This window comes from Culex quinquefasciatus, chromosome 2 (genome assembly GCF_015732765.1).
Source record: "Culex quinquefasciatus strain JHB chromosome 2, VPISU_Cqui_1.0_pri_paternal, whole genome shotgun sequence".
Lineage (NCBI taxonomy): Eukaryota > Metazoa > Arthropoda > Insecta > Diptera > Culicidae > Culex > Culex quinquefasciatus.
Genome location: NC_051862.1, coordinates 178004045 through 178148223, shown reverse-complemented (window position 1 = coordinate 178148223; position 144179 = coordinate 178004045). Strand labels below are relative to the sequence as shown.

Genomic DNA, 144179 nt, shown 5'->3' with positions numbered 1-144179 from the left:
GCTTTGGAAGGAATTTAATTATCGTCGAAGTCGAAGTCGTCGGGAAAAGGGTGAAGTCGTCCCCACTTGGCGGGATCTTAAGAGAGGGAATTTTTCATTTGGTTTTCGATTGGGGAAATGAGAGTTGAAAAAAGAAATGAAGAGGGCTAGCTAAATTTAACGATATCTTTTCATTTATAAATGTCAATAAACCAAGACTCGATTTGCCAAGCAGTTTTGAAAATAAAAATGGGGGCATATCTATTTCAGGCAAAAAGATTCATGAAATAAAACATTTTTTTCTAGACAATTCTGAAATACCTGTTAAAATTTGTGTGATAAAAGAAAATTAATTGTTGCATCATTCAGCATAACTGGCGTAGCACCATTAGTTTGTGAGTTGCATCTGGGCTACTTCAGTAGCAACCAGATGGCACGTTTCAACGTTTACAACGCTTTTCCGAGACTGATTTGCATAATTACTACGGAAAATATGCATGCTACGCGTCGAGAATAAATTTAACATGCATGTTTTTTTTTTCACTAGCTTGTCTTCATCTCTAATGCAGTGTCAGTTGATGAGCAGCTTGTGAGAATTATCTTACATCTTACATTAAATTTCATCATTTTTAAATTTATTATTACATGTTGAAAAATACAATTTCACGATTGTTCAGTATATTATAGAATATTTTTCATATATGGGTAATTCTCCGCTAACTCACACAGCAGTTGCCCCGACCCCTCTTCGATTTGCGTGAAACTTTGTCCTAAGGGGTAACTTTTGCCCTGATCACGAATCCGAGGTTCGTTTTTTGATATCTCGTGACGGAGGAGCGGTACGACCCCTTCCATTTTTGAACATGCGAAAAAAGAGGTGTTTTTCAATAATTTGCAGCCTGAAACGGTGATGGGATAGAAATTTGGTGTCAAAGGGACTTTTATGTAAAATTAGACGCCCGATTTGATGGCGTACTCGGAATTCCGAAAAAACGTATTTTTCATCGAAAAAAACACTAAAAAAGTTTTAAAAATTCTCCCATTTTCCGTTACTCGACTGTAAAAAATGTTGGAACATGTCATTTTATGGGAAATTCAATGTACTTTTCGAATCTACATTGACCCAGAAGGGTCATTTTTTCATTTAGAACAAAATTTTTCATTTTAAAATTTCGTGTTTTTTCTAACTTTGCAGGGTTATTTTTCAGAGTGTAACAATGTTCTACAAAGTTGAAGAGCAGACAATTACAAAAATATTGATATATAGACATAAGGGGTTTGCTTATAAACATCACGAGTTATCGCGATTTTACGAAAAAAAGTTTTGAAAAAGTTACTTTTTGCGTTTCTCTTTGTTTCGTCGTCCGTGTCTGTCGCGGGTGACCATGAACGGGCATGATCGATGACGACCAACTTTTTCAAAACTTTTTTTCGTAAAATCGCGATAACTCGTGATGTTTATAAGCAAACCCCTTATGTCTATATATCAACATTTTTGTAATTGTCTGCTCTACAACTTTGTAGAACATTGTTATACTCTAAAAAATAACCCTGCAAAGTTAGAAAACACGAAATTTTAAAATGAAAAATTTGTTCTAAATGAAAAATGACCTTCTGGGTCAATGTAGATTCGAAAAGTACATTAAATTTCCCATAAAATGACATGTTCAAAATTTTACAGTCGAGTAACGGAAAATGGGAGAATTTTAAAACTTTAGTGGTTTTTCGATGAAAATACGTTTTCGGAATTCTGAGTACGCCATCAAATCGGGCGTCTAATTTACATAAAGTCCCTTTGACACCAAATTTATCTCATCACCGTTTCAGGCTGCAAATATTGAAAAACACCTTTTTAGCATGTTCAAAAATGGAAGGGGTCGTACCGCTCCTCCGTCACGAGATATCAAAAAACGGACCTCGGATTCGTGATCAGGGACAAAAGTTACCCCTTAGGACAAAGTTTCACGCAAATCGAAGAGGGGTCGGGGCAACTTTTCCCGATTTCGTGTGAGTTGGTAGAGAATTACCCATATGCTTTAATCAGAGCATAATGAATCAATAAAAACATCGCTGAACTTGTCGAAACCCTCGTAAATATTACCTCCCACTGACTTACGACCTTGTTTAGGCATATATTGCCGGTACACCCGCATAACACTAACAACTAATGTAATTTATTTCAATGTTATCCTCGTTAATCATCTCCAAGGCATACATTGTTGCAAAGTAAACGCCCGACCTAAAGCCTGCCACCCACCTTATGCTACAATGTACAGCAAAACTCTACTAAACAACCATCCAAAAAGCTAAAAAAGTATCATCATCAGCCGCGGAGATTTATGACTTCCACCGAACCAATTTGCTATCATGCATGGGAACATCCGGCTCCTGCCACCGATGTAAAGCGAAGGCCTAGCTATTTATGGGAAACAAATATCGTAAATATTTGACGAAATCGCTTAGCCTTAACGCATGACACACATTCGCGTTTGGCTTTCGAGGGTGAAAGATTTACCACTCCACCCACATACACACATGCGAGGAGTGCTGAGAGTTACCTTGAAAGATGGCTTCACGATGTTTCGTCATGCTTCATACATGCTGCGGTTTGTCTACTTTTGGGAGGAGGTCTGTTTAAAGTGATTTTCAGAGGATTAGTCCTGTTTTTACCAAAAAAAAAGAATGCATTTTTAACTCATTTAATCGTGTTTCTATCTGTTATAAACCTTTCGATGACATTCAATTTCTTAAATTTCTTAAATTTCTTAAATTTCTTAAATTTCTTAAATTTCTTAAATTTCTTAAATTTCTTAAATTTCTTAAATTTCTTAAATTTCTTAAATTTCTTAAATTTCTTAAATTTCTTAAATTTCTTAAATTTCTTAAATTTCTTAAATTTCTTAAATTTCTTAAATTTCTTAAATTTCTTAAATTTCTTAAATTTCTTAAATTTCTTAAATTTCTTAAATTTCTTAAATTTCTTAAATTTCTTAAATTTCTTAAATTTCTTAAATTTCTTAAATTTCTTAAATTTCTTAAATTTCTTAAATTTCTTAAATTTCTTAAATTTCTTAAATTTCTTAAATTTCTTAAATTTCTTAAATTTCTTAAATTTCTTAAATTTCTTAAATTTCTTAAATTTCTTAAATTTCTTAAATTTCTTAAATTTCTTAAATTTCTTAAATTTCTTAAATTTCTTAAATTTCTTAAATTTCTTAAATTTCTTAAATTTCTTAAATTTCTTAAATTTCTTAAATTTCTTAAATTTCTTAAATTTCTTAAATTTCTTAAATTTCTTAAATTTCTTAAATTTCTTAAATTTCTTAAATTTCTTAAATTTCTTAAATTTCTTAAATTTCTTAAATTTCTTAAATTTCTTAAATTTCTTAAATTTCTTAAATTTCTTAAATTTCTTAAATTTCTTAAATTTCTTAAATTTCTTAAATTTCTTAAATTTCTTAAATTTCTTAAATTTCTTAAATTTCTTAAATTTCTTAAATTTCTTAAATTTCTTAAATTTCTTAAATTTCTTAAATTTCTTAAATTTCTTAAATTTCTTAAATTTCTTAAATTTCTTAAATTTCTTAAATTTCTTAAATTTCTTAAATTTCTTAAATTTCTTAAATTTCTTAAATTTCTTAAATTTCTTAAATTTCTTAAATTTCTTAAATTTCTTAAATTTCTTAAATTTCTTAAATTTCTTAAATTTCTTAAATTTCTTAAATTTCTTAAATTTCTTAAATTTCTTAAATTTCTTAAATTTCTTAAATTTCTTAAATTTCTTAAATTTCTTAAATTTCTTAAATTTCTTAAATTTCTTAAATTTCTTAAATTTCTTAAATTTCTTAAATTTCTTAAATTTCTTAAATTTCTTAAATTTCTTAAATTTCTTAAATTTCTTAAATTTCTTAAATTTCTTAAATTTCTTAAATTTCTTAAATTTCTTAAATTTCTTAAATTTCTTAAATTTCTTAAATTTCTTAAATTTCTTAAATTTCTTAAATTTCTTAAATTTCTCAAATTTCTTAAATTTCTTAAATTTCTTAAATTTCTTAAATTTCTTAAATTTCTTAAATTTCTTAAATTTCTTAAATTTCTTAAATTTCTTAAATTTCTTAAATTTCTTAAATTTCTTAAATTTCTTAAATTTCTTAAATTTCTTAAATTTCTTAAATTTCTTAAATTTCTTAAATTTCTTAAATTTCTTAAATTTCTTAAATTTCTTAAATTTCTTAAATTTCTTAAATTTCTTAAATTTCTTAAATTTCTTAAATTTCTTAAATTTCTTAAATTTCTTAAATTTCTTAAATTTCTTAAATTTCTTAAATTTCTTAAATTTCTTAAATTTCTTAAATTTCTTAAATTTCTTAAATTTCTTAAATTTCTTAAATTTCTTAATTTTTTAAAATTTTTTAAATTTCTTCAATTTCTTCAATTTCTTCAATTTCTTCAATTTCTTCAATTTCTTCAATTTCTTCATTTTCTTAAATTTCTTCAATTTCTTCAATTTCTTCAATTTCTTCAATTTCTTCAATTCTGTTCTGTAATGTTTTCTGTTTTCTTTTTTCCTTTTTCTGATTTTTTTTCTGTTTTTCTGTTTTCCTGTTTTTCTGTTTTTCTGTTTTTCTGTTTTTCTGTTTTTCTGTTTTTCTGTTTTTCTGTTTTTCTGTTTTTCTGTTTTTCTGTTTTTCTGTTTTTCTGTTTTTCTGTTTTTCTGTTTTTCTGTTTTTCTGTTTTGGGTGAGTGATTGTGGTAATCGAATAATAGCATCATTAGTGCGCTGGAAGTGGGGACGCGAAGTCGTGATTATTCAGGTTAATTTTTTGTGTTCTTTTGTGCCGCTGTTCGTATGGGGTGAGTGATTGTGGTTATCGAATAATAGCATCATTGGTGCGCTGTAAGTGGGGACGCGAAGTCGTGATTATTCAGGTTATTTTTTTGTGCTTATGCGTCGCTGTTCGTATGGGGTGAGTGCATTATTTGTGAAGGGAGCGCGTGGTCGTAAAACAAAATTAACTATTTTGTGATTTTCAAAGCCCTTCCTATATCATCGTTGATCGGAAGGCACGGCGTCGGGTGGATTGTGTTTAAATTTTTCGAATAAGGTTTTATTTTTTTGCGGTGAAAAAGCCATTTCTATATAATGATCTAAAGACGCACGTACAATTTGGATCGTCGAGTTGATAGTGGAGCAAAATAACTGTGTGTGAGTGATTTTGTATGTTAACCAGAAAGACCTTCCCATAGCATCGTTGCTCGGAAGGCTCGCCGACGGGTCTGTTATGAAAGTCCTCCCCTTAGCGTCGTAGCTCGGGAGGCATCGAAAAGCCAATACCTTATCCTACTAACCCAAAAAAAATATAATGATCACGTGATGCTTGAAGGAGATGCTGTGGATTCAACGGTCTCAAGCGGTATCAACAAGTATATAGCGAAAAACTATGTGCTTGATGAGTCTGCAACTTCAACTATCGGACTAACATTCCTCCCTTTCGTTGAACTGCAGGCTTCTTGGGAGAGCGCCGGTATTGACTAATAAAGTAGGGATCTTCAGAGGTTAAACAGTGAACGGATGGTTGGCTCCCACTGATCATTTTTTATTCATTGTTTAACTTCAGCTGATCTGTCAATAACGGAGTAGCAGCTCATTGGCAGTCAACCATGCTCATGCTCATGCTCATGCTCTGTTTTTCTGTTTTTCTGTTTTTCTGTCATTCGGTTTTGTTAGAATTTGATTCTCTTTCAATAACCTTGTTATTATCGACAAAATTATTTTGATTTTTCGCAAACTTCTCCAAATTGTTCAAATTGAAAGGATCAACTTTTTGTGGCAGCACGTTTTTGATTTGCATATCTCGTTGCAAATTTTACCACAGACATGACGGAGCAAAGTTGGTTGTCATAGCGAAAAAAAATATCAATTATCTTATCTCCTTCATTCTCGCCGGTGAGGCAATAGTGCTTCACAACGCAAACATCATCATCATTGCAGCGTAACAAATATCGAATTAATCCCATTACGGACCAGAAATTATGTCATGCATCCGACCCCACCTTCAACCTCCAACAATTTCACTGCAAGATTTCCATGATCCCATCCCATTCCAGCTTCAAACTTCATCACGGGGACATCCGCCTGAGTGCCATCTGGAGAGTATTCGATACTTTGAGACACCATCGTCGTACAGCTTTTTGCTGTCTTTTGCTTCCCTGGATTCCAGATAAGGGGGAAAAGGAAGGGGGGAGGGATGTACCTATTTTAATAAACTTGATTGATATCAGCTTGCACCGTATCGGTGTGATCCGTAACGTAAATCGGAGCTTAATGCGAACAGGTGCCAGGTTAAGAATATTGATGAGGCTTGATCCGTCTTGCTTGTCGTCGTGGAGTGTTTTCCGCTCAATCATTGGCATGAATTATTTAACGACGTGCTGCTGGAGACAGCAGGTTTCCGTTTAATTAAGTGGCTGTTTTGACATGGAACAGATCATGGATAAGGATTTTTTATCATATTGTTTGAAAAAAACCCTTTGAAATTACCATTTTCAACTTCTAGAATTACAACATGAAGAAAATCAGTGAATCGCTCAAAGGCGTTTTCACACTCAATGTTCTTATCACACACCACCTAACATTCATCATCCCCGTTGTTGAAAGAAGAACCAACCAACCTTCCAACCCCGGTAGATGGCGTGCGATCCAAAGGTAATTATCTCGGTGCGGTGTGGAAGTCTTTGTCATACATGACAGAAACACCGAAAGTACTTAACAGCTTCTCATCGTTTCGTTTCCAGCCAGGAAAGAACAACATCTGCCACAAAACAAACATTTGCACACACACACACACACACACACACACACACACACACACACACACACACACACACACGTGGGGATGAAAATCTCTCGACACATCTCTCATAAAAGACGCGCCGGCTTTAATTACTTCACGTGCCACCTTGGAGCTTCTTTTTTCTTCACTCTCGCTTTTGTCATTTAGCTTGGATGCTTAAAGAGCTTTTCTGGCGGGAGGGGTGAAAAGCTCGACTGAAAATTTAAAAAAAAAATGTTATGTGTGGTCTCTTTTGAACAAATTGTAAACTGTAATAGATCAACAATTATCAAGAAATACTCAAACTTTTACTAAAACGAGAAGTTAATCCTCATCTACTAATACGATCGCTTGAACACATGAAAGTTAAACGAAAGAGAGAGAGTGCGAAAATCTTACGCCAAACCGCAACGACATTGAGCTTAAAAACTAATTACAAGTCTGCTCAAACCAACTTCTTCCAATCTGCCAGTCCTTTTTCCTGCGCTGTGGTTTAACCCTACGTCGAGTGTGGGCGAAGAATTACGGTGCCAATATGTGTGAAACAACCCATTTTACGAGGTTAAACCGGCGAATCTTGAACATGTTTTTTTGGCTAATTTTGTACAGGACTTTTTCTTTATTTGAAGATTTTAATATTAATTAAAACTCACAAAGCAGTTGTCTCGACCCCTCTCTGATTTCCGTGAAACTTGGTTGGTCACTGATCACAAATCCGAGGTCCGTTTTTCGTTTTCTCGTGACGGTGGGACAGCACGACCCCTTTCTTTTTTATTAATTTTTACCAAGACATGCTTTTTAATGATTTGTATAGCTTGAAATAGAAATTTGGTGTCAAAGGGAACTGCTATGTAAAACTAGACGCGCAATTTGACGGCGCACTCAAAATTCTGAATAAAAACGTTTTTTGCATCGATAAATTTACCAATTAGTTAAAAATCACAGCTGTCTGTCAAACTTTGAAAGAAATAATTTGACATAATTAATGTACATTTTGAATCTGCAATAATCCTGAGAGGTTTTTTTTTCAATTTAAAATTACCTGTTTTTTGTAACTTCGCCCAGTAACATTTTAGAGATTATTTTTTAACAAAGTTGTAGAACAGTTTATACAAACATGGGGATGCATAAACTTAAAGGGGTTTCATATATTATTCACGAGTTTTCAGAATTTTACACAAAAGTTTCTAGAAAAAGCTAGGACCACTTTTTCGAAGTTTCCATCTCTGTCAAAATATTTTTTCAGAAAGTTCGTCCAGATAAAACAAGGTAAGCAAGAGTTGAAATGATTTTCTGTTTTTAAATGCTTGTGAAAACCTGTATAAATCTGAATTAACGAATCGATGCCTCTGTGCTCTCATATACTAAGCTTGCTAAAATTTCTATCTAGTTAGCACAACAGAGCACAGAGGCATTGAAATGATCTCATGAAATCATTTATAGCGATATTTTTCGTAGAAGACTACTTTAAATTTCGTAAACTTTTAGATGCTTTACCAAAATAAAAAAAAAAACATAAAAATTCGATTGAGCAAATCACGGTTTATTTTAAGAATGTTTTTAAAGCCTGCAAGTAATAAGCACGCTGGTATCAAAGTGACATTTGTAAGCTGTAAATTACACATTCTCCGGGCTAGTATACCAGTGCAAAAAATTTAAAACTCAATTTTGATGAAAAATAGATGCTAAATGTCAATCAGCAAAAAAAAACACCTCAAACCACCTCCGGAAACCCGAAATATCTCCGGTGGTCAGGAAACATTTTTCCAATGCTGATCATATTCTGAAAATATGATTAATTTCCCTTCGAATGCAACTGGGTAGATCAGGGGGTAGCGAAGAAGACGCCATCTTGGAAGTTCAGAAAACAAACACTGACAATCAGTATTATACATATTACTATGGTTACACGAAGTGTGTTATCCTGGTTGAACTCAAAAGTCCCATGCAAATGTGTAAATGCAAACTGGAAAATGTGTAATGCCGATTCTGAGTGTACGGGCGCACTGTTTTGTCGACCAAAAGAAAAAAAGGCAAACAAAGGTAAACAGAAAAATCACTTTTTTCGATATGAATTTTCAGCCAATATTGGGATGGAATCTACAAGAATATGATAGAATTTGCCATCAGCAACACAATTCACGTGTTTTTTTCAGGAATTTATCGTTTAAATTGCGGTAAAATTTGAAAATCAAAAACCCAAACAATGATTTGTTATGGGCTACCATTTGACAGCTAGTGCTTTTGTTGTGGGCTTTCATTTGACAACCGTGCTAATGTCGACTGTTGTCAGTTTGCTTTGGTCGGAGTAGGGTTGCCATCCCCCCGGGGTAGATCGAATATGGTGATTTTTTCGCAAATATACAGCATTGAGAATTTCCGTGACGTTACAACACAATCAAAACACCCGTTTTGTAAAAATCTGCGTTGTAACGTCACGAAATGTACAGAGAGGCTGCAAAAAACAGATTAACTTTTTCAAAATCCAATGATGGCATTCGATTCAGCGGCCAATTTTAAGTTAAAAAACACGAAAAAGTCTAGTTTATGTTGATTAACAGAGCAGAATCACAGCCCTTTCAAAAAAATAAATTGAAGAAACAACGCTCGTAGAACAGAAACCAAAACGTAAAATCCAAGGGAATTATCGAACGAGAGGAATCACAAAGCCGCATTAATAATTTCAAGATTGTTCAGGTGTAAACGTAAAACGCGATCAAAAATTTAATTGGAAGAATAAGGATTTTAACTGCTTATTTAATTGTCGGTGAACGGGACACAGCACTGTTTAACCATTTTCTGGAGTACATTCAATTTTGCAGCCCAAAACCAGTTATTGAACTGGAAAAATAAAATTCTTTTAAAGTTTTTTTTTTTTTTTGATTTGTGTGCACCTACGTCGAAGAACAAGATTGTTTACTTTTTACTCTTTGGTCTGACAGTCTTGGTCTGACAGCTTTATCATGGATTTTGGTCTGGACAAGGCGAGGGATAGGACACAGCACCTTCCTGGTTAAATGCCAAGTCAGACCAGTTTAAAATTTAGTAACTAGAACAGATTTAAAATTCATTAGTGAGGGCGCCAAAAAATGCTTCTTGTGTATACTGAATAACAAAATCATTTCAAACGATATTGAAGCTAAAACTTTCTTTTAAAAATATTCATAGATAAAAATGGTAATATTACACCTGGGAATCACAGCAAAAAATCCGGTGGTAAAATCACATTCAAAAGAATGCACATCACCTTTGTGAGCAAAAGCATGTAATATTGAATGAGAAAACGTGTACACAAAAAGCATATAAAAATATTTTGCACACCCTAAAAATAACAACGATCTGGTGAGAGTCATATCCAGATTTCCAAGTCCGCGCCCAAGCATCTCGGCTATATAATCGTCTTGTAATTGCTGGGTTGCAACGCCAATGTACTAGTAGCTCAGAACCTTAGAAAATAATGAAAATCACGTCTGAACTTCTTAACGTCTGTAAATGATTGAATTTACCAAAACGAATTATAAAATTAATCCAAAAATATGACAAAATTTATCCCATAGGAAATTCTCCGCCAACTCACACAGCAGTTGCGAAACTTTGTCCTAAGGGTTAACTTTTGTCCCTGATCACAAATCCGAGGTCCATTTTTTGATATATCGTGACGGAGAAAAATATGCCATTTTCCGTTACTGAACTGTAAATTTTTTTTTTGGATATGTAATTTGAAGGGAAATTTAATGTACTTTTCAAATCTACATTGACCCAAAAGGGTGTTTTTCCATTTAGAACAAAATTTTTCATTTTAAAATTTCGTGTTTTTTTCTAACTTTGCAGGGTTATTTTTTTGAGTGTAGCAATGTTCTACAAAGATGTAGAACAGACAATTACAAAAATTTTGACACAAACAAATAAGGGGTTTGCTTGTAACCATCACGAGTTATCGCTATTTTACGAAAAAAAGTTTTAAAAAAGTTGGTCGTCATTGATCATGGCCGTTCATGGTCATCCGCGACAGACATGGACGACGAAACAAAGAGAAACGCATAAAACTTTTTCAAAACTTTTTTTAATCAGTGTGCCTAACAACTAATTCCCCATATAGTGACACATTATTTGTGGTATAGTGAACTATACCACACATAGTTTTTACTATATGGGAAATAAGTTGTTAGGCACATCGATTTTATTAGGGATTCTATACCAACTCACACGAAATCGGGAAAAGTTGCTCCAACCCATCTTCGATTTGCGTGAAACTTTGTCCCAAGGGGTAACTTTTGTCCCTGATCATGAATCTGAGGTCCATTTTTTGATATCTCATGACGGAGGGGCGGTACGACCCCTTTCATTTTTGAACATGCGAAAAAAGACGTGTTTTTCAATCATTTGCAGCCTGAAACGGTGATGAGATGAAAATTTGGTGTCAAAGCGACTTTTATGTAACGCCCGATTTGATGGCGTACTCAGAATTTCGAAAAAAAACGTATTTTGCATCGAAAAACACACTAAAAAAGTTTAAAAGCCATTTTCCGTTGCTCAACTGTAAATTTTTTTGGAACATGGGTAATTCTCTACCAACTCACACGAAATCGGGAAAAGTTGCCCCGACCCCTCTTCGATTTGCGTGAAACTTTGTCCTGATCACGAATCCGAGGTCCGTTTTTTGATATCTCTTGACGGAGGGGCGGTACGACCCCTTCCATTTTTGAACATGCGAAAAAAGATGTGTTTTTCAATAATTTGCAGCCTGAAACGGTGATGAGATAGAAATTTGGTGTCAAAGGGACTTTGATGTAAAATTAGACGCCCTATTTGATGGCTTACTCAGAATTCCGAAAAAACGTATTTTTCATCGAAAAAAACACTAAAAAAGTTTTAAAATTTCTCCCATTTTCCGTTACTCGACTGTAAAAAATTTTGGAACATGTCATTTTATGGGAAATTTAATGTACTTTTCGAATCTACATTGACCCAGAAGGGTCATTTTTTCATTTAGAACAAAATTTTTCATTTTAAAATTTCGTGTTTTTTCTAACTTTGCAGGGTTATTTTTTAGAGTGTAACAATGTTCTACAAAGTTGTAGAGCAGACAATTACAAAAATTTTGATATATAGACATAAGGGGTTTGCTTATAAACATCACAAGTTATCGCGATTTTACGAAAAAAAGTTTTGAAAAAGTTACTTTTTGCGTTTCTCTTTGTTTCGTCGTCCGTGTCTGTCGCGGGTGACCATGAACGGCCATGATCGATGACGACCAACTTTTTCAAAACTTTTTTTCGTAAAATCGCGATAACTCGTGATGTTTTTAAGCAAACCCCTTATGTCTATATATCAAATTATTTGTAATTGTCTGCTCTACAACTTTGTAGAACATTGTTACACTCTAGAAAATAACCCTGCAAAGTTAGAAAAAACACGAAATTTTAAAATGAAAAATTTTGTTCTAAATGAAAAAATGACCCTTCTGGGTCAATGTGGATTCAAAAAGTACATTAAATTTCCCATAAAATGACATGTTCCAAAAATTTTTACAGTCGAGTAACGGAAAATGGGAGAAATTTAAAACTTTAGTGTTTTTCGATGAAAATATTTTTCGGAATCCTGAGTACGCCATCAAATCGGGCGTCTAATTTACATATAAGTCCTTTGACACCAATTTCTATCTCATCACCGTTTCAGGCTGCAAATTATTGAAAACACCTCTTTTTCGCATGTTCAAAAAAGGGTCGTACCGCCCCTCCGTCACGAGATATCAAAAAACGGACCTCGGATTCGTGATCAGGGACAAAAGTTACCCCTTAGGACAAAGTTTCACGAAAATCGAAGAGGGGTCGGGGCAACTGCTGTGTGAGTTGGCGGAGAGTTACCCATGAAACAATTATTACGGCCACAATAATTGCATTATTCTCTGCACACTATTCTCTCGTTTCGATATGGTAGAGTTACTCTCTATGTCTTTTATTGTGGGTGTTATATTGATAGATATTTTTAGTAATGCTACCAGGAATCTGACAACAGGCTTTATAAAAGCTCATTTCTTTGCTGGAAAAAGAGATCCTACTCCGTACAGAGCTCTAAAAATTCCACGAAAGAATTACATTGCAATAAATTCCATTGTTGGCGTGGGCAACCATTCTGGTCGTAACCAGGGTCAAAGATTCCTCAAGTGTAGCCACTACCAACCTGGTTGCCAGCAGTAACACGCACACACAACATAGGAACATAATTGCACCGCTAATAGTTCGTTAGTGTTGATCTTGTTACGTTTTTCTCAGTCGAGCGGCCAGAGTTGAGTTTTGTTGAGTGGAGTTGAAGTGCGGCGCTGCTGCTACCTGAGCTTTTCCACAGGGGCCACCAACGACTTCGGTTTGAACATGAAAAGTTTTTCCACCCGGGAAGCCAACCTTCGACTCGAGTTGTGAAGCCTATTAAATTTCAATTTCTGCACTTTCTGTTTGCACAGAGTTTGACTTTTGCCCAGGTAGTGATGTTGCCGTTGTATTGTGCCAATCGTTTCAGCAAACAAACACAATGAAAAGTGTTGGTGGTTGGGAAATTGCCATGGGAGGTTTTCCTGGGGAAAAGGAAAAACAACCTCATGAACTAATAGCACGCAATAGCGAGAGGAAAAAGGGCTCTCGAACAAAGTTAGTTCCACTACTTTCCTGATTGGCCAAGCCCCCTCCCAACGACCTTTTAAGGAACGATTGATTGTGAAAGAGAGGTGCTTTCGGTTTGCATCCCTCCGGAAGGGAAAAGTGCATTGTTCCTGGTAGACAATGAAGGGTTTGTTATAGTCCTCAGTTGGTGTGGAAAATGGACGTTATTGAGTTTGAAGTAACGTTGTTAGAGGTGAGTTGTTCTGAGGGATTAAAATTGGTTCTAAAAAAAGACATGAAGTGCAAATAGATGAGCAATTCTCTACCAAAACCGGAAATGGATTTTATTTGTATTTTTTTATTTGGCTCAAACTTTGTGGGGGCCTTCCCTATGACCAAAGAAGCTATTTTGTGTCATTGGTTCACCCATACAAGTCTCCATACAATTTTGGTAGCTGTTCATACAAAAAAGGTACATAAATATTAGAAAATCAGTAACTTTTGAATGAATTTTCGGATCAATTGTGTCTTCGGCAAATTTGTGGGTATTGTTGAGGACAATTGAGAAAAAATAGGTACACGAAAAAAAAATTGCAGATTTTTTTATCAACTTTTTTTCACTAAAACTCAATTTCCCAAAATATGTATTATTTGATTTTCGAGATTTTTTGATATGTTTTAGGGGACTAAAATCCGCAACTTTTGAGCTATAGAGAAACATGGTCAAAAAATCTGCCGCCAAGTTATGAATTTTTGAAAAATAGTGATTTTTTGAAAAAATCCAAATTTCATGCAAAAACAAATTTGAAATCAATTTTTAATGCAAAATTGAATTTGCAATCGAAAACTACTCTACAATTTTTTTGATAAAGGGCTTCGTTTTCAAGATATAGGCACCGAAAGTTTGATTTTAGCAAAATATTTGCAGTTTTTCGATTTTTAAAAATAGTGACCATGAGCGACCATTTCTAAAAATATTTTTTTTGAAAAGTTCAGAAAATTTGCTATAAAATTATCTAAGAGACATTGAAGATTGGACCTCGGGTTGCTGAGATACAGCCGCTTTAAGAAAAAGAAACACGAAAATTGAAGTTTTCTAAGTCTCACCAAAACAACCCACCATTGTCTAATGTCGATATCTCAGCAACTAATGGTCCGATTTTCAATGTTAATACATGAAACATTCGTGAAATTTTCCGATCTTTTCGAAAAAAATATTTTGAAAAAAATTAAATCAAGACTAACATTTTAAATGGGCGTAATATTCAATGTTTGGCCCTTTTAAAATGTAAGTCTTGATTTAAAAATTTTGCAAATATTTTTTTTCGAAAAGATCGGAACATTTTACGAATGTTTCATGTATTAACATTGAAAATCGGACCATTAGTTGCTGAGATATCGACATTAGAAAATGGTGGGTTGTTTTGGTGAGACTTAGAAAACTTCAATTTTCGTGTTTCTTTTTTTTTAAAGCGGCTGTATCTCAGCAACCCGAGGTCCAATCTTCAATGTCTCTTAGACAATTTTATAGCAAATTTTCTGAACTTTTCAAAAAAAATATTTTTAGAAATGGTCGCTCATGGTCACTGCAAATATTTTGCTAAAATCAAACTTTCGGTGCCTATATCTTGAAAACGAAGCCCTTTATCAAAAAAATTGTAGAGTAGTTTTTGATTGCAAATTCAATTTTGCATTAAAAAATAACTTCAAATTTGTTTTTGCATGAAATTTGGATTTTTTTTCCAAAAATCACTATTTTTTCAAAAATTCATAACTTGGCGGCAGATTTTTTGACCATGTTTCTCTATAGCTCAAAAGTTGCGGATTGTAGTCCCCTAGAACATATCAAAAAATCTCGAAAATCAAATAATACATATTTTGGGAAATTGAGTTTTAGTGAAAAAAAAGTTGATAAAAAAATCTGCAAATTTTTTTCCGTGTACCTATTTTTTCTCAATTGTCCTCAACAATACCTACAACTTTGCCGAAGACACCAAATTGATCAGAAAATTCACTCAAAAGTTACAGCTGTTTGAATATTTACATACCATTTTTGTATGGACAGCAGCCAAAATTGTATGGAGACTTGTATGGGTGAACCAATGACACAAAATAGCTTATTTGGTCATAGGGAAGGCCCCCACAAAGTTTGAGTCAAATCAAAAAATACAAAAAATAAAAATGGTCGAAATCGGCCGATTTCGTAGAGAGTTGCTCAGATGCCAATTAAACTCTTGGAATTTTTGAAAATGGCTCTTTCCATGAAGATTTGTTGGTAGTATTTATTGTGTTTAATAAAATTTAACTTTAGGTCAATTTTGTAAAGAAAATTTCTGATCATTTTCTGCAAGATAACTTCAGTTAAATTTTAGTAAGATTACTCTATGCAAGATAATTAATCAATCTGAAGTTATCTCGAAAAAAAAACAAGATAGCTTCAGTACTAAATCTTGAACACCGAGTTTGAACCAGATTAAATCGAAGCATCATTCAAAGTTCCACGTGTGTGCCACCATCCACTAATAGCGCCCCTAATTAAATCTTGAGCCCATACTAAAATCCCCCGTCTCTCATTAGCTGGATGACGGAACAAGGCATTCTACGTGACAGTTTGCTCGGTGGAATTAATCGATTACCCTTCTATTAGCGACATTAGCCGACATCATCATTATCTCACCCACCCGAGCTTTGGCACTCTTGTCGGCACTTTGATCCCGCCCCCTCATGTTGACAGTTCAAAGGAATTTAGTCTCTAATTAGGAATTAGTTTATTTCAATCACTGGGAGGTTGCAAATATGTGCTCACAGTTATTCAGTCTAAAATTATCGTGAGTTGATTGAGATGTTCTACTTTCACAAGTCCTTGCTCAACGTCAATAAAAAAAAAACGAACAAAAGGTAAAAACTCACAATTGCCAGCAAACAAGTCTCAACACTTTTGCACCCCCCGTGAATGGCCAAGATTATTCATATAGTTGTAGGTGCCAACCTAGAGCTCCAGGGACAAACCCGGGTGTGTACTGTAAGGTGTCAACACTAAACAAACACAACACCTGAGCAACACACACACGTCTGACGGTCGTAAAACTAATCTCAACTTCATTCAACTGTCGGAACCCCGATTCGAGCGCGCTATCGTTGAATAACCATCTTTTCACTTTTTCACCTCTCTTTTGGGGGAAGAGAGGGGGGGGGGATTCCCATTCAGTAGAGCGTGTGTGACTTCATTCAGGTTGAGCTGTGCATAGGTGGGTGCAAGTGTTGCACACCGAACGAGTTTGCAAATTGAAAAGTTAGTTACAACAGCTAGGATATGTGGGGATGAAGAGAGGGTGCATCTATTTTTGAACTGTTTTATGATTGTTTTTCAGGATTTTTTCTATGATAACTGAAGCTTACGCATTTTTCTTATATTCTTTTCTATTCGAATTTCAAATATTAAAAAAAAATCAAATTTAGACGAAAAGTTTTAATCATGAAAAATTTAAAAAACTAAACTCTCAAATTGCTGTTAAAAATCAAATGTAACAGACTTGAGAAGCCTATTTTGAAACATTTAACAAAAAATGCAAAACTGGATAAAACAAATGAGTTCCTTAAACCATAAGTCCAACCTACCTTAACAAACTTAGAAACGATGCAGTCCGTTGGCCTACATATTTGTGACTTAGAGCTATATGGTCTGGTTTGATAAAGTTCCCTTCCCTGTATAGAACGATGCAATCTAAATGATGAAATGCGGTTTCGGAAAAGGTTCTATCAAATGATTCTTCATCAATTTGATGGTCGAACTCATGTTTTGAAAAATATTTTTACTGGTTCCAACTTTGGCCATGTTTCTTACACAAATTCCATATATTTTTAGATTTTAAATGGAGACCTGAAACTATCTAAACAAGGAAACTTCTCGTGAAACATTTGAGCAATTCTCTACGAAAGGAGCTATTTTCAAATTTTAATTTTTGCATTTTTCAATTTAGCTTTTTTGTGCCTTCCGAACGCCGAATGAAGCCATTTTGCATCATCAGTTTGTCCATATCATTTTCCATACAAATTAGGAAGCTGTCCATACAAAAATGGTATGAAAAAAAATCAAAAATCCGTGACTCTTAACGAAATTTTTTGATCGATTTGGTTGTAGTTTTAGGCATAGGTAAGGACTACATTAAAAATTATGCACCGACATTTTTTTTTATTGGTTTTTGAAATCAATTTTTATTACTACGAATAGATTTAAAAAACAAAGTATTTTTATACATTTGTTTTAGGCGACAAAATTGCCATCTTTTGTGAAAAATCCAAAATAGACAAAAAATCTTCAACCAAGTTAAGATTTATGGAAAAAAAATGTTTTTTTAACCCTATTTGATCCTACCTTTGATTAAATTCACCGTTTTCAAGTTATAACAATTTTAAAGAAACTTTAAAAGATGTAGAGCAGTTTTCCACCAAAACCCGAAACGGATCTTTTTTGTTTATTACAGTAATCATCAGTAATCAGAATCTTTTGAAGCAATTTTCTGATCGGTTTGGTATCTTCAGCAAAATTGTAGGTATTGATGATGACTACTCATAAAAATATTTGTACACGGATAAAAATTGTAAGCGGTTTCAAATTTCAAATTTCACAAAAAATCATTTTTCAAAATGCAATATTTTCAAATATTTTGATATGTTTAAGAGGACAAGTGACCGAGCCACGTAGCCTAGTGGTAACGCTCCCGCCTAGTAAGCGGCAGATCGGGGTTCAAATCCCGGCTCGGACCAACACAACTGGTGATCTTTTCCCTTCTGGATTCGATTGCTTAGTAAAGGGAAGGTAGTGTACCGTCACAAACTGGACCTTATCACGACACCTTAGGGAGGCGACCTATGGATTGTTAACATTAACCTTAACATGTTAACATTAAGTTAAGAAAGAAATTGCCACTGAATCCGCTTTGTAAATGCCGGCCCCGATACTCTTCAAGGGTGTTCCCCTCAGGAACAGGGAAAGATTTAGTTACTTTACTTTACTTTTAAGAGGACAAAAACCATAACTTTCGGGCCATATAATAGTATGGTCAACATCTTTGCCGCCATGTTTTTTTTTTTTTTAAATGTTTTTTGGAAAAATTGAGTTTATTCGAAAAAAAAAAAGATTTTTTGATGAGGTGCACCGGTTTCAAAATGAAGAGACTTACATTCTAATTTTAACTAAAAAAATAGTTTTTGATCTTTAAAAATAGTGTCCATAATTCTCCATTCCTGAAAATATTTCTGGAGTTTTTTTTTTTTTTTTTGAGAAGGTCCAATAAACCAAATTTTTAGTTTTTGCTTTTTGGGTGTTTTTTATTATCCCTGACTCAAGGCGGTTTCAAAAACACCCAAAAAGCAAAAACTGGAATTTTGGTTTATTGGACCTTTTCAAAAAAAAACTCCAGATTTGTTTCGAAAAGTTGACAAAATTTCCAATAAAATTGCCTTAGAGCCTAAGAAACAAATCGTCGCTATTCGCTATATTTTAGCATGTACTTTTCGATTGCAAAAAGCATTTTACATTAAAAACTGAAATAAAAAAATTCCGAGTGAAATTTCTATGTTTCCAAATGACCCTTTTTACAAAAAATCATAACTCGGCAGCAAATTTTTTTTCCATGCTTTTATATGGCTCAAAAGTTGCAGTTTTTTTCAATAAATTAGAAATATGTATTTTGGGAAATTGTTTTTTTGTTTAAAAAATATTAATTAAAAATCGCCTATAATTCCGAATAAAATGTTTTTCTGAGTCATTAAAACATACAACTTTGCCAAAGGCACAAAACCGACCAGATAATTCCCTCAAAAGAAACAGATTTACGTACCAAAATTGTATGTATGGACAAAACGGCTTCTTTAACCATACAAAAGGCCCCCAAAAAAATTGAGCCAATAAATAAACTAAAAAAAAATGCAAGATATCGGCCGATTTCGTGAAGCAGTTTTTCATTTTCTAAAAATTGAGCCCATGTTTGCACATTTTTGAAAAAAAAAAATTATATAAAATCTGCAAGCATTTCCCACATTTAGTTTTTTTAACTTTATTAATACGGCTTTTGATTGCTGAGATATGGCCATGCTACAATAAAAATAAACAGGAATTTCACTAGAGTACTTTTTCAAATATAAAACTACAAAAAGTATTTGACCTTGTTTTAGATTTTTTGAAAAATCATTGTTTTTTTCAGAAATCGCAACTTATTTAAAAAATTACTAAGATGCCATTTTATGTCTCCTAAAACAATTCAAAAAAATAAAAAAAATAAGTTTTTTAATACATTTTTAGTGAACTAGCTAAAAAAAATCTTATATAATTTTTTTCCATGTAGTCCTTATTCATACAACTTTGTTGAAGACAAAAATCGACAATTTTTTGAATTTTCACAAACCGTTTTTGTACGGACACTGGACAGATAACAAATTGAATGGATAGTTATGCTTCTTTGGGCATACGAAGGCACCCAAAAACTTTCAGCCAGATTAAAAAATGCATACATTAAAATTTTAAAATAAAGGCTCATTTCGTAGAGAATTGCTTAAATTAGAACAAAGAAGATTCCTAAATCAATCAAATGTTGAATAAATTATTGCTGTTCTTTTAGCAAAGTTCTAGTTATTCGTAATTTAGAATTTCAAAGTTATATTACTACCACTATACGATTTCTATTTAACATCTTCATACTAAACGCAAAACAAAACTTGTTTAAAAAAAACTGCAATAAATAAATCAACAATTTACTCTGGTTACTTAGTTAAAAGTAAACTCGCAATTTTCTGAAATGTTTTTCATGTTCCATTTAAATTGATTTTTTTAACATTTTGTGGCATTGCTCCCAAAAATCTAATTTTCCAAAATTTTATTAAATTGCATCAATCCAAACATTTATTTTGTTGTAATTTTCAACAAAAACATATATCACAGCTTAGTTAACATAAACAAAACTATAACAATTTTAATAATTTAAACTTTGATTTTAATATCTAGAATAAATCGAACAAACAAAAGATTGTGATATGTAATCTTGTTTCGTTCTCAGTACATACAATTTTTCAAATTCAGTTTTGAACTATGTATTCAACTTTTTGTTTGCCTACGAATTGTACCACTTGATAAAAATACTACACTTTTGCACGAACCATCAACCCTGCGGCAGCTTCAACTGCCAAGTACCATTACTTACGAGGAACGTGTTAACTTCAGTCATTTCACCTCTGGCTCTTGGGGGAGGGAGAGAGGGGGGGGGATGCGTCTCGCTTGTAAAATGGATGATAAAATTTAATAAAACTCACACACTGTGTCTGCGTCAGAAACTGCTCCCGAAGTGTGGTGCAACTTGCTCCCACACGGAGAGACCGGCCGGGGCAAATCTAAGAAAATCTTGGTTAATTTAACTAAAAGTATGGGTTAATTTTTTACACAGCTTTTTTTCAACAATCGATTGTTGATTTTGTTAGCCCAAAATTGCTGACCACCGGTTATTAAAATTAACTAAAAAAATACTTGGAATTGCCATTTTTGTTGGTTAAATGGCCGAAAAAAATTCTAGCAGTCGACTGCTAGAATATTTTTTTCAGAAAATTAACTAAAAATTTCTTGTTTTCAGCTGAAATATTGTGGAATATTCTGTTAAAAACTGGCTGGGAAATGTTTTTCAACTATTTTTCAACTATTTTTTTTCGTTGTATCAACCGAAATATTTTTGCATGCAGCAAATTATTAGTATTTCATATCAAAACATTTCTTAATTAGACATAATTTATGTAAGTGTTGATATATATTTTCTTTAATTATCTAACGATATAGGCTGAGCCGAATTTCTAGCTATATTTTAACTATTGTCTTACTCGAATACAGAAAAATATTTGTACATGTAGTCAATAACTCGGTGTTGTTAGCAATATTTTTATTGAATTTGCAGTAAATTTTGTAATAATGCCTCACAAATTAATGCTGAGTGTTTTTATTTTCGCATTTATTCTGCCTAAAAATTTAACGTTTTGTACTAATTTGTTTTTTTTTTTTTGCATGAAGTTGTTAAGTTACTGTTAAAAAGCATCAAAACAAAACTTGTTTTAACTGTTGTTATAAAACATGTAATGTTTGATTAATGTTTTAAAAAATTACGTTGCATTAAACTAAAAATAATGAAAAAGCATATTACAAATTTTGTTAAACATAATTAAAAAAGATGTTAAATTTAGCATGAATTCCTGAAAAATAGAAATCGAGCAAAATTTTCACCAAGTTTTAAGCCTATATTTTTATTATGTTGCATAAAATTAAGTGTTGTATACACTTACCATCACTGTGAAATCATCTGATAAGTCATCATCATCTACAATGGTCTCAGGTTTAGTTATTTTTCTTGTGGTTGGACACAGAATTTTCACTAAAGTGAATTTAATACAAAATTCTTAATTTCGGCTATAAACTGAAAAAGGAACGTAAATAAATGAAATTATATTGAGGAAAGAAGAAATATCAATAATGCTACTTACCAAGGTTGCATTAATTTAACAATTACTTTTGGCAACAAACTTTCATTGCATTTGATTCAATTTATTCGACGTACTCCGATTTCTGAAAAAAACATTTTGAGTTTTACTAACCAGTTTATTGAGCAGTCGTATTGCAACTAAACATTCAAGATAATAATTATCTTCTTTTATATATTTTATATATTTTACTTCATCTCTATTTTTTATGTTGTTTATGTTGCGTACACATGGCATTTCTATGTATTTTATAATTGATGATTCTGAAAAAAAATGGTTCATTAAGATTTTATCCGTCGTAAGCACGAAGCTTTTTAATGATTCAGTTTTCTAATAAAAATCACATTAGATAGATTATTGTGCAAAAATAAACCCATACTTACTTGAATTAACCATGATTTTGTTAAATTTGCCCGGGCTGCTCTATCCGTGAAGAGTCAGCCCGCTTTTCCCTTCTATTGCCCTCTCGTTCCATCAAACATTCTTCTAACGTGTTCAACTCACTAGTATTGGAGGTCCTCATGGCGAAGGTTGTCCTCTTGCTCTTCATAGTTTATCACCTGCAAAGAAATCATCAACAAACCTACTCACCAATTCCACCTCCCCAGTTGCAACACTTTGATTTGCCACTTCAACATTAGCTAAATAGTGTAATTTTCACCTTTCACATCCTCTCACTTCATAATTAACAACACAAAATCAACAAATCGACCGCTCTCGTTCGAATCCTGACTTCAAATGACAGACGTAAACAAACCCAAGTTCATCTTTTAAATATTCAACCAAATGTAAATTATATTCAACCAACAATTTTTTTGATTTTCCTAAAACCAAAGCTAACAGTCGAGCACGTTCATTCGAGTTCGGGAAATCTGTTAGCTTTTTGCCTCTAGCATTTTCAACAAACAGGTTATTAAATTAATACTGAATTTTAGTTATTTTAACGGAATATTGGCAGTAGCAAGTACGTTTTTGTTAAAATTTACGAAAGTAAAATCAACAATTTTAATTGTTAAAATTTCTGGGCACGGTCTCTCCGTGCAGAAATTGCACAAGTTGGCTGGCGTGCTATGCTGTTCGAATTGACAATTTTGATTTTTTTTAAAGATTACATAAATTTCATGCAATCAAACCAGTTTCCCTTGATGATTTTTTTCAAATGAAATTTGCCAAGCAAGCATGACTGCAACGAATTGTGCCCTTAGTCCAGAAGGGGGAGTGCCGTACATGGTTCTTGACAACTTCATTTGGCGCTGTAATCTGGTTAATTTCTTTGCATATTTCAAAGGATTGTGCAGAAGAGTATTATGGGCGAATTTATGCTTAAACTTATTCAACTGAAAATTGCACCAGAGCTCGAGCACAAGTGTATGGTTTAATTAAATTGCTCAAGCAGAAGCTCCGGAAGCTATGGATTGTAAGGCAGCGAGTTAAAAAAAATACTTCAAGCTTGAGTTCTGCTTTATTAAAATACTTGCTAATAGTTCAAATCTCCTATCAATAGCCAATTTAACCTGTGTTGAATAAGTTGTCATTTTGCTCTCTTTTTTTCTGGTCCTAATTAAAAACTTAGTCCAAGTAAAGGATCATTAAAACTTTGAACTCGTATCGAGTTCATGGTCCAGTTGTTTTCCAGGTCGAATATTTGTGTATGAATCAGTTCAATCAGAAATTAATTGATTTGCACCTGAGCAGGTAAGGGTGCCATTCCCTCAAAAGAGAGATCGCAAAACCCTTTTTCTTTTTATTTGTTTGCAGAGGAAATCAAAAATAAAAAGAACGACAAACAGGCACATTTCTTTCCTTTTTCCCCCTCTCAAGTTTCAAAAGCTCTTTTTTTCTTTTTTTTCTTCAAGGTTTTCCTTGCTACGCAAGACGGGGGTTCTTCCCTCACGGCGTAGAAAAAATTAATTTCACTGCTTAATTATTCCGCGTGACTTCCTGCATCATCCCATTAGGAAAAAAATGCGGGGATCCAAAGAGCAAAAGTTTCGCGCAAAACCAGAAGAACGTGAAGGACCTCTTGCCGAGTGCAACACCCCTCCTCCCTTCCCCTTCTTCCTTTCTTTTATCTCAACCTGATGCACTAAATTTTTATTTCCCTTCCAAATTGCTGCCATTTCACCCCCCCTGGGCTCGATCTGTTCTGGGGCAGAAAACTCGCGTTCCTTCTTGTGTTCATTTTTCCCCCCTCACTAATGAGAGACGTTGTTCTCGCGTGCTTGTTGAGCCGCACGAGAGAGAGAAGTGTGTGTGACTTGTTCTCGCCAAGATGAAGCGCAGGGACGAGGATCAAACTCGCCTCGTTTGTCTGAAGGATGCTGCAATGAAGAGAATTGTTAGGTGGGGTTGTTTTGGAACAATTGTATCGTTTTTTGTAATCTTGGATAACACTTCGAAGAAAAGTCGAAAATGAAGAAAATTTTTATAAAATCATATCCTTATTTTTAAAATACATTTTTCATTATATATTATTCAAGCAATTCAACACAAAAAACGGCAAAATAAATTTAAAAAAACGGCTAGTCAACAAAACGTGGGTTGCTTTCAATTTCTCGGGCCCCAAAAAATGAGACTTATCAAGGAAATTTTAAGCACAATAACGTTGTAGGAAACAATATATGTAACATTGAGCATTTCCACACCTACAGAATAATCTAAATTACGAGATACAACAATTATTAAGTATCCTGCGTCCTTCTCAATCGTAATTTTCAAGTACAGCTGGCTAAAACTACTAACCCTTTAAGACTCAACCCCGCTTCTTTACGGGTTTTGATCTTAAAACTCGCCAAAAATCTATTTTTGAAATGATGTTCAATCTTGCTTCGTTTGACTTTGCTAATGATTCGAAAACATTTTGGCCATATTTAAAAAAAACTTGTAATATCAACATAGGTATTAGGATGTAACAAAAATGACTTTTTGGCGGGCAGGGTCCAATCAAGCTCATATTTTGGATTTGGGCTTAGTATGCCCACCGGAACAAACCCTTGAATGCCCGCCAAAAAGTCATTTTTATTACACTCTAATAGGTATGCAGTAATTTTCATTCAGATTACGTTTTGACACACTTTAATTTGAAAGCTAATGCATGTTTAAAAAATGTTTTGAAAAATCAATAAAATGATCGAAAAATAATTTTAAAAAAGCGCAAGGACAAAAGAAAATAATTGGAGGCTTTAAACTACCAACAAAACACAAAATCTAAACAAGATAATTGCAAATAAAAATAACAAAATTAATGAAGAAAAACATATAACAAAAGAAGTAAAGTTTGCGTAATACAAAAGTTAATCAAAATAATTTCCTAAACAAAAAAATCAAGAATAAAAAAAATAGACAGTAGAGGGATAAATCAGCATAAATTACTAAATTAAGAGCAATTCTCATAAAAAAGCTTGGAAACTTTACCCGCAAATCTTGTTCCAGATTCTGTTTTCTGAAATCGTTTTGAATTTTTCAAAACCAAAAAAACTAAACCTAAAAGGTGAGCAGCTCTCAGAGATGTATGCCATTTATGGATATTTTTTTTATCTTCGGCATTTTCTTAAATGGATGAAGACTACAACGAACATAAAATCACGGATTTTTGAGGATTTTTCAAATCTCTATTTTATCACTATTTTTTTCATTTCATTGCAATTTGAAAAAAATCAGAACAGCCAAATTATATACCAAGCGACGATCATATCGTTTGCAAAAAAGTGATTTCTAATCACAGTTAGTTTAATTTGAAATTTAACTTGCAATTAAAAAGTATAAAACTTGCAATCAAGAAGTACACCGTTTTCAACAAGTTGAAGTCTTTTTAAAGTAACTATTTTGAAAAAAGTCGCAGTTTTTTTTTCAATTTACAAAAATAGTTTTTTTAATTTTGTTTGCAAATTTTTCATTTATTCGAAATGCTAAGAATTGTTTTCTACATTTTTCTTTTCTGAGCTTAGTTGAGTCTACCTTTGGGCGCTGAATTTTCTCATTAATTTCCAGTCAAGTAATTTTAAAATACAAAAAAATAATGAAAAAGACACATTTCGTAGAGAATTGCTCTGGTTTGAAGAATATTTGAAAGATATTTTTTTTAAGAAAATGGTTGGAAAAGGGTTTCCTGGGTGATATGATATAATATATTATATCACATATTATGTTTAGAATACATCTATAAAATTTCTAGAAATGTTAAATAAAAAGATAATTTAAATGGATTGCAAATGTTTGATTGAAAAACGCCCGCACTCTAACAATACTCAGGGCAAAATAATTTTTCAAAGAGTCATTCCTTAATTTTCTGAAACCTCTAAAAAATTAATAAAATTTGTCTGGGAAAAACCATTCTTTGCAGATGAGAAATGTACATGAAATTTCCCATAATATGAGATGTCCCTCAGTTTTTAAAGTTTTGATATTGGAAATGGCAGTGGTTCGGAACTATTTCTTACTGTTTTGATTAAAAATAAAACATTTGAATTTTTAAAAGGTAAGCCATCAAATCAAATCAAATGAAAGTCCTTTTGACACCAAATTTTTATTCTCGTCATGCTGGATGTCTAAAAATTAAGTATAATTTTATGAAAAATTAAAATAAAATCCAAAAATATTGAAAGCAGTGCTTTAAGCTAACTGCCTTTTTTTAATGCAGCATTATTATAAGTTTTTTTTATTTATGCAAATAAATGTCAGACATTTTTTTTTAATTAAAGCATTTTGCAACCCTTCTTCGATTAATTCGAAGTCTAAACGTTTCTTAGTCTAAACGTTGTAAGAAATTAGGCTAAGCACATGTTACTTTTACTAAATTTAGGCCGTTGCAAATATTTTTTAATTTATGTCGCCCCTCCCCCCCCCCTCCCTTCGAAATCGGTTCGAAAAATTAGGGGGCAAAAAACAATTTTTTTTTTCAAAAAACTTCAAAATTTTAAAGGAAATAGAAGTCTAACCAACGGAAAACAATTAGAAATGCATTTTCCTGCGTTTATTTTCAATTTTTCTGGAATTCCAATGTACAGTACCGCAAAAAGTTTTTTTTTCGGCGAAAAAAAAAATATCGCTTCAATACTTGGATATTTTGAAAACAAATCATTGCAAAACAACTAGACAGGTGTAAAATGCACTTTTTGCACATGGCTTGTTATTTAAATTTTTATATATTTTTGCCCCCTTTGGTCAGGGTCGAGGGACATAAACTTCACAAAATATTTGCAACGGCCTTAAACGATTTTAAACTAAAATCATTAAACTTTTGTCCCGAGTTGTTTTTTCCAAAAAAAAAATCATAATCAAAAAAAATAAGATACCACAAAAAAATGTTTGACAATAGAAAAGCAAATATAAAAATCTTCTGTTCGGTTAAATATTTATGGGTTAAATTAACTCAAGGTTCTACAAGAAGTTTGAACAAAACTAAAATTAATATGAACTGTCAATCTACCAAAAAATATGTCAAATAATGTCTCGGTTTATTCATGATGAAAAGTAATATTTATAAATCAACAGTTGAGTTGGCTTTCCACGATCTTTTGAAAGTTTTGCTTTACCGTTTGTAAAATTTATGTTTGATTTAAATTTTAATCTTTTCCCAACATCCCACCCCATTACAGCCAAATCGCACCGGTGACAAACAAACCACATTATCCTGTAGGTCGGAATCAAGCAAACCGCGTGTACGAATCGTGAGTGGGGTACCGAATGAATTTCTCTCAAAACTACATTCCAAAGAAGCAAGCGGATGGGAAAACTTTTTCTCCACCGAACAATACTGATTAAGGAAAGCTTCTACTCGCGGTTTAATTGACGTGAGACACTTTTACGATCACATTTTAAGGCAGCGTTTTTCTGCACATTGTGGTGGAAAGCGTTGAAAGGGAGGCCAGAAAAACTCCAACTGAGAACGATGCGGAAACAAGTGAAACACGAAATGATGCTTGCTCAAACGGTTATGCAAATGGGGTTTAATTAATTAAATGCTGCCGAGAAAAACAACGGTCTATATATTTTTCAAGGAGGGCCTGTATTTCATTGGAGGAAATATTTGGAAAATAATATCGTGGAGGTAATTGAGTGGGCAAATATTTACTAACAGTTTAAATCGATGTAGAAAAACTTTTCATACAAACACCTACCAGATCACGAACATTTCATAAAGATATTCATAAGACATTAAACAAGTTCTATTCTCGTACCATAAAACGATAAATCATTCCACCAATTCCTTTCCCTACACTTCAGTAACTTAAGCCAATCTCTGCGAAAGCCTCTGCCGGAAAGGAAAAAAATCAATTTATCATCGACTTGAAGCGAGCAATTCTCACCGATTGAGACATCACTTTCCACCCGAAAAAAACGTAATTCATGCCCCCAAAGCAAGGCAAGCTACACCCGAAAGGCCCCACTGTTCACAGGTCAATATCGGTGCGCTCCCGGAAGAAAGACGTCCCCGGTTCCGATACCAAATTGTGACCAGAATAATAAGTACCTCCCCAAGGCCAGGCCGAAATGGATTGCCGTTTAGTCTCGGCGGCCAGCTTTCCTAAACAAAGAAAATGGGCGCAAACTCTACACCAAACAACACACATCAATCAAACGCCGTTACGTGACGGGCGGACGGATTCCGGACGGTGAGGGGTTGACGTTTCACGCGTGGATGACCGATGAATAGCGCTGCAAACTGTCGCAATCTTGTCGACCGAGGGGTGAATTTGGGTGACGTGACGCCGGGAATGGAATTGGGAATTGTAAGAATTAGAACGCAAATCGACTCAGCTGTGAACAAAAAAACTGAGTAACTCTTCAAAATGAAACTTCTCTACAACCATACATTTGTTTCACCTCTTTCAATCATTATTTTTTTCATAGGATGTTAACTGACAACCATTAAAATTTCATACAATTTTGTCCATTCACTAATGAGTAGAATTAGTGATTTTTACTAGCAAAAACATGTTTTTTTTTTTCATTAACAAAACATCAAAATTTCACGGCACCCTACAAACTGCTTCGAATTAATGCAAAATGACATTATTTTAGAATAATTGTATACAGTCAAATTACAATAACAAATAGCAAAAGTTCAATAATTTACTTTTCAGCTAAAGGAAGATTACTAGATTTTAGAAGTTGAAAAATCTAAAAAAAATATGCAAGCGTATTTCCAATTCGCTGCACATCTTAAACGCCATATTTACTAAAAGTAAAATAAGTGAAATTAAATTCGTCTGTTATGGTATTTGAACATTTCCGTGAAATCTAACAATCTAAATCTAGATTATTAATATTATTTCACTCATAAACCTGTTTTATGTAAACTATACTAGTTAGTGTTCAATTGAATTGCTTGATATACATTATTTAAAAACATGAAATGAAACAATTCATTTAAATAAATGTATGGTATTTATCAACAAATGAATGCCAAATCAACAAAATGAAAAACACTGTCAATTAAAAAAACCTCGGAATCTTGTTATCATATTATCTTTGATTTTTTTTTATTTCGTTTTATACACATATTTTATACATGTTTTTATTTTTAAATTTTATAGTTTCCAGTATTGTGATTAGTTGAAATTGACTACACAGAGACACACAATGATGGTAATATTCATCAGGAAATGGTGACAGATTTTTTGTCAAAAAAAATGATTAATTTTACCCCAGAAAATGATGAATTTTCATCAGTTTTTGAACATTTTCAACATTTTTTATGTAATATTACTCAAAAAAAGAAGTAATATTCAACCTACCAAATTTTCGACATTCCAAAATTAAACTTTTTTTTCTGTGTACACAGAAAAAAAAGTTGAATTTTGGAATGTTGAAAATTTGGTAGGTTGAATATTAACTCTATTTTTGAGTAATATTACATAAAAAATGTGTAAAAATGTGAACCTGATGAATATTCATCAAAAACTGATGAAAATTCATCATTTTCTGGGGAAAAATTAATCATTTGAGCAATTCTCTACCAAAACCGGAAATGGATTTTATTTGTATTTTTTGATTTGGCTCAAACTTTGTGGGGGCCTTCCCTATGACCAAAGAAGCCATTTTGCATCATTAGTTTGTCCATATAAATTTCCATACAAATTTGGCAGCTGTTCATACAAAAATGGTACGTAAATATTCGAAAATCTGTAACTTTTGAAGGAATTTTTTGATCAATTTGGTGTCTTCGGCAAAGTTGTAGGTATTGTTAAGGACTATTTAGAAAAAAATAGGTACACGGAAAAAAAAATTTCCCGATTTTTTTATTAACTTTTTTTTCACAAAAACTCAAATTCCCAAAATACGTATTTTTTGATTTTCGAGATTTTTTGATATGTTTTAGGGGACAAAAATCCGCAACTTTTGAGCTATAGAGAAACATGGTCAAAAAATCTGCCGCCGAGTTATGATTTTTTGAAAAACTGGTGATTTTTGGAAAAAATCGAAATTTCATACAGAAAATTTTTTTGACCTCATTTTTTTATGCAAAATTGAATTTGAAATCGAAAATTACTTTACATATTTTTTGATAAAGGGCTCCGTTTTCAAGATATAGCCACCGAAAGTTTGATTTCAGCGAAATATTTGCAGTTTTTCGATTTTTAAAAATAGTGACCATGAGTGACCATTCCTAAAAATATTTTTTTTGAAAAGTTCAGAAAATTTGCTATAAAATTGTCTAAGAGACATTGAAGATTGGACCTCTGGTTGTTGAGATACAGCGGCTTAAAGAAAAAGAAATAAGAAAATTGAAATTTTGTAAGTCTCACCCAAACAGCCCACCATTTTCTAATGACGATATCTCAGCAATTAATGGTCCAATTTTCAATGTTGATACATGAAACATTCGTGAAATTTTCCGATCTTTTCGAAAAAAATATTTTGAAAAAAATTAAATCAAGACTAACATTTTAAAAAGGCCAAACATTGAATATTACGCCCATTTAAAATGCTAGTCTTGATTAAAAAAATTTCAAAATATTTTTTTCGGAAAATTTCACGAATGTTTCATGTATTAACATTGAAAATTGGACCATTAATTGCTGAGATATCGTCATTAGAAAATGGTGGGCTGTTTGGGTGAGACTTACAAAATTTCAATTTTCTTATTTCTTTTTCTTTAAGCCGCTGTATCTCAGCAACCAGAGGTCCAATCTTCGATGTCTCTTACACAATTTTATAGCAAATTTTTTGAACTTTTCAAAAAAAATATTTTCAGAAATGGTCACTCATGGTCACTATTTTTAAAAATTGGAAAACTTCAAATATTTCGCTGAAATCAAGCTATATATTGAAAACGGGGCCCTTTATCAAAAAATCTGTAAAGTAATTTTCGATTGCAAATTCAATTTTGCATAAAAAAATGAGGTCAAAAAAAATTTATGTATGAAATTTCGATTTTTTCCAAAAATCACCAGTTTTTCAAAAAATCATAACTCGGCGGCAGATTTTTTGACCATGTTTCTCTATAGCTCAAAAGTTGCGGATTTTGTCCTAAAACATATCAAAAATCTCGAAAATCAAAAATACGTATTTTGGGAATTTGAGTTTTGTAAAAAAGTTAATAAAAAATCGGGAAATTTTTTTCCGTGTACCTATTTTTTCTAAATAGTCCTTAACAATACCTACAACTTTGCCGAAGACACCAAATTGATCAAAAATTCCTTCAAAAGTTACAGATTTTCGAATATTTACATACCATTTTTGTATGAACAGCTGCCAAATTTGTATGGAAATTTATATGGACAAACTAATGATGCAAAATGGCTTCTTTGGTCATAGGGAAGGCCCCCACAAAGTTTGAGCCAAATCAAAAAATACAAAAAATAAAAATGGTCGAAATCGGCCGGTTTTGTAGAGAATTGCTCATTTATTTTGCCACAAAATCTGTCACCATTTCCTGATGAATATTACCATTATTTTTTTTTCTGTGTACGTACATCGAATAAAAGCCAACATTCATGTGAATTTCAATAGAAACAGTACACAGCAAAAAAAAAATGGTAATATTCATCAAGAAATGGTGACAGATTTTGTGGCAAAAAAATGATAAATTTTACCTTAGAAAATGATGAATTTTCTTCAGTTTTTAATGAATATTCATAAGGTTCACATTTAAACACATTTTTTATGTTATATTACTCAAAAAAGAGGTAATATTCAACCTACCAAATTTTCAACATTCCAAAATTCAACTTTTTTTTCTGTGTACAGATACAAGTTGACTGCGATTTTGCAAATTTATGAATGTAAATATTTCGAAGGCGTAAGTATAAATAAAATCAGATGAATCTAACACAGTTTATTCAAAATTAAATTAATTTCGTTTCTTTCAATCAGATTTTTTAAGCAATATTTGAGATTTTTTCTGAGTCCCAGAATTTTTTACCGAAATTTGATGATTTGGTTTGATGGTCCCCGTGGAAATTGGAAGATTAAAAGATTATTTAAAGGAAAAAAAATAATAGCTTCATGTCAGTTTTTGAAATTTTATTCTTAATCATTGCTTTTGTTCTATTCGGTAGATAATGTCATGTTTATTACAATCTCACAAAACAAAAAAACAATGAATTTAAAAAAAAATCGCTTATTGTCTTGTAAAAGATTGGTGAAAAAAAATATTGTTGAATAGCGAAGAGTGTAGAATAAAATGTCATAAAGTAAAAAATGTCATTTTTCAGGTTTTTAAATAGTAGTTTATGCAACAAGTTGCAAAAAGAGGATTTTTTCAGCACGAGTCGTACATTTATCCAACGAGGTTCACCGAGTTGGATAAATACGAAGAGTGCTGAAAAAATCAAGTTTTGCAACGAGTTCCATACAACAATTCCGAAAAACACCAATTGAGTGAAATTTTAAGTCAAATTTTCATGTATTTTGTCAATAAATTGTTTAAATCATAAAAATGTTGAAAAGTGTTACTTTTCGAAACAAGTGCTGAAAAGTGTTACTTTTCGAAACAAGTGCTGAAAAGTTTCAGTGCTGAAAAGTAGAACTTTTCAGCATTAATTTTGAAAAGTGTTGCTATTCGATTCTGTTATTTTTGGTGCAGAAAAGTAGGCTATTTAGTCATTCAAGAATGACAGGAAAAGTAAGTAGTTTCACGACGGAATTGCAAAATAGTAGTTTATGCAACAAGTTGCAAAAAGAGGATTTTTTCAGCACGAGTCGTACATTTATCCAACGAGGTTCACCGAGTTGGATAAATACGTAGAGTGCTGAAAAAATCAAGTTTTGCAACAAGTTCCATACAACATTTTTTGCAATTCCGAAAAACACCCATTGAGTGAAATTTTAAGTCAAGTTTTCATGTATTTTGTCAATAAATCGTTTAAATAAAAAAAATGTTGAAAAGTGTTACTTTTCGAAACAAGTGCTGAAAAGTTCAACTTTTCAGCACCCATTTCAGTGCTGAAAAGTAGAACTTTTCAGCATTTATTTTGAAATGTGTTGCTATTCGATTCTGTTATTTTTGGTACAGAAAAGTAGGCTATTTCGTCGTTCAAGAATGACAGGAAAAGTAAGTAATTTCACGACGGAATTGCAAAAAGGTCCTTTTAAACATCCATTTGAGTGCTGAAATTCTCAATATTTCTTCTACACTTGTATCAAATGGTAAGTCTTTTGATACCATTTTGGAGTTTAACACATAACTTGACGGCAAATAGCAATCAGTGTAACTTCGTTTCACTGAAATAAAAATCTAATGGGACCATCCATAAGCCACGGAGACACTGTCCATTAGGATGTCCAGAATATGGGTATTTTTTTCTGGGCACCCTACTGTCCATACAAAAAAAAATCTTTTTTGTATGGAGCGTGAACAAGGTTTTTTGGAATTTAAAAAATAAAAGGTGTGTTCAACTCAATGCGAAAATCATTTTATTCGACACGATCGATCGATATGGTGTCTTCAGCGAATCTAAAAAACATTCAACTTTGCTAAAGACACCATATCGAACAGAGATTCACTTCTTTTTAAGCGCTGTAACTTAAAACAAACATATAAATTCATTCAAAAATACAAAAAGTCGAGAAATGATTTATATGCCGATAAAAATAAGCATAAGTTTGAAATAGCAAGAATGACATGTAAAACATTTCTTAAATTTTTAATATCAGGAAATGCATGTATTCGAGACGCTTTGCCATTTCCAAAAACTACTTCTATATAACAAATTGTATGTCTATTATAGAAGGTGATTTGAGTGTAATGACCCATTGCCATTAATTTGTTATAACCAACCAATAATTACAAACTCATGCTAGCAAAGTGCTCGAGCACAATTTTTGCATCCATGGTCCATTAACAGAATACAAAAGCCAGATTACAGATCGTTTGACGTGCTCTGCTCCAGCAGTTCAAAACCAACCACGTGAATATTTTCCCAGATAAAAAAAACACACAAGTTTCCCACCCAGAAGCACCTGACTGCTGCAGTGGACGCAAATTTATCGATGTACTCCAATGATGACACTCGCGCGTTCAGAACCACCGGGGAGAAAAATCCAGTTTACAGCTCCCTCTGCAATGTAGCCGGCGAGATGTAAAAAAGGACCTCCCACCCTTCCGACTCTGTGGTTCGAACAGTTCGTTCGAATTCTAGCCCAGTCTGGCCGGACTGGCAAAACATAAATTCTGCGGGCTACGGGAACGGGACATATTTCATGGTCAGCTGAACAGGACTTATTTGATAAAAAAAAAAATGGCGAAGTGAAAAGCGCGCGGAAAAACTGCGGATCGAGTGTGCCATTTTTTGTCCCTTCCGAGGAATGGTCGACTGCATTTCATTCCAGGAGGGGAGGAGGGAGAATGTTTGCAAAGTAAGATCCATCGAGTGGAAACATTGCTTTACAGATTGATTTGTGGAAACATGGATTTTTTTGTTTCTGCTTCGGTTTAGTTGAAATTCATCTAGCTCACTGTGGGATGAAATTGTCCCAATTTTCGCTCCATTGAATTCGACCGTTAAACAAACGATTCATCCACGAAGTGGCATTCATCCGTGGGGTCACGCTTGTCAAAGACAGTGCTTTTTTACGGCTCTACTTCTCCTAATTGCCCGTTCAACATCTTGATCGTGCTCCGGACAGGGCTGGTATGGGACCGGGATTAACATGAGCAGCTCGGGGAAAACAGTTTTAGCGAACTATCAGAAAATAAGAGTTTTAACCTTTTTTAACAATAAAAAAAACTAACCTAATCCACCTATGTGGTTGGTGCCTCTCTCACTTAACCAAAAAAATCCAGAAATAATGGACATCTAACATGAAATTTAGTTATTGGTATGGAATCACTAAAACCAAAAAAGTACAAAAATATAACTTCTAGATCTTCAAAATTGTAGACTAGTTTGGAAGGTCTTTCAATAACCTATACCGATAGGTGAGATCTTGCTTCCAAAAACTGCATAAACATCACTTATGTGAATATAACTTGAGACAGGGTTGCCAAATCTTCAATGTTTTGGACTCGTTTGGAAGGTTTTTTGTTTACCTAACCAACGATATAGAACATGATGATATTTGTATTTTTTTATTTGCTGTAACTTTGTAGGGGCTTTCACGTGAAAAAAAGCTATTTTGGGCCTCCGCTCTTTATATAGTTTATAAGTTAGTTTTAAGGTATCCCTTTTCCCTTTTGTACATGTAGGACCTCCTACATTTGAAATCACTGAATAGCGAAAGCTACAATATTTCATGAATAAATGAAAGTTGCTAGTATTTAAAATTGAGGTGAAAAGTCATCAATTGTGATTGGACACTCAATAATATTTTAACTGAATGAATGTACATGGAAAAGAAAAACTGAATAAATCTAGATTAAATTTTCAAAACAACCTATCCCTCATGGGTTTCCTATGCAGATAGGACCTTTTGAAAATTTAATCTAGAAATATAAATTTAAAAAAAAAAAAAAGCTATTTTGGGCCTTTGGTTCATCCATAACAAATTGTTAGTTATCCATACAAAAATAGCATCTAAAAATGGATTGACTTTTTTTAAATTTCTCATTTTTCGACAAAACATTTATTTGTGCATGAACACTATTTTGAAAATATAGGTTCATGGATCAAATCCCGGTCGGTTCCCTTGAAATTTGGAATCAGGAATTGAACTTTGAATATGAACAAAAAACCTTTAAGAATCAGGTGGGATTCGAACTCACACCTTTGGATTGGTGGTCTGGGATGCTCTAGCTCTGAATTCATCCCTAGTGGCGAAATAATGTCACAAGGTATAACATATCAAACCATTATATAACTACTAAAACCGTCTCAAAAATAGCCCAGGGCCATCTCATATACTCATGAATTGGACGAGGGAGTCGTGGATTGCCTGGCCCGAGTCATCTGCATTACCGATCTATGTCTGTACAATTTTAGAAGAAATCGTTAGCCAGAGAAAGGTATTCGCTTCAACGGTTCTTTAGATATATGGTGGTTACTAACCGAACCGTATCAGTTGAAATATACTGTGGTCATGGCCAAGTCCTGCCAAGACGGGGGTTCAAATACATACATACATACATACATGAATACTATTTTGAAAATATTAGGGTAATTCTCCGCCAACTCACACAGCAGTTGCCCCGACCCCTCTACGATTTGCGTGAAACTTTGTCCTAAGGGGTAACTTTTGTCCCTGATCACGAATCCGAAAAAAGTTTTGAAAAAGTTGGTCGTCATCGATCATGGCCGTTCATGGTCACCCGCGACAGACACGGACGACGAAACAAAGAGAAACGCAAAAAGTAACTTTTTCAAAACTTTTTTTCGTAAAATCGCGATAACTTGTGATGTTTATAAGCAAACCCCTTATGTCTATATATCAAAATTTTTGTAATTGTCTGCTCTACAACTTTGTAGAACATTGTTACACTCTAAAAATAACCCTGCAAAGTTAGAAAAAACACGAAATTTTAAAATGAAAAATTTTGTTCTAAATGAAAAAATGACCCTTCTGGGACAATGTAGATTCGAAAAGTACATTAAATTTCCCATAAAATGACATGTTCCAAAATTTTTTACAGTCGAGTAACGGAAAATGGGAGGATTTTTAAAACTTTTTTAGTGTTTTTTTCGATGAAAAATACGTTTTTTCGGAATTCTGAGTACGCCATCAAATCGGGCGTCTAATTTTACATAAAAGTCCCTTTGACACCAAATTTCTATCTCATCACCGTTTCAGGCTGCAAATTATTGAAAAACACCTCTTTTTTCGCATGTTCAAAAATGGAAGGGGTCGAACGCCCCTCCGTCACGAGATATCAAAAAACGGACCTCGGATTCGTGATCAGGGACAAAAGTTACCCCTTAGGACAAAGTTTCACGCAAATCGAAGAGGGGTCGGGGCAACTTTTCCCGATTTCGTGTGAGTTGGTAGAGAATTACCCATTATTTATTTGATATTTTTCTGAGAATCAAAAATTAAAACTATTGACCCAGCAAGAGCAATTTATATTTATATATTTTTTTAAACTATAAAAAATGGACAAAGAATAATTTAATGTTAGACGCATAATCAGTAGGGAGCTATAGAGGGAAATGAAATGTTCTGGGAGAAATTTCAAACACCCAAAGTCATTCAAATTTAAGGTTGAAAAACTTGTAGTTTTGCCTTGGTGCTGGCACGTTTCTTGTACCGAAGAAGCACAAACATAACTAAAACTACTAGATTAATAAAAATATACAATAGTTTTACAATGCTTATGCTGCCCATGATCGCATAAATGTCCCATATGCATTTTCATCACTTTTGAGTTATTGATGCAGTTTTGTTCAAAATCGTGTGCTCTTTCAAAAGAGCCTATAACATCCAGTACTTTGTTCTAGAAATCAAGAGGAAATCTTGTTTTTTCGTGAAAACTTAACACGTAGCCTTATGTGTGGGACAAACTTCCCTTGCGTTTTTCTCAGCTTGCTGTTTTTGCATATGGGACATTTATGTGAACATGGGCAGTATGGTTGTAATAAATCTCGTTTTTTGGCTAAAATTTTAAATTGATTCCAAACTTGTTCTTGCATGTTCTTGTTACTCGATTTCCAATCGGGTTTCAATCGAACTGTCAAATCAGGGTTCCGACAGTTCGATTGGAGCCCTGAGAGTGACATTTCGCCTCTTATATATTTTTATAAAAGGCACAATTTTCGATATAAATTCACTTTAAGTTCGATTTTTGTGAAAATTTTGCAATTTCAATTTCTTATTAATTTGTCCTCTATTCCAAGATGTACTCTACTCCGTAGTAAATTTTCAACAGGGATGTAAACAAGCAGCCTATCTCACTCACACTCAACGTGAGCTGTCACAACACAGTAAAAAATCATGGTAATATTACATCTGGAAAGGGATACATCTTTTATGTCAGCAAAAATGTGTAATTTTACTTCTGAAAATGTGTGATTTTACCACTTTTCTGGTGTAATGACACTTTTTGAGTCTGAATTAGTCTGAAATTACATAATAAAAGAGGAAATATTCAACCTCCCAAAATCACAAATTCCAAATTTACACATATTTTTGCAAATCAAGTTTTAGTGACAAAAAAAGAAATTAAAAATCACCAAAAAAAATTACCCCGTTTATTTTTTTTCAGTGTAGTCCTTATCTATACCTACAACTTTGCCCGGAATACCACAGAATTGCTGTCGAATTGAGTCAAAACCAGTTATAATTTGTGGCTTTACACTACATTTGTATTGTTACCGTCATCATGGGTGACATTGGGTCAGAAATTTGTAAGACCCAATTTCACCCCCCAGATCCAATGTCACCCGTGATGACGGTATTCAAAAAAATAAATAATCCCTTTAATTCTTAAAAACAGTGCACTTTATCAAAATTTCTGTAAAGTACTATTCGAATGCAAAATTTTTTCACATTAAAAACTTAATCATAACTCGGCGCCAATTTTTTTTCCCGTACTCAAAGTTGTGATTTTTTGTCCATTGAAACATAAATATATAAAAACAAAAAATACAACAAAAAAATCCGTCTACCACTTTTTTTCTAAATAGCCCTCAATACTCAAGACATTGCCTACACAGAAAAAAATCATGAATATAACATCTGGGAAGGGGTACATCTTATATGTCAGAAAAAAGGTGTAATTTTACCTCTGGAAATGTGTAATTTTACCACTTTTCTGGTGTAATGCCACTTTTTCAGTCTAAATTGAGGTAAAATTACATCATAAAAGAGGTAATATTCAACCTTCCAAAATAACAGCTTCCAAATTTACATTATTTTTTACTGTGTAGGACTCAAAATCGATCAGAAAATTCCTTCGAAAGATACAGATGGTTTTAATAAAATGGCTTATTTGGTCATGGGGAAGTCCTCAAAAAGTTTGAACCAAATCTATAAACAAAAATTAAATTTATTCCGGGAATCGGGATGTAATGCTTAATTTTAAATTTTATGATCAGAGATCAGAAAAGACATAAAGGGGAAAAAATATGTTCAACAATTCATACATATTTTCCATAATTGTGTCATAAACATGTTTGAAATAACGTATAAAGCATTTTGTGATGCCTTTTGCTCAACATTTTGAAAATTAGGCTTGAACCTTTTATTTATTTAGTTTCTGTTTAGTGAGTTGAAGTTAGTTAAATTGTTAAGTAAGGATCATAAAGTTAAATGATATAAAGAGCTTCCTGTAAATTTAATTGCAGCCAAAAATCAAAGATTAAACTGAAAGGTAGAAAAAATACTTTTATTTAAACGCATTAAACCAGTCACCAGGGAAATAGCTGCCCTTGCACATAATAATTGTTTTTCCATCTGATTGGAGGATTTTTGTTTTTAAATTGCCACACATCCCAGCTGGCACCAATTTTAAACGGTTAAACCGGAAAATGCAACCTGGGGACCAATACGGGAATCGAAATTTAAATTAATTTGTTTGCCGCGACCAAACAGGTTGCGCGAAGTGTGAGGGAGCTTGATTTTTTTTCATTTAAAATAGGGAACAGAAAGCTGGTTCTGTATAATTTGCCCCGCTATAAATAAGGCTAATTAAATGGCCAAACAAATGAGCGGGGCAATATTTGAGCCAGTTTAGTGGCATCAAAGCTTTAGCAGATATCTAGTGTACACGATTAGAATTAGTTGCTTTAAAAATATAAAAGTTTTTAGCATTTTTTAAAGCAAACAAAAATATCAGATTAACTAACACCGTTTAATTTATGAATAATTGAAACAAAAAGTGTTTTTTTTTGTAAGTCCTCTTCAACAAGCGTGTATTCTAAAATGGGCTCCCGTTAATAGCCGCGGTATTTGCGGCGAAAAGATTAACAGTGCTGCCACGTTCGGTGATATTTACCTTTGGCAGGTGTGGCGTCCGTTTTTCGAATTGTCACACATACACAAACATAAATCAATCATGAATGCTCATTAGCTGATGACACTAGATTAAAACCGGGAAGGTCAATATTGACCTTTGGGAGCCGCATTAAGTGACACTGGTGAATCTGTCACCGACGTTAATGAGTCGGTTTAGAAGGACAAATATTGTTTCAAACGCGTTTGGTGAAATTATGAGGGGGATTCGGAGTAATTATCGAGTTCAAAGTAAATTTGGTTTTGTCAGAGGTGGTAAACGTCCAAAAAGAGAGCTTTACGTTTTCAATTAAATGATTTAAAGTCAATTGAAAGTTTAACAAGGTTAAATTACCCCTCAGGAAGACGTCAAAGTGAGCCGAAACGTTGACCCACCAGTAAATGGTTTTCCTGAACAATGGCACTTCTGAAGTAACTCATCAACAGCAATCATCCACCACGGAAGGCATAATTGCTGTCAGAACCGACGACCATCAACTCGGTGGTCCAAATCCATCAGAACCCAGCCGGAGCCATGCAAGTGCTGCCCGCAAATTGATCAATTAATGGTCCGAACATGTGCAGCTGGTCTCTCCTCCACGAAATCGCATTCGAAACAAACGGGAATAGTTGTTCGAGCCAGGGAGTCTGCAGTAGCAGCAGCTTGTTCTCGCCGAAGGGCCGGAAATTGAGTCCTGGCTTGGCACACTTTCCATCATCCGTTGTCGTCGCCGTCCAACTGCGTTCCGGGATTGTTTGACCCAGCAGTTTATGGCGATGGAACGCGCTTTGGGGAAATTTTTTTTTTTTAAGGATTTTTTAATTCTGGAAATTTTAAAATAATATTTAAAAGAATTCAGCAAAATCATTTTCAGCAAAATCATTTTCAACTCCGTTGACATCCAAAGCTGCTTCATATTTTACAATAATATCGAATTCCTCAGTTGCGTTTTTTCCCTTTACAATGGTTATTGTATGGAATTTCCTTTCCTTCAAATGGATTTCCAAACCGACTAGCCAATACAGTTACAGAGAGGAAAACATAGATACCAAGTTGATGAAGTAGTTGAGCTCAACTTTCTCCTCTCTCTGCCTTCCTCCAAGTTGATATATTGGTGATGCTTCTGTTTTCCGATCAACTAGATTGGCCAACCCAATGGAAGTTTCCCAACCAATCAGAGATGAAATAGTTTTGTGGCTACTAGCGGTTTCCACCCTTTTGTTGGGATCACGTTGTATTTGTTGTCAACGTAAAAACAAGGATGGAAACGTGTTCTGGCGCTTTTTGGTGTTTCAATTTGTGACCTGAGCTATTGAACTATTCGAAATGAGAAAAAAAAAACCATTCGCATCATTTATACTGACAAATTTCACAGAATCTCAATTATTAATTTGAACAACATGATACTTTATCTCAAAAACAAGCTTTAATGGCTCATTGTCAAAAATCACCCACCAGAGATCATCGCCAATTCGTTTACCCTCGCAATAAAAACTAATTTTTCGAATCGAAAAAAAACCGTTCCAAAGTTCATCAGCGCTTTGTCGTAACAAAAAAAAAACAGCAGAAAAGTCCCACTTCAGTCGCACTCGAAGCCGGCCAACGCGATGGAATAGCTCTCGTCATCTGTCCGTTCCGAACAAGGGTGGGGCATCAAAAGTCTCTTTGCGTTCGCCATTTAGCTCTACTCTCTGCCCCCTCCCCTCCCATGCTCTCTTCAAGCAAAACCTGTCAAAGACAGCGCACTTTTCTTTCGAAAAGCGATTTTCTTGATGTTTTCCCTTGCTCCATCCAACCGAATCAGTTCTTTTTTTCGCATTTTAAGAACAAGATTTCACAATGACGTATGATTATTTCTGGTAACATTGAATTTAAATTATTTTGATTTATTTATTTAATTCCTTTTTTTTCATTTCGGTGTGGTTTAAAAAATAATAACTGAAATTTTTATTGAATATTAAAAGAAAATTGGTTTTATTTTTTTTTTATTGCACAATGCATATCCCAAAATGTTATATGATTTTTTCTGATCGATTTTGTGTCTTCGACAAATTTGTAGTTATTCTTGAGAAGAATTAAGGAAGGTTGCAATAAATCATTTGGCAGTGATGCCAATTTACAAAATCACAACAAAACACTTTTTTTCGTAAAATCGCGTTAAGTCTGGTTGGTTTCAAGCAAATTCCGAATGTTGCTATTTTTTGTAATTTTCTGGTCTAAAACTTAGTGTTACACTCTAAAAAATAACTCTGCAAAGTTATAGTAAGGCCGTTGCAAATATTTTTTGAAGTTTATGTCCCTCGGCTCTCACCAAAGTCGAGAAGAGGGGCAAAAAATAAATAAAAAAATAAATTACAAGCCTAGATTTCAATATTTGGATGAAAAAAGTGTTTTAATAGTAGTTTATGCAACAAGTTGCAAAAAGAGGATTTTTTCAGCACGAGTCGTACATTTATCCAACGAGGTTCACCGAGTTGGATGAATACGACGAGTACTGAAAAAATCAAGTTTTGCAACGAGTTCCATACAACATTTTTTGCAATTTCGAAAAACACCCATTGAGTGAAATTTTAAGTCGAATTTTCATGTATTTTGTCAATAAATCGTTTAAATCAAAATTTTTTTGAAAAGTGTTACTTTTCGAAACAAGTGCTGAAAAGTAGAACTTTTCAGCATTTATTTTGAAAAGTGTTGCTATTTGATTCTGTTATTTTTGGTACAGAAAAGTAGGCTATTTCGTCGTTCAAGAATGACAGGAAAAGTAAGTAGTTTCGCGACGGAACTGCAACAAATGCATTTTATACACGTCCAGTTGCTTTCCAATCATTAGTTTTCAAAATATCGATGTATTGACGGAATTTTTTTTTTTCACAGAAAAAAACTTTCGTGGTACTGTTCATTGGTATTTCATAAAAATTTAAAATGTCTTAAAAGGAGTTCATCATATACTAAATATGATTAAAAACGCAGGAAAGTGCATTTTAACTGGTTTACGGTTGATTAAACTTTAATTTTCATTAAAATTTTGAAGTTTTCCGAAAAAAAAAAATTGCCCCCTGATTTTTCAGGCCGACTCTGAAGTAGGGACGACATAAACTTGGAAAAATATTTGCAACGGCCTAAACACAAAATTCAAACATGAAAAAATACCCTTCTGGATTGTTGCAGATTATAAAAGGACATTAAATTCCAATAAAAGGACATGATAGGATTTGTTCAAGGATCGTAATTTCATCCAGCAAAATTTTCTCAACACGTTCAGAATAGAAAACTTCAATCAGAATTGAGTTTCATTAACAGTAATGTTACCCTGACTGATGGTAAATGGAAATGAATTTAAAATAAATTTGAAAAAAAATTGAAAGAAAATTCAAAAGATTTTCGAAAAAAAATAAAAGAATTTCAAAAAAAATTGAAAAGAATTATAAAAGAATTTGAAAAGAATTTGAAAAGATTTTGAAAAGATTTATAAAACAATTTTAAAACAATTTGAAATGAATTCGAAATGAATTTGAAATGAATTTTAAATGAATTTGAAATGAATTTGAAATGAATTTGAAATGAATTTGAAAGGAATTTGAAAAGAATTTGAAAACAATTTGAAAACAATTCAAAAAGAATTTGAAAAGAATTTGAAAAAAAAATTTAAAAGAATTTGAAAAGAATTTGAAAAGAAGTTGAAAGAATTTGAAAAGATTTTGAAAAGAATTTGAAAAGAATTTGAAAAACATTCGAAAAGAATTTAAAAAGAGTTTAATATGAAAAGAATTTGAAAAGAATTTGAAAAAAATTGAAAAACATTTGAAAAGAATTTGAAAAAAAATTAAAAGAATTCGACAAGAATTTGAAAAGAATTTGAAAAGAGTTTGAAATGAATTTGAAAAGAATTTGAAAAGAATTTGAAAAGAATTTGAAAATAATTTGAAAAGAATTTGAAATGAATTTGAAAAGAATTTGAAAAACATTCGAAAATAATTTAAAAAGAATTTATTATGAAAAGAGTTTGAAAAGAATTTGAATAAAATTGAAAAACATTTGAAAAACATTTAAAAATCATTTAAAAAGAATTTTAAAACAATTTGAAATGAATTTGAAATGAATTCGAAATGAATTTGAAATGAATTTGAAATGAATTCGAAATGAATTTGAAATGAATTTGAAATGAATTTGAAATGAATTTGAAATGAATTTGAAATGAATTTGAAATGAATTTGAAATGAATTTGAAATGAATTTGAAATGAATTTGAAATGAATTTGAAATGAATTTGAAATGAATTTGAAATGAATTTGAAATGAATTTGAAATGAATTTGAAATGAATTTGAAATGAATTTGAAATGAATTTGAAATGAATTTGAAATTAATTTGAAATGAATTTGAAATGAATTTGAAATGAATTTGAAATGAATTTGAAATGAATTTGAAATGAATTTGAAATGAATTTGAAATTTATTTGAAATGAATTTGAAATGAATTTAAAATGAATTTAAAATGAATTTGAAATGAATTTGAAATGAATTTGAAATGAATTTGAAATGAATTTGAAATGAATTTGAAATGAATTTTAAATGAATTTTAAATGAATTTTAAATGAATTTGAAATGAATTTGAAATGAATTTGAAATGAATTTGAAATGAATTTGAAATGAATTTGAAATGAATTTGAAATGAATTTGAAAAGAATTTGAAATGAATTTGCAATGAATTTGAAATGATTTTAAAATGAATTTGAAATGGATTTGAAATGAATTTGCAATGAATTTGAAAAGAATTTGAAAAGAATTTGAAATGAATTTGAAATGAATTTGAAATGAATTTGAAATGAATTTGAAATGAATTTGAAATGAATTTGAAATGAATTTGAAATGAATTTGAAATTAATTTGAAATGAATTTGAAATGAATTTGAAATGAATTTGAAATGAATTTGAAATGAATTTGAAATGAATTTGAAATGAATTTGAAATGAATTTGAAATGAATTTGAAATGAATTTGAAATGAATTTGAAATGAATTTGAAATGAATTTGAAATGAATTTGAAATGAATTTGAAATGAATTTGAAATGAATTTGAAATGAATTTGAAATGAATTTGCAATGAATTTGAAATGGATTTGAAATGAATTTGAAATTTAATTTTAAATTTGAACTACCATAATTTAAACATTTTCATTGCAAAACTGTTAAAGCGCAATCCTGCATGCATTTCATCATACGGCGTTATGAAACCTTCCTCTACATTTGCAGGTGGATGGATTTTTGCCATTGTTTCTTTTTTTTCTGCTCCACATTGCTGTTTGCTTTGTGTGTTCTTTCCATCACGTCACGTCACCGACGACACGATCTGACAGCATTTCAACAGTCACCATCACAGAGAAAAGCAAAAAAAAAGGTCAGAACCAAAGAAAATAATCGTCCAGCGCGGACCAGATGGGATTCCGATGAACGGACAACTGGCCGAGATCAACGGGGGCGCAGCAGAGTGAAAGCAAGACGACGACGACGCTTCTAAAAGCTCTGGCAGCGACGGCCGGGCGAACGTGACGTGATGAGCTTGTCGGTGCGGAACAAAAGCACAAACCGAACAAACCGACGGAGAAAAAGTTGGAGAAATGAAGAGTGGAAAAAAGCACGACTGGTTGCTGCTGCTTTTTCTGCGAACAAATTTCAAATTATCGTAAAATGTCATGTTCTTTCATTTGAACGCAAATCTATTGGAGTTTTAGGGTTTTATTTTCTTGAACTTGACCATATTGTTCCAAAAACAAACTTTTTGTCCGTTTTCTAAGGAGTTACATACATGTACATTGTACAGTTGACCAAAAATTTGTGACACGTTTTCCTGGAAACACGAAGCACTCTGCGAAAACGCCCCGAAACTAAACAATAAATTTAGATCCAAATAAAACATTGAGGTACTTTAAACACTCCCAGCGCAAAAAGACCCGGCAACTAATTAAATTTGATAAATGTATCGTCAACCGACCGGTGCTGCCTCCAAAAGGGCCATTAACGGAGTCGTACAAATCTCATTAAAAAGCTTAAAACAAACTACAGAGCTTTTCCCTAACACCCCTCCTCCTCCAAACAACTCTCTTTTTCCGGTATTTGAAAATAGTTTCACAAAACAGTACCACACACCCGCCAGTAGCACAGTTGTACTTCCGGAAAATGCCGATAAAGTGGACGCATTTTCCCGGTTTCTCTCTCATTGCAACGCTGGGGGATGAGGACAGAAGTTAATTTTCCAGCGGGCGACCGTCGTTCGTTTCATTTTCCATTTTATCGTTTGTTGTTGGTGTGCCATTGTTTGACTCTGTGTGTGTGTGTCTGATAATGATGTCTTCTTGTCTGTGTGTTTGTGTACTTTCGAGCACTGGCAGTTTGGTTTGTTCGTTTAGTTTTATAACTTACCGGACACGGAAAATGGGTGGCGGTTGGAACTTTTGGCCGGCAATGGCGATAAATAGTTTTGCGAATTTGCAAACGAAAACTGCGCTGAACAATAAGTTTTTGGTTTTCGGAGGGAAAAGGACGCGAACAATCGGAACGAGTGAACGGGTAGAGATGCTACCGGAAGAAGAAGTTGTTTTTGGAGGGGATTATAATTCAATTTTACTGTGGGAAAACAATGGCGGAAGTAACTGGAAATGAGTCTGCAATTTGGGAGGGAATTAGAAAGTTGGTTTAGTCATAATGTCACAATTTTTACAATTTTTACATTTTACATTTTTACATTTTTACATTTTTAAATTTATACATTTTTACATTTTTACATTTTTACATTTTTACATTTTTACATTTTTACATTTTTACATTTTTACATTTTTACATTTTTACATTTTTACATTTTTACATTTTTACATTTTTACATTTTACATTTTACATTTTACATTTTTACATTTTACATTTTACATTTTTTTTTACATTTTACATTTTACATTTTACATTTTACATTTTATTTTACATTTTACATTTTACATTTTACATTTTACATTTTACATTTTACATTTTACATTTTACATTTTACATTTTACATTTTACATTTTACATTTTACATTTTACATTTTACATTTTACATTTTACATTTTACATTTTACATTTTACATTTTACATTTTACACATTTTACATTTTACATTTTACATTTTACATTTTACATTTTACATTTTACATTTTACATTTTACATTTTACATTTTACATTTTACATTTTACATTTTACATTTTACATTTTACATTTTACATTTTACATTTTACATTTTACATTTTACATTTTACATTTTACATTTTACATTTTACATTTTACATTTTACATTTTACATTTTACATTTTACATTTTACATTTTACATTTTACATTTTACATTTTACATTTTACATTTTACATTTTACATTTTACATTTTACATTTTACATTTTACATTTTACATTTTACATTTTACATTTTACATTTTACATTTTACATTTTACATTTTACATTTTACATTTTACATTTTACATTTTACATTTTACATTTTACATTTTACATTTTACATTTTACATTTTACATTTTACATTTTACATTTTACATTTTACATTTTACATTTTACATTTTACATTTTTACATTTTACATTTTACATTTTTACATTTTACATTTTACATTTTACATTTTACATTTTTACATTTTTACATTTTACATTTTACATTTTACATTTTACATTTTACATTTTACATTTTACATTTTACATTTTACATTTTACATTTTACATTTTACATTTTTACATTTTTACATTTTACATTTTACATTTTACATTTTACATTTTACATTTTACATTTTACATTTTACATTTTACATTTTACATTTTACATTTTACATTTTACATTTTACATTTTACATTTTACATTTTACATTTTACATTTTACATTTTACATTTTACATTTTTACATTTTACATTTTTACATTTTTACATTTTTACATTTTTACATTTTTACATTTTTACATTTTTACATTTTTACACCCAAAAGCAAAAATTTAAATTTTGGGTTATTCATCTTATTCATTTTATTCATTTTATTCATTTTATTCATTTTATTCATTTTATTCATTTTATTCATTTTATTCATTTTATTCATTTTATTCATTTTATTCATTTTATTCATTTTATTCATTTTATTCATTTTATTCATTTTATTCATTTTATTCATTTTATTCATTTTATTCATTTTATTCATTTTATTCATTTTATTCATTTTATTCATTTTATTCATTTTATTCGTTTTATTCATTTTATTCATTTTATTCATTTTATTCATTTTATTCATTTAATTCTTTTTATTCATTTTATTCATTTTATTCATTTTATTCATTTTATTCATTTTATTCATTTTATTCATTTTATTCATTTTATTCATTTTATTCATTTTATTCATTTTATTCATTTTATTCATTTTATTCATTTTATTCATTTTATTCATTTTATTCATTTTATTCATTTTATTCATTTTATTCATTTTATTCATTTTATTCATTTTATTCATTTTATTCATTTTATTCATTTTATTCATTTTATTCATTTTATTCATTTTATTCATTTTATTCATTTTATTCATTTTATTCATTTTATTCATTTTATTCATTTTATTCATTTTATTCATTTTATTCATTTTATTCATTTTATTCATTTTATTCATTTTATTCATTTTATTCATTTTATTCATTTTATTCATTTTATTCATTTTATTCATTTTATTCATTTTATTCATTTTATTCATTTTATTCATTTTATTCATTTTATTCATTTTATTCATTTTATTCATTTTATTCATTTTATTCATTTTATTCATTTTATTCATTTTATTCATTTTATTCATTTTATTCATTTTATTCATTTTATTCATTTTATTCATTTTATTCATTTTATTCATTTTATTCATTTTATTCATTTTATTCATTTTATTCATTTTATTCATTTTATTCATTTTATTCATTTTATTCATTTTATTCATTTTATTCATTTTATTCATTTTATTCATTTTATTCATTTTATTCATTTTATTCATTTTATTCATTTTATTCATTTTATTCATTTTATTCATTTTATTCATTTTATTCATTTTATTCATTTTATTCATTTTATTCATTTTATTCATTTTATTCATTTTATTCATTTTATTCATTTTATTCATTTTATTCATTTTATTCATTTTATTCATTTTATTCATTTTATTCATTTTATTCATTTTATTCATTTTATTCATTTTATTCATTTTATTCATTTTATTCATTTTATTCATTTTATTCATTTTATTCATTTTATTCATTTTATTCATTTTATTCATTTTATTCATTTTATTCATTTTATTCATTTTATTCATTTTATTCATTTTATTCATTTTATTCATTTTATTCATTTTATTCATTTTATTCATTTTATTCATTTTATTCATTTTATTCATTTTATTCATTTTATTCATTTTATTCATTTTATTCATTTTATTCATTTTATTCATTTTATTCATTTTATTCATTTTATTCATTTTATTCATTTTATTCATTTTATTCATTTTATTCATTTTATTCATTTTATTCATTTTATTCATTTTATTCATTTTATTCATTTTATTCATTTTATTCATTTTATTCATTTTATTCATTTTATTCATTTTATTCATTTTATTCATTTTATTCATTTTATTCATTTTATTCATTTTATTCATTTTATTCATTTTATTCATTTTATTCATTTTATTCATTTTATTCATTTTATTCATTTTATTCATTTTATTCATTTTATTCATTTTATTCATTTTATTCATTTTATTCATTTTATTCATTTTATTCATTTTATTCATTTTATTCATTTTATTCATTTTATTCATTTTATTCATTTTATTCATTTTATTCATTTTATTCATTTTATTCATTTTATTCATTTTATTCATTTTATTCATTTTATTCATTTTATTCATTTTATTCATTTTATTCATTTTATTCATTTTATTTTAATCATTTTATTCATTTTATTCATTTTATTCATTTTATTCATTTTATTCATTTTATTCATTTTATTCATTTTATTCATTTTATTCATTTTATTCATTTGATTCATTTTATTCATTTTATTCATTTTATTCATTTTATTCATTTTATTCATTTTATTCATTTTATTCATTTTATTCATTTTATTCATTTTATTCATTTTATTCATTTTATTCATTTTATTCATTTTATTCATTTTATTCATTTTATTCATTTTATTCATTTTATTCATTTTATTCATTTTATTCATTTTATTCATTTTATTCATTTTATTCATTTTATTCATTTTATTCATTTTATTCATTTTATTCATTTTATTCATTTTATTCATTTTATTCATTTTATTCATTTTATTCATTTTATTCATTTTATTCATTTTATTCATTTTATTCATTTTATTCATTTTATTCATTTTATTCATTTTATTCATTTTATTCATTTTATTCATTTTATTCATTTTATTCATTTTATTCATTTTATTCATTTTATTCATTTTATTCATTTTATTCATTTTATTCATTTTATTCATTTTATTCATTTTATTCATTTTATTCATTTTATTCATTTTATTCATTTTATTCATTTTATTCATTTTATTCATTTTATTCATTTTATTCATTTTATTCATTTTATTCATTTTATTCATTTTATTCATTTTATTCATTTTATTCATTTTATTCATTTTATTCATTTTATTCATTTTATTCATTTTATTCATTTTATTCATTTTATTCATTTTATTCATTTTATTCATTTTATTCATTTTATTCATTTTATTCATTTTATTCATTTTATTCATTTTATTCATTTTATTCATTTTATTCATTTTATTCATTTTATTCATTTTATTCATTTTATTCATTTTATTCATTTTATTCATTTTATTCATTTTATTCATTTTATTCATTTTATTCATTTTATTCATTTTATTCATTTTATTCATTTTATTCATTTTATTCATTTTATTCATTTTATTCATTTTATTCATTTTATTCATTTTATTCATTTTATTCATTTTATTCATTTTATTCATTTTATTCATTTTATTCATTTTATTCATTTTATTCATTTTATTCATTTTATTCATTTTATTCATTTTATTCATTTTATTCATTTTATTCATTTTATTCATTTTATTCATTTTATTCATTTTATTCATTTTATTCATTTTATTCATTTTATTCATTTTATTCATTTTATTCATTTTATTCATTTTATTCATTTTATTCATTTTATTCATTTTATTCATTTTATTCATTTTATTCATTTTATTCATTTTATTCATTTTATTCATTTTATTCATTTTATTCATTTTATTCATTTTATTCATTTTATTCATTTTATTCATTTTATTCATTTTATTCATTTTATTCATTTTATTCATTTTATTCATTTTATTCATTTTATTCATTTTATTCATTTTATTCATTTTATTCATTTTATTCATTTTATTCATTTTATTCATTTTATTCATTTTATTCATTTTATTCATTTTATTCATTTTATTCATTTTATTCATTTTATTCATTTTATTCATTTTATTCATTTTATTCATTTTATTCATTTTATTCATTTTATTCATTTTATTCATTTTATTCATTTTATTCATTTTATTCATTTTATTCATTTTATTCATTTTATTCATTTTATTCATTTTATTCATTTTATTCATTTTATTCATTTTATTCATTTTATTCATTTTATTCATTTTATTCATTTTATTCATTTTATTCATTTTATTCATTTTATTCATTTTATTCATTTTATTCATTTTATTCATTTTATTCATTTTATTCATTTTATTCATTTTATTCATTTTATTCATTTTATTCATTTTATTCATTTTATTCATTTTATTCATTTTATTCATTTTATTCATTTTATTCATTTTATTCATTTTATTCATTTTATTCATTTTATTCATTTTATTCATTTTATTCATTTTATTCATTTTATTCATTTTATTCATTTTATTCATTTTATTCATTTTATTCATTTTATTCATTTTATTCATTTTATTCATTTTATTCATTTTATTCATTTTATTCATTTTATTCATTTTATTCATTTTATTCATTTTATTCATTTTATTCATTTTATTCATTTTATTCATTTTATTCATTTTATTCATTTTATTCATTTTATTCATTTTATTCATTTTATTCATTTTATTCATTTTATTCATTTTATTCATTTTATTCATTTTATTCATTTTATTCATTTTATTCATTTTATTCATTTTATTCATTTTATTCATTTTATTCATTTTATTCATTTTATTCATTTTATTCATTTTATTCATTTTATTCATTTTATTCATTTTATTCATTTTATTCATTTTATTCATTTTATTCATTTTATTCATTTTATTCATTTTATTCATTTTATTCATTTTATTCATTTTATTCATTTTATTCATTTTATTCATTTTATTCATTTTATTCATTTTATTCATTTTATTCATTTTATTCATTTTATTCATTTTATTCATTTTATTCATTTTATTCATTTTATTCATTTTATTCATTTTATTCATTTTATTCATTTTATTCATTTTATTCATTTTATTCATTTTATTCATTTTATTCATTTTATTCATTTTATTCATTTTATTCATTTTATTCATTTTATTCATTTTATTCATTTTATTCATTTTATTCATTTTATTCATTTTATTCATTTTATTCATTTTATTCATTTTATTCATTTTATTCATTTTATTCATTTTATTCATTTTATTCATTTTATTCATTTTATTCATTTTATTCATTTTATTCATTTTATTCATTTTATTCATTTTATTCATTTTATTCATTTTATTCATTTTATTCATTTTATTCATTTTATTCATTTTATTCATTTTATTCATTTTATTCATTTTATTCATTTTATTCATTTTATTCATTTTATTCATTTTATTCATTTTATTCATTTTATTCATTTTATTCATTTTATTCATTTTATTCATTTTATTCATTTTATTCATTTTATTCATTTTATTCATTTTATTCATTTTATTCATTTTATTCATTTTATTCATTTTATTCATTTTATTCATTTTATTCATTTTATTCATTTTATTCATTTTATTCATTTTATTCATTTTATTCATTTTATTCATTTTATTCATTTTATTCATTTTATTCATTTTATTCATTTTATTCATTTTATTCATTTTATTCATTTTATTCATTTTATTCATTTTATTCATTTTATTCATTTTATTCATTTTATTCATTTTATTCATTTTATTCATTTTATTCATTTTATTCATTTTATTCATTTTATTCATTTTATTCATTTTATTCATTTTATTCATTTTATTCATTTTATTCATTTTATTCATTTTATTCATTTTATTCATTTTATTCATTTTATTCATTTTATTCATTTTATTCATTTTATTCATTTTATTCATTTTATTCATTTTATTCATTTTATTCATTTTATTCATTTTATTCATTTTATTCATTTTATTCATTTTATTCATTTTATTCATTTTATTCATTTTATTCATTCATTCATTTTATTCATTTTATTCATTTTATTCATTTTATTCATTTTATTCATTTTATTCATTTTATTCATTTTATTCATTTTATTCATTTTATTCATTTTATTCATTTTATTCATTTTATTCATTTTATTCATTTTATTCATTTTATTCATTTTATTCATTTTATTCATTTTATTCATTTTATTCATTTTATTCATTTTATTCATTTTATTCATTTTATTCATTTTATTCATTTTATTCATTTTATTCATTTTATTCATTTTATTCATTTTATTCATTTTATTCATTTTATTCATTTTATTCATTTTATTCATTTTATTCATTTTATTCATTTTATTCATTTTATTCATTTTATTCATTTTATTCATTTTATTCATTTTATTCATTTTATTCATTTTATTCATTTTATTCATTTTATTCATTTTATTCATTTTATTCATTTTATTCATTTTATTCATTTTATTCATTTTATTCATTTTATTCATTTTATTCATTTTATTCATTTTATTCATTTTATTCATTTTATTCATTTTATTCATTTTATTCATTTTATTCATTTTATTCATTTTATTCATTTTATTCATTTTATTCATTTTATTCATTTTATTCATTTTATTCATTTTATTCATTTTATTCATTTTATTCATTTTATTCATTTTATTAATTTTATTCATTTTATTCATTTTATTCATTTTATTCATTTTATTCATTTTATTCATTTTATTCATTTTATTCATTTTATTCATTTTATTCATTTTATTCATTTTATTCATTTTATTCATTTTATTCATTTTATTCATTTTATTCATTTTATTCATTTTATTCATTTTATTCATTTTATTCATTTTATTCATTTTATTCATTTTATTCATTTTATTCATTTTATTCATTTTATTCATTTTATTCATTTTATTCATTTTATTCATTTTATTCATTTTATTCATTTTATTCATTTTATTCATTTTATTCATTTTATTCATTTTATTCATTTTATTCATTTTATTCATTTTATTCATTTTATTCATTTTATTCATTTTATTCATTTTATTCATTTTATTCATTTTATTCATTTTATTCATTTTATTCATTTTATTCATTTTATTCATTTTATTCATTTTATTCATTTTATTCATTTTATTCATTTTATTCATTTTATTCATTTTATTCATTTTATTCATTTTATTCATTTTATTCATTTTATTCATTTTATTCATTTTATTCATTTTATTCATTTTATTCATTTTATTCATTTTATTCATTTTATTCATTTTATTCATTTTATTCATTTTATTCATTTTATTCATTTTATTCATTTTATTCATTTTATTCATTTTATTCATTTTATTCATTTTATTCATTTTATTCATTTTATTCATTTTATTCATTTTATTCATTTTATTCATTTTATTCATTTTATTCATTTTATTCATTTTATTCATTTTATTCATTTTATTCATTTTATTCATTTTATTCATTTTATTCATTTTATTCATTTTATTCATTTTATTCATTTTATTCATTTTATTCATTTTATTCATTTTATTCATTTTATTCATTTTATTCATTTTATTCATTTTATTCATTTTATTCATTTTATTCATTTTATTCATTTTATTCATTTTATTCATTTTATTCATTTTATTCATTTTATTCATTTTATTCATTTTATTCATTTTATTCATTTTATTCATTTTATTCATTTTATTCATTTTATTCATTTTATTCATTTTATTCATTTTATTCATTTTATTCATTTTATTCATTTTATTCATTTTATTCATTTTATTCATTTTATTCATTTTATTCATTTTATTCATTTTATTCATTTTATTCATTTTATTCATTTTATTCATTTTATTCATTTTATTCATTTTATTCATTTTATTCATTTTATTCATTTTATTCATTTTATTCATTTTATTCATTTTATTCATTTTATTCATTTTATTCATTTTATTCATTTTATTCATTTTATTCATTTTATTCATTTTATTCATTTTATTCATTTTATTCATTTTATTCATTTTATTCATTTTATTCATTTTATTCATTTTATTCAATTCAATTCAATTCGGTTTTATTTCTGAATAATTAAATTACAATTTGTACATATTATGAACCTAACAGAGTTTTTGTGTTCATTTCAGCTGTGTGTTACGTCTTAATTCGGTTTAGAGCAATTATTACTGTTAATTATTCATTTTATTCATTTTATTCATTTTATTCATTTTATTCATTTTATTCATTTTATTCATTTTATTCATTTTATTCATTTTATTCATTTTATTCATTTTATTCATTTTATTCATTTTATTCATTTTATTCATTTTATTCATTTTATTCATTTTATTCATTTTATTCATTTTATTCATTTTATTCATTTTATTCATTTTATTCATTTTATTCATTTTATTCATTTTATTCATTTTATTCATTTTATTCATTTTATTCATTTTATTCATTTTATTCATTTTATTCATTTTATTCATTTTATTCATTTTATTCATTTTATTCATTTTATTCATTTTATTCATTTTATTCATTTTATTCATTTTATTCATTTTATTCATTTTATTCATTTTATTCATTTTATTCATTTTATTCATTTTATTCATTTTATTCATTTTATTCATTTTATTCATTTTATTCATTTTATTCATTTTATTCATTTTATTCATTTTATTCATTTTATTCATTTTATTCATTTTATTCATTTTATTCATTTTATTCATTTTATTCATTTTATTCATTTTATTCATTTTATTCATTTTATTCATTTTATTCATTTTATTCATTTTATTCATTTTATTCATTTTATTCATTTTATTCATTTTATTCATTTTATTCATTTTATTCATTTTATTCATTTTATTCATTTTATTCATTTTATTCATTTTATTCATTTTATTCATTTTATTCATTTTATTCATTTTATTCATTTTATTCATTTTATTCATTTTATTCATTTTATTCATTTTATTCATTTTATTCATTTTATTCATTTTATTCATTTTATTCATTTTATTCATTTTATTCATTTTATTCATTTTATTCATTTTATTCATTTTATTCATTTTATTCATTTTATTCATTTTATTCATTTTATTCATTTTATTCATTTTATTCATTTTATTCATTTTATTCATTTTATTCATTTTATTCATTTTATTCATTTTATTCATTTTATTCATTTTATTCATTTTATTCATTTTATTCATTTTATTCATTTTATTCATTTTATTCATTTTATTCATTTTATTCATTTTATTCATTTTATTCATTTTATTCATTTTATTCATTTTATTCATTTTATTCATTTTATTCATTTTATTCATTTTATTCATTTTATTCATTTTATTCATTTTATTCATTTTATTCATTTTATTCATTTTATTCATTTTATTCATTTTATTCATTTTATTCATTTTATTCATTTTATTCATTTTATTCATTTTATTCATTTTATTCATTTTATTCATTTTATTCATTTTATTCATTTTATTCATTTTATTCATTTTATTCATTTTATTCATTTTATTCATTTTATTCATTTTATTCATTTTATTCATTTTATTCATTTTATTCATTTTATTCATTTTATTCATTTTATTCATTTTATTCATTTTATTCATTTTATTCATTTTATTCATTTTATTCATTTTATTCATTTTATTCATTTTATTCATTTTATTCATTTTATTCATTTTATTCATTTTATTCATTTTATTCATTTTATTCATTTTATTCATTTTATTCATTTTATTCATTTTATTCATTTTATTCATTTTATTCATTTTATTCATTTTATTCATTTTATTCATTTTATTCATTTTATTCATTTTATTCATTTTATTCATTTTATTCATTTTATTCATTTTATTCATTTTATTCATTTTATTCATTTTATTCATTTTATTCATTTTATTCATTTTATTCATTTTATTCATTTTATTCATTTTATTCATTTTATTCATTTTATTCATTTTATTCATTTTATTCATTTTATTCATTTTATTCATTTTATTCATTTTATTCATTTTATTCATTTTATTCATTTTATTCATTTTATTCATTTTATTCATTTTATTCATTTTATTCATTTTATTCATTTTATTCATTTTATTCATTTTATTCATTTTATTCATTTTATTCATTTTATTCATTTTATTCATTTTATTCATTTTATTCATTTTATTCATTTTATTCATTTTATTCATTTTATTCATTTTATTCATTTTATTCATTTTATTCATTTTATTCATTTTATTCATTTTATTCATTTTATTCATTTTATTCATTTTATTCATTTTATTCATTTTATTCATTTTATTCATTTTATTCATTTTATTCATTTTATTCATTTTATTCATTTTATTCATTTTATTCATTTTATTCATTTTATTCATTTTATTCATTTTATTCATTTTATTCATTTTATTCATTTTATTCATTTTATTCATTTTATTCATTTTATTCATTTTATTCATTTTATTCATTTTATTCATTTTATTCATTTTATTCATTTTATTCATTTTATTCATTTTATTCATTTTATTCATTTTATTCATTTTATTCATTTTATTCATTTTATTCATTTTATTCATTTTATTCATTTTATTCATTTTATTCATTTTATTCATTTTATTCATTTTATTCATTTTATTCATTTTATTCATTTTATTCATTTTATTCATTTTATTCATTTTATTCATTTTATTCATTTTATTCATTTTATTCATTTTATTCATTTTATTCATTTTATTCATTTTATTCATTTTATTCATTTTATTCATTTTATTCATTTTATTCATTTTATTCATTTTATTCATTTTATTCATTTTATTCATTTTATTCATTTTATTCATTTTATTCATTTTATTCATTTTATTCATTTTATTCATTTTATTCATTTTATTCATTTTATTCATTTTATTCATTTTATTCATTTTATTCATTTTATTCATTTTATTCATTTTATTCATTTTATTCATTTTATTCATTTTATTCATTTTATTCATTTTATTCATTTTATTCATTTTATTCATTTTATTCATTTTATTCATTTTATTCATTTTATTCATTTTATTCATTTTATTCATTTTATTCATTTTATTCATTTTATTCATTTTATTCATTTTATTCATTTTATTCATTTTATTCATTTTATTCATTTTATTCATTTTATTCATTTTATTCATTTTATTCATTTTATTCATTTTATTCATTTTATTCATTTTATTCATTTTATTCATTTTATTCATTTTATTCATTTTATTCATTTTATTCATTTTATTCATTTTATTCATTTTATTCATTTTATTCATTTTATTCATTTTATTCATTTTATTCATTTTATTCATTTTATTCATTTTATTCATTTTATTCATTTTATTCATTTTATTCATTTTATTCATTTTATTCATTTTATTCATTTTATTCATTTTATTCATTTTATTCATTTTATTCATTTTATTCATTTTATTCATTTTATTCATTTTATTCATTTTATTCATTTTATTCATTTTATTCATTTTATTCATTTTATTCATTTTATTCATTTTATTCATTTTATTCATTTTATTCATTTTATTCATTTTATTCATTTTATTCATTTTATTCATTTTATTCATTTTATTCATTTTATTCATTTTATTCATTTTATTCATTTTATTCATTTTATTCATTTTATTCATTTTATTCATTTTATTCATTTATTCATTTTATTCATTTTATTCATTTTATTCATTTTATTCATTTTATTCATTTTATTCATTTTATTCATTTTATTCATTTTATTCATTTTATTCATTTTATTCATTTTATTCATTTTATTCATTTTATTCATTTTATTCATTTTATTCATTTTATTCATTTTATTCATTTTATTCATTTTATTCATTTTATTCATTTTATTCATTTTATTCATTTTATTCATTTTATTCATTTTATTCATTTTATTCATTTATTCATTTTATTCATTTTATTCATTTTATTCATTTTATTCATTTTATTCATTTTATTCATTTTATTCATTTTATTCATTTTATTCATTTTATTCATTTTATTCATTTTATTCATTTTATTCATTTTATTCATTTTATTCATTTTATTCATTTTATTCATTTTATTCATTTTATTCATTTTATTCATTTTATTCATTTTATTCATTTTATTCATTTTATTCATTTTATTCATTTTATTCATTTTATTCATTTTATTCATTTTATTCATTTTATTCATTTTATTCATTTTATTCATTTTATTCATTTTATTCATTTTATTCATTTTATTCATTTTATTCATTTTATTCATTTTATTCATTTTATTCATTTTATTCATTTTATTCATTTTATTCATTTTATTCATTTTATTCATTTTATTCATTTTATTCATTTTATTCATTTTATTCATTTTATTCATTTTATTCATTTTATTCATTTTATTCATTTTATTCATTTTATTCATTTTATTCATTTTATTCATTTTATTCATTTTATTCATTTTATTCATTTTATTCATTTTATTCATTTTATTCATTTTATTCATTTTATTCATTTTATTCATTTTATTCATTTTATTCATTTTATTCATTTTATTCATTTTATTCATTTTATTCATTTTATTCATTTTATTCATTTTATTCATTTTATTCATTTTATTCATTTTATTCATTTTATTCATTTTATTCATTTTATTCATTTTATTCATTTTATTCATTTTATTCATTTTATTCATTTTATTCATTTTATTCATTTTATTCATTTTATTCATTTTATTCATTTTATTCATTTTATTCATTTTATTCATTTTATTCATTTTATTCATTTTATTCATTTTATTCATTTTATTCATTTTATTCATTTTATTCATTTTATTCATTTTATTCATTTTATTCATTTTATTCATTTTATTCATTTTATTCATTTTATTCATTTTATTCATTTTATTCATTTTATTCATTTTATTCATTTTATTCATTTTATTCATTTTATTCATTTTATTCATTTTATTCATTTTATTCATTTTATTCATTTTATTCATTTTATTCATTTTATTCATTTTATTCATTTTATTCATTTTATTCATTTTATTCATTTTATTCATTTTATTCATTTTATTCATTTTATTCATTTTATTCATTTTATTCATTTTATTCATTTTATTCATTTTATTCATTTTATTCATTTTATTCATTTTATTCATTTTATTCATTTTATTCATTTTATTCATTTTATTCATTTTATTCATTTTATTCATTTTATTCATTTTATTCATTTTATTCATTTTATTCATTTTATTCATTTTATTCATTTTATTCATTTTATTCATTTTATTCATTTTATTCATTTTATTCATTTTATTCATTTTATTCATTTTATTCATTTTATTCATTTTATTCATTTTATTCATTTTATTCATTTTATTCATTTTATTCATTTTATTCATTTTATTCATTTTATTCATTTTATTCATTTTATTCATTTTATTCATTTTATTCATTTTATTCATTTTATTCATTTTATTCATTTTATTCATTTTATTCATTTTATTCATTTTATTCATTTTATTCATTTTATTCATTTTATTCATTTTATTCATTTTATTCATTTTATTCATTTTATTCATTTTATTCATTTTATTCATTTTATTCATTTTATTCATTTTATTCATTTTATTCATTTTATTCATTTTATTCATTTTATTCATTTTATTCATTTTATTCATTTTATTCATTTTATTCATTTTATTCATTTTATTCATTTTATTCATTTTATTCATTTTATTCATTTTATTCATTTTATTCATTTTATTCATTTTATTCATTTTATTCATTTTATTCATTTTATTCATTTTATTCATTTTATTCATTTTATTCATTTTATTCATTTTATTCATTTTATTCATTTTATTCATTTTATTCATTTTATTCATTTTATTCATTTTATTCATTTTATTCATTTTATTCATTTTATTCATTTTATTCATTTTATTCATTTTATTCATTTTATTCATTTTATTCATTTTATTCATTTTATTCATTTTATTCATTTTATTCATTTTATTCATTTTATTCATTTTATTCATTTTATTCATTTTATTCATTTTATTCATTTTATTCATTTTATTCATTTTATTCATTTTATTCATTTTATTCATTTTATTCATTTTATTCATTTTATTCATTTTATTCATTTTATTCATTTTATTCATTTTATTCATTTTATTCATTTTATTCATTTTATTCATTTTATTCATTTTATTCATTTTATTCATTTTATTCATTTTATTCATTTTATTCATTTTATTCATTTTATTCATTTTATTCATTTTATTCATTTTATTCATTTTATTCATTTTATTCATTTTATTCATTTTATTCATTTTATTCATTTTATTCATTTTATTCATTTTATTCATTTTATTCATTTTATTCATTTTATTCATTTTATTCATTTTATTCATTTTATTCATTTTATTCATTTTATTCATTTTATTCATTTTATTCATTTTATTCATTTTATTCATTTTATTCATTTTATTCATTTTATTCATTTTATTCATTTTATTCATTTTATTCATTTTATTCATTTTATTCATTTTATTCATTTTATTCATTTTATTCATTTTATTCATTTTATTCATTTTATTCATTTTATTCATTTTATTCATTTTATTCATTTTATTCATTTTATTCATTTTATTCATTTTATTCATTTTATTCATTTTATTCATTTTATTCATTTTATTCATTTTATTCATTTTATTCATTTTATTCATTTTATTCATTTTATTCATTTTATTCATTTTATTCATTTTATTCATTTTATTCATTTTATTCATTTTATTCATTTTATTCATTTTATTCATTTTATTCATTTTATTCATTTTATTCATTTTATTCATTTTATTCATTTTATTCATTTTATTCATTTTATTCATTTTATTCATTTTATTCATTTTATTCATTTTATTCATTTTATTCATTTTATTCATTTTATTCATTTTATTCATTTTATTCATTTTATTCATTTTATTCATTTTATTCATTTTATTCATTTTATTCATTTTATTCATTTTATTCATTTTATTCATTTTATTCATTTTATTCATTTTATTCATTTTATTCATTTTATTCATTTTATTCATTTTATTCATTTTATTCATTTTATTCATTTTATTCATTTTATTCATTTTATTCATTTTATTCATTTTATTCATTTTATTCATTTTATTCATTTTATTCATTTTATTCATTTTATTCATTTTATTCATTTTATTCATTTTATTCATTTTATTCATTTTATTCATTTTATTCATTTTATTCATTTTATTCATTTTATTCATTTTATTCATTTTATTCATTTTATTCATTTTATTCATTTTATTCATTTTATTCATTTTATTCATTTTATTCATTTTATTCATTTTATTCATTTTATTCATTTTATTCATTTTATTCATTTTATTCATTTTATTCATTTTATTCATTTTATTCATTTTATTCATTTTATTCATTTTATTCATTTTATTCATTTTATTCATTTTATTCATTTTATTCATTTTATTCATTTTATTTTATTCATTTTATTCATTTTATTCATTTTATTCATTTTATTCATTTTATTCATTTTATTCATTTTATTCATTTTATTCATTTTATTCATTTTATTCATTTTATTCATTTTATTCATTTTATTCATTTTATTCATTTTATTCATTTTATTCATTTTATTCATTTTATTCATTTTATTCATTTTATTCATTTTATTCATTTTATTCATTTTATTCATTTTATTCATTTTATTCATTTTATTCATTTTATTCATTTTATTCATTTTATTCATTTTATTCATTTTATTCATTTTATTCATTTTATTCATTTTATTCATTTTATTCATTTTATTCATTTTATTCATTTTATTCATTTTATTCATTTTTTATTCATTTTATTCATTTTATTCATTTTATTCATTTTATTCATTTTATTCATTTTATTCATTTTATTCATTTTATTCATTTTATTCATTTTATTCATTTTATTCATTTTATTCATTTTATTCATTTTATTCATTTTATTCATTTTATTCATTTTATTCATTTTATTCATTTTATTCATTTTATTCATTTTATTCATTTTATTCATTTTATTCATTTTATTCATTTTATTCATTTTATTCATTTTATTCATTTTATTCATTTTATTCATTTTATTCATTTTATTCATTTTATTCATTTTATTCATTTTATTCATTTTATTCATTTTATTCATTTTATTCATTTTATTCATTTTATTCATTTTATTCATTTTATTCATTTTATTCATTTTATTCATTTTATTCATTTTATTCATTTTATTCATTTTATTCATTTTATTCATTTTATTCATTTTATTCATTTTATTCATTTTATTTATCCACCGTTAAAAATCGTTATGATTCCGATCTCTCCAAACGAAAAGCATGGTTTTGCGAGCTTAACCAGCTGCAACAATTTGTTTCAATTCAATCCAATCATTTTTGAGACCAAATTCCGATCGGGCAGTACACACTTTGCACTGTTCAAAATTTCAAATTAATGTTTGAATCATTTGAAAATTATTGTACTTTCGCCTTATTTTTGAACAAACATTTTTTTTCTTTAAAAAAATAATTAAACAATACCAACTTGTTTTCACGACATTCTACCAAACATTCCCAGGCCCACCTTCACCACGGCATTTTCCTCTGGAAAACCCCGCAGCTGCCGATTTTGGCCAAAAAATTATAATGGCCGAAAATTGAAAATGTCCGTTGGCCACAGCTGCTATTTCGTTGCAGCGTTGTTATCCGGCAGCAGCATATTTCGTGTCCTTTATTGGGTGCGGGCACAAATTCACATTCCCGCGGGAAAACTTTCAAGCGCGTGCACTTGGTTTTGGCGGGGTAACACATTTCGGATACAACGCGAAATGTGGGTGGCTCAGGATTTCGGTGTGGTATTTTTGCCTCACGCACTTTGGTGCAGTTCGAAAATCCAATGCTTCGAAATATGTGTGCTGTTTTGTGGTGGCGATTTACCTCTCTTCAAGAGGACGAAACATGCCGGTGGATTCCGGTTGAAATTTTTGGACGTTATTGGCTTGCTTGGAATTATTTTTTGGAGTAGCTTGATGAAATTGAAAATAGAAAAAAAAAATCTCCCAGTCAATTGTTGAAAAGCTATTTCGCAATTCAAACCAAGATGAACCCCCACTTCCATTCCAAAGGGACTTCGATAACTGCTTCTAATAAAGGATTCATGTCTTAAACAAACCTCATTCTCGTGCTAATGACCAAACCCGTTACGCCAATAAACCCCACCGGAGAACTCTCTATTAGCTCTCGGTCTTGGCCTGTTGCTCAGCTGTAGGCCACCAACGACGACGACGACGATTATGGACGGTGAAGCAGCCCATTGAGTGAAAGTCGTTGAGAAAGTGCACTTCATTCTGAACTGCAGCACATTATGCGCTCTATGTGTGTGTCGAGCACTAACTTCTTATGCCCCATTTGTTTGCATTTGCAGCCCCTCGAAGTCACTTGACCTGTGCTCGAGTTCCTTAAGGTCAGACAGTCACATGAAAGGGTTGTTTGATGGGGGAAAATTATTGAAATGAGCTTTCATTCAAATATTTGTTCAATATTCTTCCAACTTTCAACTATGCAAAACGGGGGAACAAATTTAATCCCCGCTTCAAGCTGGTGACAATTTCACCAAATAGTGAAACCGTGCAATTGAATTAAATTGTACCGTATTCGTATTGTCCGCTTTGAAAAAAAAATGGCGAAGCGAAAAACGAATTTCCAGCGAACGAACATATCGATATTAAAAACTCGCATCAATTTATTTAAATTCATCGGCGAGTACGACCAGCAAAAAAAAAGAAAATCGTACATCATGTGCCCACACATTGATCTGCGCTCGGCAAATTTGTTGGGAAAGTATTTTGTCGGCGAAAAAGCGATTATTCCTAGCACAATGCATTGTATTTTGCTGGGGGTGATCAGTTTTGAAATATGAGAAGAATTAGTATAAGTTAATCACTAAAAAATAGAAACTAAGAAACTAAGAAACTAAGAAACTAAGAAACTAAGAAACTAAGAAACTAAGAAACTAAGAAACTAAGAAACTAAGAAACTAAGAAACTAAGAAACTAAGAAACTAAGAAACTAAGAAACTAAGAAACTAAGAAACTAAGAAACTAAGAAACTAAGAAACTAAGAAACTAAGAAACTAAGAAACTAAGAAACTAAGAAACTAAGAAACTAAGAAACTAAGAAACTAAGAAACTAAGAAACTAAGAAACTAAGAAACTAAGAAACTAAGAAACTAAGAAACTAAGAAACTAAGAAACTAAGAAACTAAGAAACTAAGAAACTAAGAAACTAAGAAACTAAGAAACTAAGAAACTAAGAAACTAAGAAACTAAGAAACTAAGAAACTAAGAAACCAAGAAACTAAGAAACTAAGAAACTAAGAAACTAAGAAACTGCTTTGTTCTTGAAATTTTGACTACCTGACAAGTTAATGAAATAGGTGGATAATTTAAAAATGCTGGACTCTACCAAAACAAGAAAATAATTTATCAACTTGGAAAAATCTGCAAAAAAAATCATGGACGGTCGATTTTTGACACCCGATCGATTGACAATGACAGAATTGGTCTATCTCCAATATTCGAATTTGAAAAATTGAAAATATGTGCATGACTTTTAGATAAATTGAAACGTTTTTTTTTTTCATGAATTGCACCGTTTTTAAATAAAAATGTTTAAAAAAATAATTGATTTTTACTATGTTCAATAGTACTATAATCACATTTTTCCGAAATTGATAATTTGACCAAAATGTTTGATTATTTACACCTTAAATATACCTCAAATATTTTTTTCACAATTTTATTTTCTTTTTGCCTTCCTTACCTTACTGTGATTAGGCTATAAAATCACATGAAAACCGAACTTCCTAATTTGAAATCCCAGATCATCCTTCAAGTATACATATCGACTCAGGACCAAGGTTGTAAACGATAGAGGCTCGAGGCTCGATAACGATACTACAATCGTTTTCGTCGGGACGATAACGATAATCTATCGTTATCTTTATCCTTATTTCGATAATTCTATCGGAGATACTCTTATCGCCGATAATAAACGAAAACTAATTTTTAAAATCTTTCTAAAATCGATTTAATTCGATCAATCGAAAATCAAAAAAAATATAAATATATAAAATTTAACCATATTATGTTAAATTTGTAATGCTTTCATTTAGAATATATTTTTTGAAAATATAGTAAGTTTCATAGTTCGAATGCTCAAAATTGTTCACAAAATACGGTATTTTTTCGAAAGAACTCAAATTTAAAAATGTGCAAATGGGTATCAAACGAAGCGAAATTTTGTATGCCTTTTTACTTTATTTGAGTTTTTTAAATACTAAAGGTTTCACAAAGTACCGTATTTTTTCGAAAATACTAAAATTTTCACAAAATACCGTATTTTTTCGAAAATACTCAAATTTTCCAAATTTGCGATATGGGTATGAAACAAAGTAAAATTTTGTATGCTTTTTTTGTATTTTGTATGTGTTTTTGTAAAAAAATAAAATTTTCACAAAATACCGTATTTCTTCGAAAATACTCAGATTTTCATAATTTGCTATATGGGTATCAAACGAAGCGAAATTGTGTATGCTTTTCCACTTTATCGCATTCGCTTTCGATAAGCACATAGCAAATTTTTAAAACTTGAGTATTTTCGAAAAAAAAATAAGTGTAAAAGCATTCAATGTTTCGCAATTTTACAGCATTTTTTGGAAATTTCTGCATTTAAAAAAAAACATAAAAAAAGTGAAAAAGTATCCAAAATTTTACTTCGTTTGATACTTATATTGCAAATTATGAAAATTTGGGTATTTTGGAAAAAAACGATATTTTGTGAACAATTTTGAGTACAGTCCAGACTCGATTATCCGAAGTCCTCGGAAAAATTTCACTTCGGATAATCAAAACTTCGGATAATCGAATCACGAAAAAAACATTTTTTTTTCGACGTCTTATTTTTGATTGTCGAGCTTGACCCCTAAACTACGCTAAAATGATTTACATTTTTCAAATCCAAGATGGCGGCCAGTATGGCGGTGACGAAATATTGAAAAAATGCATTTTATTATATAATAAGCAATCAACTATTCAAATTTGACTAAAATGGAGTCGTAGAACTCGAATTTGATGTTTAAAACAAAAAAAGAAAAAAAACTAAAAAAAATTTGATTTGATTATCCGAAATCTCAAATGAACCTTCAGATAATCGAACTTCGGATAATCGAAACTCCGGATAATCGAGGCTTCGGATAATCGAGGCTTCGGATAATCGAGGCTTCGGATAATCGAGTCTGGACTGTATTTTTACTTAAAAACTTACTGCATTTTCAAAAAATATATTCTAAGTAAAAGCATTGAAAATTTAACATGATATGGTTGAATTAAGTCGATTTTAAAAAGATTTCAAAAAATAGTTATCGTTTGTTATGGGCGACGACGATAATATTATCGACGATAATTTTAACGATCAACAACCATGCTCAGGATCATATTCTGAGCAAATGTCTGTGTATGTAATGGATCGATAAATTGTCACTGTTTAGTTAAGTACTTCAAAAGTTATGCTAAAAAACGATTTTGGAAGATTGTTAAAAGGGTGGTTTTTGAAATTATGTAATACTTTTTTAGAAAGGTATTTATAAGACCTTTCCAAAGAAAAACATTGAAGATCTGTCATATAAGTTATAAGCACTTAACTGCCCATGATCGCATAAATGTCCCATATGCATTTTCGTCACTTTTGAGTTATGGATGCAGTTTGGTTCAAAATCGTGTGCTCTTTCAAAAGAGCCTATAACATCCAGTACTTTGTTCTAAAAATCAGGAGGAAATCCAGTTTTTACGTGAAAACTTAACACGTAGCCTTATGTGTGGGACAAACTTGTTTAGCGTTTTTCTCAGCTTGCTGTTTTTGCATATGGGACATTTATGCGAACATGGGCAGTTAAGTGATATTTATACACAGTTATGTTGATAAAACGTTGTCTGGATCTATCATGTGACCTATCCTTGGATGGGTATTGAAAAGACCTTTCCAACGATTCCAAAAGAATAATGATCTGCCAACCCAATCAAAAATTATGATTATTTAAGTGCTAAATACACAATTTTTGGAGGCGGATCTCAAATATTTTGATGAATAATCAAAATCAAAAGAACTTTCTAATGAGCCCAATAGATTGAAAATCTAACAATCCTATCAAAACTATATTAGTGTGAGGAAGGCACCAACCACCTTAAGGCGGATTAAGTAACGTTTTTTGTCTAAATTTTGAAGAGAAAAAAAAAACTATTTAAAAATGTTAACATTTATTATTTGAAACGAGAATTCCTTTGATGTCAACAATGTTGAACAATCTGAAGATAAGATTCAAAATAGATTTTAAATTTCAATTCTTTCCTGTCTGAGAACCCCTACCACAAATATCGGAGAGCGAAAAAAGTCCACATAAGCAGGGAGCAGCAATTTCAATTAGCACAGAGGTGAAATTTTTAAATGCAATTGTTAAACATTTGCAACCAAAAAAAAAGAAGGTGCACTTTTCAATGAAAGCATGTCCATTGCAAATATACAACACACACACATGAAGCTGCGGCTTATTGGGAAAAAATGTTCATGCTGTTTTTTGTTATGTTAGCTTTGTTAAACAAATTTGCTGAACATTTTTAATTTAAATTTTCAGTGTTGGCATAACAATAGCATGCTTATTTTAATTTAACATATCTCACGAGTCAACAAAATTCAATCAAAGCTCATCCCCAATAAAGTTTGAAATTTAAATGCGACTGTCATGTTCACCATTCATCGTCACCGTTAAATCACATAGCACAAACACACACCGACACAAACGCGGGAGGGAATGCTTTAACAGTTAAAATAATGCCTTTCACCGATAATTACCGTAATTGAACGGCCCCCGTGTCGGGATTTAATTGATTTTCGTTGTCGGTACGAGATTGAGTTTCCATTTGGGATCCGATTTCGGCCTGATGGATGGGAACAGGAGAACGAAAAAAAAAATCAGTACGCAAATTAATAGCATACTCGCGCAGCGAGTACTAATTTTTAACATTGTATTGTGAGAGCGCGATTTATCAAATAAGGTGGGATGAATTTGTGGCCATTGTGCACTGATATGGTATCAGTTTATAACGAAGGATGAAGTTTCAATGAAGCAATCTCAATGCTTTAGCTGTAGAAATTTGAGAAATTTAAATTAACGTGAAAGCTTACATTCATACCGACAATTACCAACAGATTGAATATGACATGATTTCAGGTTAAATACTGTTGAAAAAAAGAAACCTAATGAAAAATATAAATTTATCAAAATGTCGAGACTGATAATCTGATAAAAATCAATTGAATTATTGTTTTACATAAAAATAATATCAACCCAACATTTAAAATAAATTTAGAAATATTTCAAAAAGTTTTTAATGGAAACTAAAAAAAATAAGGTGAATGCTTATTTAGAGTGCACTGATAAATTGTAAAAATCAATCTTTTCCAACAATTGCACTCTAAATTCAATTGCATCATTTCCACCAAACATCAACAACTAAATAAAAAAGATATTTCAAATAAAAACGACGACCATTTTGCGCCACGGTTCACCAAAGGCAACATTCCTAATAAAATGAGAAAAAAAAGTCGGAGGAAAAAAAATGAAACGATTTCACGCTTAATAAAACGCTCGGAATGATGTGAAGTACCATACCTCTGTCATTTGCAGCCTCCCACGCTCGGTGGAACTCAAACATTCCCACAAATTGACAGGGAGGAATGCACACACACACACGATGCTCACTTTTGTGGTTGGGCGCAAAAAAAGAGAGAGACTAAACTCATGCGAGGAAAAATGGATTAGGATTGAGGATTTGCTGGCTGGTGTTGCCATAGAAATAAAACGAAATCGCTCGGCTTAATGGTTTCATTGGGAGGATTTATTCGCGTTTGACACTAATGGCGGAAACGGTCCATTTAAGGGTGGGGAGAAGGGAAGAGTCATGTGAGGTAAAATCCCGGAACGATAAAGCAGATTTCAAACGGTATGTTTTGTTGATTAGATTGAATTGGAGTAGTTTGTTTTGCATTTGGTTGTTTACGTTATGCCATAATGCCTTGCCTTGACATTAAACATTAAACATTAAACATTAAACATTAAACATTAAACATTAAACATTAAACATTAAACATTAAACATTAAACATTAAGCATTAAACATTAAACATTAAACATTAAACATTAAACATTAAACATTAAACATTAAACATTAAACATTAAACATTAAACATTAAACATTAAACATTAAACATTAAACATTAAACATTAAACATTAAACATTAAACATTAAACATTAAACATTAAACATTAAACATTAAACATTAAACATTAAACATTAAACATTAAACATTAAACATTAAACATTAAACCGTATAAACATTTTTTTTAAATTTTACTTTCACCAATTTTTTTCCATTTCCTTTCTATTTTTTCCTTATACCCTCCAATAATTTAACTCACTACAAATGAAAGCCATCCCGTCAACCCACCCCGTTTCCCATCATTAGAATAAACCTGGATGGAAATGGTCGGCGCACCCTTCGGAAAAATCGGTGCTGCGCGCACAAATTTTAACTAAATTTATGGCCAAACACTCGGCAATCGGTGGCGGTGGGCACACGACCAGAAATTTGCATAATTTTCATTATTTTCTACATCATGATGAATGAACAACGAACGACGACGGCACTGCGCTGACAAGAACCGGAAAAGCTCTCCTCTCGACTCCACGGATCTGGGTGTCACGTCAGCGGCGGGAAATGGGTTGGAAATTTTTGCCAGATTTTTAAACGGAGCGCTGGTGTGATTTTCATCAAATTGAATTGAGAGGGGAGTAAATTTGGGGAGAGCGGGAGGAAGGGCGGAGGGGGATGGGACCATTTTTGCATCGTGCTCTGCTCTCCCCGTTCTAATTAATATGCAAATTGCCGTTAAATGTGTTTGTGTGCACTTGTGGAATAATTGGAGCCAAATTACCCGGTGGGGGGGAAAGTGGGAAGCCTGTGTACGGCAATTGAATTTCGATGGTCTCGTTTGGGGCGAAAACATGAGGCTTTGGCAGTTAAAAAATGAAGAAAAATCTAGGCAAACTATTTACCAGCTTTTTAACTTATTTTAATTTAAAAAAAGTGCAAAATTTAAATATTTTTCTATTGAACTCCAATGTTGTGGGGCTGTTCAGGGATGCCACAAGGTTTTATAAAATGTCTGTGAAAAAGTCTGTGTATGTCTGTGCACTTGCCTAAAATTCAAATATATCAATTTATAGTCCTGGAATTCCATCAGAAATTGCGTTTTCAAGCATTTTAAGACTAACGAAATAAGTTTTGGTTGATATTTTTTCTAAATATTAATTTAATGAAGTTTTTTAAAAGTCTGTGAACCTCTAAAAATGTCTGGCACAAGCTCAAATGGGGCTGTTTATACCATCGGACCACCCCTTCCTTTTTGGCTCCACCTCAAATTTTCGCCATTTTCGCGAAAATTGTGAAAAACCTCCATTTTTAAATTGCGGTATCTCTAGAAACACAAATCATAGAAGGTTGACCTGAAACTCATTTTGAAAAAAATTAAACCTAAAATCGATTGACGCAGTAATCACGTTCCTGGGAAAATTTCGATAGGATTTTTTTTGTAAATTTGAATATTTTTTTCCTGTTAGTTCACGTGATATTGAATAGATTGCGGCACAATATTTATGGTAGGAATGAAAGAAATTATCAAATATAAATTATACCAAAAAAAACAAAACAACAAAAAAAAGCTTGGTGTTGATTAGAAGGTTACCTGAAAATCAACAATTTCATCCACCAAATTGATTGTTAACGTAAATTTTGAAGAACTCTACCAAACCCAAAAAGAGCCATTTTTGAAATTATTTTTTTTTTGTGTTTTTTATTTGGATGCAACTTTTGGATATACATGTACTTTTACAAGTTTTCATAAAATTTTAGCAGCTAACAGCATCACCTTGTGACATTGGATCTGGGGAATAAAATGTGGTTCATACAAATTTCAACATTTTTGTAAAATTTTAAAGCATGGAACAAAATTGAAAACATTTTTTCAAGACGCAATTTATTTTTCGGTGGAAAAAAACGGGAAAATGTCAAAACTTGACTGAAAAAAAAACATAAATTTCATTTACAAGCCAAAATTTCAACATTTAGATGTCAAAACTGTTTGAAAATGCATTATAACCCGTAAAGTTGGTTGCAATCTTGAGTTTTCAAAAAATTACCCATCACGGTATATCTTATGATTCGCTAAAATTTAAATATTTTTTTAATAAACCCGAACATTTTATTTGGCGAATTTTAAGATCGAAGCCCATCCAGAAATAGTTAATACGTTTTGATTGGGGTTACACTGTTGAAAAAAATCCTTTAAAACTATTTTTAAAAAGCATTTGAAAGAAGAACTCTTACAATTTTAGAAAGTTTTAGGGTTGAAAGTTTGACTTGTTTTATGTGACTTTGCACATGTTTCAAAAATGTCATTTTTTTTGGGGGAAAAAGAAGTATGCAGTAATTTATGTAGTGTCTCAGACATTTTAAATGATAATGGAGCCATTCTATAGCAGAAAATGAGAAAACAAGCTAAAAATTTAAAAAGTTACTACCTATAAAAACATGAAAAAAATATTTTGAAAATAATTAAATCAAGACTAGCATTTTAAATGGGCGTAATATTAAATGATTGGCCCTTTTAAAATGTTAGTATTGATTTAAAAAAATTCAAAATATTTTTTTCGAAAATATCGGAAAATTTCACGAATGTTTAATTTATTAACATTGAAAATCGGACCATTAGTTGCTGAGATATCGACATTAGAAAATGGTGGGTTGTTTAGGTGAGACGTAGAAAACTTCAATTTTCCTGTTTCTTTTCCTTCAAGCGTCTGTATCTCAGCAACTCGAGGACCAATCTTCAATGTCTCTTGGACAATTTTATAGCAAATTTTCTGAACTTTTCAAATAAAATATTTTCAGAAATGGTCACTCATGGTCACTATTTTTAAAAATCGAAAAACTGCAAATATTTCGCTAATATCAAACTTTCGGTGGCTATATCTAGAAAACGGAACCCTTTATCAAAAAATCTGTAAAGTACTTTTCGACTGGAAATTCAATTTTACATTAAAAAAATTACGTCAAATTTGTTTTTGCATAAAATTTAGATTTTTTTAAAAAATTCATAACTCGGCAGCAGATTTTTTTACCATGTTTCTTTATGGCTCAAAAGTTGCGGATTTTTGTCCCCTAAAACATATAAAAAAATCTCTAAATAAAAAAAAAATACGTATTTTGGGAAATTGAGTTTTTGTGAAAAAAAAAAATCTGCAGATTTTCTCGGAAAATTATTTTTAGTTTCGGAAAAACCAGAAATTTTAAAGTTGAAGCCTGGTGGTGAACCTGATGCAAAATCTAATTTGTTACAGAAAAGTACTCTACTTTGATGTTTGTTGATAACGTGACTTTTTTACCTTTCGTCATGACCATCCTGGCACCCACTTGAAGCAGGGCGTGTATGTTTTTTTCGAAAAATTCAGAAAATTTCTAAGACAATAAATTTGCCTCAATGATATTCAAGAAAAACGAGGCCTTTCTATGCCTTTCAATATAAACAAATTAAAGTATCATGTAATTTTCCAAGTTTGGAATTAAAATATATTCAAATTTTCCCAGACATTTGGTATGGTCGAAAAAAATGGTTTTTAACCTTTTAGGTAGCCAATTTCTATCTGAGATAGTAGCCAAGCTGGCAAGTAAAAACGTTACTTTATCCACCTCACTTTTGTTTGATAGATAAAACTTTTGATAATAAAACTTGCATGGACGAACTAATTATGCAAAATGACTTCTTTGGTCGTAGAAAAAGTACCCAAAGAGAATTATTAAAAAATGTATAACAGGCTACGGTTTCAAAATTTCAATTAATCAAGATATTTACTAAGAATTTCCACAACTTTAATGTGAAAATATTATTCTTACAGAAACCGTATATCTTCTACCCCCGCCCTTAGTACGATGACATCCCTTAAGCAAACGTTTGCCCCGTAATACATAAACAACAACATAATCAAGGGGAAAAGCTCTCGCCATTCCGGAAAGCATCAGCAAAGCACTAAAACTTTCCCATCGGTCATCCGGCGGCGCAAAGAAGAAGTGAGGAAAAACATCGGTCATAACACTCGAAACAGCACACAAACATACACACATACACGCCTTTGCTTCAAGTGGGTGCCAGGATGGCTAATAAAATATTTACAGAACTGCCCAACCAGACCAGAGCATATATATTTTTTTATGTTTTCCGATTTCTTGGCCAAAATTTCAGTCGGAATGCCTTCATGTCGCACATCCGGTTGGGTGCAGCACTCGGAAGGCACTGTCAAGAAAGTGTCTGTCCGATGCTTTCCGGTGCTACTTGGCCCAGGGAATCGAACCGTCGGGTGTGCTTTCTCTCAACATGGGAGGGATATTTGCTCCGGAAAAGCGAAGGAAATACTCTCTTTGAGATTCAGAACTCTCCACTTTTTCGAATAGGCTCCCTTGCTATGTCTCTCTTCGTGAAAACAGCTGATTTGGGAAATTGAATGAACATATTGAGTTTTTTACCGGTTAGAGTTCATTTCAATTGGTATTTTTATCATAATTTATTGGTAACTTTATTTTAGAATATCATATCATAAAGTTGGTTAGATTATTCAATATTACACACTGAATGTACAAAAGAACAAAAAAAATCACGAGTGTTTCATTTTTTAACATTGAAAATCGGACCATTATTTGCTGAGATATCAACATTTAAAATTGGTTTGCTAGGATACAACCAAATGTCTTGAAATTTATTTATTCAATTCAATTCAATTGGTGTTTATTAGAATTTAACAGTTCTGCTCCAGGATGTTACATTTGCAATTCAGAGATTTGGAGAACCTTTGAACTGTGATCAATTCATAAGCCTTTACAGGGAGGGTACATGTTTCTAAGTTTAGATGTTGCTAGCTGCATGCTCTTTTAGGAAAAATGAAATTTATTTAATTTTTGGTTAAAAATGTATATTTTGGTGCCCTGAAAAAAAGTTTGATTGTGTGCTCATAAATACCAACCCTTGAAATTTTTTACCGATTTACATGTATGTCACCGCTTGTAAATTTACCGTTCAAAATAAAAAATATACATTTCTTTCGAAGGACCCTATTCCCTGCTCAGATCTACGTTTTCCTCGAAAATTTGTCTTAACTTTCACCATCTGTGGTAAATTTTGTCATTTTGACAGACGTTGCAACAAAAACAAAAAAAGTGCATTTCGTTGGATTTTCAGCGTGGAAAATGGTATTTCTTGTACTTTTAAGTAAAATTTAGTTTTTTCGACCATTTTCTCCTTTCTCCGCAGCCTCGCTCCTGGTCCCCCACCCGGGACAGCTCCGGCGATCCTCCCCCAAGTCGCCGCCCTCTTCACCCACGCATTTCACCTCCGGCTCGACGCCGCAGGTCGGTGGTGGTCCGTCCGGAGAGCCCGCTGGTCACCGATTCGGGACCTCGTTGCCTCGGAGTCTTTGGCATGAGCGGCCTCACGCGGGAAGCCGATCTGCGCGATATGTTCGAGCGGTACGGCAAGGTCAACCGGGTCATGATTGTGCAGGATCCACAAACGAACGTATCCCGGTGCTTCGGATTTGTGTACTTTGAGCGGGCCGTGGAAGCGAACCACGCCCGCAAGATGTGCAACGGCACTAAGCTGCACAGCCGGGAGCTGCGAGTTGCGTTTTCTACCACGGCCAGGCCGCACTCGCCCACTCCCGGCTTTTACAAGGGGGACCTGGTTGAAAGGTAGCTTTGCTCAAGAACCGCCCTTGAATTGCAACTAATTGCGACTTCCTTTCCCAGAAATATCCAGCGCAGAAGAACGGGCCGGGATCGAAGGCGCCGCGAGAGACGGCGCAGAAGGCGGACGCCGTCGCCATTCGAACCACGGCGACGAGGACGAACCCGGTCCCGGTCGCCCTTGCCGTTCCGTTCTGCGGAACTTCGCCATCAGCGTTCGCTTTCGTTCGAAAGAAGCCGACAAAGGTCCCCGCGGCAGCAGAAGGACGATTGGTACGGCCACCCCGGATTCCGGCGGGTTCGGTCTCGGTCGCCGTATTGCCGCTGAATGGTATGCGATATCTGAAGTTGCGTTTGAAAGAAAATGGTTGGATTTACGCTAATGTTTGAGTGTATTCTTAATTCTAGTTGATTCTGGTAACAATTTGCTTTTTTAAGAAGCAATGTGAAATTTTTTGAACAATGCGATTTGAATTTGTTAAGGTTTGAAGCAATAAACATACGGATTTTGTAAATGTTAAGGCTGTACAAGGTATCTTTTTTTTAATTTTAAGAGTAATTTCCTAGAACTTAAAAAAAACTTAACTATTAATTTTGTATTATTACATAGTTTGGATGAAATCGGTCCATTCCCTTGCGTTTAAAAACAAAAAAAAATACAATAAATCTTAAAATAAAAAAATAAAAACTAAAATTTTAAAAAGCACAACAATTAAAAATCTATAACTCAAAAAATTATGAATTGAGAAATTCAGAAATTCAAAGATTCAAATGTTAAAAAACAACAACCTCAAACAACTTAAAATTCAAAAGTTAAAAAAAAAATTCTTAAATTCATTGTTTTAGGTCTAGGGATCGAAACTTGACATTTTCATTTTTCCCAAAATTTGGAATTAAATTTTTCCTGAATAAAAAATAAAATGTTCAGCAATTCAAAAAAAAATACACGCTGAAAATCCGAAATCGACACACTCAAAAATAAATATTTTCACAAATTAAAAACAAAATTTGGGGATTAAAAAATATTAAATTAAAAAATTCCAAAGTTTGAAAAAATCAAAATTAAAAAAAAGTCTAAATCTAGAATCTAAAACGATAATTTAATAACTTTTAAGCTATTTTAAGTAAAGAAATAAGAGATACGAATATACAACATGTCTATATCTAGAGTTTTTTTTTTATAGGTCCTATAAACATATGAAAGACAATAGTTTATAGGACCCTTCCAAAAAAAACTCTAGATATGAAAGTTAAACAAAAAAAAGTGCTTCGATTTGGCTCAAAATTGGACTGGGGTTCCCTTTTTTTGTCATTAGGGTGACCTACGGTGGTCCAAAAAAAATGCCATTATCGATGATTTTCACAAAAACCATTTTTTCCAGTTTAAAAAATCTAGCGTAACATTTGAAAAGTTCTTATGAAAACTTCAAATCTGGAGTTTTTTTTTTTTTTTTTGAAAAGGTCCAATAAACCAAATTTCCAGTTTTTGCTTTTTGGGTGTTTTTGAAACCGCCATGAGTCAGGGGTATTAAAAACACCCAAAAAGCAAAAACTAAAAATTTGGTTTATTGGACTTTTTCAAAAAAAAAACTCCAGAAATGCCGTTTTGACGGTGTCTGGACCAAAGAGTTCTGTGACCAATGTCTGGAAAGATTTTAAACGGATTCCTCGGACAATTTTACGTTACATATAAAAAATAGGCGAAGTTCATTTACAGGATTCCGAGATATGATATTTTGATAATAAAAACTGGGTTTGCCGTCGCACCGCGCGTAAAAACAAGAAAATTACAAAAACGGGAAAAAACAACTTTTTTCACTAAAACTGCGATAACTCGAAAATTTTGACTTATATACTTTTGAGTACCAAAATTTTCGTAATTGAATTACAAAACCTTGAAATAATTTAAAAAATCAAATTTGAAAATTTGAAGCCTTTACGGTCGTAGATGGTGTCTTTCAGACAATGACTGTCAATGATAGTTTTGAATTCAGGGTCCAGAAATAGTAAATTGAAATGAAAAATTAGTCACTGTATGTAAAATGCTTCAAAGAAAACCATTGATACATTCCAAATCAATATTTGAATGTTTTTCTAAAACAAACATGGCCGCCAAATGGCCGATCGAGAACGATGACTTTCAGAGCATTCAAAACAAAAACTAAAGACGTAACGTAATCTATCTTTAGGTGGTTGTTGTCTTCCTGACATTTATATAGTGAACAAATTCAAATTTTTATTTTGCCCGATATTTAGGGCTCTCACCAAAACATGACTCTAAATCCTTCAAATTTATCTGATTATCTGTAATTGGGTATTAAAGCCCTATGTAAATTTTTATGTACAACGGTAAAACACACGATTAAAAACCATTTCTGATCACTTTTTTTTTCATTTTAATGCAAATTTTTTTTTTTTGACAAGACAACATTTTTTCGATGAATTAACTATGGTCCCCTTGGAACGAGCTGTCAAGTAGGAGCTTTTCTGTCAAGAAGGATCGCGAGGTTAATTTTTCAAAATTGATTTAAAAATCCATTTTAAACTCTTTGTGGTCGTACAAAGGGTCATTGTACTCAGAAAAATAAGCTTTATCGCTGTTAACAATAATATCAGCAATCTAAGCTTCATTTTAGGACCCAATTTAGAGAATTTCAGAACTTAGGAATTAATGATTTTGACTAATTAGAAATCTCAGAATTTGAGAATTTAGGAATAAGAGGACCTATTCAAAAAAACTCTAGATTTTTTTTTTCCTTCAAGAATCTCACGCACCGGCACCGTCTCACGCGCACAAACTGAACTAAAAATTACTCAACTGTCTGTTCTTCTGTGTCCGTGTTGCGCAGCAGCGCCTCCTGCATGTCAAGTGTTGTATGTGTATAACCCAGCCCGGGAACATGTTGACAGCTCCCATACAAACTGAGCGTACCTCTTTTTGTGGGCCCAGTGGGCCTAAGATGGCGGCCTTTGATATTATCTAGCCAAATTTTTGAAAATGGCGAATAGTTTAAATAAATATAGTTTTTGTCTTGTTTCGGTTTAAAACGACAAAATAAGCAGTTTGGAATCATTTTTGTAAAAAACTTGTTTAGAGATACGCCTCGTCCAAATATTAGTCTAGAACAGTTGAAAGGAGCGTGCCGCGAAAGCCGTCACGAAAAATAAGTTTCCCATGCAAATTTTGAGTTGCGTAATTAATGGGCGGATCCGACGAGGCCCACTGGCCATCTGTCGGTGAATACGCGCAACTCACGAAAACTGTCATCTTAGGGTCCGGCTGGTATAACCGGTTGAACCGGCTCTAATCTTCCTTCGTGTACAACCCTGCACACTGTTTGTAAACATTCGATTTGCCGAACGCGGTCTTGAGTTTTGCGAGTTTTGCTTTTAAAATTTAATTTAAAAAATAAAATTAGGAAGCGGTGCTAAATTTCTTTCTCGTAAAATAAGCATGGAGTCTCCGGCCAAACCTATCTTTAAGCGGCAAGCCCTGGCCGAGACGAACCCAATCGCCGGCAACAAGAAACGCACCTGGAAATCGCTGAAGCAGATTCTTGCCCTCGAGCGCACCCTTCCCTGGAAGGAATCGGACGTGACATGTGAGTAACCTACCGTAAAAAATGTGGACATGATCCTGAAATACTACAACATTGCTCAGATTCCTCCATCAACGCTCCGCCCTCGTTCGTCCCAGCCAAAAAGTACTCGGACATTTCCGGTCTGATTGCGCCGTACACAGACCCGCATTCAAAGCTGCAGTTCCACAACGCCGAGGAGTTCCAAACGGTGCGCAGCCTGCCGATGGATCTTACCGCGGGATATTTGGCCCTGAGGGGAGCGACCAGCATCGTTTGAATGGAAAGTGTTAGCAGTAAGTAAAGAATTTTTGAAATTATATTTATTTTTTAAGGATAAATTTTGATGTGATATTCTTGCCTTGAGAAACTCCCTGTTTTGAGACACTATTCCAAGTAATTTATTGAACGTACAATTATGTATTACAAGTTACATCAGTGGTTTCATAAGAATCGTTTCAAAAGCTTGTTCAATTCTATCACAAAACAAAATTGTGGCCAAGGTTGGCCTCTGCCGGTTCTTTCGCCAGGAAGCCACACACGTGCGATTGCGCGTGCAATCCCAGAAAAGTGGTGGCAGTGTTTCGATTCTTCTTGTTAAAAGTGTGGAACAAATTACAATCTAACAATCTATCATTTAGTTGCGTTCTTCCTTCTTGCAATCTTATTAGGGAATTACAAAAATGTTCGTTTCGGTGCCCGTTTTACGGGGCACCTTTCTAGCTCTAGCTGAGAGTAAGTCTTATCGGGTTGCGTTTTCTAAAAATTACAGACAAATTTGTACCTTAAAGCCTTGATGTCATCGTCAGTCGAGTTTTCCTACTTAGAAGCTATGCTCGTACAGCAGATAGCTCTGCAGTTCCCGGGGGATGAACAGGCTGGGCACAAACTCGGGCAGCTGCCGGCCAAACAGGCGCCGGTAGTGGGCTCGAACGCGGGATTTCAGCGGGACGGGGGTCGTGGCACGGTCCAGCAGCAACTGTCGCTGCTCGTCGTTGAGCTGCTGATTCCGGCGGATCATGCACGGGTCAAACTCTTCGGCCGCCTCGAGCACGATTCGGAACGAGTCCGACTGCGGGTCCATGCTGGAGAGACAGTTGAGCAGACCGTCCGGGTCGCGGAATTGCGTCTTCAGGATGACCTGTGAAGGGATTTCTTTGGTTAAAAAAATGATTTAAATGACAAAAAAGCGAATTCTTACTCTGGCGCCATATTTCATAAGCAGACGCAATTCCTCCGGCGTAACGATCTCGTTGCTCGCGATCAGCTCGGCTAGCGGCGGTCGCAGGATGGCGTTGGTGGCGACGTCACCTACGACGCGCACGTTCGGGTCGGCACCGTAAGATAGGAGCATCTGCGAATGGAATCAAATGATTATGAGCAAAAGTTGGAAATAATTTCATGGGAAATATAAATATTGACTAAACAATTAGTTATGATTTTTTTTTTTAAAAAGCTTTAAAAAAGTGAACATTAGTTTTTATTGTAAAATTAACTTTAGAGCAATTCTCTACCAAAACCGGAAATGAATTTTGGGGGGCCTTCCCTATGACCAAAGAAGCTATTTTGTGACATTGGTTCACCCATACAAGTCTCCATACAATTTTGGCAGCTGTTCATACAAAAATGGTACGTACATATTCAAAAATCTGTCACTTTTCAACGAATTTTTTGATTGATTTGGTGTCTTCGATAAAGTTGTAGGTATTGATGAGGAACACACAGAAAAAAAAGGTACACGTAAAAAAAGTTGGTGATTTTTTAATTAAAATCCAATTTCCCAAAATCCGCATTTTTGAATTTTAGATTTTTTGTTTTCATATGTTTTAGAGTACAAAAACCCATTCCTATTAAGCCATCCAAATATGGACCAAAATTTTACCGACGAGTCATGATTTTTTTCAAATTGTGATTTCTGTAAAAAAAAAATTTACTAATATTTGTTTTTACTTTATTTTTTAATGTAATATCGATTTTGAAATCGAATAGTACTTTACAATTGTTTTGATTAAATGCACCGTTTTCAAAATATAGCCATTCAAAGTTAAATTTTGTGAGATAAATTCCATTTGTTTTTACTTTTTAAAATAGTGTCCATGATTCCTGAAAATATTTTCAAATTTTTGGATTTTGTCCCCTAAAACATATCAAAAAATCTCGAAATTAAAAAAAATACGGATTTTGGGAATAGAGCTCTTGTGAAAAAAAAAGTTTATTAATAAATCGGCAAATATTATTTTTTTCTATATAGTCCTCACAATACCTACAACTTTGCCCAAGACACCAAATTGATCAGTAAATTCCTTCAAAATTTTCTGATTTCGAATATTTGCCTTCCATTTTTTATGGACAGTTGTCAAAATTGTATGGAGACTTGTATGGGGAGAACCAAAGATACAAAATGGCTTCTTTGGTCATAGAGAAAGGCCCTCACAAAGTTTGAGCCAAATCAAAAAAAAAAAAAAAAATGGTCGAATTCCGCCGATTTTGTAGGGAATTGCTCATTTATTTGTTACTTCCCCATGTAACATTTTATAACCTACTTGCCATCACCTAGTTTTATTGTGGTTTTATGGTAGCATCTTGATAATTAAAAGGTTATAACAAGGTTTTATGCCTCGGACATAAAACCTGGTGAAAATAAAAGCCGACTGGCTTTCAATAAAGTTTTAATAGAGGCTTGAAACCCTGATGACAATTCCATGTCAAACGGTTTTGTCGCATGCTTCTTTAAAACCAAGAGTGTTGTAGATGTCAAGTGCCATTAGGCTTGCAAAAAGCTCACTTAAAACCATAAGCTCCTAGAAGAGCATTTAACGCAGCCAAATAGCAATGCTAAAATATGGCGCTTAACGCGTGGTCTGATTGAAAATGATTGACCGTCATCTTGGCTGAAAAAAAGAATAAAAGCAAACATTTGATTAAAATTTGATGAAAAGTGCAATGAATTTCTGACATCGTTAGCATAGCCATAGAAGTTCCAAAATAATTTAAAAATGTTTTGCAAATAACATTGCGAATAAAAAAAATAATTAAAAGCTGTGATTGCAGAAGACATATTTTTGATGAAGCGAGTTTTTTTTTTGGCTCCACATTTATCGATAAAATTTCAATTTCAGCTGAATTTGAGCCACCCATTGCGAGGAATAAGCTTTGAAATTATTTTAAATACCTCCAATATTTATCTTATCATTTGGCAAGAAGAAGACTTATTTTTTGCCAGAATAAAATCTATTTGAGCAACTCTCTACAAAATCGGCCGATTTCGACCATTTTTATTTTTTGTATTTTTTTATTTGACTCAAACTTTGTGGGGGCCTTCCCTATGACCAAATAAGCTATTTTGCGTCATTGGTTCACCCATACAAGTCTCCATACAATTTTGGCAGCTGTCCATACAAAAATGGTATGTAAATATTCAAACAGCTGTAACTTTTGAGTGAATTTTCTGATCAATTTGGTGTCTTCGGCAAAGTTGTAGGTATTGTTGAGGACTTTTGAGAAAAAAATAGGTACACGGAAAAAAATTTGCAGATTTTTTTATCAACTTTTTTTTCACTAAAACTCAATTTCCCAAAATACGTATTTTTTGATTTTCGAGATTTTTTGATATGTTTTAGGGGACAAAAATCCGCAACTTTTGAGCTATAGAGAAACATGGTCAAAAAATCTGCCGCCGAGTTATGAATTTTTGAAAAAATAGTGATTTTTGGAAAAAATCAAAGTTTTATGCAAAAACAAGTTTGACATTATTTTTTAATGCAAAATTGAATTTGCAATCGAAAAGTACTTTACAGATTTTTTGATTAAGGGCTCCGTTTTCAAGATATAGCCACCGAAAGTTTGATTTTAGCGAAATATTTGCAGTTTTTCAATTTTTAAAAATAGTGACCATGAGTGACCATTTCTAAAATATTTTTTTGAAAGTTCAGAAAATTTGCTATAAAATTGTCTAAGAGACATTGAAGATTGGACCTCTGGTTGCTGAGATACAGCGGCTTAAAGAAAAAGAAACACGAAAATTGAAGTTTTCTAAGTCTCACCCAAACAGCCCACCATTTTCTAATGACGATATCTTAGCAACTAAAGGTCCGATTTTCAATGTTAATACATGAAACATTCGTAAAATTTTCCGATCTTTTCGAAAAAAATATTTTGAAAAAAATTAAATCAAGACTAACATTTTAAAAGGGCCAAACTTTGAATATTATGCCCATTAAAAATGTTAGTCTTGATTTAATTTTTTTCAAAATATTTTTTTCGAAAAGATCGGAAAATTTTACGAATGTTTCATGTATTAACATTGAAAATCGGACCTTTAGTTGCTAAGATATCGTCATTAGAAAATGGTGGGCTGTTTGGGTGAGACTTAGAAAACTTCAATTTTCGTGTTTCTTTTTCTTTAAGCCGCTGTATCTCAGCAACCAGAGGTCCAATCTTCAATGTCTCTTAGACAATTTTATAGCAAATTTTCTGAACTTTTCAAAAAAAATATTTTTAGAAATTGTCACTCATGGTCACTATTTTTAAAAATTGAAAAACTGCAAATATTTCGCTAAAATCAAACTTTCGGTGGCTATATCTTGAAAACGGAGCCCTTAATCAAAAAATCTGTAAAGTAATTTTCGATTGCAAATTCAATTTTGCATTAAAAAATAATGTCAAACTTGTTTTTGCATGAAACTTTAATTTTTTTCAAAAAATCACTATTTTTTCAAAAAATCATAACTTGGCGGCAGATTTTTTGACCATGTTTCTCTATGGCTCAAAAGTTGCGGATTTTTGTCCCCTAAAACATATCAAAAAATCTCGAAAATCAAAAAATACGTATTTTGGGAAATTGAGTTTTAGTGAAAAAAAAGTTGATAAAAATCTGCAAATTTTTTTTTCCGTGTACCTATTTTTTTCTCAAAATTCCTCAACAATACCTACAACTTTGCCGAAGACACCAAATTGATCAGAAAATTCACTCAAAAGTTACAGCTGTTTGAATATTTACATACCATTTTTGTATGGACATCTGCCAAAATTGTATGGAGACTTTTATGGGTGAACCAATGACGCAAAATAGCTTATTTGGTCATAGGGAAGGCCCCCACAAAGTTTGAGTCAAATCAAAAAATACAAATAAAATCCATTTCCGGTTTTGGTAGAGAATTGCTCATTTGTCATTAGAAGCATGAAGACGTATAAAATGTAATTTTTCTCTTACTCCTAACAAGGCAAAAAATAATAATTGAAATTACAAGTCAGGATTTCAAAAGTTCAATGAAATAAATATTGTAAAATGCATTATAAACTCGTACAGTTCATCATTAGTTTTCAAAAAATTAAAGATCTAAAGGAAAAATAATTAGCGGAAAATTATTTTTTTTGCATCGATTTATCAAAATTCAAAATATTTTTTAACTAACCCAAACATGCTGAAAATGATTCTAAACGCAGGAGAATGCATTTTAAATAGATTTCAGTTGATTTAACTGAAATTAAAATTGAATTGAGTCTAGAATTTTACCATTTTTGATTTTTTTTTTTTTTGCAAAAGTTCTTGGAAATTTTAAAAACAAAGCCATCTGTGTTAAATTGAGACAAAAAAATCTAATTGCAGCATCACGTTTTTACTAGATATTTTGATATTTTTGATTGATTTTAATAGAACAGTGCTTTTATGTTTTAAAACTACACTAAACAAATCTCACCTTCATAATCTCCACCCGGTGCGGAATATTGTCCGCACAAGCCACGTGCAACGGTGATCCAATGATCGGACTACACCTGTTAACATTCGCTCCATTCTCCAGCAAAATCCTCACCAGCGTCGGATCCCCACGCAGCACGGCCAAATCCAGCGGGCTGGGTCGGTCCGGTTCGGGCAGTGGCGCCGGAATGTCCACCCGGGCACCCTGTTTGATGAGCAGATTTACGAGCGAGGCATTACCTGTATTAGAAGAGAAAGAACAAAACGGACACACGTGCGTTGTCTCGTTGTATGAGTTGCGTTTTTTGCGTATGGTCGTAGGTTGTAAGTTGTAGCTTGGTCTTAAAAGTAGGGGGAGGTCAAGATAGGTCTTAAGGTCGGAGCGGTCGAACTTGGAAGGGGCGTTTGAACGTACCACCGAAAAGTTTGAGACCTGAGTTTGGTTTAATGGACAGCGATAGAACAACGAAACCCACAAACAAAAAGAGATAGAAAGGAGTTAGGTTGTTATCTTAAAAGTACCTTCAAGTGAACTTCAATTCTCAAATAACCTACCCGAAAGCACTGCGTAGTGAAGAACCGTCCGGTAGTCGTTCCGGGCATCGGTCATAGCGTTGACGTCCGCGCCGTACTGAAGCAGCAGCAGAACCGCGTCGATGCTGCCATTGGTCCGCACGGCACGCATCAACGGCGTAATTCCGGACCGGTCCCGAGCCTCGGTGTTGGCACCAAACTTCAGCAACAGCTCCAAACTCTCCACGTCGGTGGCTAGGTTGATTTCCGAACCAAAGAAGTACCGTTTGTTCGGATCGGCACCACGTTCCAGCAGCAGTCGAGCTACCTCGTAGTGACGATTCCTCAACGCCAGCCGCAGCGGTTCATCGCACAGCGTCGTCCGCGGGTATGGATCATCCGTGGGCTCCCGGTAGTCAACCTTGCATCCCGCGTCCAGCAGCTGTTTGGCCAAATCGTTGTATCTGCAAAAGCAAGAGATAATTCAAGCAATCACTCCCATCAAGTCACAAGCTCGCGCCCTACCCATGCTCCGCGGCCAGGTGCAGCGCGCTGTACCCGACCTCGTCGATCGCGTTGATGTCGGCGTTCCGCACCAGCAGCAGCTGCACCGCCGGCTCGTTGTTCTGCCAGACGGCGTAGTGCAGCGGGCGCAGGCCCTGCGTGACCTGCTCGTTGACCTTGGCCCCGCACGCCAACAGGATGCGCAGCTCGTCCATCGGCACCATCCGGATGATGGCGTCCGCGAGCGAGCGCTGGAGCGGGTTGGCCGCGCACTCGGCCGGCATCGGGATGACGCGACCTGGGGCGGGAGAGAAATAAATTGCTCTTTTAAAATGGTTTTGGTTTGAAAGTATCAAGCGGCTCCATCGAAAGGGTTGCGTTCAGAAGAAAGTTATGGAGGCGCATGGTTTTTTGATATTTTTTGCTCTGTTCTTCAGTTGTTACAATTATTTTTTTAATTCTGTGATTGAATACGGCTGAAAGTGATTTCTGCTTTCTTACACCAATTTTGATTTATTTAAAAAACATTTCCCCAAATGTTCTGGTTCCGAAAGAAACAAATCATCACGGGCATACATTTCAAGCATGATACCTTCAAACGTTTCCAGAAACGGTATTTTTTTTTACCTAAAACCACAAGATTTTTCGGAAAACATTATATTTTGTTTGTTATTATTTGATATTTTTCCACAAAAGCGAAAAGAAGTGCAGCCGATATGTCATAGAAACCTTTTATGATATTAATACGATTATTCTGGATGTCTGGGGAAGTTCAAATTTATCCTAGCCCTTTCATTGTTATACCTGGTACTGCTAAAAAAGGACTATTTTTAATACAAAACATGCTTTTTCGGTTTTACCTGGTAATTTTTTATGAATAATCATATAAAATATTGAAAAATTATATAATTGACGAGTTTTTCAAAAAGCTCTGTGGGTTTTGGCATTCTTTCCAAAAAGATCCGTTTATTTTTATTTTATTTTTGTGAGTCTTTGCAAACACCAGCAACTGTTGTCGGTTTCTTGATTCCTTTAAACAAAATTAGTTTTTTTTGCAATTCCATCGTAGAACTACTTACTTTTCCTGTCATTCTCGAGCGATGAAATGGCCTACTTTTCTCCAAAAATAACAGAATTGAAAATTAATACCTTCCAATTCCAATGCCGGAAAGTTCTACTTTTCAGCACTGAAATGGGTCCTGAAAAGTTGAACTTTTCAACACTAGTATTGAAAAGTAAAATTTGCCATTATTTTATTTGTTTATTTTTTATTTGTTTTAAATCCATGCGTTGAAACATAAAATTCCATTTAAAAACGTTTTTCGGAATTGCATACAATGTTGTTGGCAATTCGTTGCAAAACTTGAGTTTTTCAGCACTCGTCGTATTTATCAAACTCGGTAAACCTTGTTGGATAAATGTACGACTCGTGCTGCAATGCTGAATCTTATTTTGAAACTTATAGCATAAACTACTACAGTCCAGACTCGTTTATCTGAAGCCTCGATTATCCGAAGGTTTGTATGGGCCTTCGGATAATCAAATCACAGACAAAAAAGAAAAATTTCGTTTTATTTCTTTTTCATCAAATTCGAGTTCTGCGACCCCATTTTAACCAAATTTGACATCGAAATTGCAATCGAAAAATACTTAATTTTTTTTTCTTCTCAATAAAAATTAACAAAAAATAAATAAAAATAGTTTCAAACAATCTATAATTTGGTTCAAAATACAAAATAAGCAAAATTATATTTTCAACGCCTTTTCAAAAGTTAATTACTAATTGGGAAAAAGATATAAAATTCTAAGCTGTTTGATTTTCTTTCATATTACTTTAATAATGTTTTTTTGTCCTTTAATAGCATTTTTCCCGAAAAGTCCTAATCATAACCTACACAGAAAAAAATATGTGAATTTACTCGACACGGAAAAAATTAATCACATGTAAACTCAGTTGATGTAAACTTGAGATTCGACGTAAATGGTTAAATCAAACGTAAAATCATGTTTTAAGTATAATTTGTTGCAAATTTACATCAAATTGCATTCAAATTTGAATGTTTAATGACGTGCAAAAGTGTTACATCATAAATGATGTAACATTCTGAAATATTTTTTTGTGTGTACAACTTTGGTGACGAAAACTCCGAATCGATCAGAAAATTACTTCACAAGATACAGAATTTGATACACTTACATACCTAAGGCTACCAACTGTACGGATTTTTTCCTTACCATACGGATTTTCGAACCTCTTCGCGGATTTTTAACAGGCCGGAATTTTTGTAGGGAATTTTACGCATACACAGAAAAAAAAATGTAAATTTACCCTACACTGAAATCATGCTTTGAACGTAAACATGCTCAATGTAATTTTGAAATTCCATTTAAATAGTTGTTTTGCATTTAAACAGCGTTCATGTAAAATGAGATTAAACGTAATTGATGAAATACGTGTAAATATAACTTTTGGTTCTGGCAAATCGAAAATTTGAAACTATAAAGAGCATGTAAATGTGTTTCTGATGTAAATGTTTGGAAATGTAAAGTTAAAAAGCCTCTAAATTCATTTTTTAGTTTGCATTGCGGTTGACAGATCAAGCGCAAGACACCAAAACAGTTCAATGTTTGTTGCGCAGCGAAATGGAAGTGAAATTTTACTGCGGGATGTTCTCGGCAAATCGAATAGTAATTGATTGTTTATTTGTGACGAGAGCCTGTTACAACAACAACTGAATCTGATTAAGGAGGTATGTAATGTAATGTTTTGTTGCAACAATGTTCCATAATGTAAACAAACAAAAAATTAATGATTTCAAATTCGAGTGAAACTTTTCCCCAGGATCAATAACATTGTAGATAAGAAATGCAACTCCGCAGTAAATCTTCAATAGGCCGAAACTTTGGGTGTAAACAAGCAGCCTATTCCTTTCTAGCTAAACGTGAACTAGAGAAAGTGGGTAGACTGTTTGTTTATAAACAAGGTTTCGCCCTTTTGGAAAACATACTACAGAACTATTGTTTATAGTTTCGTCCTGTTTCGTCACATCACGATCGGCGCCGAAAGCTGCACCGGAACTAGCAACCTATTAGGAGGAAGGACTAGAAAGTCCAGTTCCGGAGTGGCAAGTAAGAACTGGATAAAATGCCGTCTGTAGGAAGTTTTGTTGCTGAATGTTAACAAGACACAAGCTTACCTCGGGATCCCATCGATGCCGTACACTTCAAAGGTTCTAAGCCACAGAATGCTGCTGGCAGCGCGAATGTCCACATAGGCCGGATTTTCAAAGCCGGATCCGTGTCGATGGGGCATTCCGAAAGTATCTACCTTTCTCCAGCATGATCTTGATGAGCTGTGACTTTGGTGTGATTCGCCAAACCCGATTATCTGGAACGGAACTTGGTGGCCAAAAGGAGCGAGGCATGGTGTGTTTTGCGAGTGTTGAATGGCCGGACACTAATTTTCACAGCGATCCTGCTTCAGAAGCCCTCGGGAAGTGTACACGTCCGACAGCAGGTTCCTGCCCGGTCCTCGAGTCCTCGGTGGTTTTCGACCGCTACATCTCAATATTTGTTATTTTTTCAGCTATTGAAAAGTTAGGTTAGAACTTTAGACAGATCAAAAGTGTCGGAGTTACACAGTAAACTTGGCATACCAAAAACTTGTATAAATTCTTAATCCGACAAAAAGAGCGTACTTTTCGATTTACTCAATAATGAGTGTCAGAATTTTCAAATTCATCATTAAAAGATGCAATATAACTACAAAGGGGTTTAAACCGAGGTTTTAACGGATTTTTAAATCAATATTAAAAAAATAACTTAACGTTTTTTCTTGACAGAAAGTCTTTTCTCTGACAGTTCGACATCAAATTTTAGAGAAATTTTCATTAAAATAAAAAAGTGGACTAAAATGGTATTCTAGCATGTCTTTATCGATATATATAAACTAGAGGTGGGCAAAACCGCTATTTTTTAGGAGCAGCTCATTTTCATTCGCTCATTAAAAAGAACCGCTCTTTTGAACGGCTCTTTCGCTCTTTTTCAAAGTTTCAATAAAAAGGGTTTTTTAAAGAATCGTGTGATTTTATAAGTTATTTCACATTGGACTTTTATAAATTATTTGATAAAACAAATTAAAACTGAAAACGAGAAGATGCCCTTGGAAACCATAGGTCTTGGTGGTCTCTTTGTCAAGATTTCTACTCGAATCTAAACATTCGAGTATGGCATCCAAACTTAAATCTAGGATGCGGGAAAAATGTTTTTAATTGCGTTTATTTCTGCAAGAATTGAACTAATGCTGATGATTTATTTGAAGTAAATAACCTGTGAACTCTTTTCTACATTCTGATTTAATCGACAAAATCTATAAACCCTAAAGTTTAATCGGACAAAAGGGTTTATTTTTTTTTTCAAAATCTCTAAACTATTCAGTAGATTTTTGTTAATATTTTACAAATTATGCAATTTGAAATGCTCAAATTCGTATTCTGGTAATACTTTAGTGTGCAATGAAATTTTATTTTATTTTGTTTAGACAATCATTTACATTTGAGATAAATTTTTATTAGCATTAAAATATTTGAAATTGCATTTTCAATTCTCATAAACAAATTTAATAATATTTTTTTGAAATTCAATAAATTATATTTATAACATAAATCATGCCATTCTGAAACGGTTCTTTCAAAAGACCGAAGTATAAAAAGAACCGCGGTTCTTTTTTTCTGAGCCACGGTTCGTTCGCTCTTTTCAGTAAACCGGCTCTTTGAGCGGCTCGCTCTTTTTATGCCCATCTCTAATATAAACATATTCATAGAGCTTTAGGACCCTATTAGCGCCATCTAGATAGGCTTTGTTTTGCACTACCGTCATCGTGGTGACATTGGGTTTGGGGGGGGTGAGATTCGGTCATAAAAATGCCCCAGACCCAATGTCACCCCTGATAACGGTATTTGAAAAGTCGAACTGAGCATAAGTTGTGCCAAAAACATTCTTTTCTTTACAAAATATTTGCATTTGTGCTAAATTTTTTAGCTCCGTATATTTTTTTCATTACTAGCCTACTTGAGCAAACTAAGTTTTGTTATTTTTTACTTTATTTTTTTTAAGATTTTGTGCATCTTTCTTCATAAGTGTTCTTTGCAACTACTTATGTTAAAAACAAAATTAAAAATTTCTTTTAAAAAATATTTGGAGCAAATATTTTCTTACCACTTATATTAGCATTAAATTTTGTTTTATTCGTATTTTGTATACACAAATATTACTACATTAATAAATTTTCTTTAACTAGTAAAAAAATAAAAATCTTCTTCTTCTTATATATATAAAAAAATTCGACGGTTTCGTTCGAACGCGAATCAGATCAATACGGAGCATCAGATCGAGGTGATTTTTGTTGCGTTAGGTTTGTGTAAGCCCAAGGAAGGTTTATATGCTAAAAAATGCCACTTCGGCCACTCTAGGACCGATTCCGGAGCATCTGCAGATTGTATGGAAAATTTACGTGAACTCAAATTTTGATCACAGAAAGCTGAAAAAGCAAACAAGCTAGACGTCAAGAATCAAAAAAAGACAAGAAGAAGTTTGTCGGGTTTGGCATGTTAAACTATAAAATTAAAACGCATGGAAAATATTTTAACAGATTTTTAATAATTTTAAATTGAAAATGAAGTTTTTAAACAAAACTTAAATAGGATTTTAGGTTCATTAGTTTACAAAATCAGGCTTCGTTTTATGAAATATGTTTGTTGCGCCCAAGCTGTACGCTTTTCTTCTTCGAAAAAAAAAAACTTTCACTAACCAACCTTGTTTAAATCTTCGCCCATTTGAAATGTTTTTACACCATCACGCAACTCCGACAGCTTCAGGCTTGAAGCCAGTCGAGCCAGTCTGTCGCTTTTCAAGGTCATTGAGCTCAAAATGTCAAAACAAAAATCAAATGAAAACAACAGACACGTCGTAAAGCCTGTCGCTGGTCTATGTCAAATTGCGATCCGGAATTTAATCGGTTCTTGCCGGGAATCGGCTGCAGCTTTTGGTTTCCGAAGGTGTCAATGCGGACGTTTATCTGTGCTGAGATCGTCATCGGGAACGCGAGTGCGATTTAAACGGCATTTGGCGGCATGGTGAGCAATTTTATCCGACCAGATTCCGTCGCTGTTGTTGGCGCTGTAATCGTTCTACTGAAACAGCAACACGGGCATATGAGCCGAGGGCGACTTGGATGTGGCCAATCTGCGGCAAGGTACGTGTATCTACGTGCACCTACGCTCCATTTAGCTGGTAAAATAGTTGAAGAAAAGCTGTAATTTTTAAAACTAACCTCCCCTAATTTTACCCAGATGGTTTAGACAACTTGGAAGTGACGAAATATCTGCTGAAGCACGGTGCCGACTTGAACGCACAGGATACGGGAGGACTGATCCCGTTGCCCATGCGGCCTAGATGTATCGCCCAGTTAAGTTCATTGCTCGTAAGTTGTTGTTGATCATCTCCTGTCCTTACTCCTTAGTCTACATTTGGTATTTTTCTAGAGAGGTTTGTCAAGAACCAGAAAGGTTAAACAAACCTGGGTCGCTGGGCATGCAGTGACGTGTTGGCGACAACGCGCTCTCCGTCGACGGAATCCGCCTCTTTGAAGCTTCCGGTTCCAGTTCCGCAGGTGGGATAAATTTGACATTAAATTTATTTACAAAACTAATACTGTGGTTTGTTGCAGCTCCCTGTTTGCAGATGACTAAGTCCAGCTCTGACGACGTCATGCTGGTTTGTTGCAGCTCCCTGTTGGGTGAATGGCGAGTGAACGACTTCAAGCACAACATTCTGAAGGAAATCGCGACACTACGAGACTATTACCAATTTTTTCAACATAATGTAAAATTATTTGCACTGTGTAAGTATATATTCCTCTAAGTGGTCGCAGTGACTCCAAGTAGTTCATGTTTTCAATGCTAATAAATTCCGCAAAACTAAAATCACAACTTGCATTCTCAAAGTGGCAATTTTGTTGTTGCTTTAAGTTAAATTTCATATTACTCCGTTGAATTTTTATTCTGATACTATTTTTCAAGCTATCAGCCTTGTGTAATTTGGCATGATTCACTTTTGTCTTTTCTTATCAATAAACAGTACAGTTTGATTAAAATCAAGTACTTAAATTGATCAGAAAATTATAACAAAAGTGCGTCGTTTCAATGAACATTGAGCTATGAAAGCATTTGAAATTTACATCAGATTCAAAATTCAACGGAGTAAAAAAATTTGGACTTGGGTAAAATTACATCGATTTCATCGGAAAATTACAATTTTCTGAAGCAATGTTTGTTCGCAATATTTACGTCGGATGGCATTGAAATTTACAATGAATTCGATGTAAATTTGCATCATTAATGACGTGCACTTTTGGTACATCATAAATGATGTAAATTTACCGGATTATTTTTTTCTGTGTAATACGGATTTGTACGGAATTTTAACATCTTTTTAATCATGATGATTTGGTCGAAGCTTTTGTTAACTACACAGAAAAAAATATGTGAATTTACTTGACACGGAAAAAAATAATTACATGTAAACTCAGTTGATGTTAACGTAAGATTCGACGTAAACGGTTGAATCACACGTAAAATCATGTTTTTACGTATATTTTTTTGCAAATTTACATCAAATTGCATTTAAATTTAAATGTTTAATGACGTGCAAAAGTGTTACATCATAAATGATGTAACATTCGGAAATATTTTTTTGTGTGTAGAAATTTTTATTTTTCTGTGAGTTTGATTTAAAAAGGGAGAGTTTTCCTGGGTTTCCTCAATTTAAACTTGATTATCAATAATTCTAGAGTTTTTGAACTATTGTCTTTCATATGTTGATAGGACCTTTAAAAAGCTCTAGAATTGTTCTTTTAGAAATTCCTTACTATATATATTTATCCATTTCCAAAGGCTTTCTAAAACTTGTGAAAACATTTGAACATTTGAATGAACAAATCTAGAGTTTTTTTTAAATGTCCTATAAACTGTTGTGTTTCACATGTTCTAGGACTTTTTCAATAAAAAAAAAACTCTGGAAAAGTGTTCGTGAAAACACTTAGAACGTAAAAGCAAACTTGACATTTTGTAAACTTTAAAACGTTTAACAAAAAACATTGAAGAACATAATGATTTGATTCAAATCACGGTTTTTTTTATGAATACTTTTAAACGTGCAACGTGTGAAATTTGTTAGCTGTATAAACGACACAGTTTTATGTTTTTAATTCTCAAATTTATTAAATTTAATTTATATAAATAATTCATTGACAGTTTTTTTTATACCATGATGTCATATCGGCAAAGTGTACGGATTTTTGCTCAGCAAGAGTTGGTAGCCTTATACATACCCATTTTGTATGGAGACTTGCATGGAAAAACTAATGACTTTTTTTGACATAGGGAATGCATAGACAAAGATTCATCCTACTCAAAAAATGAAGAATGAAAAATTGTTGAAAACTACTCAAATTTCTATTATATTATTGTTTGATAATATTTTTAAAGTTGGTTTTTTGAACTCAAAGCAACTAAAAAAAAAGTTTGAGTTCAAAATTAATTACATACCCAACATTGTTTGTATGCCCCAGCTGCTTGCCCCACCCGGCTGTTTCTGATAAAACGCTTTTTCACGATCTCGTGACGACAATCACGAGCAGCCCAAACCAGCCAGAGTTTTCGTGTATTTACGAAACCGATATTTTTACACATCGTGAATTGCGGTCAAACCACGAAGGAACAGAAAAAAAACATTGTCAGACGTCAATCCTGGGCTGAGAACGCACAAAAGTGTGTTACACTTATTATCTAACGCCATTTTCCTCCTTTTTTGTACTGCTTGAGGAAGAGGAAAATTCTGTAGAACCTTCCATGCGGTCGTCTTCGACGACCAGCGACAACGATCACTGACCTCTAGAGTCCATGATTGCTGAGACGAAGGTTCGGGTTCGATTCCTGAGCGCGGCGGCAACTTCAAACGACTTTTTTACTCTTCAGCACGACAGTTCAAGGGTTCCGGCTGTGATGGATGTGCTAGCCAAGCGGGTTTGGCACGTGCGCACCAGTTAAGTGATTAAACAAAGGATTTCCCCACGTTTAGCAGGATGGGAAATTGCGTTTTAACTGAAAACTTGCAGTCGATCTTTTTTCTTTTGGCTTCCTTCAACTAATTGGCAAATCGCTCGCGCACACGGGCTTCTCTCTCTCAGTCTGCACTGTGCAAACATAGACGAATGACTAGCAAGTCACGCAGAGAAGGAAAATAAAGCAGTCAAAACAGGGTTGTCAATCTTGAGGCGATTATTTAGAAAGGAAAGTATTGACATATTGCAGCCAAATTTAAAATTCATTTTTTTTGGGAAAACTAACAAAAAATAAATTCGGAATCATTAAACTAGAGCAAAAACAAATTATAAAAAATAAATCACAAATAAAGCATTTTTGAAATAACTGATTTACAATCAGTAAACTTTTAAACATTTAATTTATGAGTATTTTTATGGTATTTTCTAAATACACAATAGAAAAAATCAAAAACAATTATGTGAATTACTCTCGTCGCTTTTCCGAACATCTGATCGGTGTTGACTTTACGCCATTATGTGTTTCTATGTGTGTGTGTTGTGGAAATCGTGAATCTATTTTTAAGCCAGCTTTGTCGGGCAGGAAAATTAGCAGCTTTGAATGTGTGAATGGAGATTTAAGTCCAAACGGTAGTAGTGTGGAAAAGTTTACTCTCTTTCTCTCATTTGCTCGGCTCGTTTTTCTTTGTTGTCAAACAAAATCGAATGCCGGGTTCTGGTTGAAGTTCATATGGCGTCGTAAATTTTGCAATTTATTTTATTTGATTAAACCTTTGTCAATCTAACCCTTGTACAATATTTGTTATTTTATAGCAAAACTGCCCATAATTGAAAATTCGGCTATTATGCCAAATCAAGTATTCTGAGAAAAACGCGTTTTAGTGTTTGTCTATAAATCTCTGTCAAGGCAATTTCCCATAAGAGTGGCATATTAGCCGTTTAGTTTTTCGCATCGGCAGCCAAATCTAAAAATTATTTTAGTGAAATTCAAGTTTCAGGAGATGCTTTGGAACATCCTCTACCACCTGGTGCTAATATCTGGGCAGAAAAGCCGTACAATGGTGGGCAGAAAAGCCGTACAAAATTTTTGAAATTTTGTTTTAAGAAAAAATCCAAAACTTAAGCGTAAAAGATTTTTTGGTCCCCTAAAACAAAAAAAAAATCCTAATCATAACCTACAATTTTTCTGAAGACATCAAATCAATCAGAAAATCTCTTCTCAAGATTCAATTTTTTGAAAAAATAATGATGCAAAATCAGGGATGACCAAAGTATGGCCCGCGTGCCAAACGTGACGAAAAGTATTTTTTTTAATTCAGTTAGGTTGAAGAGGGTTTAGGCTTTTTGGTGAACCTTTTTCATTGTCTGTTAATATAAAAGTAATGGTTTATTCATGCTTGGATCCCGATTATACTGCACAAATATTTTGATGATAAATCTATATTATTGATATTATTATTAAGTTTAAATGTATTTGAAAATTGTAAATTCCTCAAAATTTTCATCAAACATTTATAATATAATGAGTTATAATACGTTTAAAAAAGAAAACTGATAAAAAAGCTAAAACTAATTTAAAAGTAATAGCGCCCTATTTTCTTATGTGCTGGGCCTCACACTTATTTAACACTTAGAAACCTTCCCCTTGGAATTCGTACTCAGTTGCACGGAGAAAAAAGAGTTCCCAAAATCGTGAACAAGCGTTCATGAAAATGGGAACCTTGAACAAAGTGTTCAAATCCCATGGTACGATTTTGTAAAACGTGGTTCCCATTTTCATGAACGCTTGTTCACGATTTTGGTAACTGTTTTTTCTCCGTGTGGACATTTATATAAATTGACATTTGGAATCTGAATTATCTAATTGACTAACATCTGATTCAGGCAGACCTAAAATTGATTAAAATTTTATAAAACTGAAGGATTAATTGTCGAAAAATCCGATTTATCATTAAAGTTGCACTTTGTTAATAAATAAAATTATACAGATTTTCATAGTTTGCGTCACACGATTGATTTTTTTCAAAATAATAATTAAAAGATTAATGAAAATACAAGAGCATTCAATTAAACACCCTATTTCCATTTTTATTATATTCATGACATTAGGATTTTCTTCAACCTCCCCTTGACTTTGACAAGTTCGTGGTAATTAAAATCTTTTAAACATATTTTCAGCGGCTAACCCGATTTTAATGTTTGTGAGGCAATAAAAAGCTTTTGGATAAAAAATTTCAGATTTCATTTGGTTTTGTTTATTCTTATAAATTTGACCCAATTGATTAGACACTTTTTAAACAAAACTGTTCAAAAAATGCAATTTTCTGTTCTCTAATATTTAAATGCCAAAAATTAAAAAAAATCATGAAATTAAAAAAAAATCAGCGAATAAATGTATTTTTTGGTTTTACAGATCATGATAACTTAATTTAATATCATTTTAATAAACACTTTTTCACTTTTGGCCCGCAAGCTCATGTGAGCTTCAAATTTGACCCGCCATTCAAAATTAGGGCACCCCTGTGGTTTTTTACAAAGATTCCCTCAACAAAGTTACATACAAAAAAAAATCAAAAAAGTTGAAAGAACTTGAAAAAAATTGCGAAATTCTAAAGTATTGCTCAGTCTTACAGAAGATATTTGTTTTTAAGTCCTCTAGACCTAAAAATTAAATTCACCTTCGAGCTAAATAAGATTTTGAGAAAAAGAAAGCTACAAAATATGTAATTCCCCAGTCAACTCAACACGGAACCGGTTGATGCGTTTGAAACGGAATTCGTAAACGATTCGAATAGATTCCGTTTTGGAATTCCGATTAGTCAACTCAACGGGAGTTGGCGGGAATGAAGTAACCATTGACAAATGGAACAATATTGAGATAGCGAAGAACGACAATCATAGTGTCGACTAGAGGTGGGCAAAACCGCTCTTGTTTATGAGCCGCTCATTTTCGTTAGCTCATTAAAAAGAGCGGCTCTTTGGAACGGCTCTTTCGCTCTTTTTCAAAATTTTGGTAAAAATGGAATTGTGTGGTTTTTCAAGGTTTTTTTTTATTGACTTGTATAAATCAAATTAAAAAAAAAAACTAAAAACGTGAAAATGCGTTTGTAAACCATAAGTCTTTACGGTCAATATGTCATGATATCTAAACGTTTGAATAATTGAATGGTACCCAAACTTTAATCTAGATTTTTTTAGAAAATTGTTCTTAATTCTATGAAATTGCGTTTATTTGTGCCAAACTTGAACAAATGCAGATATTTGGAGATAATATTCTGCGAATTGTTTTCTTCATTCTGATTTAATCGATAAATTCGACAAATGTTAAAGTTTATTCGAGAAGGAGGATTTGATTTTATTTTCCAACATCTTGAGGCTATTTATCATACTTTGGTAAAATTCTCCAAATTAAGCAACTTGAAGTGCTTTAATTTATATTCGGATTAATTAACGATCAGTCAGTTAACCCTCTACTGCCCAATTTTTTTTTTCGAAAATATTTATTTTTCCCGTGTTTAGGAGGTAATTTTGAGCAACTTTTGTTCTACGAAAAACTTTACTTCTCTTGTTTTATGTTTTTCTTGTTTCATTTTTAGTATTTTAATTTGCATTTATCTTGTTAAGTTTATGTTTGTTTTTGGTAGTATTTGGCCTACTCTACCACCTAATATAATTACATTTCGCCTATCTAATTTTTTCACGTTTTTACAGTCACTTTTTCAATTTTTTGCATGTTTTTCACATTTTCTGCTATAAGATGAAACCATTATCATTTAAATTGTAAATAAATGCGTAGAGGCATAGTCTGGGACACTAGAAAAATTACTGCATACTTCTTTTTACTGAAAATATAGGAAATGTTAGTAAAAAACACAGCCAAAGTTGACCCCTAAAAAATGACATTTTTAAAAACGTTGGCAAAGTCACATAAAACAAGTTAAACTTCCAACCCTGAAATTTTCTAAAATTTTAAGAGTTCTTCTTTCCAATGCTTTTGAAAGATCAAAAATCGGTTGGAAAATTGATTTTTGGCGATTTTTTAGATCGAAGCCCGTCTAAAGGCGGGGTTAGGTTGTAAAGGGTTAATGAATAGTTTTTTTTTACTTTGTTTAGAAAATCATTCACTTTGGAATTTAAAAAAATAACACCAAACTGAAAAATATGAGTTTAAAAACGTTGAAGTGGTGTTCAGATATGGGCTATTTAGAGTCTTTTAATATATGTTGATGAGCGCTCTCAACATTTCGGAAAATATCCCATCTTTAACCTGCCGTTTTTTTAATCCTGAAGTACAACCTTGCGACAATTTTGGGATTAATTGTTTATAAGCATTGAAATGTTCTTTCAAAAAGACCGGAGTTTCAAAAAGAACCGCGGCTCTTTTTTGTGAGCCACGGCTCGTTCGCTCTTTTAAAAGAATCGGCTCTTTGAATGGCTCGCTCTTTTAGTGCCCACCTCTAGTGTCGACTGAGATGCTTTTGCATTTTGAAGAAGTTCCTAGAATTTGCTGAAGAAAACTAGTCAAGCTAAACACAAATTCATCAACTTGTTACAAACGCTTCTAAGCCGGACAGACAGCTTGTCGCGGCGATATTTTTAAAAACAAAACAAATGTGTTGCCAAATCGGCCGCTCTGAGTGACATCGCATATCAAGAGAACATCCCCGACTTTTGGGAAAGGAGCCAACAAAAGTTCGCTGGCCAATTCTATTTCCCCCCTAAAAGGGTATCGCCGTGTGCGCAGTTAGTCTTTCCCCACAGCACCGATGATTAACATTCGCAATAAATTAAGTTTTTTTTTTTTGTTTCTTATTTACCTTCTTCAGGAATTGCAAATGGGATCTTATTGTACAGGAAAACCTTGCACAAAGCAACAATAATATTTGTGAATTTCTCGCGCAATTGTCGTCCCACCCCAGGAACCTGTCACAATATTGACGAAGACAATGTGGCTCTCGCGCGCGGGGTGGAAATTAATGACCATTCGCCGTGCGAAATGGCGTGCTGAAACGCAGTATTTCGCCGTAGTTTTCCATCGCAAGGAGGGGAAAAGAAGGAAAATCTAATATCACGTGCCACTGCACTAAAATAGTGAGCGAAATTAAGCCGCGAGATTAATGAGTGCAGTCTCGATGTGCTCCAGACGATCGGATGGCTCCATCTGGTTAAATATAAACCCGGAAGTGTCGAACCTGGAAATGACCTTTTGAGCGTTAAGTGCAACGCGATTCCGATTCCGTACAGTAGAACTCTGATCGTTTGACGTTTTTTAGTTTGACACTTTTTGAATCATTTTTCCGTTGGTCAAAACGTCAAAATTGGAGCATCGTTTTTTTTTGAAAAAAGTATGCTAAAATAATTCTTATCATTATAAATAAGGCCGTTGTGAAAAAATTTCAAAGTTTATGTTTAAAATAAAAAAAAGCTTAAGTTTAAAGTCAATTCTATTTTATCATTTTTGTTTATATTCGTTCATCTAAAATTCGATTATCTTACAGTTTTAAAATCAAAATCTCTAACAATTTAAAAAAAGAAATCAGAAAATTCTAAGATTCTAGAAAACAAAAATTCGGACGTTTTTAAATTTTGAATTCTATAATTTTATTATTCAACAAACAATTTTGGGAAAAAAATAAATTCTTAAATTTGAAAACTCAAAAATTTAAAATTTCTGAATTTAAAAAAGTTTCGAAACATAAAAATCATTTTTAAAATTCAGATTTTTTTTTTAATTTGAAAAATTTAAAATTCTTAAACATCAAAATTCTAAAACATAAAAATTAAAAAAATTAAGAATTCTGAAATTGAAAAAATAATAATTCTAAGATTATTTATTAAACCAAAAAAACAAAATTTTAAGAGTTAATAAATCAAAAATTCGAAAATTATTAGTTCTAAAATTCAATAGTTCTTTTATTTTAAAGTTCAGAAATTTAAGATCTATTTTTTTTATTTTTTGAAAATTAAATATAAATTTATAAAAATGTCAAAAATCAAGTTTCAAAAATTAAAAATTTCAGCATCCTGAAATAAAAAAAAAATCAATAATTAAAAAATTACAAAATTTAAAAAAAATAGATTCCAAAATCTGAAAATTTTAAAAATCAAAAAAAAATTTGAAAAAAACATACATAGGATAGAAAATTTCTTAAATTTAAAAATTCAGTACTTTTAAGGTTCTAAAATAAATAAAAATAAATGTGAAAAGTCTGGAATTTAAAACATCAAAAATTATAAAATTTGGTGATTATAAAATTTTAAAAATGAAACATTATTAAATAAAAAATTCTCAAATTCTGAAATAAAAAAAAATTAGAGATCAAAAAATCTAAAATTCTTAACTTAAAAAAATAGTTCTCAAATTTAAAAGTTCTTAAATTCAATAGTTCAGAAATTCAAAATTTCTAAAATTCTAAGTTTTCCAAAGTTAAAAATATGTTTCTTAAAAATTCTAAGGTTTCAAAAATTATAAATTTCAACATTCTGAAATTATAAGATTCAATAATTAAGCAATAACAAATAAAAAAAAATATGATTCCAAAATCTGAATATTTAGGATTTTAAAATTGAAAAAATATAATCTGGAACTAAAAAATATAGATAAGAAAATAAATGCAAAAAGAATGCTATTAAAAAAAATTAAAAAATCTGGGGTTTCTTAAATTAAAAAAAATTAAGCATTATTAAATCAAAAATTCTCCGATTTTTGAAAAATTCTAAAATTGATTTTTTTTTAAATTTAAATCCTTAATTCTGAAATTACCAGATTTTATAATTTATGAATACTTGAATTTAAAAAAATATCAACTAAAATATGTGAAATGTTATATGTCTCAAATTTCTAAATTCTAAATTTTAAAAATTCTTAAATTAATAAAATCTAATATTTAAATATTCCAAAATTAAAAAATCCTAATATTTTATAATCCAAAAATTTTCTGGTGTAAAATTTTTTAAATATAGGTCTATACAATTTCAGAGTTCAAAATTTTCAAAAAAAAATCAAAAATTTCTTAAATTTGAAGGTTCTGAATTTTTTTTATTCTGAAATTGAAAAATTCTTAAATTGATTTTTTTAAATCTTTTTTTCAAAATCAAAAATTCAAAACTTCTGAAATTAACAGATTTTATATATTATGAATACTTAAATTTTAAAAAACAACTAATATATGTAAAATGTCTCAAATTTCAAAATTCTAAATTTAAAAAAATCATTAATTAATAAAATCTAATATTTAAATATTCTTAAATTTTAAAATCCTAACATTTAATAATCCAAAAAATTTCTAAAATTTTGAAAATATAGCTTTATAAAATTTCAAACTTTCAAGATTTAGAAATTCTAAAATATTAAAGCTCCAAATAAAAATTTAACATTAAAAATCCAAAAATAATTTAAAAAATCTTAAATTTTATCAAAAAATCTATGATTAGATTGGATTTTACAGAAACTTCGGATATTAGTAAATCTTTTTCAGAGTTGGGCAAAATTTTGATTAAAACCAAAAAAATCAAGTTTCGATTACCCGACGGACTTTGTTCAAATTTTTGAATTTAAGTTTAGAATTTTATTGAATGTATTATTTTTCTAGATATTTGAACTAATGTTTCAATATTTCATGTTTTGATTTTTTACAATTTTAGATTCTTTGATTTCTCTATTAATCGCTATTTCTTGACCATATTGTTTAAAGGTGGACTACATAATTAAAGGTTAATCTGCTTCGATTTAAAAGTAAACAAAAATTGGGAACAGTACAAAAAATAGTTCTATTTAGTCTGATAGTCATTCTGTGTCACTGTTCAAACTTTGGCATGTTATAAATTGCGTTTTATTTTGATTTTATTTTAAAATTGCATAGATTATTAATGATTAAAGCTAACTGTCAAATAACTGCTTTTGGAAGATCTGTCGATACTTTGAACAAACAAAAATTGGCAAATCTTCTAAAATTTACTATACTTCCAAAATTATTGTAAAATTCAAACCATTAAATTACATATTTTTATTTGGAAAGTTTACGGTTTTTTTTTTTAAATAAGTAACCTAAATTACCTCGGCTTACGTAGCGCAGACTAAACAGCCAATCGTTGCCCCAATGATCTAAGTACTGCACACTTTCAAAAACCACCGAAATAGTCCACATCTGAATGCGCAGTGCGAGATTGGTTGAGTCTTCAAACGTTTTTTTTTTTTTGTGTGTGTGAACTGTCAATCTTCGCTTTTCTTGTAAGCCATACGTTAGTTACATATGATTTGTGAAATAAAAACAACTATTGTAACACCAACAACACAAACCGAATGTACTTACTCGAAAATGCCTTAAAAACACAAAACTTCGGATAAAATGTCTCACTTTAGTTTGGTTTCGCTTCACTTATTTGCACGCAGTTATCACTTTAATTTCGTCACTCAGAATTCAATTGCGTTTTAATCAAGAACACTTTTGTTTCCAACTATTCCCAAGTTCAAGACAAAGAATCGCACACACTATTTTCTCTTCTCGGTTGGCAAGCGGGTCAAAACTTTCCCGGACAGCAGTGTTGAACAACTTTTCCGGACTTTTGTCGCTTTTCCTTCAGGACTTTTCCAAGTTTTCACTTTCCTCTTCGGAGGATCGACGTGAACTGACTGCTGTTCAGCAGGCTCCGGTCGATTGGCCTGGTCTGGGTCACATTTCAATACAAAGAAAACGCGGAAAATCGGAAAATCCCTTTGCACACTCACACAATCAGATATTGGCTCAACTTAAGTCAAGTGATGATGGGAGAACGCCATAAAAGAAGCAAAAACAACTTTTAATAAGCCGCTGCCAAACTACAAAACAAGCGCTAACTAACTAACCAGATTCGCGAAAAGACGCCACTTTTCCCAGCTGCACCAATACTACGAGGATGTGATCAGCTTAAGCTGTGTCTCCCCCCACTCCCTCCAATCCATTTCCATCCCCGTATGGACGCTATTCTCGGTTAGTTCCTTGTTTTGCGGAAAAGCGAGCGTCGCGACGCGCATTTGCCATACTGTAGGGTGTCGTTGGGAACATGTTGAATTTCACTAAACATTTTATATTGCCATAAAAATTATGAAGAGAAATAGTGTGAGAAATTGGATCCCTACACCCAAAACTAGGCAGCGCTCGTCCGAGAGAATTATGGCCTCGAGTCGAGAGAATAGTGGCACCATTCACGGACACAGAGAACACAGCTCGGGATTGGCGAGAGAATTATTCTATCGAGGTTCATTTGCAAAAAAAGTTCATCCGTCAAAACAAAAAACCAAAAGTGTCGACTACGAGTATCAAACCAGATACCTTTGACATACTAACTCAATGACTTAACTGCCTCGGCCACCACAGCTTGGTGAACCAGGAATGGTCAGATGTCAATGTATGACACTTGTTGGAGATTTATTGTTTCAATTAACGAATGAACTCATTTGTTATGGTGGTGTGAGTTGGTAGCATTGTTCTCTCGATTTAGGCGCTGAGACCTCAATAAATTTTGAGGGAACGATTCTCTCGACTCGGAATTTTGGGTGTAGATTTAAAAAAATCGCAGTTTTTCCCAAAGATGAAACATGACAAAGTATTTGCAAATAAATTCATTTTTTTTATAAAAAGTAGTGCATCTGAATGATTTGGATGAAGCCTAGAGTACTTTTCTCCAGAGTCAGTCCGACATTTGACAAAACAAACTCGGTTTTTATCAAATATTTTCCGTAAAACAAATGAACCAACTGTTTCAAAACATATACAGCAAAAAATCCGATGGTGAAATCGCATGCAAAAGCATGCACATCACCTTTGTCAAAATAAACACTTAATATTACACACTGCATGTACAATATTTTAAAACACAAAAAAAAGTTGCAACCGACGGAATTCAAACCCAGCATCCATAGTAAGTACTGGCGCCTTAGCCCACTCGGCCATCAGACCGATGAAAAGCTGAAAGGATAAACGCATATATGGGCTTGACATTTCGGTCAAGTAGGTGTCCATACTGATGGGCTACATATTTCAGGGTGTAAAATTACATAAAATTGCATAAAATAATGCAACATTTATTTTACACCCAGGTCTTTTACACGCAGCTGGATTACTACTTGTTTAGCTGTGTATTTAATTTTTGTTGCACAAATATGTATTAAATATACATAAATTGTTAGAAATATGAGCTATTTTTTTAAAGAATCCTAATGAAAGTTTTTATACAAATTTTGTTTTGATCGTTGTTATGTCGTCTAAATTGAAAAAAAAAGATATAGAATTTAATAATTTTTCAGTCTACAGGGAAGTTCGGTGAATGATGATTCAACAATTTCAGTATAAATTCAAGGATAAACATGAAAATTGCTAAAATAAAGAGTTCGCTTTAAATAAATTTCTATCCAGGATTCCCCCAAAAAAGGTTATAAAAATGAATAATCACCACGAAATAAAAAATCATGGCATGCCATTACAAAACACTGGAATTTCACAGTACTTTCATTTATATTTAGATTTTAAGAGATTAAATTAGCTAAAACATCTCCAAAACAAAGCACATTTTAACCCTCTACAACCCAACCCCGCCTCTAGACGGGCTTCGATTTAAAAAATCGCCAAAAATCAATATTTCAACCAATTTTGATCTTCAAAAAGCAGTGGAAAGAAGAACTTTTAAAATTTTGGAAAATTTTAGGGTTGGAAGTTTGACTTGTTTTATGTGACTTTGCCAATGTTTTAAAAAATGTAATTTTTTTAGGGGTCAACTTTGGCAGTGTTTTTTACTAACATTTCCTTTATTTTAAGTAAAAAGAAGTATGCAGTAATTTTTCTAGTGCCCCAGACTATGCCTCTACGCATTTTTTTTACAATTTAAATGATGATGGTGCCGTTCCATAGCAAAAAATGTGAAAAACAAGCAAAAAATTGAAAAAGTGCCTGTAAAACCGTAAAAAAATTAGATAGGCAAAATGTTATTATATTAGGTGGTAGAATAGGCCAAATACTACCAAAAACAAACATAAACAAAACAAGATAAATGCAAATTAAAATACTAAAAATGAAACAAGAAAAACATTAAACAAGAGAAGTAAAGTTTTTCGTAGAACAAAAGTTGCTCAAAATGACCTCCTGAACACAGGAAAAATAAAAATTTTCGAAAAAAAAACTTTGGGCAGTAGAGGGTTAAACAAAGGATTCACCAAAAGTACAATTCTCGGGTGAGCCGTAAGAGCCACCGTGACCTCCGACACTAATTTTCGTTTTTCTCCAAATTTAAACTATATTTCATTTGTTTTAAGTTTAGGACACTTGAAGGACGTGTAGATGAACAATCTCAAGCATTTTTGAAAATGATTTTTCGTAAGTACTTCGCTTACCGGTGTTAAAAGGGGTATGTTTACCAATGGCTCTTACGTCTTTTTGAAAACTAATCCGAGAATTAATAAAATAAGTGAGATACAATTTTTTTTGTTGTTATGGTTTTCAGCAAAAGGGAAATTTGAGTATCGCAAAAAGTTTAGGCAAATCTCCATTTATAGCAATATTTTTACATTTGATATTGATTATTCCAGAACATTTTGTCAAACATTGAAAAAAGCTAATAAAATTTTCTGTCAAGATGTTTAAATATTTTTATATATTTTTAAAATTTATACTTTTTTTCTAATTTTCCTCACGTAATATGAAATTTGATCATCGCTTTAAAAAAAAGGTAAAAATATTGTCATATTTTTTTCTATTTAGCTTCTTTTGGGTTTAGTGGTTCCGTACCAAATCCCCCCTTTAGGGGAAATATACCTATTTTAATCAAACACCTATCTTCGCCACCTAGATTGATTTAACGGCCTAACAACAGCCAAGCCAGGACCGACGTTTTAATTCCCCATCCGATGGAAGGTTGAAGCAGATGGGAATTTTAAAAAAACTTCATCATCCCGTTACGAGAATCGAACTCACGACCTCTGGATTGGAAACCCAGCACGCCGCTAGTCGAAACCCATCCCCTACCGGTCAGTACTCCCAGTGAGCATATTTACTCCTTTAAGGGATCTGACTTTGCCGAGCCAGACAGGAATCGAACCCATCACCTTCCGCTTACAAGGCGAAACCCGTAACCTCACGGCCACGGAAGCTCGGCCGAACCCATAATCATGAAGCTCCTCATAAAACATTCGGATAATCGAATCACGATTTATTTTTATTTTTTTAATTTTTTAAAATTTATGTTTAGCAATCCCAAGTAAGTCTAATTCATGGCCACTACATATTACCTATTTTTACGAATTACATATTTTCATTTTACTTCAGAGCAGGTATGTAAAAATATAAAACTTTCAGTTCTCACCGATCTCATCTCCCAACTTTCACTGCCCTTTTTTTTGGTCGCGAAATTCTTAGAATAAAGAATTCTAGACTTTTTTTAATGGTCCTATAAACCAAATTTTATTTTTTTGCTTTTTGAGTGCTTTAGCACCACCTTGAGTAAAGGGTATTCAAAACACCCAAAAAGCAAAAAAAAATAAAATTTTCTTCATAGGACTTTTTTCAAAAAAAAAAAAAAAAAAAAAAAAAAAACTCCAGAATTATCGGTCTCTATCTGTTTACTCAATCCCTTGTGACATTTTCTTTTTTTCTCTCATTCCCACAAACACAATCATCCCCCCCCCTCAACAGAACGTTACAAACGCAGTTTAACGGGATGTAATGCGTGGCCGTTTCTGCAATCCCCCTCTCGCGTTCTTTCATTGCGATTTGTTGAGAAATCAAAAGAATCTTCGGCGAGTGTTCGTGAACGAAGAAAAGAGACAGAGTAATAGAAATAGAATGCTCATGCTGGCAATCACGAGACCCTGGAAGAGATCTCTCAAGCTTAAGTGATGGTCGCTTTACTTTCTGATGTTTTGTTGCAAGAATCATCAAATGATAGTATTTTTGAGGTACAGTCATCCCACATATTCGGAACACCCACAAATTCGGAACACTTTTGTGGTAATTTGTCAATAACATGCCAAATGCAGCTTTTGTGTCGACCCTACTATTTTTAGGACCTTCATTTGGACATTCTCTTGCTATTTCACTAGTAAAAGTAGTACTTTTTGAACTAAAAACCCCATTCCAAGACTACTTTATCCAGAGCAGCAAAACACTGCCTCCAAATTGCCTGTTCCATGATTGTGGGATGTTATTGTGCCTCCCACAATTGTGGAACACCTGAATTTAACTAATATTTTTACAAAAAAAGTTATCAGACCATTCATAAAACATAACTAAGCTTGAGTTTCATTGGTTTCAGTACGTGAAGTCATTATTTTGTAAAAAATGTGTACTCATGGAGAGAACCACCTGTTGTCATGGAGAGAACCAAAGTTTGTTTACATCCGTAAGAAAAAAGTGTTCCGAATTTGTGGATTTCAAGGGTCAAAGTTTTTATTCAAAAACTTGATATAAAAGTTAAAATTTGCAGTTGCTCGATACAGCATTCGAAAGATCGCAAGAAAAGCTTTCAAATGAAGTTAAAAGCGAATCATTAAGTTCAATACACGATTTTCTATGATTTTCTGAACATTGGCCGATCTGTAAACTGTTCCGAATATGAGGGATGACTGTATTGATGGTATTTTTGAGCCTATACGTCAAAATGACTTCTTTGGACATTTGGAATAGATGCAATGAAAAATCCATGATACGTTGATAATTGCTCTATAATTAAATCCTGACAACAAACAACACTAAAAGCCAAAGTACATAGTTAATTTGAGTATAAATAACTTTGTTTGCATCAACTCTACATTGAGTTGACATTTACTTTCGACAACAAGCCTTGCACCTGATACACTTCTTCACCCTAAAACTCATTTTCTCCAGCAAAAACACGGCAGCGGCAACCCCTAACCCGATCGCCATTATGTACCAAATCGCCAAAATATCCTCCAGTGCCAATATATCGTTCTCGTCCCACAAATGGTGGTTGAACCCACCGTAACCCCAATTATATCGGAACTGCGTCATCCACCTGTCCCATAGTCCCGCTTCGTACAACCAATTAACCGCAAGTTCCATCCTGCGGTAGAAGGTGAAATGGTTCGCCGCAACGTAGTACCGAAACTCCCATTCAACCATCTCATCCAGCAGGTAGAACCTGCGCTTGGCAGCCCGATGGCCAAAGTCCAAAATCTCCTGCCGGACGTGCCGCTCGATCAGATATTCGCCGTAACGGCACGAAGCCATGTACCCATACCGATCGTCGGCCATGTCGTAACGAAAGTCCGCAACTTCGAACGACTGCTGCCAGAGGCGATCGTGCACGTAATTTTGGCGATCAAACGGTTGTTTGCCCCCTGGGGGTAGCTTGAACTGGATCTCGCTTGCGATTACTTCCGCCAGGGTCTTCATGTCTGGAGTGTACCGCGTTACGGTCATGTAGATGATGGCCTTTGCGAGGTACGCCTCGGATAGCAGGAATAGCAGAACGGTGCAGCCGAAGCAGTAGTACCGGGTGGGGCGGGTCTGCTGATGATCGGCACAGGAATCTCCGAACAGCAGGATCATGACCAAGTTGTGAGGGAACGCTAGAGGAAATAAGCGGATCAGTAGGAGATCCAAGAAAAGAATCATCACGATCAATATCCAAACGCTGTACTCAAAAGGATGCACCAGGTGGTAGATCACGTTCCGTTGCAGGTTCTTCGGAAGTATCAGACAGAACCCCTTCTTATCGAAGACACGCAACTCTACGCCGAACGGACTTTGGAACACCAAACTGGACACCATCAACTCGATACGCTCGGTCTCCAGGTACTTCAACACCGAAGATCTGTACTTGGCATAGTCCGGCGAAGTGATCGGAGGACGTTCCACGAATCGGTAGCGAATTCCGGCATGATCGAACACCGCCCGACACACCTCGATGTCCAGCCCGGTCAGCGATCCTCCCGTCTCCAAGGTGTACGGAGGATCCCGTGGGTTGAACATGATGTGAACCTCGCGCGATTTCCAATCATCGCGATCATCGAAGATCGTTGAAAAGGTCGCGTTCTCCGCGAAGATCGTCGACTTGTGATCTGCAGGTGACACTCGCTGAACTTGGGGAGGATCGCATGAAATGTCCACAAACAGAAACATGGTGAAGCGAGTCCTTTGAAATATCTGTAGATGCGTTTTGGTGATCTCCGAATTGACGACGATCACAAAGTACTCGTTCGATTTGATTGTTTGACTCGGACGGAACTTTTCCACCAGTTGATTTGCGTTCGTCCCATCGAAAACGTAGAGAATGTTGAAATATGCACCTCTGTCAATCCTGGATTCAAGTTTCGCCATCGGTAGCTGATCGAGTGCGACCCGGAGCTGGCCGAAAACCTTCGCGATCGTTGGGTCGACCGATTCACTGAGAACAACATCCAATGTTCCTTCCGAAGGTCGGTGAATGTTTTGAAGTAGTTCGAGAATCCATGTGGTTCGTGGATCATGCGATTCTTCAATTACCGGATTACCGGATTTCACCCAACGCTACGTTGAGTACCGCGATCGCGAGAAGTGCAACCGATTTCATTGCGTTCGTTTGTGCCTCTTGGTGAACAATAAATGAAGAATAAACGGCTTTGGGGAGGAATCGGTGTCAATGCATTAGGGAAGTTTGCAACTTTGTAAGAGGTTTTATGAAAATTATACAGTTACTAATGGATAAATCAAAGCCGGACTCTTCGTAAGAAGTTTGAAAACCTCGTAATAGCGAACATTTTGTGATAGTATCTGTAACCTGCGGTTTTAAAACATTGTTCAAGCTCTTTAAAATGGCTTGTAAAAGATTTTCAGATGTTGCCTCCGATATTGTAAAAGCTAATTAACGATCAAACATTAAGATAATTTACCTTGTAAAAGTTTTGAAGAGATTTCCTGCCACTGTTCGCATAAATGTCTCAAATGCCTTTTCAACACTTTCAAGTTAATGATGCAGATTGATTCAAAATCACGTGCTCCTTCAGGAAATCCCGAACAAAAAAATAACATCGCGGCCTTTCTTGGCAGAAAGTGTCTTAGTTGACAGCTCGTTCCAAGGGGACCATAGTTGATTCATCGTAAAATGTTGTCCTGTCAATTTATTCAAAGTTTAGTCAAGGAGCCATTACACTACCGCAAACAAACTCGCACATTTTCGTGTTTGACAGTTTGCCAAACTCGAAAACTTGTTTGCAGCAAACTCGCAAACAAGGAAAAATGTATGCAGGCTGACGTGTGTACAAACCGTACAAACAAATCCAGGACAACAAACAAGCAGGAAAACTGGCAAACTGTCAAAAAGTGCGAGTTTGTTTATTTGCCATAGTGTAGTAGCTCCTCCATAAATATTATCATAGACCCTATTTAATAAAATTAGAGTTTGTTTTTGTATGGGAGCGTTCTGTTATTACGTAACGCAGTTGGGGAGAAGGGGGAGGGGGTTGAAGGTCGTGTTACGCTCCAAATTTTTGAAATATTAATGGCAATTTTGTCCCGGGGGTTTGGGAGAGATCCAAAAATAAAAAATAAATCCCAGGGCAAAATTATGATTATGTTATCAAATTTAAGAGCAAATCTTTGAATAAATTTACTCCTATTTCTATCCAGGTTTTTAAGCGAAGATGGCGTGCGAATGGTGAACGCCCGAATTGTCAAAATCACGCAGTGGTACCAACATTGCGAAAAAAGTGTGCCATGGCATGACCGCCATATTTTTTTTTCTAATGTTGGTGCTACTGCGCGATTTTGACATTTCGGACGTTCACCATTCGAACGCCATCTTCGCTTAAAAACCTGGATACAAACATTTTTACGTCATTTAAAAACAGTTTCGTTTTGAGTATTTTGCGCTCCCAGAACTAAACTGTGTATTTGTCTTAATACTTTCAACCATTCGAACCACCACAAAGACACACATTCGCCGCCGTACTTTCGCGAATAATATTTTGGCAACCCTCAAACAGAGTTGCAGACGTTGCACACTTTTTGCATCGCAACCATTGCATCGTCATGTGTCGCGCCTTAAGTCACGAACCGTGTTTCGGGGTTTGGCCTTTTAATCATTCCCACCTTTTTTTCCTCGTCCGAAAACAAACGAAATTGGGCCAAATTCGCGTCGACAATCGCGCACATGTCGTCACGCGAATTTCCCCCCTCTGGCGCACCAAACGTGTAAATAGTAAATATTGTGAAAATTCGTTGAAAAAAAACACGCCACGCCAGAGGGAAGGCGCATTTCAAACGAAATCACGTGGCGCGTCAAAGTTGGCCAAGTGAAAGTGTCAGGAGGGGGAGACAAAGGGTGGGAATAAGGTGGGAACAGGGTTTGCGCGCCCGTTTGGCTGCTGCGACAACGTGAAAATGAAAACAAAAGTGTTTTCGATTTGGTTTTATTGAGCTCGAAAGCGTAATTGTTAGATTTTGAAGTAATTTTGCTACAATACTTGTTATAAATTACAAAGAAACGTTATTTTTCTCAAAATAATGTAAAATCATCAGCATGATATGAATTATTTATTTCACAATTGCAGCAAATAAACAGGTGAAATCATGCCATATAATAAACTTGTTTTCTTTTGAGAAAAAAAAACAGCATTTTCAATCGAGGTTTCTGCGTCTCGCGCACTTTGGACCAAATTTGTCTTCCGCGCAGCGTCGCGACGCTTCTATCGCCCCGGTTTTTGCTTTTGTTTATCACCATGGTGGATTTCCACGGAAAACGGCGCTGATGCTGCTGCTGGCTGACTTGGTTTACTTGCAAGACGAGAATGGCGCAACTTTTGTCGCGGGTAAACGTACGACTTCCGCTTTGTCGACCGGTTGATGCCACGGCGGCGTCGTTGTTGAGGGAGGCCTTCAGGCCAGGTTCGATGGATTCGAGGAGAACGTTGGAAGAGATGGTTCAAGGACGCGCGAAAGAAAGAATGGTTCAACGAAACTGGTGAATGCTGCAAAGATATTTGAGCAGTTCTCTACGAATTCGTTTTCGAAATCGTACCGATTTTCAATGTTAAAATATGAAACATTTGTAAAATTTTCCGATCTTTTCGAAAACAATATTTTCAAAATTTTCAAATCAAGACTAACATATAAAAAGGCCCAAACATTCAATATTACGCCCTTCTAAAATGTTAGTATTGGTTTAATTTTTTTGAAAATATTGTTTTCGAAAAGATCGGAAAATTTCACGAATGTTTTATACATTAACATTGAAAATCGGACCATTAGTTGCTGAGATATTGAAATTAAAAAATGATGGGCTGTTTGGGTGAGACATAGAAAACATCAATTTTCCTGTTTTTAAACCTTTGCATTGCAATATCTCAGCAACTAAAGGTCGTATCAACAAAGTCCGAAAAAGCAAAATATAGAGAAATTTCTCAGCTTTTCAAAAATATTTTTTTCAAGAGTGGGCAAACATGTGCACTAATTTAAAAAATGAAAAACTGCGACTGAAAACGGTGCACTTTATCAGAATTTTACTAGAGTACTTTTTGATTGCAAATTTGATTTTACATCGAAAAATGAAACTGAAAAATGTTTGCGACCAATATTTCGATTTTTTGAAAAAATCAGTACTGATTAAAGAATTCGTAACTCGCTCAAAGATTTTTTGCACAACCTGGAAATTTCTGAAAAGTTGGCATTTTATGTCCTCTAAAACATATCAAAAAGGAAAAAAAAATTAAAAATAGTGTTTTTTGCAAATCAAGTTTTAGCGATAAAAAGTTAAATAAAAAAATCACCAAATTTTTTTTTACCATGTATCATTTTTTTCCAGTGTAGTCCGTATCCATTCCTACAATTTTGCCGAAGACACCAAATTGATCAAAAAATTCCTTCAAAAGATACAGATTTTTGAATTTTTATACATCATTTTTGTATGGACAGCTGCCAAATTTGTATGGAAAATTATATGGACAAACTAATGATGCAAAATGGCTTCTTTGGGCATACCGAAGGCACCAAAAAAGTTTCAGTCGGATTAAAAAATACAAAAAAAAATCGAATGACCGAAATCCTAGAGAACTGCTCTGCTACAATTGAAATTTTGTAAGAAATCATAATTCCAAAATATTGTGTGTTTCGAACCAAACATTTAAAAATTCAAAAATCTAGGAATATGTTTTTCACCCAAATATATGACATTAGGGTGTAATATCAAAATCGATTTTCCAGCACAGCAATTTTTCAGTTCCTTTTGGGGTCCTAAACAACTCCCCAAAGTTTGGGAACGATTGGTTTAGTCCTCACTTTGCGCAAAGCGATTCAATTTTCCATATAAATTTGTATGGGAAAAACCATTTTTTTGAGTTTTGATATTTATAAAATTCAAGTTTCACGCTGTACTAAAACCGGATTCATATTCGGATGCTCTGGAAGGTGCTCTACAACTTTCCGGAAGAGAGTATGGTGCTAACTTGCTCCTATAAAAAGATACAGCGTGTTCAAAACTCGTCTAAAACGTGTTTTTTGCTCGAAAATCACGTTTTAGACGAGTTTTGAGGACGCTGTATCTTCTTTCAGGGACAAGCTAGCACCATACTCTCTTCGGGAAAGTTGTAGAGCACATTCCAGAGCATCCGAATATGAATCCGGTTTTAGTACAGCGTGAAACTTGAATTTTATAAATATCAAAACTCAAAAAAATGGTTTTTCCCATACAAATTTATATGGAAAATTGAATCGCTTTGCGCAAAGTGAGGACTAAACCAATCGTTCCCAAACTTTGGGGAGTTGTTTAGGACCCCAAAAGGAACTGAAAAATGGTTGTGCTCGCTAAATTTGGACAACTTTATTTTTTTTCCATACAACCATATTACACCCTAATATGACATACTGCTGGTGCTGGTGGTGGCATTTTAGAATTTAACAATTAAAAAAGAAATATTCGCAATTCGCAATTTTCAGTGTAAGAACGGGCCTTGACCGATCTTATGCACTAGGTTCCCGACGAACACGCACTGCCCTTACACGTACATCTCACCCTTGCTCTGAGTCAGTACGAGCAACACGCTAGAACACGCTTTGAGTGTTCGTGCCAGGCATGCACACCTTCTTTTCCGGTTACGCATTTTAACTCGGCCGGGGGTGGTACATTACGTAGGGTTTGATGCAAGTATAAGCGCCTAACCATTTAAAGTGTACCTATCAACTTTCATTTAAGCAAAAACTGTTCTATTTTTAGTTTGAATTCAAAAACTAGTTGTTATTTACTGTGTATTGTTTTCTCCTGAAATCTTCCCTATCGTTAAGTCGTGTTTATCTGTTGCTATTTCTTTTGTCGCGGTGTTTTGTTACAATATTTTGGTCCTAAGCATTTTAGAAAAGTTTTTCAAAAGTACAATAATAATATTTGTGTTAATCCTTTAATCATTCCATAAATTGAGTAAGGGCTCGAACCTCACTTGCTTAAGAAAAAGGTGAAGTTTCAAAACAATGGACAGTGAAGGAAATATACTATGTGAAGAACCAATATTACAAGAAACATAGTAATTTATGAAGTAGATAAATAAATTAACAATAGTTAATAAATTGAGGTAACAAACAAGCTTAGATTGTATTGAGGGCAATTTACAGGGAAGACGAGGAATTATTTAAATAGATAAATAAAGAAAAGGCACATGATAAACAAAATTGACATCGCTACCAAATTAAGGGAAAGCAGACAGTTTTTTTTACAGCAGGTTAAATAGAGTGGAAAAGCATTGAGAAGTAAGAGAATCAAATAAGTAAAATCGAAATCAAATGGAGGATAGTAAACAGAAGCCGTTTTAGAAAATCAGTGAAACAAAATAAACAGAAGATAGCTGTTAGCTGAAATGGAAAGAAGAGAAACCCCGTTCTGCGATGCTCAGGTACATCCACAGCAGTTTACTCAACATACTGCGAATCAAAACAATACCGTCTACAATCACAAATTACTTCCCTTTCCCACATTGACGCGCCCCTTTCTTCTAGCCGTCTCTACTCTGACCCTCGCTGGTCAAAGGTTTACGAGTCGTTTCCACAGGCCACCAGCTAGGTTACACCTTGTCATCATGATGACTAAACCAAGCCAACGTGGAGGTAAGAAAATAGGACACTTGCAAGGAACCATAGCCATGCTGTTTTGTCCAAACAGCACTACGGATGTAGTTGGGCTCCTTCCGGGATGTTCCTCGCCTAGGTGTGTCAACCGACGAGTATCATCAGTATCATGCACCCTTGGCCTGCTTTAACAATTAAAAAAGAAATAATTAAATAATTCAAGTATTTAAGAATTACAGAATTTAGGAATCTAAGAATTTGGGAATTCGAGGAGTGATTTTCCATAGATCTAGGGTTTTTTCTCAAAATTTATTTTCCCTAAAAGAACACCCAGTTAGCAAAATCTAAACTTAGAAATATGTATCCTCCCTGCAAAGGCTTATTAATTGATCTCAGTTGAAAGGTTCTCCAAATCTCTGAATTGCAAATGTAACATCCTGGAGCAGAACTGTTAAATTCTAATAAAAACACAATTGAATTGAAAGGAGTGATTTTCTAAATTGAATTCAAGAATGATAAAACTTCAGAATCTTAGAATTTTCTAGTTTAAGATTTTAGAAACAATAAGAATCTCTTTGGATTTTTTGCATTTTTTCAATTTTTAAATTTTTTGGGCTCTTTAATTTTTTATTCACCAGTTTTGGTTTTTTTTAAATTAAACATTTGGATTTTTTAAATATTTTAATCTTATTTTTTTTCTCCCAATAACCTCAAGCGCGCGCACAGCCACATTTTTTTTCGTTTTTTTTCTTTTTCCTGTTTTTAACATCAAATTCGAGTTCTTTGACCCCATTTTAGTTAAATTTTAATAGTTAATTGTTTATTAAATATTTAATAAAATGCATTTTTTTTCAGTATTTCGCCACCGCTATATTGACCGCCATCATAGAATTAAAAATTCTAAATCATTTTAGCGTAGCTCGACAATCAAAAATAAGACAACGAAAAAAAAAATTAGTAATTCGATTATTCGAAGTAAAAAATTTCAGAGGACTTCGAAAAATCGAGTCTGAACTGTATAGACATTTAAAGTTCAATTTGAACTGAAAAGATCCAGTTTTCCGATTTTTTTAAATAGTGTCCATGATTGTCCATTCCTGAAAATATGATTTTCGTAAAATTCAGAAAATTTCCTAAAAAACATTGAAGATTGGACCTCTAGTTGATTAATACCTTAAAAGCATTCTTAAAAAAATTCATATATATGTATTTTAATCATTCTGTTCTTCCATTCCTAATAAACTAGTTCATTTGGAAAGTAAAACCATTAACTCATGGATGCCAAGTTTCAAGCTTATGTTTAAATCCAGAAAGAAAAGAAAAACAAATCATGTTCAGCACTTACAAAGAAATCCTTTATTTATTGAACGTTCATTCAATTATCAATACAAAAACATAAAGATCATAGACGTATGATCCACGTCGAATGTTTTCTACTCGGTCCAACGATGGCAACAGTTCGGATTCGTACACACGTAGTACAGTCTCATCTCCTCTTCGGCTCGCCGGGTCTGCGCCTGGAAGAAGACCGCCTCCCGGTGGGCACACTTGGGACAGGCGTGCTCCTCGGTTCGCGGCAACGTCGGATCTGATATCACGTCCGGCACGATGTGGGTCAGCTCGCTGAAAGGAAGGGTGAGAGTAAATGTTAGACCGGAAGTCGTATAACCAAAATCGTCAAAAACTTACTCAATTTCGTGCATAATTTTGTTCACGTAAATGCAGTTCGAGTCCGCTTCCTGTTTATAGTCGCAGTTCCGGCACGCGTACAGCAGAACTTTGTTTTCTTTGTCCTCCTTCGGGTACAGCATATTATTGCTGAAATGCGAAATGCTTCGTGTTAGCGGGCACAAAAAAATCCGCAACTTCAGCGCATAATTACCATTCCTGGCAGAAACGAATGCCCACAAATCCTGGGCCATCGTCGTGAGGTGTTTCATAAGACATTTTTGGTTGAATTTGTGGTAAATTTTACGGCAAAAACTTGATTTAAATGGAAAATTTAGCAGAACCGTCCGCTGACTCCGAGTTGTTGACACTTTATGACAGTTTGCAGCATTTTGCTCTGAACCGGTTGGCGGGACGCGACAAAAAGTTGGCAGGGCTGTGTTGAACCGGTTCCAGCGGTTGAAGGCAGAATATATTTTTCACATGCAGGTTGCGTAGCGATATTGCATTAAAATTACATTAGGCTGGTACAAAATTTATTTCTGAAGTTTTTTTTGTTTTGAAAAGGTCAAATAAACAAAATTTTCTTTTTTTGTTTTTTTGTGTGTGTTTTCGAATACCCTTAGCTCCAAGACGATTTAAAATACACCCAAAAAGCAGAAAAAAATCTGACCTTTTCAAAAATAAACCTTAATTTTAAAATTTTGTCCCTCGGCTCTGGTCAAAATCGAGTGAGATGGGGACCAAAAGCGAGGGGGATGACACTCCGCGATTTGACTAAAATCGCATCAAATTCCACCTCATTCGCACATCGCACCTTCATCGTGGTTGTTTTTTGCTCATCGCGGCAAATCGCGCCAGATCGCGCTCATCGTGCTCATCGTGGTCAGATCGTGCTCGAATGAAAATTCTTGTTCATGCAGTCAGGGTTGCCATGCAATATCCGTTCTTGCAGTTTTCCGTGATACTAGCCGCACTGCACAAATGTTTATTCGAGCAGTCAAAATGTAAATAAACATAAATTTTAAAGAATTTTTAGAACGTTTTGGAGCAGCGCTTTTGAAATATAATTAAAGGGTAATCAATCAAGATAAAACCAAACTAACCCCACGTAAACTAACGTTTTCTTCACTGCCGTAGTCCGAGTCGGCATCTTTGAAAGTGCTGAGTTGGCCGTCCGATTTCATCCTCCCATCGGAGCGGCGTACAAATCTGCGAAAAGTGTCAAAGATCCAAAGTGACCCCTCCACCAGTGCATCATTTATGTCCTACTGGTTCTTCCGTCGTTCCTGCTCACCGTGGATGGTGGTTCTCGGTTGAAGGCCCACGTCGCTGAGGATAAGTTAGATGCGGAGGTTGAGGGAGAGGACGAGTCGGTGACAGACCAGGTTGAGGAAACTGAAATGGATGATGATCCGGAAACGACGAAATCTCCCGACGCCGATACGTTTCTGTTGTTGATCTGCCCGCTACACTCTGCTGGATCTGGTTCACGAGCTTCCGGCCGGTTACCCGGCTGAGTTTCTGGTCGGATTCGACAAAAAGGGAAGCGACGATTTCATCGTTGAAACCATCCAGACTTCGTTCCGCTATCGGAGGGACTTTGACTACTTCTTCCAGAACATCTCGGCAATCGGACATCCGTCCGGGATGAACATAGCGCCGATCTACCGGGACGCCAGTAGCAATCAGTTCTCGGAGGCTGTCTTCAAGAAAATCTTCTCGATCATCGAAGTCGACTAGGGCCTGGACGGCGAAAAGTTCTTCAAGTTCGTGTTCCTGGCCGCAATCATGGTGCTGCTGCTCGTCGTCGGCCAGCAGTTCCGCGATTCGTATGGCAAGCGCAAGCGATCGTCGGCGGTGCGCAAGACCGTCGAACCGGAAACACTAACAACAAGGACGTCGACTACGAGTGGATCCCCGCGAAGACGCTCAAGAAGGTCCGAAACTTCCCCAAGGGCGCAAAGTGTCCCCCAAGCTAAGCCCTCAGCAGTGAAGCGGGCCGTCGGAGACGACTGAATCTCGTGCGCAACTCATCCATCGCGAGGTTGGTGGCCGATTAACCCGATTAACCACTCCAATCCCGGAGGGATCGCAAACTGCTGGAGTGGCTCACCGATGCTGGAAGACGCGATCGATTTTGTGTCGCAGATTCTGATGACTGATAACCTGGGCGTAGAGCAGCGGTGCTGGATCGGAGGCGGTTGGCACTGCGTGAGGACATTGCTACCAATGGGAACAACCCTCGATGGCAATGGCAACGTGCGCCATCCGTAGAGAATCATCGCAGACGCGCACTTCCGAACTGGTGAATCGGCGGGGGCCTTTCCGACGAAGGTGTAGCCAATCATTCCTAGGCTGGACTCGGCCAGCTTGACCAGGTCTCCGAGATTGACTTCACCGGCCGTGCCCAGGACGATGCGGGGGGTCGTGTTGCTAATCGGTTGAATGTTGTTGGCCGACCCAAGAAACCCCGAGAGGAATTCCCCTGGAAGGCGTTCGCGTGCAGATGTTCCAAGACTAACTACTTACTGCAAGTTACCCTTGAATTCCTGCATCTCACGCAGGAAATGCGCGACGCTGTTGTTGCAGGCATCCTCGTACCGCGTTACGGCATCGATCCACAGAAAAACGGTGGAAATCTGCGAGCCGGAATCCTCACTGGCCACACGCAGTCCACTTTCCAGCTGGGTCGCCTCTGGCGGCGGAACATTGAAGTTATATCTGTTTGGACATTTGGACAGGAAGTCACCTAATTATGGAATTTTGATACAACGATAAATAAAGTAAATTAAAAAAAAGCATTTGTGATAATGTGTTACTAAATCGAATATTCACGAAATTCTTTATTTGAATTGCATTCAAAAAAAATTAAATGCAGAATTGTTTAGACTCTAACAATTGTTTAGGTCGGGCTCAGCAACGGAAGTGACGATTTCTATATCAGTCTCATCACTACTGGTCGAACGTCATCAGCTGACAAGCCTGTCGAAAGAACATATTCGTTTTATTGGACTCTCTGGCAAATTGAAGCACGTACAGAATTCATTGGGCATTGGGTGGATTGCGCGGACGATCAAACATGTCTGCGGAACGGTCAACACACTCCGCCAAGTCGTCCACAGCGACAAGAACGAGATGCTTCCGGATGACACCAAGATTGGAGTAGTTTAAGTGTTGACGGCATGGTTGAGAGCCATCTTCAGAAGGCAAGGGTTAAGGGCGAGAATCAAGTAAAATAGACTTATTTCGAAGAAAATCTTTCCTTTACTTTCTTAGCACATTCGCTTTCTTAAGCCATCTTCATTATAATTTTAAAAAATAACACTGTTGTTACTTTGCTTAACATAAATACACTGGAACACTGTCAGGAGTTTAAATTAAAAAAAAGCGTAAAAGTTCTTGACGCGCGCGTTCAATAACTATTTCACTTCCATTTTGCTCAGTTTCGTAACTTCGTCCAACTAGTAGTTTCACGTGCGCAGAATTTTCCAACTCGCGGTAGCTGTTTTATGGTTAAAGTAACAAAATGATTCGACACGAACGCGCAGCTTGCAAATGCCCACGACAGACGGATTGGCTTCCGTAACGTCCGGTCGATATCGTTGCACGTCTTCACATTCACGTTGAGCCAGGATTTTTTGTCACTTGCCGAGCAGCAGCCGGTGCCGTTTGGGACGGTTTGGAAGTGTCCTACGAGGGCTGCGTTTTAGGGAATACCCCAAGAACCACCAAGCCGGGCAGCTTCCAAATTCAGCTGGCTGGGCGGAGACCTGGCGCGACCATTGGCCGCATGGATACGTCTTCCACCTGCCCAAACTTTGCTACCGTGCGAGTTCCAGTACACCTCGAAGATACCGCCGGTGCCCCTGTTGGCCAATCTGCATATTAAGATGTGGATGCTCTTGTCGAAGCTGTCCGAAGCCAGGAACTTGTAGTCCGGACTGAACGCCACCGAGTTGACCCACGCAACCCGCTTGACGTCCCACACGAGATCGAATCGAACGAAGCGGAAGCCAGGATCAAATTCATTGACGGGTTGTTGGATTAGGTTCCGGTGCTGGTCGAGGATTACTTTATAATGTAAATCTCCTGCGAATAAGAATGAAAAACAAATTTGGCTGTTTATAGGATTAAAAAATAACAACAAAGTTTAATTTTACCGTTTTGACAAAACTCACCAGCAAATCGTGCACGTACATGTCCTGCCAAATGGCATCATCTAAGCACAAGGCCAGGAGCTGCCCCTGTGGTCCCCACTTGATGACATTGACTTTGTTTCTTAGATTAAAAGTGAGTAATGACTTGCCATTGGGAGGCTTAACCTCCACACGAACCGTTTGTCACTACATTCACTACACCTGGAACGTTTTGATCGGCTTGTTCATGCCCAGTTTGCACTAATCCTTGCTGCAACTGGCAAACGACAGATTCGACAGCCAGTCCACGTCCAGTGGTCAGGTGCCAAGTGGAAGCCAAATAGCTGCGATCGCTTCTGCGTCCCAGATGATGGTTGTTCTTTCCGCACACTTGCGAACAGCAGCAGCAGCGTTCCATTCCAGCGACGTTATGTCCTTGTAGCCTGGGGCACCGTTTCTGTCCTACTTGATACAGTGTCGTTTGGATTCGTCGTATTGTCTGGCATGTCCAAAGGCGGATCGGGCTAACACCGGAACCAATCAAATCCATGATTGGAAACGACGCACAGATAATCCCCTCACGTTTGTGTCCTCGCAGGACAGTGTCCTCCAAGACCGAAATTTCGATGCACTGGTCCATTTGCTGTCCGGCCGGGGCCGGTGTCCTAACAGACGTCGTCGTCTGTACCGTCAATGTTTTTGTCCACCACCACTTCCGCCGGTTCCTCCCCTGCTGGATGTCCCGTTTTACCGGTTGAATATGGTTCCTCCCCTGCTAGATGTCCCGTTTTACCGGTTGAATACGGTTCCTCCGCACAGAACCGTATTCAACCGGTAAAACGGCACGTCCAGCAGAGGAGGAACCGGCTTTAGAGACACTTGGCGGAAATCGGCCATCCTCCCGTCGACCACGTTTATTTTTTTATGTTTTTTTCACTGCTCGAATAGAATGGCTGTCATTTGGTAGCTGTCAAACTTATTCGAGCAGTTGACAGCTCTCATCGTGAGATTTTGATTACATCGCGAACGCATCGTAATCAAATCGCGGCAAATCGTGCCAAATCGCGCTAATCGCGTGGAAAATAAGAAAATCAAGGCAAATCGTGGTCATCGAGGCTAAATCGCGAGCTCATCGCGGGAGTGTCATCCCCCTCGACCAAAAGCCTAATACATATTTAAAAACTAACTGAATTTGAATCACAATCCAAGGGAAATTTCACAAAACACTTGTAATTGTTAAAATGCTTATTCGCTCTTTTCACGTGTTGCTCCAAATTATATCATTAGGATGATATAATTTCAGTAATTAAGAATATTAGAATCTTAGAAATTTAGGATTATAAAATTTTAGAATTCAAGAGCTTTAACCCCCTACAACCCAACCGCGCCTCTAGGCGGGATTCAATCTAAACATTCGCCAAAAAAAACAATTTTTCAACAAATTTTTGATCTTTGAAAAGAATTGGAAAAAAACTCTTAAAATTTAAGAAATTTTAACGTTTGAAAGTTTGACGTGTTTAACGTGACTTTGCCAATGATTATAAAAAATGTTTTTTTTTCTGGGGTAAAATTTAGTTGAGTTTTTACTAACATTTCCTATTTCTTTTTAGCAAAATAAGTATGCAGTAATTTTTTTGACTATGACCCAACTAGGTAAAATAAGCCAAATACCAAATCAGAATCAAATATAAACTAAACAAGATTAATGCAAAGTAAAATACTAAAAAAAACTTAAAACAAGATAAGTAAAGTTTTTCGTAGAACAAAAAACAATCAAAATGACATCTTGAACAGGGGAAAAATAAATTAAAAAATGGGCATTAGAGGGTTCAAATTTGAGAATTCAACAGTTTTAAAATTTTATGATTCACGAGTTTTAAGTTTAAGGATTTTATAATTTTTAAATCTTACATTTTTAGAATATTATTCTAGTGGAATTTTAGAAATTTATAATTTTATCAAGGATTTTATGTTTTCTAAAATTTTTTAATTGCTAGAATTAATGAATTTCAGAGTTTAAGTTTTTTTTGCATTTTGTCATTGTTTGAATAGTTTGTGTTTTTTTATTTGTTTTTTTTAATAAAGAAATTAACTTTTAAATTTAGGGTTTTTATATGTTTAGAATTTTAAAATTTTAGAATCTTTGTAGAACATTTCCAGAGTTTTTTTTAAAGGACCTAAAGTATGTCATTTTTGGACGATTTTGACTTTTTAACATTTTTATGTTTAGTCTGTCGTATACTTTAAGAAATACACATAAAATCTGGTACTTTGTTCGGAAACTCATTGAAAACAACATCCAGTCTGTTTGTCCCATCGTCAAACTTCTACGCATAATTGTCTCACCAAGTATTTTCTCATACGAAATCAATAGATTTATGAAGCATTATGTCGTTTTTACCTGTTGTTTAGCAAGAGTATCATAAAAAGAGTGATAAACTGCTAACTGGGGTGATTAGGGACACACAGGGCGAATAGGAACCCACGGGACAATTATGCGTAGAAACACAGAAATCGATCGAAAAATTTCAATCGCGTTTTTCTCAGTTGCACTTTTTCAAACATGGGACAATTATGCGTAGAACGGCAGTATACTGCCCATGTTCGCATAAATGTCCCATATGCAAAAACAGCAAGCTGAGAAAAACGCATTTGAAGTTTGTCCCACACATAAGGCTACATGTAAAGTTTTCGCGAAAAAACTGAATTTTCTCCTGTTTTCTAGAACAAAGTACTGGATGTTATAGGCTCTTTTGAAAGAGCACGCGATTTTGAACCAAACTGCATCAATAACTCAAAAGCGATGAAAATGCATATGGGACATTTATGTGATTAGGGGCAGTATAAACATTTGAAACACAATAGCTTATACTGCCCATGTTCGCATAAATGTCCCATATGCAAAAACAGCAAGCTGAGAAAAATGCTAAACAAGTTTGTCCCACACATAAGGCTACGTGTTAAGTTTTCACGAAAAAACTGGATTTCCTCCTGATTTCTGGAACAAAGTACTGGATGTTATAGGCTCTTTCGAAAGAGCACACGATTTTGAACCAAACTGCATCAATAACTCAAAAGTGACGAAAATGCATATGGGACATTTATGCGATCATGGGCAGTATAGGTCCTTTAAAAAAACTCTAGATTTGTAGAGTCTTAAAATATTATATTTTCAGATTTTTTCAGAGATCTTTTCTTATTGTCTTTCATATGTTTATATGACCCATTCAAAAGACAAAAAAAAGAAAACTCTAGAATTGTAAAATTTGAGATTTTCGCAGGATTTTATAGTTTTAGAATTTTAGTTTTTTATTTTATTTTTTAAAATTTCAGAATTTTTGAAAATTAGAATTTAATTATTTTGGTATTGTTGAATGACAATATTTCAGAAATATAAGTAATTAGGGTTTATATTTGCTATTTCTATAAAATTTTGAATTTCCGAAATTTAGCAGAATATTAAAACTTTAGATTTTTAATAGGAAATGTATTGCTTATTGCGAAATAAAATCACGTTTCTCCTTCGCTTCAACTGACAGAAGGTAAAAACTGCCGAACTTCCGCAGTGTAAAAATCAGCAAGTTGAACTGAAATTCAGCGTTGAATTGGCTGTCAACTTGGCTTGTTTTGAATATTTTCCAAAAAGTCAGCTGAAAACACAACGTAACCTTTGACAACAGCAAAAAATTTGTTCTGCGGCTGTTATGCGGCCGTTCCCTTGCGGTCATATCAGCGCGCGTGATCTCTAATTATTGACGCCCGCGATAATATTAAAAATATAGATAATCTTATAGTTTATAGGACCACTCTAAAAAAAATATAATTTCAGGTAGAATTTTACAATTTAAGAATCCAAGCAAAACATAATTTTTTTTCTACGCTGCATACCATCCTTTTTCGAACCGGTTCACAAAATTTGATTTAATCAGCTGTTTTCTTTGCGTGCCCCCACTTTCTACTGTACGCCACTGGCATCTACCTGTCAAGTCAAACGAACTGTCAAAAAACTTTTATTCCTGTTCCGCGATCTCCTTTCGGACGAAATTTTTTCTCGAAATTGGAACTGCAGTTTTAATTAAATTAGGACCTACCGCGGTCAAGTGAAACCCGGATGGCCATTCGTGCGTAATTCTGGTGCGTGTTCCGGATGCAGTCAAGTTGATTCCGGGTGCAGCGAAAACCTCGATCTGCGGTGCGATTCATCCAAGAGGAGAAGATCAATGTTTTGATTTCGGGGGCTTCCTCGGGTTATTATTGTGTTGGTGGATGTTTTCGCGACTTTGACCGCGGTGGGAACTGTAGTGGCACGGCAGAGGTGGCGGCGGCGGGGGTAATGACGTGTTGTTTCTGGACGGATCAGCAAAAAAAGCAGCAGCAGCGACGGCAGCAGAAGCAGCTAGCGGTTCCTTATGAGTACACAAACATCAGCCGCCAGCACCAGGCTAGAGCAGCAGCAGCAGCAAATAGGTTCCTTGTCCAACTTTAGTAGCATCGGTTCCGATTACTGTCCAGCACCACCAGTAGCAGCTCGTGTCCGGCCCCAGCTTGGCAATGCAGCCCGGAAAGTGACGAAAATTGCCGCTGCTTCGGATGATAAAGAGGTGCAGAATAATGCAAAACTTGACGACGACCTGCGAACCGGCAACGACGACGAGAACGACGTCGATAGTAAGCCAGAGTCAGGCAACGTGGAACGACGACTGCAACCAGACGCGGTCGACCAGCGGCAAAACATTGAGAATTTAGACCAGAATCAGCAGCAGCTGGCAAGTCAGCCGATTCTGCCAAATCAGCAGCGGCGCTACAACCGGATTAGCATGATCATCTTTTACGGCCGGGAGGCACTGTGCGTGCTGGCGCTTATTTTGACCACGTACGCGTCCATCCAGAACAGGTGAGTGTGGTGCGGGGAGTTGATTGTGCCTGTTTTTTTTTTGGTGTTGGTTTCGTTCAGCAATTCGTTTGGCTTCTTGCTGACTTAACCCGGTTACGTGTAAGCTGTTGATTAGAATTTTTACCGCTAGCAAATGGTAGTTTTGCTAGCGATTCGATTCGTTTTGGTAGCTTTAGCGGTGTGCGACGTAATGTTTGCTACTTAATTATTTTTGAGAATGTTGTAAATTAAAGTTAAATTTTTGTTCAGATTTTTTTTGATATAAAACAAATATTCTGCCATTTTCATATTTGTTTTGTAAACATTTGATAAAACTCAGGTTGACGCAATTTGAAATAAACTTTTCTGGTCATGCTAAAGCTTGATGGAGCTGTTTTAACTATTGAAACATGCAAATTCCCAAAATTTCAGCAAAATTGGACCATCCTTTCTTTTTTGGCATCGCCCCAAAGTTTTGCGATTCACGTCATTTTTTCAAAAAACCTCTGTTTTCAACTGGTCATATCTTGGACACAAAAAATGATAGAGCAAAACTCGACAGCTATTTTTAAAGTAAATTGGACGCTGATGCGTCATATTTCTAACTGGAATAAAACATTGGTGCATTTTGTGCAATTGAAAACATTACATGCAATTTATTTTCAAATTAAATGTTACCATCGTGTTCCCCAGACGATTTTACACAAAAATCATCTGTTTTCTTGTTGAGCAAATTGAAATCTTCAGAGATTTTCAAGAATTTTCAAGTTAGCAGTTTCATTTTGAGTGGAAATGTGATCAAAATGTACCTGTCGCATGGTGTCAAGTGTCAGGGATGATGTGATTGCGATGAGTTTTTCAGGCAAAATGCATCGTGTGGTAGGTAAATTCTGCAAACTTAAGAACTCGCTAAAGTAATTAGGATTTTTTGATGTTTAAGTAAGAGAACAAAAAAAAAAAAAGATTCAAATCATGACTCGATTTCCCGTCCCGAGTACCAGAGCTGAAAATGTCAGGGGTCCTGACGCGAAAATCGGCGACGCATACACGATTTTTTCAGATCCATTCACTGAACCGCAAAACCGTGACATAAACAAACCCGACTCAGTCGTGAGTGCCCTAGCTCACTGAGCAGCTGCAATGCGAGGCAGTAGTCGACCAACGCTCATTCGACGTTGCACGCACACACATAAAGAAACAAGTTTTTACACAAAAAGTTGGTATTTATGCGTGGAAATGTAATTTTGAATATAAGTTATGGTTGTTTCATGTGTTTTGCACAGTCTAGACCCATTCAATTGTTTAAAAATAGTCAAAATAGTGTTTAGAGAGGATTTTACGAGTCAGTCATACGACACGAATTGAGTGAGTGTAGCTCATTTTTTCACGTCTCTCATTCTCCAGCAGCCGACCGGCATGAGTCAGGCGGCAGTGGTTGAACGGACTCAGTAGGCTTATAGTCACATGCTAGCAGTGAACTGACATTTTTGTTTGCTTCATGTGTACGCTGGGTTGGAAACATTTTGCAGGCCTGCCGAGTACCATACAAACTATCGAGTGTGGACAGTATTTAGAGTAAATATGACAAAATAGATGCAGATTTTCAGAACAACCAACTTGCAGATTTCTGCCATTCGGTAATTCAGTAATTTTGGAAGTAAATATAGATTTGCAGATTTGGTTCCGTGTTCGAAACCTGTTGTTGCGTTTGAAATGGAATTCGTTTACGATTCGTTGTAGAAAAAAATTAAAAAAGTATAAAAATTGAAATTACGAGCCATGGTTTAAACATTTTAATGAATAAAGTGTTTTAAAATGCATTAAACACCTGTCCAGTTGTTTTGCCATCATTACTTTTCAAAATATCTAAGTATTGACAAAAATTTTATTCTTTGCAAAAAATAAAATTTTTGCGGTGCTGTACATTGAAATTTCATAAAAATTCAAAACATTAAAAAAAAACCCAAACATGCTAAATATGATTATCAATGCAGAAAAATGCATTTCAGATTGTTCTCAGTTGATTAGACTTCATCTTCATGGAAATTTTGAAGTTTTTTTGTATTTTTTTGCCTCCTGATTTTTCAGAATTTTGAAAGGAGGGTGGGACGACGACGACATAAACTTTGGAAAATATTTGCAACGGCCTAAAATACCTATCAAAACATGTTTAGTATTTGGATTTCGAAGTAATAAAAAAAACATTACATAGTAAAATTTTGTTCCTTCTCTGTATAGTTACTTTCTTGTCAAATTTTAATTTTAAATTTGAAGAAAATTTAGTGATATTCACGAAAAAATATGTTCATTATAGGTCAAGCTTGATAATACCTTTTCCTCAAGGGTCCTGATTGCTCCAAAAAGACTCAGTCACTCGCGAGCACAAATCTAGAGCGACGAAAAACTGCTCTGATGTATTCCTACCGTTTGTCACTTCCAAACCAATCGCTACCGAACACTCTCTCTTTGCTCTCCCTCTCATTCAAATCGGGTAGTACAGCGAATGGTTCGGAGAGAACGATTTCGTTAAGTCGCTCAATGCTGACTGAGAATATTTTGCGATCGGCTTAGCTTTGATCATTCAAGAAATTGCTTAAAATCAATGATATCAATAATATTTTGCAATTTTGTAGTTTACACAACATCAAACACACATTTGGCAGCAATTTTCACCATACCAAATTCTAATTGACTGCCGTCTGTGGTAGTGCAGGCCAAATGAGCACCGCGCTAGTATTTTTTGGCTCTCTCCTCTCTGAGCACATTCGTGTATGACTCGGGTTGACGGACGGAGTAGAAAAAGCAATTCACGAAGCATTTGTTTCGCTGAGTGAAGCGATTGAGCAAGCCGCTGGCAGAGAGCGGGTAGTGTTCGCTCGCGAATGGTTGCCTGCTCCAGTCGGCAAAGATTCATTCGGTGATGAGTGAGGGATTTCTGATCTTTGAACTGAAAATCAGGACCCTTGCTTTTACTTTTTCACAAATAATCACTTTTAAAAAGGATTCTTGGTTTTTAATTTGATTACTCATTTTAGCTAGTTTAAAAAAATATTAACTTCAAAAGATGAAATTTTCAGTAATTAAAAATATTATCAAAGTTCCATTTTCATGTAAAATCCCAAGGGTAATTTTTTTCAGAATTTAATATTTTTTGTTTCTAAAATTCTGATTATACACAGTTAAAAAAAAGTTTAGTTTTGAAGGATGAAAATTTATTACCTCTTTTTGTGTAATTTTACCTAAAAAATGTGTAAAAAGTTAATTTCTTCAGAAACCGATGAAAATTTCACCAGTTCTTGATGTATATTACAGAATTCTTTTGACACATAATCTGTCACCATTACCAAATATAATATTACCATCATTTTTTTTTTTTCATTTTACCGAATAGAAATATCGTTATCATGGTACCGATTATTACATATGTTTAGGATTATAATATGGTGCCATCACAAGATCCTCTATAATTACAAAGCAAAAAAAATAATAATAAAGAAGAATAAGATGCCCGAGCGGCACACAGCTAAAAAAGTAGTAATCCAGCTGCGTGTAAAAGACCTGGGTGTAAAATAAATATTGCATTATTTTATGCAATTTAATGTGATTTTACATCCTGAAATATGTAGCCCATCAGTATGGGAAACCTACTTGACCGAAATGTCAAGCTCATATATGCGGTTATCCATGCAGCTTTACATCGGTCTGATGTCCGAGTGGGCTAAGGCCCCAGTCCTTACTGTTGGTGCTAGGTTTGAATCCCGTCGGTTGCAACTTTTTTTTGTGTGTTGCAAAAATTGTACATGCAGTGTGTAATATTAAGTGTTTATTTTGACGAAGGTGATGTGCATGCTTTTGCATGCGATTTTACCATCGGATTTTTTGCTGTGCAGTCCTTACTGTTGGTGCTGGGATTGAATCCCGTAAGTTGCATTTTTTTTTTGTGTTTACATGCAGTGTGTAATATTAAGTGTCTTGTTCACAAAGGCGATGTGCATGCGATTTTACACACAAAAAAATGATGGTAATATTCATCAGAAAATGGTGACAGATTTTGTGTCGAAGAAAATGTGTAATATTACATCAGGAATGATGAATATTCATCAGTTTTTGATAAATATTTATCAGGTTCACATTTTTACAATTTTTTTATGTAATACTACTCAAAAAAGAGGGAATATTCAAGAACCAAATTTTCAACCTCTCAAAATTCAATTTTTTTTTGCTGTGTACCATCGGATTTAAGCTTTAAGAAAACTTTAATTACAAAGGCAGACTCGGCCCAACCAGGTCCAAGTGTCAAAAAGGACGCAATAAAAATAATTTCATGAAAAAACTATGGTGCTGCAAAAATAGTATTTAGATTTGTATGGACGAAGTAATGATAGAAAAAAGCTTTTTTGGACAAAGTTTTATAAAAATTTCAGTCATAAAAAAAAACTAAACGATCAAAGATTTTTTCAATTCTCGGACGAATTCATTTTCCTAAATCTAAATCTTTTTCAAGCAAAATAATGGTTTTTTATTTAATTTCTGAGATATCTGGAAATCGCCAACCTCTACCTTGAATATTGTAGTGAGGTTTTATTCCGATTTATGTAAATGGCGTATTCCATAGTTATGATTATTTGCGTTTATTCAAAGAGCATTACAAAATCACGTAATGCTTAAAAAATGTCTACCAATATTTTGAAAATGTGCGAAAGAGCTGTTAAAAAGAGTCGCTCATTTCAATGAGCGTTAGAAAATTAGCGGCTTATCAAAAAGGGCGGTTTTGCCCAAGTTAAGGCATTTTGACTATATACATTCTACAATCATCTAAATGATATGATTCTAATCACAAACTTGTCTCTCTCTATCTCTCTCCCACAGCCCCCCTCGCATCTCCAAAGCCCCCCCACCGGCTCCATTCTTCTTGCGGGGCTCCCTCGTGCATGACTGGCCCTCCGGTGCGCTCGGTCCCACCCAGACGCGCGTCTCCCAGTCGGAGCTGTCGCTCGTCTTCTACTACGCCCCGTGGTGCGCCGAAAGCCAGCATGCCCGCTCGGTGTACGACCACGTGGCCCGCCTATACTACCGCGAGGCCCACTTTGCCGCCATCAACTGCTGGCAACCGGGCGGCGAGTGCCGGCTGCAGTACTCCAAGGTGCAAACGTGGCCGGTGCTGATGGCGTACCAGCCGAACGGGATGGCCGTGCAGTTTCACGGCGCGTGGACGAACTCGGCGCTGGCACGGTTCGTGCAGTCGTTAATCGAGCCGGTGCACCGGATGACGGGGCCGGGCGATTTGATGAGTTTTATGACCGGGAAGGATGCGGTTGTGGTGGCGTTTTTGGACGCGGATTTGGATAGGAGGCAGTATAGTAGATTTTATCAGACGGCGCTCAAGTGGCTGGAGAAGGATCCGTTTCAGGAGGTGGCGTTTGGGGTGGTGACCGGGGAGTCGGTGGACGCGTTTGGGGTTGAGGAAGTGCCGACGATTCAGCTGTACCTGTGGAATGAAACTATTGTGAGTAGAACTAGATCGTTCTGTGAAATAAGGAAGGTTACTAATTTTGCTTACTTTCCAGCAATACCATGGGAACACCTCGTGGACCACGCCCGAGGTCACCGCCTGGATCAACAAGCACATCCAGGTGGTGTCGATGTGGATCGCTCCACCGGGTTCGTCCAAATCTTCCTCGCTGGCGCCGTATTTCGCGCAAGGCCCAGTCCTGCTGCTGTTCAGTCCTCGTTCGCTGTACGGCCCATCATCCTCTGACGCTTACATGATGCTCCGCCAGCTCGGCATGCAGTACTACAACTGTCGGGGTGACCTCTGGGTGCAGGAGATGGCCACCAAGTACATCGCCGAGCAGCGCCGCGTCAGTGCGCAGTTGTACAGCGAGTTGCGCGAGGAATGCAACGCCCTGCTGAAGCGCCATCCGGCCCAGGAAGAGGAGGACGCGGTGGCGGCCAAGGACGGCTGCAGCAAGTCGTCGGCGATTTCGGTGTCGTTCGTGAGTGTGCTCAACTCTTCCAAGTTTGCCGAGGGAAAGCAGAAGCAGAACGTCGCGGACCAGAACGGCTATTGTGATATTGAGTGCGATGCGAAGTTCTTCGAGTGTGGTGGTGGAGTTGGGGAAGATCGGGGAGGGTGCGCTGCCGCGAGGGCAAAACGAAAACATTCCGGGTTGTACGGTGAAGGTGCGCGAAACAACGACGACGACGAGGAAAGCTCGAAGCCAGTGAGTTCAATGCTGGACGCCGAAAAGGACTATCGCGGGCCAAAGCTGCTGCGCAGGCTCAACTCGCGGCGCCAGTGCGAACTGCTGAGGCTCAACGAGCTGGACAATAGTGAAGTGTTCTTCCACGAAAGCGAAGACGACGCGGGAGGCTATCTCGACCTGGTGAAGGGACTATCCTGCAAGTACAACAAAACGTTGACCTTCCTGGGCATGGACAGCTCCCTGTACCATGCATTCGCCGAACGGCTCGGCGTGGACGTACTCAACGAGCCGAACCAATCGGTGGCCATCATTGTGGATCACGAGGTAGGTCAACCAAATCCAAGTTTGAACACAACCCAACCACAACTTTCTTCCAGGACGAATCTTCCTACCTGCTGCGGCGCAACATCAACCTGGCCTCGATGGCCAAGCTGGTGCACGGCTTCTACAACCGGACGTACGGCCGCTTCCGGCGCTCGAGCAACGTCTCGTTCGCCAACACGCACTCGTTCAGTATGCACGAACTGCGCCGGGAAAGCCGCCGCATGGTGGACTCCAAACGGTCCGAACTTGAGCTGATGGCTCAACAGCAGAGGGAGGCATCGAACGAGGAATCGGCTTCCAAGGAGCAGCAGCAGGATGCCAAGAAGTCCAACGACAGCGTGCAAGTTCAGCACCATCAGCACCATTCGGTGCGGGAAATCAATGCTCACAACTTTCACCACGTCGTGGTGAACTCCAATAAGGTGAGTCACGCTGGAAATATCAAACCCTAAACAAATCTGAAACGCGTATTTCTCCCGCAGACTGTCGTCGTTCACTTTTACTCGGCGCACTGTGCCTTCTGCGGGGTGCTCTCGCAGCAGCTGCTGACGGTGTCGCGGCTGCTGCGCGCCCAGCCCCGGCTCGAGTTTGTGCGCGTCGACGGCGATCGGAATGATTTGCGGTGGGAGTACAGCATGGACGCGTTCCCGACGCTGATCATCTTCCCGAACCAGAGGTATGTGGTCAAGTTTAGCTTGTTGTGCTTGAATTTTTCTGTTTTCGATTGAAACGGTCGCGCAAAAATAGTCCTTTTTTCAATGCTAACAACTTAGAAAAATTTGAAGTTGGTTCTGGGTCACTTGCTTTTCTTCATATTTTTTTTTAGATTTTTCCCATGCAAATGACAAAGGAAGAAAGGGTTTCATTGGTCAGATCAGGCTCAAATTTAGAATTTAACCTAGTAATTGTTAATTTTAAAATTAAAAAAAATACAATCGATTGTAAACTGTAAAGAGTGCATAGTATAACGTTATTTTGTTGTGTAGTTTTGATCAGCGAAGGCTTTTTCGTCTAGAAAATATTTGTTTACTCTTATAAAAAACTAAAATTTCATTTGAAATAAATGGGAAAAATCTCTACAGCAGCTTCCTATTAGGTTTTACGCCGACTCGATTTTTAGGTTAGAAATTTGACAGCTTGGCTGCACTGTTTACATTTTTTGCACGTGTGTCTCAGTTAATATGTGTGTTCGTGTGCGCTCGTGACGTCACGCTGTAAAACCTAATTGCTTGTCTTATGAACAAAATCTCACAACTTAAAAATATCATGCCATTGAGCGCAACGCTTGCTTAGAGCGTATCCTAGAACCTCCCCAAAAACCGTCCAACTCCAAGCGAAAGTTATGCCATGGAGATTTTCCTTTATCCCTTTAAAAAAAGTGGAGCATCAACAATGGATGGCTGTCATAGTGGTGAGAATGTTCAAAATTTCAAAAAAAATCTTAAATTGTACAATTTAAAAATGATGGTTTTTAAAATAGATTGATTTTTATCTGTTTTAATTTTGACTCCTTTTGAACTTAGGTTTTGTCGTTTTTATTTTTAAAGTTTCTTTTTTTTTGTTTTTTTTTTTTATTTATTAATTTCTAGACTTCTTTTAATAAGGTCCTTTAAACAAATGTAAACATTGAATGTGACCCTCCCCCTATCGATCGGAATAATCGGGATACACTAAATGTTTGTATTTAATTATAGAACGTGATAAAAAAGCCTAGATTTTAATTTATAAATTTATATTTTCTCAATTTTATAAATTATTTCAAGCTCTAAATTTTTACATACTAGTTTTTTTTCTATGGTTTTATTTGCATCTTTTTTTGAAAAAATACATGTTTAGAGTTTTTTTTACAAAGAACCTATAAGCTATTGTCTTACATATGTTTATAGGACCTTTTCAAACAAAAAAAAAAAAAAAAACTCTAGATGTGTACTAATTTTTAAATAGTTGTTTTTGTTTTTATAAACTTTTGCATTTTTTTTTTAATTTTTGAAATTTTTAATTTTTTTTTATTTATAATTTTTAATTTTTTTTTATTTTCGGAATTTAAAAAATCTTTGCCAATTATCAAAATTACCGCTGAATTCCTCATTATTCCTACCTAAATGAAAGAGCTCATAAACATCATGCAAAACAGCAACCAGGTGACAGCGCTTTAGTGCCCTTTCAGCTCTCTTCGAAATTGCATTTAGAAAGGGCCCAATATGAACAACAGTTGGAAAATTAAAAGGGCCTAAGAACGAGATTTTTTTTTAATTATGAGTTTTATTGCGAGAAACAACATAAATTAAGAAGCATTACAGCAGAGTTGAGGATAATGATGTGTTTATCGAATGATCAGTAAAAATACCATCAGTCAAGATTCAAGGAATTAAAACAAGTTGTCCACTTTTTGCCAGCGATTTTCTAAAACCGCGGTTTTTGGTTTTGTGCCCTAATGAAATGTTTAGCTCGAAAACACAAAAAAACACATTCAAATTTTTTTAAAAAATGGTTATAACTCGCAAACGGTTTGCTTTATCAAAATTTCACAAAAGCACTTTTCGTTTTAAAATTCAATATTACATCCAACATTTTTGTTATTTTTTTCACTTTCGAACAATAACTATTTTTTTTCAAAAACGTATAAAAACGTCCGTAACAAAAATAAAAAAAAAGATTGGAAAGAGTTTATAAAAATATTTTTTTTAAATAAAGAAAAATTAAAAAAAACGGTAAATTTTTGTACAGGTTCCCATTATTTCTGAAATGTCCTAGTCCTAGACAACTTTGTCCAAGACACCAAATCGATCAGGAAATGCTTTCTCAAGCCTTAAATTTGTATGGAAACTTGTATAAGCAATTCTCTACCAAAACCGGAAATGGATTTTATTTGTATTTTTTGGTTTGGCTCAAACTTTGTGGGGGACTTTCCTATGACCAAATAAGCTATTTTGCGTCATTGGTTCACCCATACAAGTCTTCATACAATTTTGACAGCTATCCATACAAAAATGGTACGTACATATTCAAACAGCTGTAACTTTTGAGTGAATTTTCTGATCAATTTGGTGTCTTCGGCAAAGTTGTAGGTATTGTTGAGGACCTTTGAGAAAAAAATAGGTACACGGAAAAAAAAGTTGGCAGATTTTTCAATCAACTTTTTTTTCACTAAAACTCAATTTCCCAAAATACGTATTTTTTTATTTTCGAGATTTTTTGATATGTTTTAGGGGACAAAAATCCGCAACTTTTGAGCTATAGAGAAACATGGTCAAAAAATCTGCCGCCGAGTTATGAATTTTTGAAAAAAATAGTGATTTTTGGAAAAAAAATCGAAGTTTCATGCAAACACAAATTTAACGTTATTTTTAAATGCAAAATTGAATTTGCAATCGAAAAGTACTTCATATATTTTTTGATAAAGGGCTCCGTTTTCAAGATATAGCCACCGAAAGTTTGATTTTAGCGAAATATTTGCAGTTTTTCGATTTTTAAAAATAGCGACCATGAGTGACCATTTCTAAAACTTTTTTTTTTGAAAAGTTCAGAAAATTTGCTTTAAAATTGTCTAAGAGACATTGAAGATTGGACCTCGGGTTGCTGAGATAGAGCCGCCTTAAGAAAAAGAAACACAAAAATTGAAGATTTCTAAATCTCACCAAAACAACCCACTATTTTCTAATGACTATATCTCAGCAACTAATGGTCCGATTTTCAATGTTAATAAATGAAACATTCGTGAAATTTTCCGATCTTTTCGAAAATAAATTTTTAAATCAAGACTAGCATTTTAAATGGGCGTAATATTCAATGTTGTTAAAAATTTTCAAAATATTTTCTTATTTTTATGTGTATAATTAACTATATTGAAATTTCCTTCCATTTTCCAGAAAATCCGACAGCCGCGTCTTTTCCCGCCAGCTCCAGATGACGGTTCCGAACGTGCTCGGGTTCATCCTGTCCAACCTGAGCCCGCCCGAACGTCTGCACGCCACCGCCATCGTCTGCGAGCAACAGCAGCAGGTAAGTTCTTCCCCCCAGGCCCGGGACGACTGCCTGGGGGCCCTGAAGCGCGAACTCAGCGACAGCATTTCGCTGAACCTGCGCCTGTACCGGGTGGCCACCGGTCAGCGACCGGTCCGGGCCGCCCGCATCCTTCAGCGGTTGCAGCTGCTGCAGGAGCTTTATCTCGGCACGCTGCGCTGCCTCAGCCATTCCTGTGATTTTAACCAGTTGAAAAGCAGTGCTAAAACCATTCTCAACCTGTGGCAAATTGCCGCGTGAGATCGCGAAATTGTTTTTGGTTTCTTTTTTTCGTTTTGTTTCGGATTCCGTGATGCAAACCGGATGTTAGTGCATGAATTTTATACTTAAAACTATTCTGCCAGGGTCAACGTGTGGCAGAACGCTATTTTACGTTTTATTCCCACTACTAATAGTTCGACTCCTGTTGTTTTTTAGTAGAAAGTAATACAAACGGATAACTTACCGCAACACTATTTCGCGATCTCGTAGTAGATATTATTTCTTATCAAAGGCTAGAAAAATGCTAGCTCCCGCTAACAAAAGTGTAGCTGGTTATGAAAAATAAAACAAAGATTGGCTTTTGCAAGAAAAGAGGCCACCAATTTGCAATCAACGTTTGTTACTTTAGCGTTAGAAATACTCTAGCTATAACAACTGAATTATCAACTCAACAAACTGTACACACTCACGCATACACGTTAAATAGTATGCACGTGGTTGCGTTGCGACGTTGGATCTATTGAGAGAGAAAGCAAAAAATATCTAGAATTTTGTAATTTGCGTCGGAGCGGCCCCGAGCAGAAGTGATTTAAATAATAATAATAATAATATATTTTGTTTATGAATTATCACTTAGTGTCTTTTTAAAAACCTGACTGGGTTATGAAGAAAATCCATGCGTTGTTAGAACTAGTAGTAAAACAGGTAGGTCTTGGGCGGGAAATGGTTACTTACTGAAACTGAGCGATATTTGAAGGTTCCATCAGTCAGCATTCATCATCAACAACCATAGTTGAATGCTCACAAGAAGCGCTTTCCATAATCGTCATTTCGAAACGACCTTAGACCTCGTACACGAAGTTGATACGAACGAATTCGAGCTCGGCAATCTCCCTTTCTGTCTCTCTCTTCATCTCTCTTTATCCTGTTTATGTCTCTCTCTCTCTTTCTATCTCTTTCTTGCTTGTTGGCTGCTCAATGGTGACAGCAATCATTTAATCGCAATTTTGGGAAAGATAATGGGAATTTAGGTAGATGTCAAACGAACATGCTCTACGCGATCGCATTTTCTGTGACTGCGTGAGTAACTTTGCGTTGCGTTCAATCGTTCGTGTGTGAAGAGTAACAGTGCCAGGTAGTGACGAACGAAGCGCTCAGTCACCATTCACTAAAAAAAGTCGCCCTGTCTTGAGGAGTAGGGAATTTAGAGAATACTTGATTTGATTTTTTCAGACATAATGTCTGTTCTGTATTTGTCATGTTCAAGTAAGAATTTTTATGTTGGGTTTTATTCCCCAGAAATTTTGTTCCAAAATTTTTAAATCTTGTTCCAATGTGTGATAAACACTAGAATTTATAATAAAATTCAAAAGTTAGGAAGTGTCCTATCAGATCAAAAATAAAAATAGTTGTTTCTAAATGTTTTCCTAACAAGCTACTGAGCAATTATTCGCCAAACCGGAAATGGATTTTACTTATATTTTCAGATTTGGTTCAAACTTTGTGGTGGCCTTTCCTATTACCAAAGAAGCAGGGCCGTGCACAGGATTTTCGAAAGGGGAGGGTTTTCTCGAAAGGGGCGCATGGGGTGCTTGTTTAGATTGCGAAAGGGCGCTAACAGTCAATCTTTAAACTCAATAAATAATACTTTGGTATATTTTACATATATTTTGCTGGTTCGAATCCCGCGGCGGACGCTCTAAAATTCTAAGTGTAAATATGGGTATCCGGCGCCGTCGCTCTGTGCCTTACTCAAACAGGGCGGCGAAGTCCTTGTAGTTAAAAGGATGACAGTGGTTGGTCTAGTCCCGGGTGACAGATATAAAGTCAACTTCGTTTTTTATATATTTTACATTGGTGCGACAAGAGACTACACTTTTTGAATTGGTGCTGCAAATCGTGTTGAATAGCACCATGAAGGGGGGGGCGTTAATTCGGAGTTTGAGCGAATTTGAGATTTTTGGCGTAAATCGGAAGAGGCATGGGCCGTTCACTTGTGGAGCGTAAAACGGGGTTTTAGTGAACAAGTGTAGCGGTAATTGCTCAAAACAAGTTTTCATAAGTTTTTTTTTTAATATTAAGAGTAGTTCTCTACGATTTCGCAAATTTTTTCACGATTTTTAACTTTTCATTTTTTTGATTTGGATGAAACTTTGCCATGCACCATGCATTCCATATGTCAAAAGAAGCACAATTGCATAATTCGTTTTTCTATACAAATGTCCATACAATTCTGGGGCCGGTCATATTATTCATCTGGTTTAGGAGATATGATTTTTTTGAAGAAAAAAAAACGTAAAAGTGGACAAAAATTGTTGAAGCAATTTTGTTAACAAAATGTACCGTTTTCAGGATAAAGCTAATTTTAGGACTGCATTTTCAATTTATTTTGGTTTCTTTTCAAGAAAATTTTGTACAATTTTCTCTCTGAAACTTTCAAATCGAGCAATTTGTTTCTGAGATACACAATCTCAAAGAAATCAAATCGATGAACTTGATTTTTTCTAAGTGTTAACCCTTTGCTGCCCAATTCTTTTTTGATTTTTTTTAAATTTTTCCCTTGTCATTTTGAGCAACTTTTGTTCTACGAAAAAGTTTACGTCTCTTGTTTTTTGTTGTTTTTGTTTCATTTATAGTTTTTATATTTGCATTTATCTTGTTTAGTTGATATTTGTTTTTGGTAGTATTTGGCCTATTCTAGCACCTAATTTGTCAAGTTTTTACAGCCAATTTTTCATTATTTTTTTGTATGTTTTTATTTTTTTTACTCTAGAACAAACCATTATCATTTAAATTGTTAAAAAATGCTTAGAGGTATAGTCTGAAACAATAGAAAAAAAAGTACAGAAAATATTAGTGAAAAACACAGCCAAGAAAAATTTTCATTTTTTTAAACATTGGTAAAGTCAAATAAAACAAGTCACACGTTCAACCCTAAAAAAATCAAATTTTAAGAGTTCACCTTTCCAATGCTTTTTAAAGGTCGAAAATTGGTAAAAAAAAAGATTTTTGGCGAATTATTAGATCGAACCCCGCCTAGAGGTGGGGTTGGGTTGTAGCTGGATAAACTGAAAGTGTTCAACTGATCATAACTCGGAAACTACTGGTTTTCAATCGACTTTTCTTTGCATTCCCTATGTCAAAAGAAGCAATTTTGCATCATTTGTTTTTTCATGCAAGTCTCCATACAATTTTGAGGGCTGGAATGGGTATGTAAACGTATGAAATTTTGTATCTTTGGACGGAATTTTCTGAAAATCTGAAAAATTAGATAAGAAACTTCATTTTTGGGTCAAACATTTGTAACAGATTTTTTAGTATAAAAATTAAAAAGATAATTTTGAATATATTTCTATCGATTCCTTGACTTTTCTGAAGAAACGTCCTAGAAAATCGATAAAAAGTAACAAAGTTGCTACAGGAAACAAAGATATATTTCGATTTACCCCAGAAAATGTTCCGAAAAGGCACCTCTCTCATAAACAAAATTTAAAAAATGATAAAATAATTAACATATTAAAAAAAATACTATCAACGCCTGAATAGCACCATAGAAATGATGAAAATATTTTGAAAATTAGATTTCAAAGAAAGTTTCACAACACGTAAAAAAAATAATCAAAAAAAAGTTAGCTAAAGCAACATAAAAATGATAAAAGTTTGCGCCTTGTGATGAAATATTTTTTTTAAATAAAACAATTTGACTACCTTTTTGAAAATAAAATTTCACTAGAGGTGGCCTCATGACAAAATAAAAAAATGAAAAAAGTAGAGCAACATAAAAAAAGATCAAAGATAAATATTTTAAAAATAGGATTTTACCAGCGGCGTTTTGTTGATAAAATTATTTGACTATCGGCGTCCTCAAGCTATAAAGACTATTCAAAATTAGTCAAACAAAGTTTGCCAACCGGCGCAAAAAATTGTTGTAGCTAGAACGCTAAACAGAATTTTTATTTTTTTATGTTACCGTACGCCAAACTTTGTTTTGCTCTTATTAAACAGTCTTTATGTTGCTAGAGGGGCGTCGATAGTCAAACTTTTTTTTGTTGAATGTTTTAATTTTGTCATAATAGCGGTTCCAGTAAAATCTTATGTTTAAAATATTTTTATCATTTTTAAGCTGATTTGGGCACTGATCATTCAACTTTTTTTTTCAATATTTTTACCAATTTTTTTCCCCACTCATAAGGGCGCCTCCAGTAAAACTTACATATTGAGAATTTACATAAAAATGTTTACGTCATAGGGGCGCCCCCATTCCATTTTCCATATCGAGAATTTGCATGATTTTTTAAGTCGTAGGGGCGCCTCAAATCAAAATGTTCATATCGAGAATTTGCATGATTTTTTTTAGTCATAAGGGCGCCTCCAGTCAAATTTTCATAAAAAATTTGTATGATTTTTTTAAAGTCGTAGTCACGCATCCATTAAATTTTTCATAGCGAAAATTTTCATGATTGTTTAAGTCGTAGGGGTGCCTTCTGTCAAATTTTTGGTATTAAAAATTTGTTCTAAAAAATTTAAGTCACAAGTTGAATTTTCATAATAAGAATTTGTATGATTTTTTTTAAGTCATAAGGGCGCCTCAATCCAAGTTGCCATATCGAGAATATGCCTTTAAAGTCGTAGAGGCGTCTTCAGTCATATTTTTTACATTAACATTATTTTTTTAAATACATATTTAAAAAAAATAATTCATAGGGGTGCTTCCAGTCAATTTTTCATATCCAAAATTTGCATGATATTTTTAAGTCGTAGGGGCGCCTCCAGTCAAATTTTTAATGTTGAGAATATGTTTAAAAAAAATTAGGTCGTAGTGGCGCCTCCAGTAAAATTTTCGTATTGAGAATTTTCATAAAAATGTTTCATTCATAATTATCATAGGTCACATTTTCATAATAAGAATTTGTATGATTTTTTTTGAGTCAAAAGAGCGCCTCCATTCATTTTTTCATATCGAAAGTTGGCCTGATTTTTTTATGTCGTTAGGGCGTCTCCAGTCAAAATTTTATATTGAGAATTTGAATTGGAAAAAATTAAATCGTAGGGGCGCCTCCAGTAAAATTTTCATAATTTTCATTAAAAAAAATTAGTCATGAAAAATGCCTCCAGTAAAATTTTTCATATCGAGAATGTATGAATTTTTTGAAGTCGTAGGGGAGCCTCCATTCAATTTTTTATATCGTGAATTTGCATGATTTTTTTAACTCGTAGGGGCGCCTCCAATTCAATTTTCATATCAAGAATTTTCATAAAAATGTTTTTGTCATAGAGGCGCCTACAACCAAATTTTAATATCGAGAATTTTCATGTTTTTTTCAAGTCATAAGGGCGCCTCCAGTCATTTTTTAAAATATAATTAATATGTTTTTTTTAATGTCGTAGGGGCGCCTCCATTCAATATTTCATATGGAGAATTTGCATGATATTTTTAAGTTAAAAGGGCACCTCCAGTCAAGTTTCTATATTGTGAACTTTTATTTTAAAAAAATTAAGTCGTAGGCCTCCAGTTAAATTTTCATGAT

At 32.2% G+C, this 144179-nt stretch overlaps 6 protein-coding genes and 1 pseudogene across 9 annotated transcripts; 4 read left to right on the top strand and 3 right to left on the bottom strand.

Moving 5' to 3' along the window:
• Positions 1-76242: 76242 nt before the first annotated feature.
• LOC6033220 (transformer-2 protein homolog alpha) lies at positions 76243-77307 on the top strand. The gene is made up of 3 exons (XM_001843577.2): positions 76243-76294; positions 76356-76792; positions 76850-77307. The coding sequence occupies exons 1-3, from the start codon at positions 76292-76294 to the stop codon at positions 77112-77114; spliced, it is 705 nt and encodes a 234-aa protein (XP_001843629.2). The 5' UTR covers positions 76243-76291; the 3' UTR covers positions 77115-77307.
• A 2826-nt stretch (positions 77308-80133) lies between these two features.
• On the top strand, positions 80134-80705 carry LOC6033140 (INO80 complex subunit C). The gene is made up of 2 exons (XM_001843578.2): positions 80134-80388; positions 80448-80705. Exons 1-2 carry the CDS (start codon positions 80241-80243, stop codon positions 80642-80644), a joined length of 345 nt encoding a protein of 114 aa, XP_001843630.2. The 5' UTR covers positions 80134-80240; the 3' UTR covers positions 80645-80705.
• A 36-nt stretch (positions 80706-80741) lies between these two features.
• Positions 80742-104864, bottom strand: LOC6033144 (ankyrin-1). Of its 4 annotated transcripts, none has more exons than XM_038256327.1 (7): positions 104513-104864; positions 87101-87377; positions 86618-87039; positions 86478-86495; positions 86064-86302; positions 81566-81718; positions 80742-81505 (listed from the first exon to the last, which is right to left on the bottom strand). In XM_038256327.1, exons 2-7 carry the CDS (start codon positions 87361-87363, stop codon positions 81188-81190), a joined length of 1413 nt encoding a protein of 470 aa, XP_038112255.1. In that variant the 5' UTR covers positions 87364-87377; positions 104513-104864; the 3' UTR covers positions 80742-81187. The 4 variants fall into 4 exon arrangements, with proteins under 4 accessions (XP_038112255.1, XP_038112252.1, XP_038112254.1 ...); XM_038256324.1 differs by lacking the exon at positions 104513-104864 and adding an exon at positions 104257-104500; XM_038256326.1 differs by lacking the exon at positions 104513-104864 and adding an exon at positions 96029-96283.
• Positions 104865-109990: 5126 nt separating this feature from the next.
• Positions 109991-111310, bottom strand: LOC119766414. The gene has a single exon (XM_038250948.1). It carries the CDS (start codon positions 111308-111310, stop codon positions 109991-109993), a length of 1320 nt encoding a protein of 439 aa, XP_038106876.1.
• A 7240-nt stretch (positions 111311-118550) lies between these two features.
• On the bottom strand, positions 118551-119254 carry LOC6033142 (DNA-directed RNA polymerase II subunit RPB9). Its single transcript, XM_001843580.2, has 3 exons — positions 119100-119254; positions 118907-119035; positions 118551-118840 (listed from the first exon to the last, which is right to left on the bottom strand). The coding sequence occupies exons 1-3, from the start codon at positions 119162-119164 to the stop codon at positions 118651-118653; spliced, it is 384 nt and encodes a 127-aa protein (XP_001843632.2). The 5' UTR covers positions 119165-119254; the 3' UTR covers positions 118551-118650.
• An 875-nt stretch (positions 119255-120129) lies between these two features.
• On the top strand, positions 120130-120952 carry LOC6043812 (annotated as a pseudogene).
• A 6076-nt stretch (positions 120953-127028) lies between these two features.
• Positions 127029-139283, top strand: LOC6033143 (thioredoxin domain-containing protein 11). The gene is made up of 6 exons (XM_038254751.1): positions 127029-127918; positions 132767-133403; positions 133465-134427; positions 134481-134849; positions 134910-135103; positions 138297-139283. The coding sequence occupies exons 1-6, from the start codon at positions 127434-127436 to the stop codon at positions 138688-138690; spliced, it is 3042 nt and encodes a 1013-aa protein (XP_038110679.1). The 5' UTR covers positions 127029-127433; the 3' UTR covers positions 138691-139283.
• Positions 139284-144179: the final 4896 nt, after the last annotated feature.

Excerpts from the sequence above, each read along its gene's own strand:
- LOC6033220 (XM_001843577.2), top strand. Across the intron at positions 76,793-76,849 it reads AAGGGGGACCTGGTTGAAAG|AAATATCCAGCGCAGAAGAA; the intron begins GTAGCTTTGCTC and ends TTCCTTTCCCAG.
- LOC6033140 (XM_001843578.2), top strand. The coding sequence starts at position 80,241 with ATGGAGTCTCCGGCCAAACCTATCTTTAAGCGGCAAGCCCTGGCCGAG. Across the intron at positions 80,389-80,447 it reads GAAGGAATCGGACGTGACAT|ATTCCTCCATCAACGCTCCG; the intron begins GTGAGTAACCTA and ends AACATTGCTCAG.
- LOC6033144 (XM_038256324.1), bottom strand. The coding sequence starts at position 104,347 with ATGTGGACTATTTCGGTGGTTTTTGAAAGTGTGCAGTACTTAGATCAT. Across the intron at positions 81,719-86,063 it reads ACCGGGTGGAGATTATGAAG|ATGCTCCTATCTTACGGTGC; the intron begins GTGAGATTTGTT and ends TTCCATTCGCAG. Across the intron at positions 81,506-81,565 it reads TTATGAAATATGGCGCCAGA|GTCATCCTGAAGACGCAATT; the intron begins GTAAGAATTCGC and ends ATCCCTTCACAG.
- LOC119766414 (XM_038250948.1), bottom strand. The coding sequence starts at position 111,310 with ATGTTTCTGTTTGTGGACATTTCATGCGATCCTCCCCAAGTTCAGCGA.
- LOC6033142 (XM_001843580.2), bottom strand. The coding sequence starts at position 119,164 with ATGTCTTATGAAACACCTCACGACGATGGCCCAGGATTTGTGGGCATT. Across the intron at positions 119,036-119,099 it reads ATTCGTTTCTGCCAGGAATG|CAATAATATGCTGTACCCGA; the intron begins GTAATTATGCGC and ends TTCGCATTTCAG. Across the intron at positions 118,841-118,906 it reads AAAATTATGCACGAAATTGA|CGAGCTGACCCACATCGTGC; the intron begins GTAAGTTTTTGA and ends CCTTCCTTTCAG.
- LOC6033143 (XM_038254751.1), top strand. The coding sequence starts at position 127,434 with ATGAGTACACAAACATCAGCCGCCAGCACCAGGCTAGAGCAGCAGCAG. Across the intron at positions 134,850-134,909 it reads TCGTGGTGAACTCCAATAAG|ACTGTCGTCGTTCACTTTTA; the intron begins GTGAGTCACGCT and ends TTTCTCCCGCAG. Across the intron at positions 135,104-138,296 it reads ATCATCTTCCCGAACCAGAG|AAAATCCGACAGCCGCGTCT; the intron begins GTATGTGGTCAA and ends TCCATTTTCCAG.